This window comes from Parasteatoda tepidariorum, chromosome 6, assembly GCF_982258835.1.
Source record: "Parasteatoda tepidariorum strain Cologne lab strain chromosome 6, Ptep-v5.0, whole genome shotgun sequence".
NCBI lineage: Eukaryota > Metazoa > Arthropoda > Arachnida > Araneae > Theridiidae > Parasteatoda > Parasteatoda tepidariorum.
Window position 1 is genome coordinate 56,635,134 of NC_141760.1, and position 144,179 is coordinate 56,779,312.

At 28.1% G+C, this 144,179-nt stretch overlaps 5 protein-coding genes across 13 annotated transcripts; 2 read left to right on the plus strand and 3 right to left on the minus strand.

Moving 5' to 3' along the window:
* Positions 1-22,876: 22,876 nt before the first annotated feature.
* LOC107446016 (uncharacterized) lies at positions 22,877-36,066 on the minus strand. 5 transcript variants are annotated; one of them, XR_015434686.1, is made up of 4 exons: positions 35,883-36,056; positions 28,056-28,210; positions 24,092-26,852; positions 22,877-23,820 (listed from the first exon to the last, which is right to left on the minus strand). XR_015434686.1 is itself a non-coding variant. In XM_087165896.1 (3 exons), the coding sequence occupies exons 2-3, from the start codon at positions 28,182-28,184 to the stop codon at positions 24,858-24,860; spliced, it is 2,124 nt and encodes a 707-aa protein (XP_087022022.1). In that variant the 5' UTR covers positions 28,185-28,210; positions 35,930-36,066; the 3' UTR covers positions 22,877-24,857. The 5 variants fall into 5 exon arrangements, 4 of the variants coding, with proteins under 4 accessions (XP_087022022.1, XP_087022020.1, XP_087022021.1 ...); XM_087165896.1 differs by having other exon boundaries at positions 22,877-26,852; positions 35,930-36,066; XM_087165894.1 differs by having other exon boundaries at positions 22,877-26,852.
* On the minus strand, positions 33,836-34,873 carry LOC122270079 (zinc finger MYM-type protein 1-like). Its single transcript, XM_043046113.2, has one exon. It carries the CDS (start codon positions 34,871-34,873, stop codon positions 33,836-33,838), a length of 1,038 nt encoding a protein of 345 aa, XP_042902047.2.
* A 3,460-nt stretch (positions 36,067-39,526) lies between the features above and the next one.
* Positions 39,527-50,731, plus strand: LOC107439074 (uncharacterized). The gene is made up of 3 exons (XM_016051548.5): positions 39,527-40,236; positions 41,933-42,125; positions 49,780-50,731. Exons 1-3 carry the CDS (start codon positions 39,944-39,946, stop codon positions 50,644-50,646), a joined length of 1,353 nt encoding a protein of 450 aa, XP_015907034.3. The 5' UTR covers positions 39,527-39,943; the 3' UTR covers positions 50,647-50,731.
* Positions 50,732-52,543: 1,812 nt separating this feature from the next.
* On the minus strand, positions 52,544-69,806 carry Scamp (secretory carrier membrane protein). Of its 2 annotated transcripts, none has more exons than XM_016051546.4 (10): positions 69,551-69,806; positions 69,267-69,365; positions 64,883-65,041; positions 62,980-63,046; positions 61,699-61,827; positions 60,558-60,717; positions 57,323-57,424; positions 57,110-57,227; positions 56,142-56,310; positions 52,544-54,375 (listed from the first exon to the last, which is right to left on the minus strand). In XM_016051546.4, exons 1-9 carry the CDS (start codon positions 69,605-69,607, stop codon positions 56,146-56,148), a joined length of 1,056 nt encoding a protein of 351 aa, XP_015907032.1. In that variant the 5' UTR covers positions 69,608-69,806; the 3' UTR covers positions 52,544-54,375; positions 56,142-56,145. The 2 variants fall into 2 exon arrangements, with proteins under 2 accessions (XP_015907032.1, XP_015907033.1); XM_016051547.4 differs by having other exon boundaries at positions 56,160-56,310; positions 69,551-69,801.
* On the plus strand, positions 69,777-111,532 carry rb (adaptor related protein complex 3 subunit ruby). Of its 4 annotated transcripts, none has more exons than XM_043046111.3 (26): positions 69,777-70,014; positions 79,413-79,589; positions 79,672-79,747; positions 81,870-81,944; positions 82,043-82,138; positions 82,629-82,789; positions 83,993-84,059; positions 84,487-84,669; positions 84,742-84,903; positions 88,361-88,458; positions 90,310-90,364; positions 91,345-91,416; positions 92,391-92,453; positions 94,938-95,070; positions 95,147-95,199; positions 97,527-97,694; positions 98,211-98,466; positions 99,454-99,681; positions 102,501-102,901; positions 103,588-103,657; positions 103,748-103,884; positions 104,782-104,970; positions 105,394-105,433; positions 107,154-107,336; positions 109,556-109,700; positions 111,011-111,532. In XM_043046111.3, the coding sequence occupies exons 2-26, from the start codon at positions 79,465-79,467 to the stop codon at positions 111,159-111,161; spliced, it is 3,387 nt and encodes a 1,128-aa protein (XP_042902045.2). In that variant the 5' UTR covers positions 69,777-70,014; positions 79,413-79,464; the 3' UTR covers positions 111,162-111,532. The 4 variants fall into 4 exon arrangements, with proteins under 4 accessions (XP_042902045.2, XP_071034742.2, XP_071034740.2 ...); XM_071178641.2 differs by lacking the exon at positions 69,777-70,014 and adding an exon at positions 74,219-74,358; XM_071178639.2 differs by lacking the exon at positions 69,777-70,014 and adding an exon at positions 74,219-74,285.
* The last annotated feature ends 32,647 nt before the right edge of the window (positions 111,533-144,179 follow it).

Below are 144,179 nucleotides of genomic sequence, written 5' to 3' on the forward strand. Positions count from 1 at the left end.
TTTATACTCTTATAAGAATATACATATTTTTTTCTGTTAATGTACAAATATTTTTCCGATGTGTTTTGGATGTTCCTTCTCTAATAAAAAGAGATACCATTTTGTTTTCGGTTGTACAAGAAAGAAGATCAAGCATTTTTCTTTTTTAAATTTAATAAGCCACATTAAAGAAGGACGTTGCAATGCTACACGCTACATTAACGACGTCTCCAGAGTAACTGAATGACGGTTCATATAGAAATCGCAGGTAAGCGTCTCATACAACAACGCCCCCTATAGTTCGTTGCGATCGCGAATTGTGAAAACTGTTTAATAAAAATCAAGGCAAAAGCAAATTTTATTCATCTTGCACGCTTTTAATAAATATTTATATTTAGTATGCAATTTTAGCACAATTTAGTATGCAATTTTTCATTGCTGACAGTTGTCATTTGAAAACTATTAGATTGTTTATTATTACAAAGTTTGCGAATTCACATTCATTTTAATTATTTCATTTAAAAATAGGAGTAGACTATATTTGAGGGTGCCCCTTGATTCTCACCAAGTTGTGATAGCGGTTGATCTCCAAGCTGGCCGATGTTGAATCCCAATCGTGATTCTGATTCGTTTAAATTTCAGCGTTATTTTTTAAATGTCAACGGTATATGTAATTTCAAGAAGTCCGTTAGTTCTATGTTGGATACCGACTGGTTAGGTTACTTTTGCTTCTGATCAATAGGATCGAAGGTATGTGGGCAGTCATAAAAAAAGGACTTTAGAAAAAAATGTCACGCCATTCCGATACCACAGGACGCCATTTTCAATTCGTATTCGCCGAATTTATGTGGCGATGGAGGAACACAGATTCTATTCATGATAAATTTAGACAGTATCTATCTGCTGTTAAAGAATTCTGTGCACCTAAAACTGAGGAAATTCAAGCTTAATGAATAAGTGAGATGTTTTTTTTCTTCTTTTTCTTTCTGTGCTTACTCCATTAATTTTAATTTCGATTCAAAATGCATTTTATTGGGTTTATTAATTTTGCTTACATTGGGGTTCATTGCAATTTTATAAAGTTTTGGCAGATGTCTTGCTGAAATTTTCCAATGTATTATTAAAATATCATTATGTTTTGGCAGCCATTCCTGTTACCGCGGTGTTCCGCGCAAACAGGAATGGTGATAAACATAAGTTACCAATTTCGTCAAGGGGCACCCACAAGTATATTTTTACCAAAAATAGATTTTTGTTTTAAATTTTATCATTATTATATTTCTTATTTAATTTATTTCATTTTTATTGCTTTTTTATTATTTAAAATAAATACGTGAATTTTCGAATTAGCAAATTCGCGACCACTGTCAACTTCTACATTTCTTTTTGTTTGAAAGAGAATATTTGCAAAAATATGCCGCCTAAACAAATCGCTCTTAGTCGATCAACATCTCAAGCACGCAAGAAGAGAACTAACCGTGTTTCAGAAAAATCGGAGCAACGGGAAGAAAGACTTGAAACTAATCGAGAACACGATGCTTTAGCCCGTTCCTTAGAAACGTCTGAGAAACAGGAAAGAAGACTGTTAACAAATCAACTACGCACTTATCAAGCCCGTTCGTCGGAAACATCAGAGCAACAGGATGCAAGAATAAAAATCAATCAAGAACGCACTTCGCTATTCAGACGCTGCCAATACTCTGATTTGAATCTCAGTGCATTTCACTATGATCCGACAACAAACTATAGTCTTTCACCAAGCGTCATCATCGGAAAAATGGATCAATTATGTATGTTTTGTAGTGCTCTCAAATTTAAGAATGAAACAGCTGGAATTTGCTGTTCTGGAGGCAAAGTGTAACTACCAGATTTAACGTCGCCAGCCGAGCCATTATCAACGTTGTTATCGGGTCAAGCAAATCAATAGAAACTTTTCTTGGCGAATATAGGTCAGTACATTCGTGTTTCCAAATGACTTCATTCGGTGCTGCTACAAGTATCGGTGCGCATATGGACAGCTAGAGTTATTTATTACATTCACATGCAATCCTGCTTGAGCTAAAATTAAAGAGCTTTAGTAACTTGGGCAAACATCATCGGATCTTCATGATGCATTATCACACGTGAGTTAAAACAAATATTAAGCTCTAAACTTGGTTTTATTGCGAAAAGTCATGTTTTTAGAGAGACACGGTGTTTGATGCATTCTATTGAACGGCAGAAAAAGAGAATTGCCACATGATTTGGCTTATTGAAAAACTCACATCAGGACAAATTGGTTAGCTCATATCAGCAGAAATATTCATGACGCCATTGATCCAGAATTATTTCAGATCATCATCCAAAATATGTTTCATGGTCGGTGTGCATCACCATACATGTCTGTTTGAAAATGCACTAACGATATCCTAAAGAATTAACTGTTGAGACTATCACTGGTTTTTTCACCATTAAATAAAATTCTCTATTCAAATCATAATCACAAATCTCATTTACACACTTAAATACAAAATTTAAATTCAAACTGAAAGCGTTGCAACGCACGCAGGGTACAGCTAGTCTATATATAAAAGAGAATGTGTGTCTGTCTGCGTCCTTGTGGCGACCGCCACCTATCGTTAAATACTTTCACTGCGCTGAAACCGTTTACCAGTTGTCGCGTGCAATCATTATCTAGCCACGCGCTTGCTTTTTAATAAGAAAAACATTATCGTTCTTTTTCTTGCCATATTTTTACAACTCTGTTATATTTAATAATAAAACTTGTTAAGTTTGTTTGTTATGTGAATTCGTGTTTATTGATAAGTTAATTCACCTTCTGATCCATACTTACTACACGAATTTACACTGGTGACCCGGACAGAGAATTTATATTGGTGACAACGAACTGTGAATTATGCCGAACACGAATGAAAGTGAAACTGGCACTACTGAGTTGGCTCGAGTTGCAGTAAAATGTCCACAATTTCGGAAAGATAATCCTATCATCTGGTTTTCGCAAGTCGAATCGCAATTCATTACGAGTGGAATAATACAAGACAATACAAAGTACCATATTGTCGTAGCATCAATCGAAACTGAAATCTTGGCGCAAGTAAGTGATATAATTACTTCACCTCCAGTTAATGATATGTACAAAACATTAAAAATAGACTAATTGAAGTATTTAGTGATTCGGAAGAGAGACGACTTAAAAAACTCCTTCAAGATATCGATTTAGGCGATAAACGCCCATCTGCATTGCTTCGCCAAATGCATGATTTAGCTGGCGATAGTGTGGATGACAAATTTTTGAGATCGTTATGGCTGCAAAGACTGCCAACACAGATGCAAGCTATACTTAGTACTTCGTCTGACAAATTAAATAAACTAGCAATGATGGCCGATAAAATTGCCGATGTGTCACATTCAAATGAAATTCACTCTGCTACGGTAAAATCGACACTGCAGTCTGAAAACAAAATTGTTCGTTTATCTGACACTATAATTACCATGCAGACTCAAATTAATGAACTGAGTAAAAAGCTAGATAAAGCATTGAGATTTCGTAGTCGTAGCCAAAACAGAGATGAATACAAACGTCGTGATCGCTCTAATAGCAAAACACGGATGTGTTGGTATCACTTTCGGTTTAGAGACAGGGCAAACAAATGCATTCCTCCTTGTAGTTTTAATCCGGAAAACTAGGATGCCAGACGTCGCTGGTGGCAGGCGTTTATGGCGAAGAAAATAAATGCCGCTTAATCATCTGTGAGAAGACATTAGGTCTTAAATTTCTTGTAGATACAGGTGCAGATATATCCGTCCTACCACCATCTGTTGCAGAATGCAAAAAACAAGAGTCAATTTTAAATTTAGTAGCTGCTAATGGATCCAAAATTCCTGTTTATGGGAAACGTTCTTTAACTGTTGACTTAGGTTTACGTCGTCTTTTTAAATGGACTTTCACGGTAGCTGATGTTTCCAGACCTATTTTGGGTGCAGATTTTTTGTCAAATTACGATATACTTGTCGATTTAAAGCGAAAATGTTTGATTGACAGATTAACATCAGTTTCAACTAGAGGTAAAATAAGTACAGACAATTTACCTAGTATAACTACTTTAAAATCTTCTTTTGAACTTGATAGCGTCATCAAAAAAATACAATACCGTATTTGATGATATTGAATATACGCCAAACCAAACTCAAACTCACGATACCACTCATGTTATTGAGACTAAAGGACCTCCTGTGGCAGCTAAGGCTAGACGATTATCTGCTGACAAGCTAGAAACAGCTAAAGCTGAATTTTCTGTTTTGGTCCAGAAAGGGATTTGCAGCCCTTCTAATAGTTGTTGGAGTAGTCCTCTACATTTAGTTAAAAAATCAGATGGATCTTGGAGACCTTGTGGGGATTTTCGGGCATTAAATGCAAAGACAGTACCGGATAATTATCCCATACGTCACTTACATGACTTTTCCTCGAATTTGTATGGAAAAACCGTCTTTTCCACTTTGGATTTAAAAAAAGCATTCCATCAAGTGCCAATGCATAAAGACGATATAAAGAAAACCGCAATCATAACTCCCTTCGGTTTATTTGAATTTAACTACATGACCTTTGGGTTAAGAAATGCCGCCCAGACCATGCAGAGACTCCTTGATCACATCCTTCAGGGTTTAAACTTCTGTTTCGTATACATTGATGACATACTCATCGCTTCTTCCACTATTGAAGAGCATTTGTTACATCTAGATGAAGTACTCCGTAGGTTGAAGGCACATAATTTAAGGGTAAATTTATCTAAGTGCGTGTTTGCTACTGATAAAGTTAAATTTTTGGGTCACTTCATTGACCAAAAAGGTATAACTCCACTTCCTGAAAAAATTCAAATAATTGAGAATTTTCCCAAACCTTCAACTGTTAATGAACTTCGTAGATTCCTTGGCATTATTAACTTTTACAGACGATTTCTTCCTCGAGCTGCTGAAAAACAATTTGTTTTAAATGGAATGTTGGGTGTCACAAAGAAAAATGACAAAACTCCTTTAGTATGGTCAGAAGAGTCAGAAAATGCTTTTACTCAATGTAAAGAAGAGCTAAAAAATGTAACTTTTCTTGCCCATCCTGATTCTAAAGCAACACTTGCACTAATGTGTGATGCTTCTGATAAGGCCATTGGAGCATCGATTCAGCAAGTAACCAGTGACAATAGTTGGGAGCCTCTTGGTTTTTTCGCTCGTAAACTTAGCACGACAGAGCAAAAGTACAGCACATATGACCGAGAACTTTTAGCCATTTTTGCAGCTATTAAATATTTCAGATACATATTAGAAGGAGTAAACTTCATTGTTTTCACTGATCATAAAGCTTTAACTCATGCCTTGAATCAAAAATATGACAAACTCTCACCTCGACAAATTAACCATCTAAATTTCATTGCTCAATTTACAAGTGACATTCGATATATTGACGGATCTCAAAATCCTGTTGCAGATGCCTTTTCAAGAATCAACAGCATTAAGTTCACTCAATCATTGAACTTCGATGAAATCGCTCATTCTCAAAAAAATGATCCCGAATTGCAACAAATTTTATCTGATACAAATTCTTGCCTTAAACTTCAACAGCTTCCAATACCCAACAGTGAAAATTTCATATTCTGTGATACGTCAACTAAATTCATTCGCCCATTTATTCCTGAAAAATTTCGTACCCAAGTATTTGACGCCATGCATAACCTTGCTCATCCTGGTGTTAAAACTACTGTGAAGCTAATTACTGATCGTTTTATTTGGCCAAACATGAAAAGAGAAATCGCAAAACTAGCCAAATCATGCATAGCATGTCAAAAAGCAAAGATTTCTCGCCATGTTCACTCGCCGCTGCAAGAATTTATTGTTCCAAGCAAAAGATTTAGCCACATAAACATTGATTTAGTTGGACCTATGCCTTCTTCACAAGGGTTTTCATATTGTCTCACATGTATCGATAGGTACACGAGATGGACTGAGGCAATACCGTTGACAAATATACAAGCCGAGACAGTTGCTCAAGCTCTTTACACTCATTGGTTTGCTAGATATGGGATTCCTGAAGGTATAACAACTGATCGAGGATCTCAGTTCAGAAGTGAACTATTTCGCACTTTAGCAAAAAACTTTGGTATACGTCTTTCATATACAACGTCATATCATCCTCAAGCGAACGGAATGATAGAAAGGTGGCATAGGGTTCTCAAGCAGTCCATTATGTGTCATACCTCAATCCACTGGACTTTTGCTTTACCTGCTGTGTTACTTGGATTGCGCTCTGTGTATAGAGAGGATTTGGGATGTTCTCCAGCTGAGTTGGTTTATGGAGAGAATCTGCGTCTTCCGGGACAATTTTTTACCTCTTCGGAAATAGAGAAGGTCGATAATATGTTTTTGCAAAAATTGAATCGTCACCTACACGATCTTAAGCCAGTTCCGACCTCTTCTCACGACAAAAGACATGTTTTTGTTTTCAAAGACTTGGTTGCTTGCACACATGTTTTCTTACGAGTTGATGCAGTAAAACCAACTCTTCATACACCCTACACTGGACCCTATGAAGTTTACAGTCATAACGACAAAACTTTCACTATCAGAATCAAAGGTAAAAACTGCGTAGTGTCAATTGATAGAGTAAAACCAGCCCATTTACTCTCAGATAGTTCTGATTTAGCAGAACCGCCAGATATTCCTTCCAAATTGGTACATAATGCTCCTGTTTTACGACCAACTGAAAATGATCGAATTCCTGCTGCCATAAAAAAGACTCGTTTTGGACGAGTAGTACACTTCCCAAAAAGGCTAACTGAGGAATTTGAACTTTAATTATTTTTTTTCCAGAAGGGGAGATGGTGTGGCGACCGCCACCTATCGTTAAATACTTTCACTGCGCTGAAACCGTTTACCAGTTGTCGCGTGCAATCATTATCTAGCCACGCGCTTGCTTTTTAATAAGAAAAACATTATCGTTCTTTTTCTTGCCATATTTTTACAACTCTGTTATATTTAATAATAAAACTTGTTAAGTTTGTTTGTTATGTGAATTCGTGTTTATTGATAAGTTAATTCACCTTCTGATCCATACTTACTACACGAATTTACATCCTCTATAGACTCCTAAACCAACCGACAGAAAGCTATGAAACTTGGCATACAGATAGTTCAAAGCACGAGGAAGGTTTCTGTCGATATTAGAACATTCTGCGAAAAGCCGTTCCAGCGGTATCAGCGAAAATCGAAATGGAATTTTCTGATTGGTTAAAAGCTAACCATTGTTTTAAATTTTGCTATAAACGATTCAGTTTTCAAATATCTTGAAGATAACAACAGTGATATTTTTTATCTTATAACTCTATTCATTTAGAAAAGTAAATTAAAGTAAATTGCGTGTACTTCAATTTTTAATTCCCGCGTTTCTTTATGTCAGGTGAGCACAAGCAAGTAAATTAACGAGAATAGATTTCTTAATTATTGGTCGTATCACGGATTCAGTTTAATAAATATAAAGACAAGAGCAAATTTCATTCAAATTGCACGTTTTGAAAAATATTTATATTTAGTATGTAATTTTAGGGTAGCACAATTAAATATAGTTTTCGAAGATTTCATTGCTGTGACAGTCGTCATTTGAAAACTATTAGTTTGTTTATTTATGCAAAGTTTTCGGATTCATCCATTTTATTTCTTTCATTTAAAAAATTGATTTTTGTTTTAAATTTTATAATTTTCATATTTCTTATTCATCTCATTTTTATTGCTCTTTTTATTATTTAAAATATATATGTGATATTTCGGTTTAGCAAATTTGCGACCACTGTCAACTTTTACATTTCTTTCTGTTTGTCAGAAAGAATATTTGCAAAAATATGCCGCCTAAGCAAATCGCTCTTAGTCGATCGACATCTCAAGCGCGCAAAAAGAGAACTACCCGTGTTTCAGAAATATCGGAGCAACGGGAAAAAAGACTTGAAACTAATCGAGAACAGAATGCTTTAGCCTGTTCCTTAGAAACGTCTGAGCAACAGGAAAGAAGACTGTCAACAAATCAACTACGCAAGCCCGATCGTCGGAAACATCAGAGCAACGGGAAGCAAGAATGAAAACCGATCGAGAACGCATTTCGCTATTCAGACGCTGCCAATACTCTGATTTGAATCTCAGTGCATTTCACTATGATCCGACAACAAACTATAGTCTTCCCCCAAGTGTCATCATCGGAGAAATAAATCAATTATGTATGTTTTGTAATGCTCTCAAATTTAAAAGTGAAACAGCTGGAATTTGCTGTTCTAGAGGCATACTGAAACTACAAGATTTTACGTCACCTGCCGAGCCATTATCAACCTTCTTATCAGGTCAAACAAACCAATCGAAACATTTTTTGGCGAATATACGCCGGTACAATTCGTATTTCTAAATGACTTCATTCAGTGCTACACGTATCGTGAACGAGAATTACATGCCAGCAATCAAAGTGCAAGGCTAAATTTATCATCGTGCAGGATCACTTCTTCCATTGCCTGGCGCAGATCATAAATTTCTACAGATTTATTTCATGGATAACACAAATGATCAAGACAATCAACGCTGTCAGGTAAACAATGGCACTAAACGAGAAATTGTTACCACGTTACAAAATTTTTTCGATCAACATAATCAGTTAATTAGGCTGTTCAGAATTGCCCTTGACTAAATGCCATCCGATATTTACAAAGTTGCTATTAAAGCTGAAAAAACATCTGTAGGCCACCACAAAGGAAAATACAATGCGCCAACATTGGATGAAGTGACTATTGTTATAGTTGGCGAAGAATTTACCTCCCGCGATACAATTCTTCATCGCAGAAATGGTGACGTTCAAAGATTTCTCAGAAACGTTTCGATCCTATGATACATTGCAATATCCTATTTTATTTTGGCGAGGAGAGGAGGGATATTATTTTAACATAAAATTGAGAAATCCACAAAGAGGCGAGAAAACCAATAAGAAAGCAAGAATAAGAATGTGCAATGAGTTTTTATGCATATAGATTAAGGATTGCAAAAACGCTGATAATCATTATTTTAAAATGTCAATACTTATTTCATCAATACATTGTCGATATGTATGCGAAAATTGAAACTGAACGCCTACTGTATATTAAATTAAATCAAATCAAATTACGTTCAGAAGAATACATTCATTTACGGGATGCAATAATTAATGATGGTAACGTTAATCCTAATGATGTGGGGAAAATGATTATATTGCCGACTACATTTGCAGGGAGTCCAAGGCACATGCATGAATACTCACAGGATGCAATGACATATGTTTGCGCATATGGGCTCCCAGATTTATTTATTAAATTTACATGCAATTCTGCTTGGGTTGAAATTAAAGAGCTTTTGTTACCAGGACAATCATAATCGGATCGTCATGATATTACAGCACGTAAGTTCAAACAAAAATTAAAATCTTTACTTGATTTCATTGTGAAGCGTCACGTTTTTAGAGAGACACGGTGTTGGATGTACTCTATTGAATGGCAAAAAAGAGGATCGCCACAAACACACATATTTTGATTTGGCTTATTGAAAAAATCCCTCCATGCCAAACTGATCAGATATCAGCAGAAATTCCTGATGTCGCCATAGATCCAGTCTTATTTCAGATCATTGTCCAAAATATGTTTCATGGTCCGTGTGCATCACCATACATGTCTGTTTGAAAATGCACTAACGATATCCTAGAGAATTAACTGCTGAGACTATCACTGGTTTTTTTCACCATTAAAAAAATTTGCATTTCAAATTATAATCGCAAATCTCATTTACACACTTAAATACAAAATTAAAATTCAAACTGAAAGCGTTGCAACGCACGCAGGGTACAGCTAGTAATAAATATTTGCTAAAATTTCGTCTTTGCATGGAGTAATCTTTGGATAAACAATTTTCGTAATTGTGTGTAAAAGTTTTTCAATTTGCTTAAAAGAATCTCGAGATATGGCAAAATATGCATAAAGTTTAATGACCTCCTGACCAAATTATTGGGACCATATTTTCCAGACTGGGACTATCCCGTACATTATAGGGGTCATAAATCCGAATTCGCTGAAAAAAAGGTATGTTTATTCCGAGAAAGTACGTTATTTTGGGTCTGATTTCGTAACTTAAAATATCATCGCAACTAACTAATTACCATATTTGAAGTAACCCCCTTGAACCATTAAGAATGAGTTCTAGAACGTGAAGATCCCATCATTAGATCAAAAGTTATTTAGGGCGGTGCTTTTTTTTTTTTTTGCTCTCTCTCTCTCTCTCTCTCTCTCTCTCTCTCTCTATATATATATATATATATATATATATATATATATATATATATATATATATATATATATATATATATATATATATATATATATATATATATACATATATATATATATATATATAATACAAAAATTATAAATACTTTTGTATTAATAACAACAATAAAACTCTTTCGTTTTCATAAAATGTTTTTGGTAAAGAATATGTGTTGAAATTCTATTTCGGGACTTCAAGGCTGAAAACATACCATTAGAGTTATAATTAGATTTATATTTCAAAGGTAGAGTTATTTTTAGAATCTTGTCCCTCTTTCACTACCATATTAGGAAGCATTAAATGATTATCGATGAAGCGTAGAGTTACAACATCTGTACCACTTGAGCCTGTTTACATCATTCTCTGTCAGCATTTAATGCGGGAGCGATTGTTTTCGCATGTCTCTTGCTGAATAACGTGTTCCATTAAAGATCTGCCGGAACCATCCGGTGTTTTATCCACACCCCCTCCCTTGTGGGGTGGGGATGTGAATTGTTTTAACCACCAGTCTACCTTTAAATAAACCTTTCGATAACGTATTATGGCTTACGACTGAATTATTCAAGTTCAATACAACAATGATAACAGGAATGTAACCCTGTTATTATATATATATATATAAAGAAATACTATGCTTTTATGTACTGAGATTTATCAATTTTTTAAGTAATTATAATTATTTGTAGCATTTTTTCTTAATCTAACTTTATATTTTTAGTTATATTTGTTCTCAATATATGTTGTTTAAAGAAATATTGCTTTTAACAGTTATTCTTTTTTTCTGTTCTAAAAATGCAATTACTTTGGAATTGAAAAACTTGCTTAAAAATTTTATGAGTGAAAGTTATTAACTATACAATGCATTGAACCATGATTTGATATCTTGTGTTTTACTATTTAAATATTTCGAATTAAATACCAAAAATTACATGTATTTTCCAATATATCAGAAAATTGTATAATGGCGACCGAAATGGGCTACAGGTGGCGTAGAGTAGAACTCCCTACCTACCACAACACTTCACATGCTTTCACCATTAGCGAGTGGAGAGTCATAGGGTAAGGAAGTGCGTTAATTTCTGTTTTGATTTTCAAATAGATTAAATCCTTTTCAGCTCGAAAACTAGTGGAACTGAAAACTGCATTAAACATAGTTCTAAATGAAAACGTCGTATAAATTTAAAAAAATATTTATAACTAGGAGGCTTCGCCCCCTGCTCGCTGGCGCTCACCAACCCCCGGAACTGCTTTCACAGTTCATTTCGGATTGCTGCGCAATCCAATGCTCGCTTTGCTCGCTCATTGGATACGTTCTTAACGTCCAGTTTTTGTATACTTTTTTGACTACTGAAGTTCCGAAAACTTTTCACTGTAGAAAATTCTAAACCTGTACATTTCAATATTATTTTGAAATTGCAAACAGTTCACATATTTTTCTTAATCACACTATTCTAAATTTCAGTTGTTGAGAAAAGTAACTGTTGTAAGTTTTGTTTTAAAGTCTTTCCCACCAGAGGGCTAAAACCATGTGTTGTAAAACAATATGAAATAGTAGTCTGCCACTGAACGCCGGATGTAAAGCATCGGCTTCGATGAAAATAAATTTGTATTTTTAATTCTTTGAAAGGCGCCACCCTAATAATATGGAATTTGTAAAATAAATGTATATATTTTTGATTGTTGATGAAGCCCATCATTTTTCGTTTTCATCAGTGTTCAGAAGCAGAACAATAATAAGTTTTTTATTTTTAAAATGTATAAAAACAAAGAAAAGAGTAAGAAAATGAGTATAGTCATAGAAAAAGTTAAAATTATAATATAGTATTTGTCAGTTAAAATAAAACTTTTTGTTTAAGTCATTGCTAACAATTCAAATTTCTCCGAGGCAATTCTAAACCTTAATTTTGTTCAAAATGTCAGTAAAATTAAGGTAGTATTGTTAAGTTGAAACACAATATTTTTAGTTTTGATGTCAGCAATACAATTCAATTTTTCACAAAAACGATTGTTTCTATTATTAAATTCAGTGTTAACAATTCAAATTTTTCTGAGGCAACTCTTAACCTCTAAATATTATTTTTTTTATGTACACATTTCTAAATGTCAGTATTCAACCACAAAGCAACTTAAAGTCCTCAAATTTAGCATAAAGTTGTAAAATGTAATGAAAGAGGGTCATAGCAATAATGTTAGTAGAAGTAAAGTTAGTACTGTAAAATTAAGACAATATTTTTAATCAATGAGCCAAGTTCTTCAAGAAGCAGTTGTAGAAGTAGCTGGATAGAAGTTTTTTTATTTAAAACTTTTTATAGAATTTCTTTAAAAACACAATTGTTAATCTGGGCATTTGGCGATACAACACTTATAGAATCGAAGGATTTGTTACGTCAAGCGCTCAGGTATCATAATTTTGATCTAGTTGCGCTTCTATGTCATTTTGATTTATGTTGCTAAGTAAACGTTCAAAAAATTCTATGGCTGGCAACAGCATTTTTATTTTTTAAGTTGTTTATTTTTATTTCTTTTAGAATTCGTTATTTTTTTAGCGAAATGCTTTTTAACCTAACAGAATTCTTTGCCGACTGTTTTTTCTATGAATGAAGAAAATAAAGTAAATATTTAACTGTTGTGAAAAGAATCTTATTTAGTTGTACAGTCCGCAAAAAAAAAAACGAATCACCCTGAATAACTTTCGTTCTAATGATCGGATTTTCACGAACTAAGTGTCAATCTTAATGGTTCCTGGGGGTGACCTCAAATATGTTAATTAATTAGTGCTAACTATTAATTAAGTTACGAAATCAGACACAAAAACGTACTTTCTCTGAATAAACATATAATTTTTTTTACATATTTGGAATCTAGACCCTTGAATTAGTGGGGGTAGACAAAATTTTAAAAAAATTGGGTGGTAAATTGGGCCGCAATAAAGGTTTATATATTTGGCGATAGTCCAGAAAACCGCCAAAAAAAGTCGCCTGCGCAAATAAATATTTTAACATAACCCATTGACTAATTCAAAAGAGGAGTGCTTAATTTTACTAGGTTGCTACGCAACCAAACTCTAATAGAAAAAAAATTGAAATAATGTTCAGTGATTGCTCGGAGGGGCTTAATTTATTGTTAATAGAAAATATCTCGAAGTTTCCAGGCCATAAACATTTTTTTAGGGGATTTCTGTCCAAAAAGCAAAAAAAATATTATTTTAATCTCCTTTGAAAAGTAAATTTGAATCGATTTTTAAATTATTTATGATAGTTTTTAGAATTTAAATACATGAACTTTTTATCTGATATTATTTAGATTACACTGTTTTTACTATATTTATTCGAGGATTTTATACTAAAATAAAATGAGCATAACTTATTATAGCTATATACAAAATTTTAGGGATAATCATTTTTACAGTTTTAATCGAGTCTTCTAGGCAAGAAAGTTTGAGGGAAAAAAAAGTGCTTGAAAAATAAAATGTAGATTGTATAATAATTGTAATGCACATTCACAAGGCTTTCTATAATATGAATGCTGAATGTTTAGTGGCATTTTAAAAAGATTGAAATATGTTATGTTTAAGAATAAGATATTGAAATAATATGTTGCAAATTGTAGGATTCATTGCTTAAAAAATCGCTTCATTCTACTAGATATTTAGGTTACATCGTTTCCTTTGGATAAAGATGATTAGCAAATAGCATCCTCATGTTTCGATACATTCTGAAACTTATACGTTCGCAAATTCACCATAAAATGTCGCACAGCATATTCTTCAATTACGATAAGCTACATTTACCACCAAATACTGCTACTATGGTTATTTTTGCTTTCTTATATATATCTGAAACAGAGCTCGTAAGATCCTTAAGATACTGAAATGGGGGCACAAAAACTTAAGAGATAAAATATTTAATTTCATTAACTCAAAATATCTGGTGTCAAAATGTTAATTTTTAAGTTAAATATAACTTTTACAATATTGATGTTCTTACATTTTTAAAGACCATATGAATCCTGATAAAATATTAAAATGCATATGTTTACTTTAACTAGTGTAAAATCCTTATCAAAATAATGATCAAGACCCAAATGTAAAACAGTATAATTGACGATAAAAACTCAACTAGCTTCAAAACATATGAAGAGGGAAGTAAAAGTCGACATGTTTCGAGTTTTCAAATATAATCGCCCATTCTCAAGATTTGTCAGGCTTGGATAACTTGTGACTTTTATTATTGGACGCTCAAAACATGTCTATTTTTATTATCATCTATTATTTTTTTAAATCAATGAAGTTTTTATATTTTCGATTCAGTTTCTTGGGATTATCCATTTAGTTACACAACATATTAAATTATTTCACTCCATATTAAAATAAGTTTTACATATGTTATAGGCACAGGTTCTTAGATTGAAAAAATAATAATTCACTACTTTGTAAAAAAATTAATGCAGTAAAAAAAAATCTTTTTTTTTTTGCTGCAAGCCTTAACATTTTAGTTTAAGGTCATAAAAAAATTCCGTTTACAATTGAAATTTCAAAAGTCGAATGTGAAAATGGAATGTCCCCTAGTACCAGGAATCGAAATTAAATAGTAACAAGGACAACTTTTTTAAACAAGTTAGCGTTTCCGTCCTACTCGAAGTTGTTTGAAAAGGTATTTTTTATATATCGATTCCAAAGTTTATTCTACATATATTTCAGGGTATAATTTCGGAGTATTTCAATCGAGTTTATTTTTACACCCTTATTTGCTTAAAATTATTAAATAATTTACTTAAAATAAATTATTCAAGCTACATGATTTAATGCATTTATAGTATAATAATAAACGGAGCTTCCGACGCATATCCTTAACCTTAATACCGCTATCATTAAATAAATGGAATAAGCTTAGATAAATAATAAAAGTTAATTTTTCCCTCGTGTAATTTTCAAGGAATAATATGTTTCGATCAAACAGATTTCATTCTGGAAATAGCGAAATTATTGAGTGGGTCTCTTGGAGCAATATCATTCTTATCCTCTTTTGACGAAATATAGGAAAAATTAGTTTTCACAGTTTCTGTAAAAAGTATGTTAGCCTACTTGCCACGTTTTTTTTTAAATTTTTTTTTTATTGAAATAAGGTCGGAAATTGTGTATTGTGTGCACAGCTTCGGAATCCTTACAAATTTCAATTTTTAGTATTTCCTGATTAACAAAATAAGGCATTTTCCTGATAACAAATTATACTACAATAATATCTTGGAAATCATGCTAAAGTAAAAAATTAAACTAAATAGTTTAGTGTATTATCAGAAAAAAAAATCTACTTGGTATCATAAAGAGTAAAAGATATAATGAAATAATTAGTGAATCACACGTGGTCAGAAAATTAAAAATTTAATTTCACAACTAAGATAGTAGGACGACATTTAAGATACTGAGATATTTTAAGACACTAAAAAAATTGGCTACGTATTCCACAGCTTTTTATGTTCGGTATCTTTATCCTCTTTGTAGTGACTTATAAAACATCAACACTATTTTAGATAATCAAAGTTGAAGTCACAAGAAACAAAAAAAAAAGACAATCAATAATTTATATTCTTTTTTCAAAAAAATAGTATGCTAAGTAAATAATCAGCTGTTTTGCATTAAATAATTTTAAACAGCTGAATGTTTTTAATTTCTTAACAAGGTTTTATTCTTAGCTAGCAGACAATATTTCTTTAAAAAAAACTTGACTATAATTTGAAAAGGAAACCTAAATTAAAGAAAATCTAAATTAAAGTTCTAAAAAATTGATTAGTATATTAATGAAGAAATAATAAACGTAAAATGGAAAAGAATAAGAATTTTAAAATGTTAAAATTTTATTAAATAGTTGGTAAAATAGTTCTGCGATACACTTCCGGAAATTTCTTTTAAGATTAGGATGATATAGGGTAAACCAACAAATGAAGGAGCATTTCATAGATATTTCTTAGAAATAAAATTTTAAACGTTTTAATTTAGATTGATTGGTAAGAGTAGCTTACTACCTAACAATAGGAAGTTCTTTAACAATGCATTTAGTTATCTGGTCTTTGAGTCTTCTCTGGAAAAAGTTTTGAATTTGTTAGTATCTGATCAACGCCTTGTTTCTTTGACAAAATTATAAGGTCAGTGTTTGTTGTTATCCGTTTAAACTACAATTAATTGCATATAATAATGCTTTTTTTTTCATTGTGAAAAAAAGAATTCAAAATATGGTCATTGAATTTACGTTTAATTTATTTTAAGCATCATAACATAAGCAAGTACTGAGATTAGGGGGTGTTTATTAACTGGATTACGGAACGATGAAAAACCAATGAATAAACAAGTGTTCCTTTACTGGGATTTTTTCAAGTTAATGAAAATAAAAGAAAAATTTTAATTTTCTTGTACCTTTTGTCATATTATAAATCAAAATTATGTTAAAAATAAAAAATAAAAACTTCTAACCAGTGAAGGAACAGGCATGTTCCTTCACTGAGAATAGATTTCCCAGTGAATGAATAGTATGTGTGAAATATGATATTACTTGGATAATTAGTAGTTCAGCGACATAGAGGACTCCTAAAATTCAGTTAAATGTTGTATGAATAGTTCCTATAACTATTTCATTTAAATATGCAAATTTAATTGCTAAATTTATTTAAAGAATTATAATAATAATTAATTTATTATTTATCTTTATAAATGTAGTGATTAGTTATTACATCATACCTTAGACTCCTTAATAAACTATGTTTATTAACTAAATATAACAACTGAATATCATAATAAAAGCTTGAATGGAATCTTTGCAGGATTTTGTGCCAATAATTAGCTAAATTATTATCCTATTGCCGTCTTTAATGTCCTAACGGGAACTGGTAGGAAAAATCCATTTAAAGACAATTATCTAGGTGAAAAATGGGTGAAGTTTTTTTAAGGTGACATCCACCGATAACTCAGTGCAATGCGAAGATAATTTCAAAAGGCAAAACTTCCCTTGGAGAATAATATTCGAAATACTGGTTTTAAGAACTTCAGAGAATCTTTAGGAGGGAAGTAGCCCTGGCATCCTTTTATAAAGTGATTGCATTTACAATGCGAATGAAACAAGAGTTGAATACTGCCCTTAAACGGGAAAAATCTGCGGCCTTAAAAATTATAAGGATTTATATTCTAAAGTACCAAGGAAAGAAAAAGTACCTCCATTGGTAGTTTTTCCTTACAGAAGAATTCGTAGAGATATTACAGAATCAGTCCCTGCTACATACTTCATTGGAAAAAGCTATTCATGAAATGAAACGATGACCGCAGCAACATTTTACAAATATATTGCAAATGTTTCTACCCATGGCTAATTAAAAATGCAATCAAATTCCTAATTTTGCTTCTTCTGGATAGGTATAAATCTCATATCAATTTGAAACTGAGCAAGTTTTGTTCCTCAAAACAAATTTTCTGGTTTAGTTTTCTACGTAATTCTTGGAAATCTCGTTAGATCTTGAAAACAAAAGAATTGTAAAACAATATGTCTAGAAAATTTTACATCCATTTTTAAATAAGATTTGAGGCATCAACTGATGAAGTTAAAATGCTTTTATGAAATGCGATATTTTTTCATTCGATGTAGAAAACGTTGACTGTAACAAATGCATGCAAAACAGACACCAAGAGTTAATGAGCAAAACAACTTATCAACAAAACACATGCTTCGAGAGTAACGATGCGCTATTTCTTCAGAAGCTTGAGAAGGAAATCTCACAAGTTATGTTGCAAATTTTTAAAGGAACATTGACAGAAAAGTTTAATCTCCCAAATATCCAATAGCCTGCGCTTTTCTCAATATTGAAGAATTTATTTCAAAAAGAACAATTGTATAATCAAATTTTGGCTCTGAAGCTGAGACAACTAACATTAATAATGAAAGTATCTTGAAAACCGATTTTGAGATAAATCCTCTTGAGGCATTGTTAGTTGCAAAAACGATTGGTTTCATAAGTAACTACTAGATATAAGTCAATGAGAGATGGGTTTTACTCAAACTTCGAAACTCCTTTTTCTCATTTATTATCCAGTGAGGAATTCTTGAAATGGAACTGGAAAATCAAAAGAAATTTCGAAGATACATTTACATTGGCCAAAAATTTGGAAAAAAGAGGAAGGTTAAATCAAAAGAAAAAGAAATAAATTACTCATGACGAAGAGAAAAAAAATACTTAAAAAGATTTTAAAAAAAAGCTTGAAAAATATGAGGAAAAGATTAAACAAAAAAATGATCGAATTATAATAATAATAAAATCATCATCAGATTACACAATGATAAACATTCATAATTTAGAACGGACTATTAAACTGTGAGAAAAAAATGAAAAACATTTTTTTAAAATTATGTATTCAAACATATTTTACTTTCCATTCCATGACTGAAAAAAAAGTAAAATTTTCCACATTAACTATGGTTATATGTCGTAATTCCAAGAAAAATCTTGTTTTTAGACATTTGTGTGGCCTATGGATTCCTAACGAGCATCAAACATTATCAAAATTAAGTGTTCATTCTCTGGAAAATTTAGTGCTTATTCACTGGTAAGAACTGTTCCTTCACTTGGTCATCTTACTACTTATTATTTAAACCACCAAAAGCTTAAAACAATATTATGTAAGTTATCTAACTTTTTTTTACATAATTTGCATTTAATAACAAATATGTCGAAACCATCATTTAGCTAAAATTACAAATTTTGAAATTTTTATGAATTTTTTTTAAAGGCAAGCTAAGCTTAAGTGTTCCTTCATTGTTTAGTTTACCCTATAAGATGTTGAGAAATTTGCGATGTTGTGAGAGATGTTTAAAAATGTTGACTACGTATTTTTATTAATATTTATAAAATATATATTCAAGAAATTGATAAATATATTATTCCAAATCTATGCATACGTATGTATATTATTGAAATTGTATCAGTTATTGAAAAACAAAATAAAAAAAAATAAAAAATAATCACATTAAATAAGCACAATCTGGTGTATTCTATCAGAAGCACGCTTTTTTAAAACTAGACATTTGTTGAATAAAGTGTTTTTTATTCAAAATTCTTTACTAAAATTGCAAATAAATTATTAAATGACTAAAAAAGAAACATCGTATTTTATAGTGTGAAAGAAATAAAAATAAAAATATTAGCAAACGATTATTAGCGAAAAAAATATGAATGAAATTTTACACTACGCGCGCGAAGTCAAGTTTCCCGCAAGTTTATCACATTTTAATATTAATCGCCCTATTTAATCATTTATTTATTGTCGCCAAAATATTTTTTTAAAAATAATTAATTTTAATTTTTCTCAGCTTCTAATAAATAAAAACAGTTGAAACTTTAGATTTTTCAATTGAAAAATATGTAGATTAATATGGTATAAAAAAATTCATACTTTATAATTCAATATTTTTTCATCCTCACTTTAATTAAATAATAAAAAATAATAAATAATTATTAAAAATTATTTTTTGCATGAAATTATCTTTGGGTAAATGAGTTTTATGAGTGGGTGCAATTTTTTTTGAATTGCTTCATTAGTTTTGAAAATATGACTGAAAACGCAAAAAGCGAAATTAACATTAAGGGGTACGAACTTTGAATCGCTCTCCTGACCAAACTATGGGGACCACATTTCCCAGATTGCGGCTACCCCCTATATTTTGAAGATAAGAAATCCAAATATGTAAAAAAAAATACATGTTTATTCAGAGAAAGTACGTTTTTGTGTCTGATTTCGTAACTTAATTAATAGTTAGCACTAATTAATTAGCATATTTGAGGTCACCCCCAGGAACCATTAAGATTGACACTTAGTTCGTGAAAATCCGATCATTAGAACGAAAGTTATTCAGGGTGATTCGTTTTTTTTTTTTGCGGACTGTACAAAGTACTTCAGTCAAAATTTGGGAGCCACGTAAGAGAATTATATATATTAGATCAGAAACACATCATTAAAAGGCAGAATGCTTTGGTGTTTTCAAAACAAAGCAAACGTTGCCACCGGCGGAAAAGAAATACAGCCAAAATTTGGGAGCCACGTAAGAGAATTATATATAATAGACAAGTAAATACGAAAAATTTTAAGAAAGAGAGAAAATATTGTAGTACATTCCCATACAACAAAGGAGAGGATAGGGATCGAGCGGGTTAAGACATAGAACCCATTGCGTATTCGAGAGTTGCGATCGCGAATAGAAAGTTTAATCTTTTTACTCAGGTTAATTACATCTGTATTTTTGTTCTGGGAATTCAAATGGATAGTGTTTTATTATAAATGTAAACTATAACAATCCAGAGCTCCATACCTACTCTAGTTCCGGTTAGAAAGTTAGCAACTGCTTACTACAGCTTATTCTGCGAGGTGATATTTTCAAACGAATAATTTTGTTTTCAATAAAAGAAATAAATTAGATAATTTCTGAGCTCAAATCTGCCGTACTTAATAAGATATTAATGCTATTAAGTAATTCTGGTGAGTTTGAAGTGAAAATTTGTTTTAGTTATTTATAGATATATTGATAAAAAAAAGGTGACATGGTTGCTAGATTTTGAATAACTCGCTTTTTTGGCAGTCCTGGTCAGGCATAATCACTTCATTTCTTCACGAGTAGCTAAAACCCAACTCTGATAAAAAAATTCATCAAATGTGACTTAATGAACTGGGCAATATTAAGAAGATGAAGTAATATTTTACGACACGTATTCACACATTGCTTTTATTCAGAGAAATAACCTTTGGTTCATTCGCGTAGAGATATATTAAATAATATCAATAATATTCAAAAAATTTGTTTTCCTTTATCTTATAAAAGTCTGAATTAGAGCACTGTATTGAAGGTTAAGTTTTTTAAAATTTTGAATATTTACCAATTGCTCTGTTGAGTGAAATGTGTTCACGCAAAAAATATAATTTAATTTTTAATATTCAAGGAATCGATTTCAACATTAATAATTAAAACTAAATATTTGTATTTATTAAACACTTAATCCAATTTGCATAAATTTTTTTTACTTTTATAGTTTACCAGTAAAAAAAAAAAAGCTATATTGAAAGGTCACAACAAGTAATCGTTAAGTGTGTATATAATCTATTTTACTTCTTAAAATTTATTGGCTATTGACGTGGTCATTATTAATAACATACTTTCATGTGAATGACCCAGCATTTTTCAACAGCTATACTTACAACAATTAGGTTATTCATTTCTGATCTTGAAATCTACATGTCAAAATTTAAAATAAATATGTAAATTTTTTGTTGCCAAAATGGATGTCATTTTTCAAAAATGTATAATATTTCAAAAATTTTCATTTTTTTGTAATAGAACAATTTTTATTGAAACTTTTCTTAGAATCGACCAAAAGGTTTGCAATTGTAAAATTCCTCACTTTTATTAAAAAATAAAGCGATGAAGAATTTCTTTAATTTTCAGGTTCAAACATATTTAAAGAATAAAAAAAAATTATTCAAGGAAGTGACTATTAAGGCAATTTTGGTTAGCTTTAATAAGAAATTTATTATAGTTTATAAATATTCTCGGTTTCGGTAATCTAATTAAAATAAGGTAAAAAATAGTTAAAATTTTTAAGCATTTAATTCAGTTATTTTAGCATAGTGTAAAAATTCCGAAAGCCTTTAAATCTTTTATATTCAATATTAATACAATAAAAAGAAAAAAAGTCTAAAAATAAAAAAAAAGATTACTTTTCAACATAAAAAAATTTTCTGAAAAATAAAATTAACTTAAACATTTCGATTACTAAAAATTAAAAAGCAAATACCAGTTGTGTCTTTCAATTTATAAGACATGAAAAAAAAACTGATTTTCAATTGGTGTAAAATTTAAAAGTAAAAAAATATGAAAGTAAAAGAAATCAAAATAATCTAGTTTTTTTTATTTCCGATCCATTGAAAATAATCAAACGTTAATTCTATCAAGCATACATCTTAAGCTAATCAGCAATTAAAAACTAAAATATAAAGTAAATTTTATTAGCAGAAAGTTTTTTTCTTTGCTTCATTACATCTTGCTTCGTTGCTTTGTTCTTGCTTTACTAACATCGTTAAGAGATGCTCTAAAAAATCCATTTTTTTAAGGCAGTAACTTATTAACTAATTCTATTGCTTTCTTTAAGAGAATCAAGATAGAAAAGCTTTACAGAAATATGGGAATAAATAAAAAATTCCTTTTAGTCGTGTATGACAATATATACTGAGAATAAAGAATTGTATGAATATTATGATAATAATTAATTAACCTAAATCAACTGAATGTAATTTTAATTATAATTAAACTGAATCTGAATTCGAGTGAATAAGTAGATGATCAAGTAATTGAATGTGAATTATTGTGTGAAGTGAATTATTGAAAGGAAGCAAGCATATCAGATTATTTCTGAATTAGTAAATCAGTAAGTTGGCAAATTAGTGAATGGGAGAATGAGTCAATATGTCTTTCGGTCAATCATCTAATTAATAAAAAAAAGTGCATTAGTTTGTACAGAAAAATTTATTTATTAAAAGATTGTACAAGCCGGAACAACCACTACAGTTTTGAATGTTTCTGTGACAATTTGTTTCGCTGCAAAAAAGCTTAACACCTAAAAACATGAAATTTTCAAGCTGTATAAAAATACCTTTTATTACTTTAATTTATCCCCAGACATATCCCAGAACCATTAAGTTTTTGTCGCTTTTTAAGTTTATTCGAACAATGGAATAAAAAATTTTTGAATTCAGTAATTAGTTTTGTAATGTAATAGAGCAACTCCAATGTAATTGGAAGCATAATGTCAGGAAATAGCCTTGTTTTGCTAATTCACAAAAAATGTAGAATAAAAACCTAAGCAAATGTTCTTTTTAGTAACAAAGCAACTGAAAGTAACAAAACATATTCGTTTCAGTTGCTTTGTCAATCATGTCAAATATTTACAAACTGCTACATAGATAAAAAAAAAAAATACTTATCTTGAAATCTCTTCAAAGAAAATACAATTATTCTTAAAGAACGAGATCTTTCCTTATGAACTCTAAAAAACAGGGCAATATTTCAACGTGTTAGATGAAAAGATAATCTCAGATAATTGCATAGTTTTCAAATCCTCGAAAAGAATTTAAGTATAAATGACAAGAATTTTTTGCATAATTTATAAATCATAAGCATCTATCAGAATCATATAAAACATTTACTAACTACAACATAGATAAAAAAAACTTTTTTTTGAAAACTTTTTAAAGAAAATATAATTTAGTCTTTAAGAACATGATCTTTCCTTATGAACTTTAAAAAACAGGGCAATATTTCAATGTGTTAGATGAAAACATAATCTCAGATAATGGCATAGTTTTCAAATCCTCGAAAAGAGTAAGTATGAATGACAAGCAAGATATTTTCAAATAAATTATAAATCATAAGCATCTTCTAGTCATATAAACTATTTACAAACTACAACATAGATATAAAAAAACTCTTTTTGAGAACTTTTTAAAGAAAATACAATTTAGTCTCTTAAAGAACATGATATTTCCTTATGAACTCTAAAAAAAGAGCAGTATTTCAACATGTTAGATGAAAACATTATTTCAGATAATGGCATCGTTTTAAAATCCTCTGAAAGAACTTCAGTATAAATCTTAAGCATTTTCCAGAGTCATATGTACATTTACAAACTACAATATAGATAAAAAAAAAACTCTTTTGAAAACTTTTTGAAGGAAATATAATTAAGTCTTAAAGAACATGATCTTCCTTATCAAGAATCCTTATCAACTCTAAAAAACAGAGCAATATTTCAACATATTAGATGAAAGCATAATCTCAGATAATGACATAGTTTTCAAATCCTCGAAAAGAATTTAAGTATAAATCACAGGAAAGAATTTTTTTTTATATAAATTATAAATCATAAGCATCTTTCAGAGTCATATAAAAAACATTTACAAACTACAACATGGATAGAAAAAAAAAACTCTTCAAAGTATAATAGTCTTGAGGAACATGATCTTTCCTGATGAACTCATGAAATAGGGCTATATTTCAATGTGTCAGATAGAAGCATAACCTTAGATAATGGCATCGTTTTTCAAATCCTCAAAAAGAAAAGGTTAAGCAGAGATCAAACTTGTTTTTCCCTTTTACTTTTCTTAAATATCTGATACTTGTGACTTTACTTGGTCATCGGATAGTGTTTACCCTCTTTGAAGTGCATAAATTTTCTTTTAACAATAAGGATTTTTTGGCTTCATCTTATCAAAATATTTTTACTAAAGAAACAAAAAGAATGATGAGAAATTTGAAGTAACACATGTGTCAAACTTTGCTTTATAATTTAAGGAAAGATATAAATTCCAAAAAAACTTTACAAAATAATTTAGACTATTAATTTCTTTTAAAAGTTTAAAGTCAGTTTAAAAGATTAAACAAAAAAACTTTTTTTCCTTATTTTCCCTACACTTCTCATACTTTTGTTTTCTAGTCATTTTGCAGTGCACTGCAATGAATAATCTTGAACTCATTGAATTTCGCTGCTGTGATCTCCGAGTTAGGAGTTTTTCCAGAAGTTACTTTAGAACAGATATTTGCGCTACCATTGGAATAATTGAACTGCAAGCCAATGTAAATTTTTTGTTCAATGCTATCAGGAAGAGCTTTAAAATATTGCTTATCAAAAATTTTTTGCAAAGCCTCTTCTTCACTATCATTACCAGATGCTATCTCCACAGTTATGCCAATTCCATCTTTTTTAATAATGACAAGATCAGCTTGAAATCGTCTTTCAGGTACTACATAGCATTCACTTTCTACTTTGCTAAACATATCATACTTGAATGCAAAAGCAAACATGATGCCTTTGAGTTCATCATGTGTTTTAGCCCACGATTTTTGTAGAAACATGCTCACAATTGAGTTTGCAAAATCTTGAAATGTAGATTCAGCATCCATGTCAAGCTTCTTTAATGCATTGATGTAGTTTTTATGATCCAGACGATATAGTTTTGCACACAATCCTGAATAAAATATATCTCTAATTAAAGAAATTTGAATTTCCTTGTTTGGTACAGACAAAGTGATTGTATTCGCAGTCTCCTCTGTAATGCACAAGTAACCACGATTTTTCAAGAAATGGAAAAATAATGCAACCAACTCGTCATTCAGAACAACATCATCAGGTTCACAGAGTAGTTTTCTGAGGCTCAATAAATGACAAATTGTCATCTTGTTTTCTATGGCTTGAACTGTTGCAGTTCCACTACCACAAAGGACCACAGCCATTTCTAATAATTTGTTAGTCCTCAAGACTTTACTCAGGTTAATGCCTCGGTCAACCCAGTACTTCTTTGGTTTGCAGTCATCATTTTTTGGATTTTCCTTTTCTTTATGCTTCATCTTCATGTGTCTAATCCATTGATTCAGGTACATCACAATTGAATAAGTGTTGTATATTTTTATATTGAAGTTTAACACTTTATAACCGTCGTAAAATTCCTGAAGGTCCACCTTATCTAACTTCTGAAATAAAGGTTTTTTGAGCAACTCTTCCCCTTCTGTTGCTGTAAATCCAAGGTAATCTTTATAGATAGGATCCTCCAAAAAGGTACAGGCCATCACATTGTTAGCATGGCATGATAGAGTTCCCTTCATTTCCATCGAGGCATTGACCACACTACCAGAGATGTTGGGATTATCTTTCAGAACTGAGCCAATCACACATCCAATACTATTTATGATAGACTGCACCTGCTTCTCATCAACTGTGCTATCGCGTAGCATACACGTGAATGGAGCATCATATTCGTCTACCAACACAAAGGATTTTTTCTGAAATTGTATTTTGAAGCACACTGCCAAAAATTTTAAGGATAAAAATTCTGAGGATGAAAATAAATCAGTACTAAGAGAAAAAAATTTCCTGAAGGACGGAGGTAAACGACTTTGAGCATCTTCTCCAAGATAGGGATGTCGCAGAAACGTATCTCGAATAGACTCATTCAGTGATTTTTCTAATTTATTACTATGATATGAGACATTTTTAAAACTTATGAAAATGACAGGATGTTGCCCGCAGTTTTCGTAGAAAAAATTTCTATGTAAACATTCTCCTTTCAAGCATTCGTCATCAGTGTGTTTGGTTTCATGTTGACATTTAAATATGTTCAGGTTCTTGAAGTGTTGGAATTTTTCAGTTTGAATTTCCTTCTCAACCCACTTTCCATCTGCATTCTTTAACACATTCTCAACTTTGTTTCCTTCACTGTCAACTTCTATTGCCAGAAAATAGTTGATCATGTTGATATTAGTTGATTTTCCACAGCGAAAGGGACCCGAAAACAGAATTGGACCCTTATCTTGGACTATGCTTCTAATGTGTAATGTTTTGTCCACAAAGGCATACGATTTCAAAACTTCAGAGTAATTAGATGAGCCTGTAAGGATGAATATCTTATCCAATTCGTCAGCTGAAGGCATCTGCAGCATAGAAATAATGACATGTTAATACCAGGGTGACTACTGAATTTATTTTCTCAAATTATAGTATTTTTATAGAATTTATACAACTTTTTCTTACAAAAATATATGACTTACCTAAATTTATGAGTAAATTGAAACGTTTTTGCATAAAGTAAAGCCCATAGCATGACAACAAAAGCATGAAAGTAAACTAGCTTGTTTTATTGTTACGAAATTGAGAAAAATATTGCGCCTTGTGGAAATTGTTAGTTAAGGTTCCCAAACTTTACTTCCTGATATCAATGCACTGGGGTGAAGTACCTTCTATTTTAAGCAGTAATTAGTTAACCTTTGATAATCTGTACTTAGCAACATGAATTTGTTTCCGGGAGTCCAATTAATGTTGATTGGCATTCTAAACGTATGCGGATATCATTAAAAGATATGACGTCAGAAATGTAGAGTTTAATAGTTTTTAGTTGCTGCAAGAGCAGAACAAATTGAGATTTCGTTCAGAGCAGATGTATTGTTAAATCTTTATGTAACATACCAGTAACTAAATTATTTCAATATTCTTGTATCATTAGTCATTACCAAGTTTCTCGTTGTTTATTAAATATACAAAGTTGAATGTTTAACCTGAAGTCGTCTTTTTGTTTGGATATTAAAACCATTTCGTTGAAGACTCAGTCATTTTCACGCTACAAACTTGAAAGTCAGCATATCTGTATTCGAACCCAAACCCCGCAACTTTAAAGATTATAATTTGGTGGCAGCATATCGGCCAGGTTTACAACAGCCTGGTCTTAAAATCACTTTCACATTAAGGTATTTGCATTTTTAAGATCACTTTTTTCCCCTATCTTCCATTTCCTTATCGATGATTTGTAGCAGCTTTATGTGCACAAGATGTTTGAGGCTTTACTGTAGAAAGAAGTTGTTTTAAAATAGTGAAATGTGTTTAAAATGAAATTAATTAAATTTACGAAATGAAATAGTTTATATGACTTATTTATTAAATTAAAATGCAAAATTACAGTACTTTTATAGGAATTATAGCACTGGTAGACACCCTGTACCATTTTTTTTTTAATTAAAGTTTTCAACCGCATGTAAATTTTTTACCACTAAGGAACTCTTTTGCGATGGTTAGTGTGCAATTTTCACTTTATCATTGCTCCCTATTCCCACTTCAGTGGGTTTATGTTAAAACATTTTTACCTCAGAAATCTCAATAGAGACAGCAGTTGGATTCGTATATTCCTCTTTGTACTTCTTCATTATTTTGGTCGCAGGTTCTGATGCGCACGCATATGGGGACGACCGAACTTTTTTCTCACCATTTTCCATTTCCTCTGCCGTGAAAAAGCTAGATCCTAGTAACAGATAATGAATATCATATTAATTTTAATACTACTTATTTTTTATATTATGATCATATTCTACAAAAGTAATTACTGAAATAACCACGTTATATCAGTAATTACTTTTGTAGTATATGATCCACACGTATTACTAAAGAAATATATAAATACTCCAATTTTAGAAATCAAGAAATACCTAATTGATAAATTATTAACCAGAGAACAGGAATATTAAAAAAATTATTACAAGACAAGCATCTAAACACAATGATGAAAGTGGTATAGACGAAATGAACAAATTGTTTAGTTCGATGGTAATAGAACAGGGTTGGCAGGTTTTTGGCATGAGACAGTTTTTAACGGTTTAAACCATCACGTCAAAAACCTATATTCATATGTGAAATTTAATTAATACATAAAATTTATATATTTTTTATAAAGGATAGTGTTTCTAAATATGTTCTAGAAAAAATACATTTAAAATTTTGAAGAAAAACTTATATTTTGAATAGTAACCAAAATCTTGTACTTTTGAAAACTCACATCTTTTGTAATATTATGTATTCATTTTCATGTGTTAATTAAAATCTGCATTTAATATTATTAAGAAATTTATTTATAACCAAATTTAATGTATAGTATAGATCATACTAAAAATTAGACATTCTTTAATGAAAATTTTTTTAAACAGGTTGGGCACATGCAACATTCACAATCAGGGAATTTTTGTCTATTTTTAGCTCTTCTAAAGTAAACTGGGGGGAGGGGGATTAGCGAACTGCTTTCAACATACTTTGTTTGGTGGAGTAGAAAATGTCCCCAGGGTGTTGCTTTTGTATTCCTGGAATACAGATCTTCTTTATACTTCTAATCCCCATCTCCCCTTCACTCAAAATGGGGGTGGACCTGTTATCGGAAAACCAGTTCTTTTGTATTCTTTTTTCAGAGGTCTCTCTTTACTTTCAACCAGTATCTCCTGTGTGGTTTATCTCTGTATTCATTAGAGTTAAATTCTATTTTTCAGTTACACAAATTAGGTTCTGCTGGTCTTAATTTTTTTTCTATTTCACCAATAAAAAAAATTTTTTTAAAAAGAAAGCATGATTTATGGTGGCAGACCTACAGATTTAGTGTGGCAACATTTCCATAAAATTGAAATTGATGGAAAACATTATGCAAAATGCAAATATTGTGGAAATGTTAGAGCAAATCGTCTAGACTGAATGAAAACCCATATTGCTCAGTGTTTGAAAAATAAAGAATCAACTACTTTGAGTTGTGCAGATGATGAGGTTAATGTAGATGAAACTGAACTTGAAATGCCAAGCAAGAAAGTAAAGCCTAACCTTTTTTTTAAGAACAAGTACAGATGCAGCACATAAATTGGGCACCCTAGTTGCAAAATTTTTTTTATGCTAACAGCATTCCTTTCAATGTTGTGGAACACCCAACATTCCAAAATATGATATCTGCACTACGACCTGGATATTTTCCCCCTACCAGAAAAGCATTATCTAATTCGTTGCTGGATGAAGTTTCAACAGAGATTGTAGAAACAACTAAAGAGAAACTGAAGGGGAAAAAAGTTACATTAGTAGAAGATGGCTGGAGCAACATTCACAATGATTCAGTTATAGCAGTGGTTCCCAACCTGGGGACGATCGCCCCAAAGGGGGGCAATAGAGCTTGTCATCGGGGCGATAATCCTTAGGGGGGCGATCAGGGGCGACAAGTTCTGAAAAGATAAAAATTGCTTATAATATTAATAATAAAACTATTTGAGATTGAAATTGAAAATATATGTGAAACCTATGGTTCTGGTGTAGACAAAGAATTATGATTGTTAAAAATTAAAAAAAATTCAAGTGCAGGATCGTTTTTGTCATACGTTTTGGTAGCGCAGGCGGAAATCTGATAAGTCACTCTGTTCCTCTGAGCAATAATACTGTTTCCAGGCGTATTGATGAGATGGCCGCCGACGTTGAATCAAAACTCATCAAATTTCTGAAAGAAGGTAAATTTGAGTTGCAGATTGATGAATCAACTGCGATAGATAACAAAGCTGTTTTAGCTTACGTGAGATTCATAAATGAGAGTAAGGAGATTAACGAGGAAATGTTGTTTACAAGAACTTTGAACACAGATACAAAAGGATCGTCGTTTTTTAAATTGGTCAAAGATTATTTTGAGGTAAAAGAAATTCCCCTCACAAACGTAAGTGCTTGTGCAACAGATGGTGCTCCAACCATGTCTGGTTGTCATACTGGGTTTCTGGGTCACCTTAAAAAAGAAGTACCGGAAGTTATCTCACCATTCATTATGTCATTCATCGTCAACCTTGGGCTGCGAAAAATTGGTTATTTCTGGCACCAATAAAATAAAAGCTAATTCTCCTAATAACCGTTTGTTTCGAGAACTTTGCCATGAAAATGATGAAGATTTCGAATTCCTGCTCCTACATACAGCTGTGAGATGGCTTTCAAAAGGAAACTGAGCCGTTTCTTCGAATTGCTGGATTCGGTTACTGAGTTTCTCGACACCACAGATCCTGTTTTAAGTGAGAGTTTGAAGCAACGCAAGTTGAAACTGCGTACCTCACTCATAGTTTTGAAAAAATGAAGGAAACGCAAATGAAGGAAGGAACGTAAAACTTCAAGGAAATGAAATGAACATAATCAAGGTTAAGGGAATCATATCTTCATTCATAGCCAAGTTTGATATCTACAAGTCAAATATTGGTCGCAAAGAGCTAATGCAATTTCCAACTCTTAAAAAGTGTTCGATGGCAGATATCGAGATTCTCGAAAATAAAATCTTAATTTTTACTGATCACCTTGATCAGTTATGGAATCAAGATTTAAAGATTTAATGAAATTAGAAATTTCGGATTGGATTTTCGATCCTTTCTCTTTTGAAGTTGTGGATAAGCTCACTTCCTCTTTGTAAAGTGAGATTTTAGATTTGAAGTATGACTGTGAGGCTAAAGTCGTCTTTAAAAAATACGGTTACGAGTTAGCTTGGGTAAAGCTTATAGACACTTATCCACAATTGTGGAAACAAACTGAGTCGCTTCTCGTTCCCGTCAACATATTTAGTGGAGAGAGGATTTAGTTCTGTCTTCCAGCTGCTCACAAAGCAAAGGGATAGGTTGGACATTTGACGAGCATAAAACCTGACATTCAAGCTTTAACTTGAAATACACCAAGCACAGGACAGTCATTGAAGTGGTAAAAATGTACTTTCTCCCTCTTCATTTTTTTTTCTCAAAATTTAGTTGTTAACGTTTTAACTTTTTCTTGATTACATTAAACTATGAATTTTAAAAAATGTACTTTTGCTTTGATTATTCCGTTCTAAATATCATTTCTTTTTGGAAAAAAAAATATGGCAGGAATAAAATTTTTAATTAATAAAAATGACAGGATAAATGTGCCTCCTTATTTGCATTACAATTTAAATTAAAATCAAATAACATAGCATATTTTCAGTGTTCGGTTGCTCACAAGCAACAATGAATGGTTTTTTGAGCTAAAAGAGAAAGGGGCGATATGTGTCAGCCAACCCCAAGAGGGGAGCGATGGTCCTCAAAAGGTTGGGACCACTGAGTTATAGCAACCTGTATTCATAGTGAAGGAAAGGTTTACTTTCTGTATGCCATTGAGGCTGGTGCAACTACAAAAAATGCAGATACAAAAAATGCAATTGAGAAAGCTAAAGATAAATATTCCTGTGATGTCAAAGCAGTTGTTACAGATAATGGAAAAGACAAGAGAACTTTTGGCAGATAATGGAAATGAGTTACTGTTGTATGGGTGTTCAGCTCACTGGTTGAATTTAGTTGGACAAGCTCTTACTCCAGAGACAATAATGAAACAAGTCGTAAAGATTCAAAAGTACTTCAGAAATTGCCACTTTCCAGCAGGTTTGCTTTAAGAATTCCCTGAATCTTTAAAACCTCAATTACTGGAGACACAAGGTGGAACAGTCAACTTACATGCATTAATACTTTTTTAAAGAATAGATCATTTTACATACAGATTGCAGAAAAATATGAAGAGAAAGTTGATGCTGACATTTGTAGATGACTACAATTTGTTTAAGCAATGCAAGGATCTGTTCTCGATGCTTCAGCCAGTTGCTATTGGTCTAGAAACCTCACAAAAAGATACTTGTTCGCTTGCTGATGCATGTTCAATATGGCTGTCTCTAATAAAGGACGTTTCATTGCAACCACCTATTTCTGTAATTCAGAAGAGAATGAAGGAAATACTTAAGCCCTTCCATTTTTTGGCCTATATGCAGGGTCTGACTTAGCCTAATTGGGGCCCGAGGCAAAAACATCTCGGGGCCCCCCTAGCGCCATATGTGCTTAGCTTTAAATGGTCGGTCAACCAGCCATTACTATGTAAAAAAAACTGAAAATTATAACATTTATATTGACCTTGAATGATGATGTTTATTTTTAAATCAACAAAGTTTTAATATGTTTATTATACTTACTCAGTTTTAAACCAAGATTTATTATTCTTTCAATAAATGAAGAAAAAATTACATAACTAGGAATTCAGTGTAAAAGAGGGAGATTATAAATTGTACCATAATATAACTGTAATTTTACAATTACATACAATATTGTTATGAGACAGAGACAATTTTGCATGATAAGTCAATATTATGTCTATTTCTTTTTCAATGGTTTTTTTCTAATTTTACTTTCAGCAAAATTATCAATTATATCATTATAATCAATATTTTTTGTTATATCCGAATTTAAACATAACATAGAAAGTTGAGACAATTTTCTTTGAAGAATGTATGACCTTATGGGAGATTTTAATCTTTTCAGCAATGAAAAGGATCTTTGGTCAGTGCAATTTGAAATTGTAATGATAAAAAAATTTGAAGTGCAGTCTCAACATTAGAAAATGATGAAGATAAATTAAATTTTTTTAACATTTTTATCATATCTAATGCAGTTGCCCGCTTATCTACTGGAAAACAATGAAAATGTTGCAGTTCATCAGGGAACTCCTCATCTAAATCAGAAGGATAGTGCCTTACTAATTCCTCTGCTTTGGTTATTTGGAAATTTGATCCTGTGTTTAGCAAACATGAAAATCTATTTTGTAATTTTTCATATGGAATTTTGCAGTTTGTTAAGTTTATAATCAATGTGTCACATAACTTGTAGCCACAGTTAATAATGTATTCATTTGAGGTGTAATTTTTTTTCTTTTTGCCTCATACATACTGTTTTCTGGCAAAATTCGCAATGCTTCATCTTCATATTTGTCAAATTCATTTCGAACTGACTGCACGAAACTTATTAAAGAGTCAATTAATGGCGATACTATCTCTAATTGAACATTAGAATTTTGCAGAACTTCACTAGCTTGATGTGATCTTTGTAAAATGCTATCCCACATAACTGTATTTAGTGCATTTTCAATCTTAAGTAATTTTTTAAAAAGAGCTTTAACTTCATTTCTAGTGGAAGAAGTTTGGTCTTGATAGTCTCCCAAATAACTCAAAGATTTTAAAACTGAAGCGTAGTTTTGACGCAATGCCTTAGTAGCACACCATCGTGTACATGAACAATTTTTTAAGGTCAGTTTTTGCTTACTTCCTTTAAAATTATCAATCATAATCTGCCATCGGTATGTTGAAACAGAAAACTCTAATACAGGATTCTACAGCATTTATTCCAACCAAATTCAAAGAATGAGCAGAACATGGTACGTATTCCACAGTAGAATTAATATTTTTAATTCTTGCTTGAACACCTGAATATTTCTCTGCCATGTTGGAGGCATTGTCATAACTGTGGCCCCTGCAATATTTTACGTCAAGACCTAAATCTTCCAAAACTTGCAATATAACATTGGTTAAACTTTCTGCATTGTGACCAAAAATTTGTATAAAATTTATAAACCTTTCAACAGGTTCATAATCAGGACCAAGATATCGCAAAATTAAAGTTAACTGGTCCATATGGGTAACATCTGGAGTAGAATCGACTATAATTAAAAAATACTTGGAATCTATAACTTCTGTAATAACAACATTCAAGACTTTTTCACCCATTAATTCAACAAATTCATTCACAATTGTTGATGATAAATGATTAACATTGCCAATTCCTTGATTACCAGCTTTTTTGATATGCTTCGCAAGAAATGGATCAAACTGGGCTATCAATTCAAGGCAACCCAAAAAGTTCCCATTATGAGTTGAACCGAACATTTCATTTTCCCCAAAAAGAGCCATACCTCTTGATGATAAAAATTTAACTGTTTCAACAATTCTTTGTAATACTGAACCCCAGTAATGTACTTCACTTTGATATTGCTTGATTATTGCAGAATCAATTCTTTTTTCAGTTTTAAGTCTCTGGGTAAACTTTAAAATTGATTCCCACTGCATAAAAGAATTTTCATGCTCTGTAAGTCGAAAGACAACATGCTTCCAATCATCGAAGCCAGATGTTGAAAGGATAGTTGTTGTATTTACAAATAATTTGCAAACCCAGAAAAATAATTTCTTTTCTGATGCTGATAATACCAGCCATTCTCTTGCCAATTTTTCACCATTTTTTTTAATTTTAAAAAAATTAGTTTTGGTTAAAAGACGTTTGCCTCCATTGAATATTTTCACAGTGTTTTTTACCAGATCCATATTTTGTGGAGGTGGCTTTCAAAGAAAATGATCGATCATATCATCAGTGATAGTGTGCCATTTAGCCGGATCATCAAGCGGCACTTTTCGCAGAATGTCCTTTTCAGGTGATAAAACATTTGCGGTAAAACATTCTTGTTCTTGGAGCACTTCATAATCGGCAGCCGGATCATTGATTGGTACTTCCTGTTTGTTATTTTGGGGCATTTCATCTACAGAAGCACACTCCAGTTCTTCGCGTTCATGGGGCTTTTTATCACCAACATCTTGCAAATTGGGTAACGGTTGCATTTGTGATGCAGGAGAGACTTCCAATTCTTCTATACGTGCAGGAAAGAATTTTAAGATGCTCCCTTTAGCCTTTTTAGCTTGAAGTTCTCGAGCCTTTTTATGTTTCCTTTTCTGGCTCCCAGACATGTAAGACCGCTCCATTTTTTATTGTAGCTTTAATACAGTATAATTAAGAATTTAATCAAAATAAATTATTCCCTATAAACTAAACGATAATAATTAAGCCAACTATGTGCATACGTAAGAAATAAACAACCACTTCTAATTTCCAAAACAAACACTATTTTTAAGGAAAAAGCACACCCTCCCACAGAACACAAATATCATCAAAACCTAATTAAAATAGTTTAATAAGCTTGTGGAGATACACATAAAAAATGAATTAATTCTGCTTTTAATAGATATAAGAATTAAAAAAAATAACGTGTATACCTAAAAATGTCAGCAAAATGTTTATGGTTCAGCTCTGCCGCCCAGAAGTTATTAATCAAAAAACAAAGCAATTTCATCTTGTAACAAAAAATATTTAAATTATTCTGACCTATTTATAAATCTGGCATCACAGTCAAGCTAATTTATTATGGGCTAAACAAAATAGTCAAGAATTATGTATAGTATGTATCATAATAAACAATATCTGTAAACAGAACTTACTCACCACCTATAAAAATCTCAAGTTTTTTCAAATAAAGAATAACATAGTTTAGCCGAAACTTACCAAGTTTACTAGAAGCTCAACACGAAAACACATTACATTTTACTTACATTTGAAAGCGCGCTATACGATTGATTGTAAACAAAGATCGTGAAGTCACGTGATCAGTTAAGATACGGTTGCAGTCATCACTGTGCGGTATCATTCGATATTTGGGAAGGGTTGCTGTTGTTGTTGATTTACGTCGCACTAGAGCTTCACAATGGGCTATTGGCAACGGTCTGGGAAACATCCCTGAGGACGATCCGAAGACATGCCATCACAATTTTGATCCTCTGCAGAGGGGATAGCACCCCCGCTTCGGTAGCCCAACGACCTGCACGCGAAGTCGAGCACTTTACGGTAGCACAGTTTAACGAGGACCAATACCGCACACCCTCGGTCCCTACGCAGACTGATCCAAGTGGGTCACCCACCTGCACACTGACCGCAGCCAGTGATGCTTGACTTCGGTGATCTGATGAGAACCCTGTCTTAACGATCAGTCCACTGCGGGACTCTTTGGGAAGGGATGCGGGAGATTTTCATAGTCTTGCAAATGAAATTAATTAATAAAAAGAATATTTCACATTTTTTGAGAAAATACAACTCATAATTTATTGTTTTGATTTCTCAGTGCTGCAAAAATTCAACAGCAGTTGAGCAGTTGTGATTAACAATTACGATTACTCAATTAAGCCAATCAGGAGCCTGTATTTTTGTAAACATATCACATTTTGCGATATGTAAAAATACAGGCTGGAATTGCTGAATTATGTCCTGGAAAGCCATGGATTTACGAAATTTAGATTTTCTGTGCTCATACGATAGATTAATGAAGAAGCTAATTTTACACTGAACTGATATTTTGTTTTAAAAAAATTATTAATTAAAGTAGCGTAAAATAAACTTTCTAGTCGAATTGGGGCCCCCCCTTGATGTCGCGGTTCGGAGAGGCTGCGCCGCATGCCCCTACCTTTGTCAGGCTCTACCTATATGTTACATGCAATGTATAAGGGAGAAGGTTTGTCAGATACACAAAGTGAAGGTGCTCGTATTTGGGCTGGAAAAAAAAACTGTGGGTTAATTGTTTACCATTCGTAATATCATCTGAAAGTGAAGCATCACCATTTCCATCTTCTTATTTTTTACCAAGTGTGAAAAATATGGATCCAGTAACATGGAAGTAACTAGGCTATAAGCAAATGTGAATCTTTTAAGTCCGGTCCAGCTTCTGAATTTGTAGAATTAGCCATGCAACTTTTGTCATGCCCTGCCAGTTCTGCTTGTAGCGTATCTACCACTACAAAATTACAACTACAATTCACTAGTATATAAGACATGTTAACTCGACTCTATGTCGGGGTACCTTTTCATAGATGACGGTTGACATGGTCTGTAACTACTCTCCCCACATTGGTGACCTTCGGACGTGATGTGAACACGCCTACCTTGGCAGTAACGCCCACTTTGATCTGAATACGCCTACATCGGCAGTAACGCCTACTTCGTTGGATGGTCCACATTGAACAGTTGACTTTCTACTTGTGACTGCATCATTATCCACCTCCTCACGCTGTTGCTACTCAGTCTCATCTCGATCACACACAACGTTGGCTTGCATACACTCGACTGCTAACGGCAACACAGGAGCGACTACGACCGTGAAGTTAATACACCTCTCACATTCAGCACTCAAAAAATACGGTGATCTTAATACAGCTCTCCCGGCTTCGCACAAAAAACAGCAATGAATCAACTAGTGGCATCCATTCATCGAATTCTATCACAGATATAATTCTGGTGGGGGAGTACTGTAGCGTATCTACCACTACAAAATTACAACTACAATTCACTAGTATATAAGACATGTTAACTCGACTCTATGTCGGGGTACCTTTTCATAGATGACGGTTGACATGGTCTGTAACTACTCTCCCCACATGCTTGAATAGAACGGATGTTTTCCATGTTTTGGACTAATTTATTCGAAACTCCGTAATAGATTAGGAACAGAAAAATGTTCAAAACTAGTTATGTGCTACCGTATGCTGTGAGGAGCAAATGAGCTAGACTATTGAATTTTAAATTAAATTTCTACTTCCATCATTTTCATTTTGATTTAGTGTGATGCATGTTCTAATTTTTAAAATTATGTATTTAATTAGGATAATTTAAAAATTTCCATAATAATTTGTTTAAATATTTCAAGGATCAGTGACTGTAATGTTCTTCTGCTAGTTCATTTGTTTTTTACTGGTTGTCCTTGTTGCAAGCTGTGCATCATCTTACGTTAGCGTTAGGATCTTTAGCATTGTAAACACAAGTAATAAGTAATCAAATACCACGTTTGCAAGAATCTCAAAGCACAATGATATCGTTGTGAGCCAAATGGCTTGGAAATACAGCTGTAACAGTAACCCGAAAGTATAGGCGGTAAGGAGCTTGCAGCGTTCCTTAGTGTAGAAAGCACCATTCGTAAGAGAATATCAACAAATGCCAATGAAAAACACATTCCCCGAATATTTAAATAATGTTTATAAACTGAAACATTCACATGCGCGTCTAAGGCAGTCATATACATTGACCCTAGGTTTTCGCCGATAAATATATTTTATCAATTAGGTTCTCAATCTTATCTCTAAAAAGCCATTCTCGCTAAATGCGGCTCATGCTCTTCGGCTTGTTGTCGAGTACGAATAAGTGCGAATAAGAATAAGTAAAAAGAAAGAAGAATAAGTAAAAAGAAAAATGTTTCTCTTCGAAATTGGCGATCGAAATGGGCTGCAGGTGGCGTAGAGCAGAACTCTTTTCCTATGGCAACACTTCACATGCTTTCCCCATTAGCGTGTGGAAAGTCATAGAGGAAGGAAGTACGTTAGTTTCTCTCTTGATTTTCATATAGATTAAAATCTTTCAACTTGAAACACTATATGAAACTGAAAACTGCATTAAACATAGTTCTAAAGAAAAGTATCATGGAAATTTTAAAAAATATTTTGATTAAATAAAAAGGAAAAATGTTAAGTAAAGGGAAAATATCGTAGTACATTCCTATACAACTGAAAAGAGGAGGAGAGGGAAGGGAGAAGTGCTAAAGGCATGAAACCGGTCTCTCCCCAGATGGCGTATTCGAGTGTTGCGATCGCGAATAGTCACCTATCAGGTTTTCTATTTTTGTTTTCGGCGATCATAAGTGCTTGATTCGTATTCGGTGACAATGGTCCTGGAATTCGCACACTTTAATTTTTGGTATACAGTCAGAACGTTTAAAAAAAGGGCATTCTTACTGTATATAATAATACTTGTCTCGTGCATGCGTGATCAGTTTTTCTATTAATCTTTTTTCAACTTTCCATTAATTATGAATCTTAATAAGTATTCTCCTTGCATGTAAATCTCGCATCTGCGATCACTGTCTATGAAGAAGGAGAACCAGATTGATTAAGGGAAGAATAAATTTCACTAATCAGGTTCTCATTCTCACTCAGTAGCTTGTTCTTGTTGTTAATTTATGTCGCACTAGAGCTGGGAAACATCCCGGAGGATGATCCGAAGACATGCCATCACAATTTTTGATCCTCTGCGGAGGGGATGGCACCCCCGCTTCGGTAGCCCGACGACCTGCGCGCGAAGTCGAGCACTTTACGGTAGCACAGTTTAACGAGGACCAATACCGCACACCCTCGGTCCCTACGCAGACTGATCCAAGTGGTCACCCACCCAGCACACTGACAGTAGCCAGTGATGCTTGACTTCGGTGATCTGCTGGGAACCGTGTCCTAACGATCAGTCCACTGCAGGACCTCACTCAGTAGCAATCAGAGATGCGTTAATTACGTGCAGTCAGAATGGCTTTCTAAAATCAGATTGAGGAGTTTTAGTCTCAATGTAACTACAAGTTAATATTAGCAGATATTTATATTGATGGATTGTTTGTTGATTTTTGTTATGCAATCTTCTCATATTAAACAGTAAAAGTCCAAAGTAGCAAAAATCAGTAGTCGTAACTTCTGTATGTCATTGAAAAGGTAACAAAACATTGTGATTTCTATGCGATACTGTATAGTTTCATTAGTCAAACAATGTTTAACATTCTTCGCATATGTACTTCGTCATTTACAGCATCAAATTATTCTGCAACGTTTTATCGAGCTCTGAGAAACCCTTCTAAAAGAGTGTCGGTAATTAAAACGATAAAAGAATTTAAAGTCAAACATATGAACGAAGAAGATGAGGATCATGCATCGTTTGATTTGGAAGAAATGTCTAGACGAGTTAAGAAAGAAGACTTAGACATTGCAGAAGCTTTTGAAAAAGGAGAAGATTTTCAATCAATAGTTACCGAGAGCAGCAGATTATACGATAGACAGATTAGGTAAATACTTATCAACATTAAATATAGTTTTTTTTAACAAAACTGGAATAAGCTTATTCTTTCAGAAGTTTGTATTTATTAGTCATGGATTATGAATTTATTGAATATGGCCTGGTATTACATACCTAAGTGAAAGTTTTCAATGAGATATTATTCAAATGCTATCATATAATGTTTACTTTTGGGTAAGTTTTTTCTCTCCTTTCTTTTTAAATGCTTAAAAAAAAGACAGTTGAGTTTATTACTAATAATTAATTTACGTAGTTTATTGCTGATGAATTAATTTAATTAATAACTGATAATTAATTTAGTTGTTGTTGTTAATTTAGTGTATTACTGATTCAGTTTTGTATATTTAATTAAATTTGTATTTTGAAAATGATCAATCATAATATAATTTGAAACCATATTTTTGCATGAATTACTCTTTTTAAGTTATGCTTTTTGATTCAAATGAGTATAAATATAACATGAGTAGAAAAATCATTATCTGAAAAAACCGTCTAAAGTTATGGAATCACTAGTTAAATAGACTTTTGGACATAATGCTTGCAGTTTTACAAACATTATATTTTTTTAATATAGATTAACACATTTATTAAAAAAAGAAAAAAACTCATCACACTATTTGAAAAGATGCTTATTATTATTATTATTACATATGTTTCTAAATAGCATATTAAAATGGTTTCCTTTTGCATTTGTAAATTTTAAGTCCAATAACATATTTGCAACATCAAAGTTCAATGTTGTTCTGAAAATTATAAAGTAAAAGGTAGAAGCTGATTAAAGGAGCAGTATGTTTTGAAAAGAAAAAATTTATGATTATTAAATTTTATTTATGAAAAGAAATTAAAACCATGTTAGGCTAAAATATATTATAAATTAAGTCAATGATTTCTCAAAACAAAATTTATTTAAATGAATTAATATTTGTTCTAATACCTTAGATGATGCTTCTCATAAATCTGGCTATCTAGCAAAATGATTACAGGACAGGGAGAAATTGTAGAATTTTATTAAAAACCCAAAAATTAGTAGAAAAGACTCATTTGACGCACTGTAAAATGTCCAGTATTTTTTCCCAAAAAGCATATACTAATTCAAAAATATATTATCAACAAAATAAATATCTTCCAAGAGTTTTTGCACTTCATTTATGTATTTGTGATTAATATAAAATTATAATTAGTTCTACATTATTTAAAAATTTTATCAATTTTCAAATTTAGCAAAAGAGAATTTGTATTTGCGTTCTCCATTTGTATCTCATTACTGTTTTCTACCTCTAATTTTTCATATAATATTAGTTTATTATCATAATTTTTTTTTAAAGGATAGTTTATTTTCAATCTTAGTAAAGAGTAAAAATGTTTCTTACAAATTTTATGTACATGAATGCGGCACAATAAATATCATAAACTAATCATTAATTTTCAAATTTTTTATTTCCTTATAGTTCTTTTTTGTCTCAATTTCCAAATTTTAACTCGATAAATTAGTTTTTATTTTCTGTGAAAAAAAATGTGTAGCGCAATGTTAAACTATCAAAATGAGAGTAAATGTTTTTGATTTTAATTTCGAGACAAAACAAATTTTATCTTTTCAATAACTTAATTCCTAATATTTAACTCATTATTATAATGTAACTCTTGATATATTATTATAATAAACTGCATGTATTTATTTTTCATAGGGAAAAGGAAAGTGGAAAAATTTTTATTAAAAAGAAGTTGATAGGGAGAAAGTATTTCCAAAGTGAGAAGGAAACTAATTTGCTGACCTATGCTGCCAAGGAACAAATAAAATATCTACACAAACTAAATCCTTTAGATTGGACACCAGAGGCATTGTCCAAGAGTTTTCCTATTAGCGTAGATGGTGTTAAAGTGAGTATGCAATTTATTTTGTATAAATGCATGCAGGTGATATGTGATCCATGGTATATGGTATCTATGGGTATACAAAGTTTTTGAGGACCAAGAACTTTTAATCAAGTACCATCTCCGTTTGCAATAAATGAAAAGTTAATTTAATTTATGTAAGCGGGTGATTCCAAAAATAGGGGATTATTTCAAAAAATAAAATCTTTAAAAAAAATTTGCAGTAAAATTTCTGAAAAAAATAGGAGTTATTAATATAGTATATTGTATACTTTACCTGTAGTCAGCAGAGCTAAATATTTAAAAACTCATTCAAAAAAAATAAATAAAAGGTATTTCATGAACCATGCTAATGACAATGAAACCATGCTAATGACGAAATAAATCTATTTAGAAATCTTAAGAAATTACAATAAAAATGCTATTTATTGAATAATTTTTCATTTTTGCAAAATTTTTACAAATTTTCAAAGCAGAAATAAGCAGCACGAGAACCCATTGGTATTGGTGGCAATATACATCTTAAAATGTCACATAATGGATAAATATGCCTGTCTTCGGGCACAGGTCACTTGTAAACATTTGTTGCTTGTAAGGCCACAGGATGCATCACTAATACTTCTACTTGATTTTCCAAAATGTTTGTAATTTCCCCAGGATAAACAATATTGTCGTACTCCACAGCAACCCAATTCCCTTTCTGATATGTTGACAGTGATTCTGAAAGAAACAATATATGAAATTTGTTAATAAGAAGTGCACAAAATATGAAATAGTAGTATTATTAAATATTTATTTTTAAAATACAACATTGCAGTAATTAAATAGTGGGTACCTGTTGAGTTTATTTAGGTTGACAAAGCTCCAATGTGATAATGTTTGCATTTAGCTGCTGCAGAACAAGAAAAACAACTTGCATTGCGAAACATTAAATACTTAGAAGATTTACACCATGAAACTTGATGCACCTTCATAGTGCCTTTAAAAGGTAGAGCAGTGTTCTTATTATATAATGTTGATTCTTCTTGAATAGACTTCTCTGTTATTTCTAAAATTACGATATTTGATGTATTTTTTTAAACAATACCAAGAAAGTTTTCAAAGTTTGAAACGTCATTACCTTCTGCAACAAGACGGTCTGCTGTTCTCTTAACGACGGCGCCAATTCCATCTGGAGCCCCTTTACCATGTCCAGCTTCTGAGTAATTCCATGTTATTTCAGAAATATTTGGATAAAGTTGAGGTAAACGAAATGAAATTATTGAAAACATTGTTTTATTTCGGTACTGAGTACTTGGACTGTCAGATAAAAAGTGCAGCACTGTCACAAAAGGAAACTTGTCCAAGTATTTTTGGATAATTGGCTTGATGTGAGCAATGATAGCAAAAGCATCATGCTGCAATGATTTTGAAAGGGTACAGAAAGCTTTGTTGAAATCTTTGCCATACACCATTCCAGTATGTAGAGTAATTTGATCTCTTGATGCTCCAAAGTGGACAGATTGGGTTTCTTCTGCAAATTTACAGTTGAAATTTTCTGAAAAATCAATGTGAATTAGTAATTCCGTTTCCATAAGATTTTCTTTAAGTCTTTTTATAGCATTAAATTGATGTCTCACATGCCATTCATGTGTCAAAAAAACTTTCAAACTATCTTCAAAGATATTAATTACATCCCCAACAGTACAATGAATTGTTTGCTTCGTTGTTTTCTGTACAATTTTTTCTAACTTTGTTTTGCCAATAACTCTTTTTTCTTTTAATGTCACCCACTTTTCATAGCTTGTGTTGACGTCTAAATCAGTTGGGTAATAGTTTATCTTATTTGTTTTGCAGCGCTGACATATCCTCTTCATGCAATCATCAATCTGTCCTTTGCATGTCAAATCATCAATTAAGTCATCCATATTAGATGAAATTAGAACCTTTAATTTATATAATTTGGCTATTATCATTTTCATATTGGCATGTTTTATGCAAAGGCATGTATCTCGTTTATGTACATCTGGATTGACAATCCAAAATGGCCTTTGGATACAGAATGATGTGTAACTGATTTTAACATTATGTGTTGCATTAAATTTTATATGTAAATTTTTTAAAGTGTTGCTTAAGTACCGTTTTTGTTTTTTTACTCTATTTCTTGTGATTGTATCTTTTTTTCCTGGACAAAGAGTGCTGTTGTCATCTGCTTCCAGAAACTTTTTAACTTCCTTCATCATATTTTTCTTTTTATTGTTGATGCATCTTTCATATATCAAACGATCTGATCGGTTGTTATTTGATGAAAAAAGCTTTGGAGATAAGAAGGATTTTGATGAAGTTAGAAATCTATATTTCTTTATTATGCGTCCAGCAATCATTTTACTAAAGAGTTGTTTGTCTTTTTGCTTTCTTATGCTCTTGTACCGCTCAGATAATTCACAACTCAGAGTCTCACAAAAAAGTAGCTTTTTCCTTACATCTTTGGGGACTGTTCTACCTCTTAAAAAGACTTTAAGCTTACTTTTTGGTGTGTCATTTTTTGCTGGTTTATATTTTTCCAGTAGTCGAGAATATTTTTTTCTGTATTTATCAGCCTTCCGTTTCAGCGATATGTTTTCTTTCTCAACTTTTTTTATCTTCCTGTAAGCAGAAGCCCTGTCTTTAAGAACAATTCTGCGACCTTTTTTCTTTTGGCTACTTACTGAGCTACTTATTGACATAGCACTATCATTTGTTATGCTTTCAATATCCGAGAATTCATCATTATTATTAATTGAGGTTGATGGACTTTCATACATCTGCTTTACTTCTTCCAACTTTTTTCTACTTCTACATGATTTTTGGTTATGTCTCCAAGTATTTCTATCATTTGTTATGCTTTCAATATCCGAGAATTCATCATTATTATTAATTGAGGTTGATGGACTTTCATACATCTGCTTTACTTCTTCCAACTTTTTTCTACTTCTACATGATTTTTGGTTATGTCTTCAAGTATTTCTCTGTGCTCTATGTTCCCTTGTAGTCATATCTTTAACCATTTTTATCCGACCTGATTCTTTTGCTTTTAAATATATTTGATGTTTAAGATCTTTAAGTTCTTGCTGTTTATCAACATCTTCTTTAATTTTTTTCTCTTCTTCTTTTTTCATACTCTCTTTTTCTTTTAAGTTTTTCATCTCTACTCATTGCCTTACTTTTCCCCATATTCTCATTAAATCTAAAAAAACTTCTGACACTGTTGCCATTCGTGAAAATGAAATATTAATTAATAAATAGCTGATAAAGTGCGTCCATGGTTTAGAAGTCAAAAATGGGGGACAAGCTTTAAATCCTTTACTACATATTATTGTTTTATTGTTAAAAATAAATTTATTGGGTTAAACATCTCATTGATTCATTTAAACAAAGAATAAAATTTGTTTAGTCTTATTAACATGATACTAGCACTTCAAAAATGTTGGTATAGAGGAGGTAGAGCTACTGTGGACATCCATGCTAATGACATTTTGAACATTTATTCTATTATTTTAAGGTGATTTTATCTGAAAAGTGAATATTTTTTCAGTGCAAATAAAGAATAACATTTAGATAAACCTATTTGAATAAAAAAAAAATGCCAGAAAACCATCCAAATTTTTTTTTCTACTGAAAGACAGAAATTCTCCCCTATTTTCAGAATCACCCAAGCAACTGATTAAATTCATGTAAACTGTAAGGATTGAAACTGGGATTTTACTTCAATGGCTTTATGGAGTTGATTTACTTTGTTATCAAGTACTTTTGTAGAAATTTGATGCTTGTATTTTTTAAAAAAAAATCTTATAAGTATCAGAATTTTAGCAACCATATTTCTAGACTGGACCAAGTGCTTAGTATAGTCTTTTCCTTCTGCAAAACCTTTACGATAAGAATTTAAAAAATCTCATAAGAAGAACTAAGGTTTTGTATTGTTTCAAAACTCATAAACAAAAATTCAAGGGGTAATAGAATACATCTAAATGAGTAATTAATTGTTCAATGCATGGGTGGTGAGCAAGCTGTACTATTGGGTATCTGTTGCTGGCAAATGAAAGAATCAAGCACCAAATGGACAGAGAAGGTTTTAAATTAATTTTATTGACAGCATGTGGGGGCAAAATTACAGAAAAAACTCAAATTACAGAAAAAAGAATGCAGAGTGGTAATGAAAAATATTATCCTTCACTTAAATAATAGTAATTTTTTACTTAATAATTGTGAGAAAATTATAGTAAAGAGTTGCATCTGTAATGTAGCGAGCGACACATGTTATTTAATATACATCAAGTTAAGTTAGAACTCCCTCTATCCATTTGGCATTTCATTCTTTCATGTAACAGTAATGGATACCTCCTAGTTGTTCACTGCTTGGTCCATTGTATGGCGAAAATTATTTGTTTAGACGTTTTTTATCATCTCTTAAATTTTTGCTCAAGAGTCTTGAAACACACTGAATATATATATATATATATATATATATATATATATATATATATATATATATATATATATATATATATATATATATATATATAAAAAATAAATAAATACAAGAAAACACTAAGAAAGTTAAGAAAAACAATAAGTAACATTTATTGCGCTTAAGCTGCAAGTAAACAGCACTCATTAGATAAGTTCAAAATGAAGAATAAAACAAAGAAAAATTATAGACATATGAAAAAAAGGGGGTGGGAAATAATAAGTAAAAAAAAAAAAAAAAACAACAAACAATATTTTATTAAAAAAAAAAAAAAAAAAAAAAGTGAATTGTTAATTAAAAAACCGGAAAAAAAGCCGGAAAAAAAAGATATAATCTTTTCTTCAGCCCACACGATTATATCCGCAAAACAGAGTGCTTTCTGATATTGTATCAATAAAGCCAAAGCAAAATATATTAATACAATAGTGTGAGGAGCACTCAAAAATTTTTTTTTTATAAAATAACAACATAAAAATATGTTGTTATACATGTTATATTTACTTTTTATGATCTATTTTTATGTTGTTATTTTATAAAAAAAAATTTTTTGAGTGCTCCTCACACTATTGTATTAATATATTTTGCTTTGGCTTTATTGATACAATATCAGAAAGCACTCTGTTTTGCGGATATAATCGTGTGGGCTGAAGAAAAGATTATATCTTTTTTTTTCCGGCTTTTTTTCCGGTTTTTTAATTAACAATTCACTTTTTTTTTTTTTTTTTTTAATAAAATATTGTTTGTTGTTTTTTTTTTTTTTTTTACTTATTATTTCCCACCCCCTTTTTTTCATATGTCTATAATTTTTCTTTGTTTTATTCTTCATTTTGAACTTATATATATATATATATATATATATATATATATATACAGTGAAATCTCAGTTAAGCAGACACTCTGGGGACCGAAAATATTGTCCATTTATGGGGAGGATATCCTAATAACGAAATTTGACACCGTAAATTGTTTTTAGAATATTTTTAAAGATATAGAAATAATTAAATAATCTACAATAACTATCTACTAGGATATTTATTTAAAACATATTTTTTCTATAAAAAAGAATATGAAAAAGTTTGATAAAAATACATAATCCTAGATGTAGCTACAGAAAAATGAATATAATATTCAAATTAGTCATATGATACCGAATAGAAGCTTTTAGTCTTCACTCTGTTTTAATTACTAGGTTTACACCCCATAACATCTACCTATCATTTGATAGAAAACATGGTTAACACCTCTTTGAAAGCAAGCGTTCCATGATTCACAGAAAAAAAAAGCAATGCATACCTGTAAGGCACGAAGACCTATGGAGTTGATTATTCACAATTGATCATCCAGTGTTTTCACTACAGCGCGAGAATCTCGCATATTTTTTTCTTTTCTGGCATTAAAAAATGATTACCGCGAGAAATTCGCGCATTCTATAAATCAATTTCAAAATTCGCGAATTTCTCGCATTTTGGAAAAAGCTTCGAATTACGCCAATTAGAATAAAATCCATTTCACTTTTCTTCCTGGATCTTTCGTTATTTTCAACATTTGCCCCGTTATCTAGATTCCCTATTTACCAGTATTGTTCAGAACTTTTTCGAACAACAGAACACAACCCCTCCGAGCCATGGAACCCCTTTCAGAACACATTTCTCTGCAACCACGTGTTTACCGCAGGTAAGGTTTTTTCATGTAAGACGTTCAAATTTTTTATGCACTAATGTTGGATATTAAGATGGACAAATACCTAGTAAAGGCAAAATCTTCTATGATGATGCAGCAAGAATATTCAATGCTTTAAAAAATAGAAGACGTTAAAAATGTATTATAATGAAAAAAAAATTTTTTTCAAGTCTATTTGTATTTTTTCAGTTTTTAGAAATCTCACTTAACTTTCTGAAATCTCACCCTGTTTTTGAGAAAAGGTGAGAAATTCTCACCCATTTTTTTTCTATGATGAAAACACAGGATCATCTATCAAGTGACTGGATAAATGTTTCATTTATATGAGCAACTCAAAGATTAAATGTTATCTTGTTTCTTCAGTTAATGCTTCTGTTCGAATTGCACATATAGTGTATTTGTAATTTTATGTCAAAGCTATTTGTTTTAGCATGCTTAACTCATTGTTTCTGATAAATTTGGTTTTATTAGTGGTATAAAAAAGATAGTAGCTCTGCACTAGAATCATTGGTTTAAAAAAAAAACTTAAGAATTAGATTTGGCGAGTTCTAAATTCCAAATTGATTGAAAATATTTTACTATATTATGTGTGAACTGATTAAGATTAAATTTCATTTACTGCCAATTATGCATAATGAAGTTTATAAAACTATTTGAATGAGTTCATTTTTCGTCCATTGAGAACAATAACAAATTAAATTATTTTTTTTTTACATCATAACTTAACTTCTAGCAATTTATTTATGTTTCATTAATGGCTAGATTTTTCCAAGGGATTCAATCTATTAGTTGATAAACATAGTGTACTAGGCCTTGTATATAAATTATCTCATTAAATAGGAGTCTCGCCATGTTAATGATCCTCTAATCTAATATGGATAAATTAGTATATTTCGTTTTCTCATATAAAATGTTTTATATTTTACTTACCTACCTATCCTCTTCAAGACAGATGGCACATAAAGCCTTAAGTCTCTTTTTTTTAGGCACCCCTGTTCTGACTCTATCCTCATGCTTTCTTCCATTCATTTAGTTAACCTTTGCACAGATTTTGGTGCCTTCTTCTTTTATGTTTTCCATTCGGTGCCCAAGTAAATTTGATGTTAGCATGCTATGCCGTTTTAAACCACGATGTCCAATCAATTTATTAATATACTAAGGAAAATAAAAATAATTGCTTTTTATTAATTTTCTCAAAAATCATTTTTTTTTATTTGATATATGAAAATGAAATTTTGTCTTGCTACTTATTCTCAGATTTATAATTAAAAGAAATCTGAAATTGAAAGTCTTTTGCAATATAAGATCTAAATTTTAAACACGATACCTTTAAAACCACCAATTGTTACCAATACTCAGATATATGATTATAAATCTATAATTGAAAGGATTTTGTAATATAAGATCTGAACTTAAAATATATACTTTTCAAATTTCTGATTGTTAGTGACTTCATTTAAAAATAATAAGATTTTTTAAATTTTTTTTTTACAGAAATTATTGAGAAGTAATTATACCCTGAAAGATCCGGTCAAAATTAAACAACATGATGAAGATGTGAGAAAAAAGTGGGAATCCTTGATGTCTGGTAAACCATCTGACCAAATATACTTTCATACTCAGTGTTTGTGGAATGAAGGTAAATTACTAAAGGAAAACTACACTGGCAATCCTAATCTACCTTATCCTTCTCTCTCAACTACTCAAAACATTACAAAAGTAACTAAAAATAAACTCATTGGAGAATACTCAGGAATCATTAAAAATTATGTGGAATATAAAAAGCAAAAAAAATCTGTTCAAGAAAATAATTCAGAACTGATTGTACCCACAGAAAAAGAATATGATAGAAGGTCTGAGACTGCTAAACATAATACTGAAGCTTCAAACTTTATTAAAAAATCTAAATTTTTTAAAGAGGATGGAGATGTTGCAATAAAAAAGAAAGATTACATTGATGAAGCTGAGCTTCCGTTTAGTCAGTTTAAAGAAAATATAAAGCATCAACTTAAACACGACAGTAAAAAATCGAATACATCTAAGCAGTATCTCCAATGGATTGAACAAGAGTCAAAAGAAAAAGATTTTAAAAACCCCACTAATTTTTATAATGCTAAAGATTTTGTATCAAAAATATCTAAATATAGCAAAGAAAACGTTGAAATGAAAAGAGAAAAAAACAGTTCAGAGGATTCTTTTTATTTATATAACGAGAAAACTGGTTACCAACGTCCTGTTGGTCAGACATTTAAAGGAAAAGTTTCTATTCCTATTTCTGCAAGGAAAAAAAATACTTTGTACAAAGTGAAAAATTGTGTATATGATGAGGATGGAGAATTTTTGTACAAACTTCCTAGTTAAAAGCTGAGTACCTATTTGTATAGTAAGTGTTATGTCTCTTAAAACCTGTTGTATATTTCGTAATTAAAGATATATTATAGTTTTAGTTTTTTTTTTTAATTAGTGCACGTCACACGTTTTTCAAAGGGAATTATAAATTTGTAATCCATTTGTTATCAATACAAAAACATTAAAAGTGAAGTTATAAATAATTCATGTACAAATATTTTAAAATTAAAAAATACTTTTCAGAAAATGTATATTTAAGTAATAGCACTAAATCCTTGTTCTGTAATGTTAGTTTCATTGTGCTATAAATTATATTATTATTCAACTGTTTAATTACAGCGTTACGAATTATTTAAAAATATGACTACTAGTTTTTACTTCCTACTGTCTCATACTCTAGTATAAATTTATGTAAGCCACACTTTTTTTTTTGAAGTTGATACATACATTTTAATATACAATATATTGATGCAAATAACTACCAAATATTTTATGGGTCAGATAAGTGTGATTATTTGTATTTAATTGATAATTACAAATTATCTACAATGGTTTAGTTCTTTATCGAATTGAGATTTTGAAAAAAAATGAATAAGAATTTTGCTTATTGCGAATTGATTCACAACTGAAGCTTTTAAGAACTTCTTTTGAAATGAATATTGTAACTAAAAAATAATCTCAAGGATTGCACACTTCTTTTTCTGCCAGAGAAAGAATAAAATTTTTAATGGTTTTTTAATATGATTTTGGCTGTTATGATTTGTTGTACACAATAACAATAATTTATCCTGTGTTTAACTTACAATTTATCACAATAATTATTATTTTTGTACATAATGTCATGGTAAAGGTTTCATCTATGAAATTATAAAATTAATATGATTGTACGAGTTTAAAAACTAAAAAACTCTTATGTCTACTCCAATAATTATAGTTACAGTTAAGTTTTCAGGGAACAAAAACTTCTACTGTTTAAAATAATATTTAAGCAAGTAAAGAACAAAAATATCAAAATTTATCTATATGAGAAAGGCAAATGAAATAAATATCAAAAGAGGTTAAATTGTAGGTCGAAACTTAGAGGTGATTTTAATAATTTTCTTCTCTCTCAGTTTCACTCGCAATAAAATTCTTGTTGTTTACTATATCTGCCTTCCTGTCCTGTTCTTTTGTTTTGCAATCACATTTCACGATTCAGACAAAGTTTTAAATTATTGATATTCAGCTCAGCTGCCATGAAACACTGTTAGCTCAGGACATCTAAAATTCAATTTAGAAAATTTTACTCCAAAGAAAAAGCCAGATTAAACTTTTATGCTTGTAAATACATAAGTAAATAAAAAAGGTTTTGAATTTAATTTCAAATGGATGCTTTTTTTCTGAACTAATAGTATATTCTATGCTCGTAAAATAAGGAAAAATAAACAATTAGTTGTTTATCAATTAATGATAGATGATCTAAGTTAAAAGTTATTTTTAAGTTACATTACAAAGAAAGGATTAAAATTTTCACATTATATTAATACATTGAATCTCTCCAAGGGAATTTCTTAAGTCACGGCAAGAAAGAAAAGAAGTACTCATTTTTTCTCATTAAATAGTTACAGAAAGTTATTTCAAACATGCAGCATATGCTTAGAAAATAGTCATATTTCCTTTTAAAGTATTATTTTTGAAGAAAATACAATAAATAAAATTTAGGCATTTTTTATTATCGCAAACTATTTTTTAGTAATAATTTTAAGTAGTGCAAATTTGAAGCTAGCTTCAATTAATTTCTGATAAAAAACATAAATTGATCTTTTCTCATACTTTAACATAAAGGGCACTAAAACCTATTATTTATAATTGGAAACAAAAATTACATGTAAAATGGTGTTACACACAGACTATTAACAAAATACAAATCTCAATTTTTATCATAAATTTTATTTAATTCTAACTAATATCAACATATACATAAAAAGCTCATAACAAATAGAACACGAATTCCATTTACATAATCAAACATGGAGAGATGAGCCTCAAAAGGAACATTTTTTAAACGTGTGAGAGGATACATTAGTTAAATAATTCAATGTGTATACTTTACAATCAAGACTTTTGATTTTTAGAGCATAAAGGGGCTATTTAAAATCATTCAGGAATGAGATAATATTAAAAAAAAAATTATACTGAAAGTTACATTATCATCTAAATTTACTAAATAAACTATAAATTTTTAAAATTAGTTCATTTTTTTAAAAATTTTATTTTAAAAAGATATAATCTAAATACTTTTGAAGGATCTTCATGAAAAGGAAAATTGTGCAATCTATTTTTGCTAATATAGAAAGCATAAGTTAGAAAGTAGACATTCAAATTAGAATGGATGGAAAAAATTTTATATACAAATATTGAGAATAAATTGAGGGTTTAAGTTATATTAGAAGCAGCAACGTCATTGACATTTACAAAAATACACACTTCAACAAGTGGGGCAAAAATATTTTGAATCCACAATCTTTTAAATTTTCTACCACCTACTAATAAAATGACTCATATCAAGTTATGCATTACTAATATATACTTATATTTTGTGCAGTAAAATGCTGGAAAAACGGGTGGATAACAATCAATACATATCATAAAAAAGTATTTTCAATGGTTAAAAATATATATTATTATATTCCAACATAAATTATTTGTAAACATTTAACAAATATCATTGGAAAAAAATAATACCCCATACCAAACATAATTTTTTAATGAATCAAAGAGGGATCATTATCTTTCCTAAATCATGCATATTTTTTTATTTTATTGAATTAATGATCTTAATAGTAAAAATAATCTATACTTATTTTTATAAGTATCCAACATGAATACTTATTATGTTTGTAACAAGCTAATATTTTTTGATGATAAATAATATTTCTTATCCAAATCATGCATAGTGATTTCTTTCATTTAATCAGTGAGAGCTTTAAATTATAAATAAACAACTCATATTTATAAGATTCTAATTTTCATAAGAATTTATCTTGAATAATAGACAATTTATAATCAACCATTATTCATTAATATCATGCATAGTAATTTTTTTATTTAATCAAAGAGAGAAATATAAATGACGAAAATATAAGTGGATTAATTTTTATAAGGCTTTAACTTGAATAATTCATAACCTGCCAATATCCATTGATGAGAAATATTATTCTTCACTTAAATCATAGTAATTTTTTACTTAATAATTGTGAGAAAATTATAGTAAAGAGAAACTAGAGTTTTTTTTATAAGATTATATTTCTTTAGAATACATTGAAATATTTCTAACTAATCAGTAGGAGAAAATATCCCACTCTCAAATCATGCATAGTTTCTTGAAGATATTTTAATTGATAATGAAAAAAAATATGCAAGTGTATACTTTTTATTTCACATAAACATAACACAAAAGACTTTAATAGAAAATAAAAATAGCAAAGCTGGATGACTTATTAGAAATCTCGTGTTAAACTTAAATCATAGCAGCATTGATTTCAGTCCATCTGAAGGGTTGCAAAGCTGCATCAATCACAATGAAATAGAAAATTAAGTATTTACAGAACAAATGCAACTAAGATTTACAGCAGATAAAATAGATGTTTATTATAACTTGTCATCCCACTGAATTTTTTCCTCTTTTTTGACTGTATGTTGTATCCACTGCTTGGACTTAGTTTTGTTTTCAAAATGTGTCATACTGTCATGGGTTCCGACCTTTATGGAAATAAAAACAATAAAAAATGTAAGATATCTCAAACACATTAAATATATATGGGTGTTTTAGTATCCAGTGTCATTTTTTTCCCATAAATTTTTCAATAAAAAATAAAACTACAGATAAAATAAATAAATTTAAAATACATTATTTATGGCATGTTTAGAATGTAAGGTTTAATGAAACAGAAAACTGCGAAAACTATAATCCGTATACCACATACTTAAGGCACACCGATAAACCACCATTTTTTAACATGCAGAAGACATTTTATAATTTTGAATTTTTATTCCTTATTCAAAGTTTCAGCAATATACTTATAGGAATATCATGTTCCTCAAGTGGGATGCAGTGTTTTAACATAATCAGCTCCAATCAATACAAAATAGAAGAAACAGAAGTTTTTTTTTTGCACTATCAGTTATGTAATGTCTTATATTTTCACTAGTTAATGACCTGTAACATTGATCAGGCTTAAGTACAGTGAAAATTCAAATTGTCATTGTTAGAAAAAGACATGAGAACCAATCATTTTTCACGTATGTGTATACACAAGTACTTCTAAGAGGGTACTAGAAGCAGGAGACTCACATTTACTCCACTGGTAAGTCTATTCTTTTAGTTAAAAACATTTTTTTCAGTCATCACAATTTTATAATTATTTTTACATCATGAGGAGAAATTCATACCTTCTTACACCACATTTTAATCAGTACTGAATTATTAAATAAGGATTGACTATTGTCCTCTCAAGGACATTAAAGCAGAAAGTGTACCGATTGTAATATAGTGAAGATATTAACTAAAGTCTGGTGAATTAATTAACTTGGAATAAAATAATTTTCTGCATTTAAAATATATTTTAATAGACAAGATATTGTAACTAAGCGACACTGAAGTTATAAACACCCATATAAGTGAAAATTTAAAACAAAATTCATGCAATAAAAAATTTACTTCCATGCAAATAAGAATTGATAGGGAAAAATCATAATACAACAACTATTATTTAATTAAATGAATAAAATCTTATTTGAAATATAACGTTTCACTTATGTTCATTTGTTTAGCATCCTAAATATATAAAATTTAAAATTCTGCAATAAAAAAAAATAGATAAATAAATAATCTAATATAAGCAATTAAAGTTGTAATAAACCTTTAAAAGTAAATATTCATACAAATAAAACAAAAATGATGTATTTTTTTTTTTTTTTTTTGCTAGAAAATTACTTTTATATCAAACTTTGAATTTTCCACTTCTCCTAAATATTTCTTACAAATGTTAATTACTTTTAATAGAATTTCTGTACTTGTTAATATAATTAAAGTTAAAAGTATCAAAATTTACAGAAAAAGCTCTAAGATAATTCCTTTTTTTAAAAGTAGAATAATTATGTAGTTTAATTAATTTTATTCTACTTAATTTCATTCTTTTCTTTCTTTCTTTTTTTAAATTGGAAAAATTAAAAAAAAAGAAATTGTATGTCAATTTTAATTAAACATACAAAATGATTAAAAACTACTTTACTATCTGAAAAATTAAAACGATAGAATGAGTTAAATATGCATGCAATGCTACAAAGCTCAAAGAAAGCATAATTTATTACATACACCAACAAATAGCAAAAGTCAAAGACAAAAACAGAGCAAATTAAAAGAATTAGAGAAAAATGTGGAAAGGCAGCAACTAAAACGCTGTGACCACAATGCTCGGAACATCTGCTGGCCTACAACAGTACACAAAACAGAACAACAATCATACTTTGCTAGTATCGATTACCACTAAAAGGTTGATTCATAGCTTGCCGAGCAGCTCCAGCCACAGCCCCAGCAGCAGCATTCTGCACATGAGGATTTCTGAGAACTCCAGTAGTAAATTCTTCTTGAGCTTTAGCAAAGCTGTGTTCAGTGCCCCGATAGATTCGATGAATCTAAATAAAATTTAAGCCATAAATCATTGTGTATGTATTAAAAAAAATCTGCTCAATACTTGAGGAAAACTACCAATAAATTTTTAAGATTCTAAGAAAATCAAATCACTAAAATAAAATTTGAGATAAATATTATAAAACTTTAAAGACAGTTGTTACCTTACGTAAAAGCAAATGAAGATTTTAAAATAGTACTTCTTCAGAACTATGCTAACAAAAAAATTATTTCTACAATTTAAAAAAATTTTTTTTTTGTGAGTGTAAATGTCAAAATATTGAAATCTCTTGATATATTTTTACAATTTGGAACTGTTTTAATTTCAGTCTTTGTTTTCTCAAAGTTAACCTGAAAAAGTATTAAAATTCCGTATGTAGTTCTTTGCCATTAATTTTTGGTTAGTCTCTATTAATTATTGATTTCCATTAATCTAAGTGCTTCTTCATTTTTTTCAAAATTTATTGAAATTAGTTTAAAAGAGTAATTTTTCTAATAGTTTAAGAAACGATACTCAAGTGCATTTATATTTTGATAATCTTAATTCCTTTGGCAAATTATGTAATCCTACATGTATTACATAGATATGATTGAAGATATAAATAATTTTAACAATTAAACTAGCAATATTTTTTTACAACAAACTTTAATATAATAAAATACCATACATGATAAACCACATTTTATTCAGTAACTATTCAAATGTTTTATAAATCAAGTAAAATAAATTAAATAAATAAAAAATATGTAAAAGAAAATTGCTGTAATATAATTATGTATAAAAAAATAAGTGATGTTACATACCTTTAATAGAAGAAAAAATGATGCTCCTGCAAATATCGAATGCATAATAGCCAATAGTAAAGCTAGGGTACCAGCTACAGGACTTGTACCAATAGCCTTCAATCCTATAATGAATCCACTAAAAAGAACCGTTTTCTTAAAATTCAGAATTTTAAGACAACTTTAGTTTTTTTTTTAATAAGAAAGCAAAAAATTGTTGAAATTAAAACTCACCATGACCCGAAATCTTCAATTCCAATGGCATAGACAAGAGACAGAATGAATTGAAAGAAGAAAATGAAGAAAAATACCATAAAGTTAAAGGAGCTGTCTGACCTGCAAATATAATTTAGATAAAACTGTTAACTACATAGCTACATTAAGGGTGGAATTGCGAACAAAAAATTATAATATTTGATTATTTTTTTATGTAGTTTTTTATGTAATCATTAATAATCATAAAATTACGGTTTGTAAATTTTTATTTTTAAAAAGAAGTCAATATTAGTCTAGTTTCATGTTATATAGCGCTTAATCAAAAGTTGTAATCATAAGAAAAGCATTACTAAAAACTAAAAAGGCTTATATTTTAGCAGAATTTTTAGGGATAAAATATTGAAAACGGCTAAAATTGAAGAAAAAAAAATCTTTTAAGCATGTAGAAACATATACAAAACAGAAATCAACTTTCCTCTGCAACTATTAATTTTAAAATTTAAATTAGGAACAGCCACATTTTTCAGAAAATAGTTTAAAAAAAGAAAAGAAAAAAGCTTCTATCAAGAAACTTTACTAATCCCCCATGAAATTAATTTTAATTTAACGAAATACCCACATAACAATGCAAAATTATTAATAAGATAAGAACAAGACATAATCAAATTGATAATTGCTATATTATTTGCGATTTATGAACCATACAAAATAAAATATTTTGCGGAATATTTTATGACTTTTGTTAGATTACAAATGGTAATTCTGGCAAAACAATAGGAAAACATAGGAGGTTTACAGCCCCTGTAAATAGTTAATTCAGATTAATTACAAAATAAAGATATTAGTAAAATAAAGAAACAAAGTTTTTCTCACTGTTGAGTTAAGTCATTCAAACAGTAATTCAAATAAAATTGAATTTTATTACACAAAAATATTTAGAAAATTTTGAAACTAGCAGGCAGTAAATTAATGAGAAAAAAAGATAGTTAAATCACTTCTTTTCTGAATTGTTATCCATTACTATTTACTTTTTTCCATATTAGAAACAGTCTGGTTTACTTCTTATAACTGTTAATAAGTCTAGCTATTCACAGATATTGTTTGTTCACAAAACAAGCTAAATAGGAAATAGTTTTACAATATATATATATATATATATATATATATATATATATATATGTATTAATCACCTTTTTCTCATGAATATACAACACAAAATCAAAGAGGGAATTAGTTTTATGGTAATGATGCAATGGATCATGATTTTAGATAAATATCTCACTATATATCCAGCTATAAATAGCTTGTTTTAATTAAATATTAGATTGTGTAAGAATTCTCGAGAAATATTTCTTAAAGTTCTTATAAGCTTTCAAATCTTAATATAATAAAGATATGAACAGTGTGATAAAATGCTTTATTATCAAAACTAGATAGAAAGGGATAAATGAAATTTATATTAGAATTATATTTCAGAAGAATATAGAGAAATTTTTTATAGTTTTTTTTTCTTATTTAGCTTTTTTTAAATAAAAAAATACACATTTTTAATTGTTATCAAAAACATTTCAAAACAATAATAATAAAATAAAACATTTTTTACTAGGAATTTTCTTAGTAATTTGCTTTTGTCATCTATATAAGCAATAAAAGTTAACCTATTTCAATGAATAAATAATATTGGAAGAATGATAAAAAATAAAATGGTTTAGCATTTAATTTGTTAGGTTTTTATTTTGTTAACTTAGTATAAGAATGGTCAAAATAGAAACTATTTAATTTTATATTTAGTGCAACTACATATTTAACAAGAGCAGCCTAATACTGAATCAAACTGAACATTCAATCTACCTACATAATGATATATGATAAACATTACTAAAAATTGTCTTCAACGCATTTTTATAAAGTATAGAAATAATCTTTATTAATATTAACAAGACAACAGTTTCTCTTATTACTTTGATGGTGTTGAAAGCAAAATATCTAGCAGAAATAACCACCATGAATTACCCCATTAACTACTTATCTGTTTCTTTGACTAGGAAATGATCAGATAAATCAGGGGTTTCCAACTTACACGAGGCCGGGGGCCACAATTAAAAACACAAATCAAATGGCGGGCCGCATCTTAATCAAAATTTTGTATAGGACTCTTTTATGTTTGAAGAAACATTAAATATTACAGTCAGATTTTTACCAAGTTGTACAAAACAAAAGTATTGAATTACAAATTAAAATAAGTAGTAGATTTTTACAAATATTTAATTGTATATTAAAAAATTTGGGCTACAACAATTTTAATGTGCCCCCATGTATTAAACAGCTAATGTGCAACAGATATCTAATTGTTAAGATATAAAATTTTAAAAAGGTTGGTATTAAAACTTACATAGTAGCACACAAAATGTTCAATGATAAAATTGAGGTTTGCCTGCTGCAACCCCCAGAGGATAGATATTTACATTTAAAATTTACAAATGTGTGTGTAAATATTTTCGTTCAAAATGAGTGGTTTCAAAAAGTTAAATCGGAGAATTTCTTCGTGAAAATTTCTGATACACGCATGATAAATTATATTCTCAAAATACCAAAAAAATGAAATAGAAGAGCAACATACATGATTATTTTTGTATTTGAATAAAGATTTTCTTGGATGCAAAACCTGAGAAATAATTTTTTTTGCTCCGTTGGTATGATAAATTTCACAGAAACGAAGAAATTAGGTTTTTATTAACGAGAAAAATATTTTAAATCCATATAGATTTTTTACAAAAATTGTCTGCAAAGAAATGACAACTAATATATTTTAGTTCGTGGGCCACCAAAAAAGACTTCGCGGGCCGGATGCGGCCCCCGGGCCGCCAGTTGGAAATCACTGAGATAAATGTTGTCAGAGTCAAACTTATTGGAAAAGCATAGAACATATTTCTGATTTAAACACTATGTAGCTCTATGAGTTCTTAAAATTTTACAATAAATGTAAGCATCTTTCTTTTTTCAGAAAAATATTGTCAAGAATTTCAGTTTAAAAAACTACCTTGAAAGTAAATGAATTCCTTTTCTAAGCAATACATAAATTTTCTTTCTTGAATAATAAGACTAACAAGATGCAATTTTCCTAGCAATCATATTATTTTTTTTTTTTAATATTTAAGTTTCTTTAAATTAAAATTTAATCAATATATAAAAAATGATAATTTCTTCATTTCAATTTAAAAAAAGAATTAAGTTAAAAAAATTAAAAACCTACCTGAAAGCTTTGTAAAGAGGTCTGAACCAGCAAACAAATGACAATGGTGTAAAGAGAAGAAAAGCCAACAAGGCAAATCCAAATAAAGTAGCAGATCCAGCACCTGCTATCAATAGAGCTAAAGCAGCCAGCATGTTTAAACACAATACACAAGCATAATCTAAAAAATGACAAATATTACATAAATAATGAAAAAGATTAATCAATCATAAAGAATTGATAATTATGAGAAAAAAATAAGATTTTTTTAAAACAAAATAAAATTTTTGTACCTACACATACACATTTTTTTCCATCATATTTACATTGTGCAATCTTTTAAGTTGTATTATGTTAAAAATGCATTCTAGCTTTTAGTATTTTTTACAGAACATGAATATGAAGTTTTGTTTTGACCACATCATCTTTTTAAAATTTATATTTATTTAAATTTAGTTCAAAACTGAGTTTTCCTTTTTAGACAACAGCATTTTTCAACTTATTTTATTAAGTACGTTTTGGAAATATTCTTTTATTTTTTTTGCAAACATTTTCAGGAATGTTATCTTAACAGACAAAATAATTTTTTTTATTTAAGAAAGGTCACGAAATAAGTAATTTTTTTTCTTCTAAATATACATCATTTTGGTGCATAATGTGCAAAAAGTAAAAGAAGTTGCGGAATAATAGGCCAAAATCACTTCATTATTAAAAGAAAAAGTTGAGAATGGAAAAATAAAAAAATGCATTATTAAAACATTTATAGAGATTTATAGCTCTTACAGTGTATTTTTTTCTTCAATTGCAAAAAAAAGAATTTCAAAATGGGAATTAAAAATAATTTTTTAACTTACGAAGAGGGGACAACTCTTTTTCAGTGGGAAAAAACAACAGATGGAAGAATGCTATTTTAGATGTCACAAATGCTCTATTGGTAAAACTTCATACAAAAACAAGGCCGCTAATATATACATAAGAAGAGAGAGATTTTAATTTGATTTTTGGACAAATAACAAGAGCCTAAATTTTCTGTATTAATTAATTAATAAATTTTTTTTGAGATACCAGACAAACTGCAATAACTTAAGATCTAAATAAGCGAATTCGTCCAGAAAATGGTACATAAGCGTAAGAAAATTATTAGAATTAAAAAGATACTTACACATCCATAAATAATACATTGTTTTCACAAGCTTTTGAAATTCCAGAGGGATATCAACTGCAATATCTTGATAAAAGCAGGGTCCAACACAAAATGACTCTGGCAATGGTGGCCAATTATTTGCTCTTGCTAAGAAAAATAAATTAAAATAATCAAATAACACAAAATTTTTAAAACAATCTTTAAAACATTGATTGAAACAAACAATATTACTAGTTACAATAGTTTAGTTCATCATATAGGTACTTAAATTTTTTATACTTCATAATCAAAATACTTGAACAGCAATCTCAAACTAAAAAGAGTACTTCCAAGAATATTTCTTTATAAATAATTTTTTTACATCTTGTTAAATAAAATAATCTTATTGATTAAGTTTTTTGCGTTATTTGAGGCATGTAACTTAACCTTTTAGCTATCGACCTCAGACTAGTTAGGGATATAGCCAATTTGCTTTCCTTCAAAAAAACCTAATTTCTTTCTTCTTATTCAATGCAGATAATTGTGGATAGCAAGGAAATTTTCATTCAAATTTGCAAAAGTAGCAAATCAGTTAAAGAGCTAACTCTTAAGTCAATAAAGCAAATTTTTTCTAAAACATTTACCCACCAAGCATTGCTACCTTACAACAACGAAAAATTATCTCGTAAATAAAAAACAAACTGGCATTACCCTTAAGGCAGTTAAAGGGTTATCAAAGTTTATCCAGTCTGCTAATAAATTTCATTTTAATGTCTTTATGATAATTTAAAATTTGTTTCAGTTTCAGTCACAAGTTGAAATTAATAACAATATAAAATTTGGTTGTTTTCTTACCTAAATTATACAGTAACCATGCTGATTCAATTATATATATATATATGAAAACTATTTTTGCCATTTAATAGGATCGGTTGAAACTGATTAAATTGAAGCTGCTTGTATTCTCTTGAAGAAAATGTCACATTACTTAAAGTGATGCTGCATTATTCTAGTTTATGTTATGTTCCTTACTTAGAAGTAAGGTGTTATACTTATTACAATGAACATTCATTTAGATTATAGGCAATAAAGTTTTTTTTTTTTTTTTTTTTTTTTTTGTAATATAAATAATAGCTATCGAATATTAAAATATCAAAAAATTTGTTTTCGGTTATTTTTAGTCAAGTGAAGACATTTTTTAAATTTGATAAATTACTTTTAAATTATATAAAAAATTATATTTAATAGTTTCCTTTTAAGGATTGTTGATTTCAATTAACATTTCTTTTATTATTATTGATTCATTTCAAAATTTCTCACCATCAAATGTACCAGCCCTCAGAGCTTCTTCTTTAGCTTGAAGCTCAGCTTCCTTTTTTCGTAACTCCTGAAAGAATTAAAAGCCTTTTAATAAGTACACATGAAGCAAAACATTTAATTGAAAAGGTTTAAAATTACATTATAATTAGAATAAGAAGTTCAATAAAAAGACAAGCAAGAGGGTTACTTTTGATAAACACTTCAAACATTGCTTTTAAAATATAATATTTCCGAAAAACAGTCTAAAAATTCTAGTCTTCTTTATGATCAGATAAATAAAAACTACGATGATATCAAAATATATCTAAAATTCCATTGTGTCTCTAAATTAAATCATGTTAAAAAATCTAAATCATATACAGTCGAACCCCGCTATAGTGAACCGTCTGCGGACTCAGTAATGTGTCCACTATAACCGATGGTTCACTATATCCAAATTTTTTGAAGAATATTTTTTGCATAAGACAGTTGAATGATTGAAAATTGACTTTGCAATTTTGCATAAGTTATTTAAAAAATTATTAACTAATTAACAGATAATAAAGCAAAAATTGATGGAAAAAGTAATTACGTCGCTAAATATTAGTTTTATTTTCACTTTTTATGAAAAAATTTTGTGATTTTTGATTGAACACAATTTGATTTTAAATTGAGTTCATCAATTTTCTTATCTACAATGTGCAAAGAATGCAAGATTTTTACATTTTGAACAAGATTTCGAACCATCTTAACAAAGCATCTTCTACGTTTTCTCTTTCAGCTCCACGCAGTTTTTTCGATGAAACCATGTTTTTGTCGTATGCCGCAAGAATTGCACTTCGATTTTTCTAAATGTTTGAAACTGTAGATTTTGACAAGGAAAATTCCACACAGTGTCGATTGATTGGTTCCATCATCAATACGCTTTACAATCTTAACTTTGTCGTCTATCGAAAACGCTTTTCTCTTTAGAGAATTTGCCATTTTCACTGCTTTTGAAATAAAAATCTTGTCTCAAATAGATAATGTAAGAATATGAAGAGAGCAGCTGTAGAATGAGTTAAATTGTTCCCCTTTTTGATTGTCAAAGGGTGATTTGTAAAGAATATGGTTTGAACAGATAAGAAAATTCCAAAAATTCAGCAGGTGACCAAGTTAACTAGTTGTAGAGCAAGCTTGGGGAAAAGAGAGAAAGCGAGGCTTGTCAGGGAGGGGGGAGTATAAGATAAATGATCTGTTTGACATTTATTACAGTATAGTTAAAAGTGATAGGCATAAAGGAGAGTAATATGACACATTTTATAGGAATGCATTCATTTTCAGTCCCAACACCTACAAGTTTAAAGATGGAGGACTGAAAAAGATATTTAAAGAAATGAAATTTGAGTCCACTATAACCGAGTTTCTAAGTTCTAAGCTGTTCACTATAAGAGTTAAAAATAACATTATTTAAATAGGAATACGGACGGGACCGCTAAAAAAGTTCACTACATCCGAGTGTTCACTATATCCCAGGTTCACTATAGCGGGGTTCGACTGTATTAATCTTTTTCATATTGAAAATTTAGAAAAAAAACACATATTTTATGGTAATTAATTATTAGGCCATCATTTTTTCATTTTCTGTTGAGTGTGAATCAATTATTTTTGGATCACATATTTTAAAAATATAAAAAACTTAAAAACATATAAAAATAAAAAATTACAATTGTAATGATAATGATGGAAAAAATTATACTTAATGTATTGCTGCTAGTTTTTTTAATAATAATTCTATACATTTTTTAAATTTAATTCTCAGTTACATTGGTAATTACTTTTTAATAATTGAATGTCTATTTAGATTATTATTATATTACTTAATAATATTATTAATTATGATTAAAGATTTTGAATATCTTATTTATAATAAATACATATTTACCTCTTCTTTTCTTTGTAGCTCAGCTGATATTAGTGGTTGAGCAGCAGTTGGACTGTATGCAGGAGGTGGTTCAGAAATTGGTTGCATTACAGCTGGCTGTGAAGATTCAGGCTTTATTTGAGAAGTATTATACTGAGGCAATGTTCCTGTGGATGTTTTCTGAAAGCATAGGAAAAAAAATTTGAATAATTTTTGTTTCCTCAGAATTATACTCTGTGAAATGTGAAAATAAAAATTAATGATGAAAAATACTTTAAATATAAAACAAAAAGATTTTACTGATAAAATTTTATTATTAAAAAAATTAAGGACAAAAATAACAAAAAAATTTTTTACCATTAAAACTATAACTGCTTTTAGCAAGGATTTTCATAGATTTTTATTACAACATCTACAACACGGTTTGCAAAATATTTTTAATATGGCGTGGGAAAACTTTAAAGCCAACTCTCTATAACCCTAGCTCAAATGTATTCTTAAAAATATTTCAGTAATCTAAAATTTGAATTAACAAGAAACGTAATATCCATATATTAACTAGGAAAAAATAGGTGCAAATAGGGAGAATTATAGTAACAATAAAGTTAGAAGAAAGGTTGCCACCATATTACAACCACATTTAAATGAGTCAATAAGAATAAGTCTTTCATAAATAACGAGTAGAGAAAAAAATATAAAAACCATTGTGAGTGAATACTATATATATATATTTTTTTACATCATTCAGTTTCTTTTGCTATTTTAAACTTTTTGATATAAAACTTTATTGCAATTCGCAGAAAATTTCGGGCAAGAACAATCTTATACGGTCGAATAATCCATGTTCAAATAAAAATGAGCTTACCATAGAAACAAATATGCTAAAAAAATAAATAAGACTTTAAACTCATTACTGACAATTTTGAAATTTGAGCAGATTTTAATAGTCCCAAATGTTTTTCTCCATATTAGTATTGTAACATAATATATACTAATTTGCTTAATGGTTTGTAAAAATGTTACTTCTTTTTTTGGTAACAATTTCCATTAAAATACTTAAGGTTAGAAATCAGAGTCGCACTATAGACTTTGAGGGGCCATGAACAAAACATTTTGCAGGTCCTTTAAAATAACCTTCTTCTGCTGAAGCTACAAGCTAGTGCAGAAGCAACTTGGAAAATTAGATTTTCTCCTAAATTACGAAAATAAGTTTCTTTGATCCTTTTTTGATTTATTCATAAGAATGAACTACTTCATATTTTCCATTTTTTTTAATAATTTAATTTTCAAATTTTATACTATTGTTTAATTCTAATTAGAATATATCAGGTGCAAAGATTTTAGAAATAAAGTATTTTGAGTTAATAAGCCCTGTTGAAATTTTCACAAAAATAGATAAATAAATAAATATAAAAAAAAAATAATAATACAGATATCTTCTCATTTCTTAAATTTGTATTTTTGATTTTTCTGAATGGTTTTCTTATGTGCAATTTCAAAAATGTGGCGACAACTACTTACAAAAGTAATAAATGTGATTAAAATAGTAAAGAAAGTTATAATATTTTCCATACTAAAAATGAAATTTAAAAAAAAAATAAAATATTTTAAAATAATTAAAAAAATTTTTTTTTGAAAATCTTCCTTATAAGTCCTAGAAATGTGGGGGCTCGGAAAATCGCCCAGCTAGCCCCACCTTTATGAGGGGGAGAGAGAGAAGAATGCATATTTAACTTTTTAAAAGGCTGCAAGAGCTATATTACCCCCCCCCCCAACTTCATACATTTTTAGAAGTAAATAGGAAGATATTTTCTTTTCCCATCTATGATTTGTATGACAATGTGATAACAACTTCAGAAATTTTAAAAATTAATACTAATTGTTCATATAATTGAGTGCAATTGCAAAGAATAGTCTGGGATAGAGAGAAGAGGTCATCACTGGGAATGGGGGAGCTTTTTTGTCTTGTGTGTTATGCATTCCTTGATTTGAACATTTCTTATCTAGTTTAAATGTAGTTATAAATACAGAACTTATAAATTCTGTTATTTATAAACATAGAAGTTTAAGTTTGGGCAATTCTTTACGGTACGTAAAATTTTGAGAATCAATATTTTGTTTAACTTAATATCTAATTAACTTCAACAATTCCCTTTACCCCCTATCAATGAAATAGCTAAGTTTTGATTATATTTCAATAATGACTAAACTTATTTTTAAATAAAAAATATTTATAAATATTTTTTAAAAAGAGATTGCTATTCTGCCACTGAATATTCAATATTTGGCCGATTTGTAAATACTGTAAGATTGTTCCAGGTAAGAAAAAGTAAATTAAATGAGCAAAATAATAAAACTCTCGGAATTGACATTTCCAATTATATTTTATTTATCTGATCAAAATTTAGAAATTTTATTAAGTGTGTAAAATATTAACAAATTCTATCATTCTAACTACTTTAAGTACAGTTAACAATTTCTAACTACAACTTAACTACTTAAGTTTAACAATTTTGGTTACAAAAATCTCTCATAGAAAAAAAAGACCAAACAGTTTTTAATTTGAAAATACTTTATACATTAACAATAATAGAATGCCGTTCTTAGAGAATGCATGTCTAGTACCAGATATTTGATACTCATATTTAAATATTGTTATTTCTCAATAATCATTCTGCAGTTTTAAATTTACTTCAAATTACCAACTTTTACATTACAACATCTGTAAGATTTTATCTATAGTCAAGCAGATAAATACAAATATCATTTACAAGCTTCACAGATCAAATGATTATTTTAATTTATTAAAATACTTCTCAACCTTATACTTATCTATACAGTACAGTAATAATCTTCTGATTACCAAACATTATTTAAGTTTTTGAAGCATGCTGGATAAAATTTTAGAGACAAACTTTTAACGATATATTTTAGTACTTTAGCAAAAACTCAATTAGTTAACAATTTTGCCTTGATACCTTTGTTTTTAAAAGTTGTTTTTCAGCCAGGGTTTATTCAAAGTAAAAGTATTTTCAACCTTTAAAAAAATTTTAATCATCAAAAATTGTTGAGAGTCCTAAAATTAAAATTCCTTTAAAAAAAAAAGAAAAAAAAAAAAAAGAGTTCACTCAGGAAATTAGAGATTTATTCTCAATATATTTTTTCAATTGTTGTTTTTTTACAAGTGGTCCAGATATTCTCAATACCTAGACGGGAAACACACATCATTCTTTGTTATTATGTTAATTACCAATAAAATAAAAACAAACACACTATTTAGATAAATTTTTAAAATTTAAAAGTGTGTAAAATTTTAATCCATTTCTTAGATTTAAACAATAAAAAGTGTAAATAAATATGACTGAAATTAGTCCTTATCACTTGTTATACTCATTTTAACTCTTATATTTGATAATAAAGTTTAAAAATATAAATAGATCAAAGCATATTATGAAATTTTCTGCAAATTCAACATGTAAAATTTGAAATGAGGTAGTAAGTGTGAATCACTAATATCAAATTGTTACTTTTTATTCAGTCACAAAGATATTAACACATTGGGTTAAATTCTGACATCTGACATGCGTCAGTTGAAACACTAGCAAATAACAGCATATTATTTTAAGTGAAATAAGTTTTCTTGATCTAAATTTAATTATATCAAATAAAAACACATAGATTATGTTTTTTTAAAAATACTTTTCTGTTACATTTTTACTCCAAAAGAAAATATCAATATCTACTTTGATTATTGTGTGCATCTATTACTTCTTTTAATAAATTAGGATGCCTATATTTACAGTTAAAAAATGTGGTGAAAATGCTAAACAACTTTGGGTTAAGTATGAACAAATCACTCAGACAAAGGATTATTCATATATTCTAATCAGAAGAAAAAAAGTCGCCAAACCTATGCGACAACTGCACAGTGACAAGTAAGAAACTAAAAATAATAATATATCACAGATGGGAATTAATTTTATTGGTATAACTTGTAGCCTCCCTTTGATGGTCAACTGCTACGCATTTTTTCAAAAAATTCGTTATTAAAAAACTTTTTCGGCAATTGGTTAGTACAGATACAGGAATATCCCCTATAAACGAGACTGGTGGTTGGTTCAGTGTCTTAGAGAGAAATTAGGGGTGATAAACTTAAAATTTAATTGAAAATATTACATCTGTTAAACAATACATAAATAAAACAATATTTTATCATTGCGACTATCCAAACAATGGAACATAAATTTAATGCATGCTTGTATAATTATTATTTATTATATTTTTACAAGCCGTTACATTAAAAAAACACACACACATACAAATTATTTTAAGTAATTTTGAATGAATTTCCATTTTAAAACATGCACATTATACATTTTTTGTTGACATAAATATTATAACTTACATTTTGTTGAGATCTTTGTTGATCAGCAAATGGGTTGTAATCATCTAGACCAGCTTGAGAATTATTTGTTTGATTAGTAACACTGGTAACTGCAGGATCCTAAAGAAAGCAAAAAAGATAAGTTATTAATAATAATTTTAATTAATAGAGATAATTTAGTGTTAAGCAATGCAAGAACTACAATTGATTATCTAATTACTTTCAAATAGTTACGAAATTTAATTCAGTAAATGAAATAAAAAATAATATCAACAATTAAAACGAACAAGGTGTTTACAACTTACCGAAAAGGGACTGCTATTAAAAGGGTCTGCAAACGGATTAGCATCAAAACCAGACATTTTGGCCACTGAAATCTTTAAGATGCCTTAAAAATAAATAGCTGGTCAGTTTGTAGTAGAATCAGAAAAGAAAATGAAAACAATTAATACAATTTAAACAACTTCGATGACTCAAAGAGGCATGAAATTTTATTCAGATTATTTCTTCTTCACGTAAACATCTGGTTTTGTAATGATCAAAGGGCATATTGCCAGATTTGAAGTTCGTACTACTAATAATTTAATGAAAAATATAGACATTTTTTTAACAATTAGGTATATACATTAATAACTCAACGAATTTAGAGCATAAAATACTTTTAAGAATTTTAAATTTGAAACAAACTAAATTGCATTCTAAAAAATGGAGAAAAATGTCAATATTTCAACTAATTAGCATAACAACTTAACTCTTCAATGTTGTTCATGTGAGGCTGCGTTCCAATATTCGCACCGGTGACACTGGTTACACGAAAGCAAACTAGTCACGTGACCTCAGTTCGCACCGTAATTTAGGAACGATCGGTGCGGTTAGGTCCAGTTCTGGTTGCCATTAGCAACCAGAAGCAGACGCTCTCCTCTTTCGGAATCTTTGAGAAAAATATATTAGTGATAACAAATTTATTTTTTGTTCTATTATATTTATTTCTTGACCATTCTATTTTTAAATTACTTGTTAAAGAATATATATTTCTAGACTTTTAAAGCTGTTTCATATAATAAAGCAAAATATCATGATTAGTTTCAGTTTATCTTATTTATTTTTTAAGTTTAATTGATAGAAAGTAAAACTTCAGTTTCTTATTGCATATTTTTCCTATTTAAATGTTTATTTTAAAATGCATCCATCATCTCAGTAAGTTTTATATTTAAATATTTAACAAAATTAAAGAGAAAAATAAAAATCAGCTTAGTACAATTTTTATTGTTTTTCTTTGAAATATTTTGGAAATCATATTTTTGAAAAATGAGTGAGTTATGATTTCTTAAATTAAAAAAATATATATATTTAGCTTGCTTTAAACTTCATTCTTCATGTAAATAGCGTAATTAATTGATTTTAAATATATAAAAAACTTACTTTTATAATGAATTTTCTCAAGAGAGCAACTTTATCTTAATATAATAAGATCTTTTAAAATGTAAATTTGATAGCATTTCAAATGCATGAGATGGCATCTTTGCAATGTCTCTCATTGTAAGCTTAAATGTCAATGACAAACAGTCAAAATAAGTTTAAAATTTGATTGCTAGAATTTAGAAAAATTAACACAGGTTCTATTATGATAGAGATGGTATATAGTGCAATGTTTATGAGCAAATTGACTTCAATTGTGTAATAAATATATTTTCATAGTGAAATTTTTCACGAAAGCTAATTTGTTTACATGAAGAAATTTTAAAGTGAAACTTCCTCAGTTCCTCTAACAGAAATTGAAAATAACCATGTGTTAGATAAGACTAAAAAGATCAAAATCCAGTTGTGAGATTTTTTTCTTAGCTGCAGTTAAAGCTTTTATATATATATATAAAAAAAAGAAGTTAGGTAATTTTTATTAGTGAACATACTGTAAGATATTTTTTATACTAGCCACCTTTGGCGAGAAGTTATGTCACCTTTCAAAATTATCTTGTACAATATATAAACTTTAACGGTAATCAAGTCGAATGCAGAGCACATCAGTATTTAAATATTTTAATACTTCAAACCCACCTCCGATCCTAACAGCATAATCAGTTTTAAAAAATATATTAACCAAATTTTTTTCACCTTTTAGCTGTTGCCCCAGTTGAAAGTACTTTGATCACAATTTTAACAAAATAGTTAACACAGAGGGAAAAATTAGATTATTGTATGGTAAAAGAAATCCCTCCTAATACTGAATAATAAAACCAAAATATATAGTATTGATATATTTCACTTCAATTTTCCCATTCACAAGATAACGATTTTCTGAAAATTCTGGTTTTCAAAATTACCCACACATAATTAATAAAAAATACTTAACTGAAAAGCGGGTTTAAGTGAATAAATTAATTTTAGGCCATGCTCCAAGGTATCATGAAAAAATTATTAAACTTTACCAAACTTAATTTCATATTATAAAACCATATTTTATTTATGGTGTTTATTTCTATAAAATTACAAGATGACTCTAAATAAATACTTAATGCATAACTAACTGTAAAGCTTAGTGCCAAATATTTTTATTAATTTACAAATAGCACATGGACAAACAAATTTGATTAATTACGAGGAGAGAAAAAAGGGCCATTCGGTTTAAAGTCTGAGCATCCACTGCCTGGTATGTGGAGGTGCTGCAAGTTTTTATATAGTTAACATTTCTGTATGAAAAGCTACTTGTTGAATTCTTTTTTTCAAATTTTTTTTTTATTTTACCAGTTATTTGAAATTCTATTTTAGCATTAATAGTATTAGCAATAGAAAGAAAATAGTTGTCAAGCCACTTTTCTTGAATTCTACTGTGAAGCATTTATGCTGTTTAAAATTTACTTTGAAACACTAAACAGTGTTGCTAATATATAGAGAAATACCATGGTGCCACATGGGAGAAATATTTATAAATAGATAACATACTTACCTGAAATGAGTTTGTGTTAAAAAGAGAGAAAGATATTATTATAATTTTGCTACAAGTGGGAGCTTTAGTATTCCATCACAACTATACAATTATAGTATTTAAGTAAAAAAAAATGTTTTAACACAACAATATCATTTTATTGTAAAATATACATGTAAAACTTAAATTATTTAAAAAAATTAAATTATTTAAAAATAAAAATTTTTTTAAATAAATTATTTAAAAAATAAATAAAAAATTTAATAATTTAATACCTTTGCCATCAAGTTTAAAATCGTTTCAGATAAACTTAACTATTGTTTGCAATTAGTGTGAAATAATGGTGCATACAAAGATGTTTCACATAAAGTTAAATCTCTCTGTCATAACTATTAAGTTGTATTTGTCAAAAATGTTTTAAATCAAACTTTTAAAATAAGTTTAAATATTAACCCGAAAGTTTAAGATGACACAAGCTAGTCAATAATTCACTTATTTCAGTCATTTTTTAAAAAAATTTGCCAAAAGAAAAAAAAGTACACAAAACAACAGTTATAAATAAGTGTTTCAGAAATTTTCAAGTTAGTGTTATAAAAAATAAATATTTATATTACATATATATCAATAATCACGTAATAAATACCTTGAATTAAAAAATAATTATCATTAAGAAATAGAAATCTTGAAACAAAAAGTAATGAACTAATAAGAAATGTAAATAAAAGTCGATTTTTTTAAAATTTTAAACAGAATCAAAGCTTAAATTAAAAATTTACCAATAACATATAAAATCTTCATATTTTTCAAAATTATCATGTCAGAATATAATACTAGAATGTTTATTATATTGTGATTTTCAGAATTTATTTTAGTTAACAATTATGAAAGAAATATAAATGTTAAAAACCTTTGGCATTAAAAGTCTAGTTCTAATAACACAGGCCAATGCCGACCTTAGTCGTTGGGCTCTATTTAAGATCCTTTTACAAAAACTAAACTTTTATATAATATCATCTGTTATTAATCTAAGACATTGATTTGCACGTGTGCTGAAGGAGGTACAGATCAGGATAGATTTCCATATCATCTCTACTATGTTGTGGTTATCAGAAATGATTTAATATTATAAAAAGAAATACATACAACACAAATTATAAGCATAATACATTGAAGGCCTAGTTTAACAACTTAGGTCAGTCCCTTTAATGAAACTCATATGATGTATAATATAGTAAAAACTAAAAGCATAATTTGTTATTAAGCTAGGATAATATTCATCGTTCCAGGTCTGATATGGAATATAGAAAGGATATAAGAAAAATTTATGACACAAAAGAAAAGTATTTATCAATCAAATATTGATTGGATTTGTTTATTTTAAAAACAATATACATTGGACAAAAATGTTTATGAATGCATATAAAGCAATAAATCTTTTACTGATTTTAAAGTTCTATCGCTATTACAAATTTAACAATGCTTTGGATAGTTGTTTGATTTACAAAACGATATGTTTATTGAAAATCACAAGTCAAAATTCTTTCGATGTGAATCTATCAAGTAAATCTAATCACCACACGTATCAAAATTCAGATGAATTCTTAGTCTTGAAAACAAAAACATACTAATATCAGAAATAAAACGTTTATGAATGATATCCATTGCTATAAACAGCATCAAGGCGATTCATCTACAGAATACATTTCCAATAATAATTATTATACTTCAACTTAATACAAGAAAATTTATTTTAAATGATAAAACAAGTTTTTATAACAAATTTATATTAAAATCCATTCAAAAATACAGCAAAATTATGACGATCTCAACAGCAGTATAATAAAGTTTGTAAACAAATAAGGGTAATGACGTCATGCGAACTGACCAAACCGATCAGAAACCTGGTGCACTTCGTGCGTAACTGGTGACACTGGTTTGAATATTGGAACGATCGGTGCAGTGCACTGGTGTAACTGGTTTTAATATTGGAACGGTCGGTGCGGCAAACCAGTGTAACCGGTTACACCGGTGCGAATATTGGAACGTGCCCTGAGTATTTTGTTTTTTTCTTGATCGGGATGACTTCGTTGCAATGTTGTAAAGTTTACCCGGTGATGGTAAAGTTATATTACATTTAATAATTAGTACCTTCTTGAGAATTAATTACCAGTTTACCAATTCTCTTTGGGGGTATAAACGTCATTTATTGATTTTCCCCATGAATGCTGACGTCTTGTCTGTTATCAAATATTTGTGTTTAATTATCCTTATTCAATAAAAATGAAATGCTAGAGAACATTCTGCGACAAATATTTTAAAAATTTAATCTGAATAGTAATTTTGTTCATTCTGTCGTTTCGTTGCTGTGATTGCTGATAGATAAGGCAAATCAACAAGTTTGACGTGTAGTTTCGCATTCAAATGTTACCCTAAATTTAACTCGCATATCATTATATTTATCTTACAAGTTTAAATTTTTCCAAAAATAAAATGGAAAAAAAAACTGTATTTAATCAAATTTCATAGTGCTTGCTTAATCCCAATCTGGGTAGTACTGAACTAAATTTATTTGTAAACAAATGTGGAATTTGGCAAAATTTTATTTTTTGTAATAAGCTTTTCAATAGTTTTACTTCTTCTTGAAGAGAAAACTCAGCTGTCTTGTTCAGCTATGTAAAGGTTACGTATGCATACGACTTACCTGTGCAAAAACCCTATGGTTACTTTTTTTTGTGTGCATAATTTTAGTTTCTTTTACCTACTACAATTGCTTTGATTTTACTGATTGTTACTTTCATTCTGCTGAAATATTGTTTTAGACCTACAATATGAGTAGGGGTCACACCATCACTGAAAATATGGTGGTCCATAGGACCATCTAGGTATTAATTTAATGGTCTGAAAACTTTCTATGGTAGACAAACTTGAAAAGAAAAATTGAACTTTACAATTACGTAATTCATGTTATGGTTAACATCATCATGCTAAGGTACACATTAAAAATTATTAATTGCCATCTTTGTTGTCAAAACTAATTAACCAAATTATTGTCAAAACTTTACAAAGATACTGATAAGGAAATCACGTGGGAATGCCACCTAAATATCAATAAAGAAAAATTAAAAAAAAAAAAAAATTTAAAAACTGCTCTTAACTCTAAATCTGTTACCAAATTGGAGATAAGTGTTTAGGTGTGCTGTGTGCTTTTCTTTACATAATTTCAGTGCAGGCTCTTAATGATTAAAAAAAAAAAAAAAAATTCAAGTAATAAAAAAGGGAATTATCTTTGCATTTTAAATATTTTTATTTCTGTTGGTGACTTTTTTTTTATGTAGGATATTTAAAGGCAAGAAATATTCAGTTTTATTAACTTTGTATTATTAAAAAAGCTTTAGTTACTATTCCGTTTTAGGGTTGTAAAAAACTCATTAGCTAAGTAATACTAGCACAAAGTGCACAGTGTCTGTTACCAATTTTAAAATTACCGTTATTATTTAAACATCACAGGTTAGTGTTTGGCATAGTTGAGCAAATTTTCATTGCCTCCCGAAGCAAAATAGTTCCTGGCTTTATTATGAATTTATACAAAACAATTTTTATCGTTTTAGTTATTCATCACACATACTCGGTAGCAGAAATCCACCAGCACAGCAATGGGCATCTATAGAGTATTTTTCGTCTGAAATTTCTAATAAATAAGTAGATAGAGATCAAATGAATAAGTAAAGATCATTGATGAACAATTAAGAAAAATTTCTCTCCCTTTTGGCATCTCAAAACTACCAATCAGGCTGTGCTGTGCTTCGATGATGTAGTCTTTGAAAGGTAAATTATTTAAACAAAATTTGAATTTTTCACAAAAAAAAGTGGCAATTGATCTGCAAAGGAACTGACTAATATGATAACAAATAATTTTTTTTTTATAGAAGAGCTTTGCTGAAATTCTTGCATTTGCTCAATTTCTTGTTTTATAGAATATTTTTCAGTGTGTTTTAAGGGAAGGATATCCTACATATTTTAGCTGCATGGTGTAACCTTTTTTTTTAGCTTCTAACAGTGCAAATTGAAACAACTGAACACTATTCCATCTTCTTTTCTTAGTATAATGTCATATGTTTCAAACCAAATTAAAAACAACATATATTTCTTACGCTTAATTTTTATCTAACCTAACTTTGAGAATTTAAATTACGCAATACACTATATTTCCGTAAGCCTTATTTTTACAACAATAGTCTCAGCCTGATTGCATTTGGGTTGCAAATAAATTTTGGTGTATGAAGATGTGCTGCTGGTGGGCTCAGTAAATTCTGCTACCGGGATCATACATAGTTCAAAATAACAGGATACGTAATTTTTTTGAAAAGTGGTTAAAGATTACAGTGTTTTCACTACAGCGCGAGAATCTCGCATATTTTATACTTTTCTCGCATTAAAAAATTATTACCGCGAGAAATTCGCGCATTCTATAAATCAATTCGCGAATTTCTCGCATTTTGAAAAAAGCTTCGAATTACGCCATTTAGAATAAAATCCGTTTCACTTTTCTTCCTGGATCTTTCATTATTTTCAACATCTGCCCCATTGTCTAGCTTCCGTATTTACCAGTATGGTTCAGAACCTTTTCGAACAACAGAACACAACCACGGAACCCCTTTCAGAACGCATTTCTCTGCAACCACGTATTTACCGTAGGTAAGGTTTCTTCATGTAAGATGTTAAAATTTTTTATGCACTTATGTAAGATGGACAAATAGGAAGCAAAATCTTCTATGATGATGCACCAAAAATATTTAACGCTTTAAAAAATAGTAGACGTTAAAAATGTTTTATAATTAAAGAAGTGATTTTTTTTCACGAGTTTTTGTGTTTTTTTAGTTTTTAGAAATCTCATTTAACTTTTTGAAATCTCTCTGTTTTTGAGAAAGTGTGAGAAATTCTCACCCAATTTTTTTCTATGATGAAAACACTGGGTTAGTTCTAAAAAGCCCTGAAAAGTACTTTTTCGTTAATTAATTTTATTTCGTTAATAATTAATTTTCCCTTTTCTGAAATAAGATTTTTCTGTTTTCCATGACTGTTTTCCATGACTTTGCACATTGTTCCATTCAACATTTTCACAATTCATTCAACTGCAACTCATTTCAGCATACCATAGGTTCGTAGTGTATGAAAGCGCCAATTATTTTATATGTTGCGAGTTTGAAATTGCAAACACCAAGCTTAATTTGGTGGTTCTTGCACTTTCTGCTGATTTTGCAAGATTTCAGGATTTTTTTCCCTCCTAAAATCAAATTGATAAATCTCTCAAATTTTTGTTGGTCTTGAGGACTAACTATACTTTGCCAAATTTTTTTCTCCAATAACGAAATAAAATTTTTTTTATTTTGTAAATTTCATCCTTGGTGTAACATCATTATCTTAATCACTGGCAAACCAATGACATTCTTGCACTGTTCTATTTATAGATGTGTACCATATTCAGGTTCCGCTCTTAGAATTTCAAAGTATTTTCCAGTAAATTAGCCAAACATCAAAAGTCTTTATCGAATGCAAAATTTAAAAATTTTTTATAATAAATTTTTTCCTATAGAATTATTTAACTGGGTTTAATCTGAATTTTACAGTAGTTTGTTAAAGACTTATATTTTTTGAACCCAATTCTAATTGTTTGTGTGACGCATCTGCTGAAAATTATTGTAATCGAATAAAAAATACTGATTTAGGTAGAAAAATTAATTTTGACGTTATTTTAAGGTTCAAGTTAAATTCATTGAAAAGACCACCCTATGTAGCGACCACCTCTATTGACGACTTCTTTTTTGAGGCGCATAATTATTTCCACAGACTTTGTGTTGAAGAAAACTTTTAGGAGTGACCATTAAAACCTTTCTCAGTGACAGTGCAAACATCTGCCCCAAAATGCCGAAGAAGTCAGATAAGGAAACATGAAGAAAAAAAAAATTCATGAAACAAATAAGTAGAATAAAATGTGTTCAAAATATTTGTGAGAGGCTTTTATTCACAGAGTTCTTTGTGATGATATAACCTCACATTGCTGTCAAAGTGCGCTACAGACGATGTTATTAATGATTTCTTTTAGAGTTGAATTTTAAATTTAGAAAAAGGAGTATCTCAAATAAACCTTGTCTCAATTTTTAAAGCTAACTAATTTTTATGATATAAAATTAAATATTTTCATATTTGTTAAATATTATGAATGTAGGAACCATATAATAATTAACCTACTTCAGACAAAAATGTTTAATTTCAATATGCATTGTATTTACATTTCAAAATTATTATAATTTTTTTTAATCATTTCATTAAACAAATACTGGACATAGTTAATTTTAATAAACATTTAATGGGGGTCATTGACTTACACAAGTAATATGAATTTATTAAGATTTTCTTTGTTTGATTAATTATTTACATATCCTTATAAATTCAGTATGATTGATAATATTAATCTTGTTAATATTTTTGTTAAATATGCTTTAGTAAATGACTTTTACTTAAATCTAAAAAATACACTTCAATAACTTTTTTAAATTATAGTTCAACTAATCATAATTTTGAATTAAAATTATTTTTTTCATAATTAAATAAATTAAATATTAATTTTAAAAATTAAATGAATATATTTAATATATTGAATATATTTAAAATTGTGCATTAATTGTCATGAAGGTGGCTTATATAATCAAGAAAGTCTTTGAAAATATTTTTTTATTTTGTTAATTTTATGTTTTCAATATATATGTATATATATATATATGTGTGTGTGTGTGTACTTGTGTAGAACTTTAAACAATTAGAAGAAAAATTTTTATTAGTGCACATATCCTAATTATGATTTTTAATTTCTTTAAAAATATTTTTTGAATGCTTAAAAATTGCACGAAAGATGGTTCTTATTTTTTGTTGAAACATTTGATTATGCTCCCTGAATAATTAAGTATAATGAAACATTTTTTAAAATAGGATGCTTATTTTGGAGGATGTTTAGATCCATTCAACTTCTGGTATTTCAAATTAATTATATTTTCTAATTTGTAGCATAATTCTACCAATGAACTTAAGATATCATTCTAATTTTCATATAGGTTTTTCGTGAACTGTACTTGTAATTAACTTTCTTATAATTTTCAATTTTAATTATTTTAAGTTGGAAATTTAATAATTTAATGTAATTCTAAACTTTTTGTGAAGATGTTTAATTATTGAATCATTATAATTAGGTTGAATATTTCCTCTGTAAATTTTTTCATTGCTGAAACAGAAGGTTGATTGATGCTGCTGCCTAGTAACATGGCAAGTGCAGCACATGGAGGTGATCATGGGCCTACGTCGCCAGATCATGAATTTTCAAATAATGAGATATCGTCCACTGGGATCTTTTCTTCGGAATTTAGAAAGTGAGCAATATTGCTTCTTTTTTAATATTGTTAATTTTGCAATGCATTCAAATTTTCATTTTACATTTCTTGTAAACTTTAGGCATGAAGATCTCAAAAATATGTTGGATGGTAATAAAGATGTTTTGAAATTAGAAGCAATGAAACGAATTATTGGTGTGAGTTGCTATTTTCGTTCTTTTTATTGTGTTACTTACTTTTTAGTAGAATTTTTACTTTCTTTGATCACAAATATGTTTTTATTATTTATTAGGTGTGCAATTGAAGTACTGGTTATTTTATTTCTCATCTTAAATTTTCAATATTGTAATAGACTTCTTCTCATTTCTAACTATATTTTACTAATGGATGCTAAAATTATTAAAGAATTTATTTTATTTTTATTTAGAATGAAAATAAAATGCTATTTTATAAATCGTAATTGTTAATTTCTTTTATGCAGTTGAGATAAAATTAAGTCCTTAACTAATGCACTTCTTAGTTTGAGAAAATAATAATGAAGAGCAAAATGCTAAATAAAAAAGCTTAAATTATTTAAAAAAAAAAAAACGGAATTGTTAAATGTTTGTTGCAACCAACATTTTGTAGCTTATTAAATAATTTTATATGATTAGATGTCTTTCTACTTGCATTTTTAAAGAAATCAGATCTGTACAAGTAAAGTTTTGGGTTTATTTTTAAATCTGCTTTTTTAAGACTTTGGTGTTTTTTGAATTTTGTATTAAAAACAGATCTACCAACTCTGGCTTTTCTGTTAATTACGGGACTTACCAAATTATTTTTACAGGCTTTTTGATACTTACCGTATATTCCGGCGCATAACGCGCCCCGGCGTATAACGCGCACCCGTAATTTCCAATAACTTTTTTTAAATTTTAAGATATACTCTTCGTATAACGCGCATTAAAATTTGGATTGTACATGTGCAATATCTCGTCTAGTATCTATAGAAAACCAGAAAACCTTTTAGTGTGGGACATGTTTTGGTCCCACCTTACAGATTTTCAAAAAAATTTTTGAAAGTATGTAGCACCGATATGGCAGTTATTCCGGGCGGATTGACACCATTAATTCAGCCATTGGACGTCTGCTTAAGCAAACCATTTGAAGCCAATTTAAAAAAAACAGTGGAACACTTGGATGTTGGAGGGTAAGGAAACCTTTACGAAAGGAGGACATATGCGTCATGCAAGTTTGGAAACAGCGTGCGAATGGATATTAAAAGTATGGGATGAAATTAAGCCTGAGATGGTTAGAAAATCATTAAAAAAATGCAGCATTTCAAATAATCTGGACGGATCAGAAGATGACTGTTTATTTATGGATGAGGGTAACACAGATGATGAAGACGAAACAGATTGTGATGACGTGCCTGAAGAAATAACGGAAGACGAACATAATGAACTATTTACGTAATAACGAAAATCAATAAAGTATATAGGTAAAGGTATGTCATATCTTTAAAATAAAAGTATTTTTCTATATTAAAATTTTTTTAATCTATAATTTTTTATATTCGGCGTATACCGCGCATCCGAAAATTCCAATGTTACTTTTTGTTTTAAAAGTGCGCGTTATACGCCGGAATATACGGTACGTATTAACGCAACCGGGCCAAAATTCGCATAAATCGCCAAATTTGGCGACCTTACTTACGGCAACCCTACGTGTTATACGTGGTTTTTCGTAAAGAAACAAAATAATAATAAGTAATTTTGTTTTAATAATAATTTGATAATTTTAATAATAATTAATTAATGATAATTTTGTTTTAAATAATTTTAAAACAAAATAATATAAAAAACTGTATTAAAAGTTATCTGTAATTAATAAATGTACATTTTCTTTCTATTCATACTTTCTTACTCAAACTTACAAATTGCGCCAACCTGGTTGCGATAATACGTAAGTACTGGCTTTTTTCCCAATTAGTGTATAAATTAGCAGACAAGTGCATATTTTACATACACCTCCTGAATAAGTTTGTAGTTTAAATGTTTAGTTCTAATTCCTTTTTGAAACCCCTTTTTTTTTAAATAAATAAATACTAATTGAAATATCTGATTATAAAAACCACTGCTTTTAGCGATGTGGTTATTTAAAAAAATATTTAAAAGATTTTAATTTTTGCTGAAATGACTAATTTTGAATTCATTCTTTTTTTTAACATCAAATTTTTTTGTGGATATATTTTTTGTATAAGTTTTTAGTAAAGTGGAGAAAGCTTGTTTCTCGATATATCTTATGTAAATATTTAAATTGTTTATTATTTATTTATAGATGATAGCCAAAGGAAAAGATGCTTCAGATTTATTTCCTGCTGTTGTCAAAAATGTAGTTTCCAAAAATATTGAGGTAAATAAATTTTTTGAACTTCCTCTGTTATATCTTGAAAACAAATACAAATTAAATAATACTTTGTTTGTAATCAATTTTTAAAATTATATTTTTAGGTTAAAAAACTTGTTTATGTTTACTTAGTGAGATATGCTGAGGAACAACAGGATTTAGCTTTATTATCTATTAGTACATTTCAAAGGGCTTTGAAAGTATGTTTTGTTTAAATAATTTTTTGCTGATTAAATTCATACTTTACCTAATGTAAAGTTTTAGTTATCATTAAATGTTTTTTAATATAATATTTTAAGATAAGTTTTATTGAGTGAATTTCAGGAAAAAAATGTGCTTATATTTGTACTTTATATGACTATAAATAAGAATTCTATTAATATTTGTTATTTAGGTTTTTAAGGAGAATAAATGCTGTTTGTGTTTTTGGTTTAATACAAAAGATGCATGTTTTTTAAGTCAAATGTGTGCAATTATTTAAAATAAAATTTTTTGCAAATATTTAATTTAAAAATTCTTTTAATCACTTTAGCTTCTCAGACTTCTTTAGCTATTATTTTTATGAATATACATTTAAAAAAATGTGTTGTGAAAAGTATTAAAAAATTTAAGAATGAGAGCTACTTAAATGTGGAAACTCATAGTACAGTTTTAAATTTTATTTCTGTGCTTATTATTTTTTGTTTTAAGGATCCTAACCAATTGATACGTGCTAGTGCTTTGAGGGTATTGTCAAGCATTAGAGTTCCTGTTATTGTTCCAATCATGATGCTTGCAATTAGAGATGCTGTAAATGATATGTCCCCTTATGTTAGAAAAACAGCAGCCCATGCTATTCCTAAGTTGTACAAGTAAGATAATTTTTATTATTTTTAAAACATTTCTTAATTGAAATATTTTTATGAATAATTTTATTTTGCACATTAAATTTATAATATATATATATGTATGTCAATATCTAATGATATTGTTTCCTTTTTATCATTTGTGTTTGAGGCAGTTGCTAGTATAGCTGACTTTTTTAAATTATGGGAACTAAATTCTACATTTGAAAGTGCACATTTTCAAATTATACTTAATTGTATTGCATTATCACAGAATTTATACTATCAATGAAATAATGCAACAATTGTAACCAAAATTTGTCTGTGGTCTCAAACCAGTATGGAATTTCTTTTTCTTTCTGTATTTTGTAAAATGTGTTGTATATTTTATAATTATATATTAACATAGAGTTAGAATTAAATTTTAAATTTATGTAATGCAGAGTTTAAGCTTTAAAGTTTTTTTTAGCAAAAATATAAATTAAAGCTTTTTGTAAAATTATTACTTTTTTTATTTATTTACTCTTTTTTTTGTGTACAGGTGTATTTTTATTGTAAATTATTATTACACATTTTTGATATCTAAAAACTGATGATAAAGAATAGCTATATACTAATAGTTTTAAAAGATTTAGGAATATAAAAAAATTAAAGTTTTTAATCTTATAAAAAATTATTTAAACAAATATTTATAATTGAATAATTTATTTGATTCATTTTATAGTTGATGATTTGGTTTCTAATATTTATGACATTTTTAATCTTTTTTTAACCCCCTGAGGATTAGTCTGAGCTTTTTCTAATCCAAGATAATATATTTAACTTAATAAATTTTAATGATGTTTAATGGGTTACTTTTATTTTGGCCACCCTGTATGCATAAACTATACAGATGTTTTTTGATCTCAAGTTAAAGTAAATGATCTATACATGCAATACCCTTAATCTTATGCAACAGAATATTATTTATGTGCTTTCTAAATACTCAGATTGTTAATAAATGTAGTTAAAATGTATAATGAATAAAACATTTATTTTTATTAAATTAAATTTAAAATAATTTGGCTCTGAAATTTTAAAAGTATATTGACTTCATATGTAATTAGTAATTTAAAAATGAACAAAGTAATCACAGTGCATTTAAGTTTCTTTTAGACATTTTTTGTTTTATAAGAATGTTTATTTTAATTAAAACTTAGTTACTTAAACATAAAGCACTTCTCTTTACAGTCTTGAACCTGAGGAGAAGGACCAGCTGATTGAAGTTCTAGAAAAACTATTATCTGATAAAACAACAGTAAGAATAATGTATTTATAATGTATATTATAAATCAAACTAATTTTATTTCAAGTGATCAAGATATTTTTTGTTTTGGCCTATGAGATTCTTTCAACATTTAGTGGAATTTCCGACTTTCTAAACTTCTTAAAAAAATTAAATTTATTAGCTTTATTATTATTTTATTCTATTTAATCATTATTAAGCTTATTAGTTTGTTCGAATGTCATTGTACAGGTACAGTAAAAAAAAAAAAGTACTTCAAGCATATAAATATCTAAATGATTTATTTTTGTGAAAATAGCTTCATGCATTTTCCTAAATTTGAAAATATTCCTCAAGCTAATGTTTGGTTAATTCAAAGTTATTTTATAAAGTTTCAGGTTCTTTTTGTAATTCTTGAATGTTATCTTTTCATGTTTTAATGTTTGTTTTTAAACTTCAGCTGGTGATGGGTAGTGCTGTGATGGCTTTTGAAGAAGTATGTCCAGAAAGAATAGACTTGATACATAAAAATTACCGAAAGCTATGCAATCTTTTAGTTGATGTTGAGGAATGGGGCCAAGTAATAATTATCAATATGCTTATACGCTATGCACGGACACAGTTTGCTGATCCAAATAAGTTTGTATGTAACATTTTTGTATCGGAATATCCTTTTAATTATTTTTTCCTAATTTAATAATGTGTGACTTTTTAGGAGGACAATAGGAATGGAAAAGAAAAACCTTTTTATGATTCAGATAATTCTCATAGCAAGGATGAAGATGATGTTAAAGATTCTAAGGCTTATGTTATGGATCCTGATCATCGTTTGCTTCTGAGAAACTGCAAACCGTTGCTTCAAAGTCGAAATTCTGCGGTAATGTGTGCACTTTTTTTTAAAAAATTATTTCTTCTAAAAAGTTTTATTTTTCTTGTTAAACCTAAAATAAAAATTTTTTATTTATTAATATTTCATACTTTTGTGTATTTTTTACTAAAATTATGTTTTTACTTCTCTGATCAAGAAGGACAACAAATAATCTATACATATAATAAAGAATTTCTGTGTATGTCTATCTGACTGTGTGTAAACCAGATTGATGGTTGGTATACCATAAGCTCTAAGAATGGGAGATTCAAAATGAATGTAAATGAGAAGTATTGTAAACAAATTAAGAAGCGCGATTTTTGATGTTTTAATTATATTTTAAATCCAGAGACATTTAAAAAAATAAATTTTCATTCGCTTAGCGGAAGCCAGTGTTTTGAAATAAACTATAAACTATTCAGTGTTTCAAATATTTTAAAGATATCAGTTACGTTTGCTGCGTTATATCTTTAAATCAAAAAAGATGTTATTTGCATTTTCTGTTATACTACTTAATTATATTTTATTGATTATGCAAAGGTTATCTGAATGATTAACACAATCGTGGTAGCATAAGCAAACTACATTACCAAATTAATATTTCTAACATTGTTTAAAACCATCATGTTTATTTTTGTTATGCTTTTAAAACAGGTTTTTATAATACTCAATAATTTAAAATTGGCGGTAATTGAAATAAAAAATAAAGTTTTGTACTGAAAAGCAAAATTAATGGAGCAATGGAACTAATTTGTTATGAAGTACCGTAAAAACTCGCAATACTATTGTTGACACCAATAATGCATAATTTTGGTAATGAGTACTACATCAGGTAATTGGTGCAGTTTTAATAGGTTCCAAATATACTCTTATATAGAGACAGCATATTTTAGAGCAAATTTGGTGCCAATTGCAGCTGCACCAATGCTGTGCATTTTTATAATAGATTTATTATAAAGATAGATAAGTATAGGAGAAAGTATCTTGACTGTGATTAATTTTGAATGCCATGATTAGTCTTAAAGAACAGCATTATTCCAGATGACACTGAATGCATTTAGTCATTATTTTGGTGGGATGAGCTGCTAAAAATGTGTTTTATAATATGTTAAACCACCGGGAAGAGTAGCAAATAATCTATGCATAAAATAAAACTTAGAATTTTATTGTGTCTGACTGTGTATCTGTATACCAACTTGCGGATGTACTGTAAGCTCTAAAAAAACAAGATTAAAAATGGATTTAAATAAGTAAAGTTATAAACAAATTATGAAGCCCAATTTTTTTAATTTTTTTTTTTTAAAAATTATATTTTAAATACGAGAGACAGTTTAAGCTTATCTGAAATCACATTTTTTATTTTGTTTATAGTTAAGCTTTTTAATCGTGTTTTACAAAACTAAGCAATTTAAAATCAACAGTAATTGAATGAAAAATAAAAGTTCAAAATTAATCTAAATGAGTAGAAAAGTAAAAAAATTTAGAAGCCTGATTTTTGATTTTGATGGATAAATGTAATTCATTTTGTTTAAGTGAGCTTAAAAAATCAGTAAACTATTATTGATGTCAATGATGCTTACTTAATTTTGATAATAAATACTAAATGAATCACATGAAAAGATGCTGAGCTAAAAAGAAAAATTAATGGAGAAAATGTACTAAATCATTATGGGGTACTGTGGGCATTGTGAAAAGCCGGGATACTGTCTGCATACTATTATTGATACCAATAACGCTTGAGTTTGGTAACGAGCACTTTTAGCATTATGGTAATAGGTGAAGTTTTGATAGATACCAAATGTACTTTTATATAGTTACATCATATTTTAAAGTAAATGTGGTGCCGATCACAGCTGCAGCGATACTGTACTTTTTTTGATAGATTTATTACATAAATAGATATGTACAGGAGAGAATAGCTACACTGTGGCAAATTTTAAGCATCATGCCTTGATCAACGGCATTCTGCCAGATGCTGCTGAATAATACAGTTGGCCTTTATTTTGATTTGATGAACTACTAAAAACTTGCTTTACTTAATTTAATAATGTAAAGCAACTGAGAAAGTCAACAAATAATAATAAATAAAAAACTTTGGAATATTTGTGTCAGTATTAGTCTGAAAATTTTGTGCATTGTTTTGTAGTGTTGCTCAGTGCAGATTTATTGATGTGTTTTTTCATTCAGCTTGTATATATATAGAGAGAGAGATAATTTTCATAACTGTGTTTGGCCTTTCAATATTTTGTATTTTAATGAGAACTAAATATCAAAATCTATAATTATTTCATAACTTAGTTTGTTTTTGCTATAATTTTTTGTTGGTTATTTCAGAAGTTATACATTTTTATTTACAAATTCATGGATGTAGTATAAAAAAAATCCACTCCATTTTCATTAACTATTAATATTATTTTTTTAAATAATGCATATAGATTTTAAATTACTAAATAGTAAAGCATATAAATAGCTCATTATTTTTTTAAATTTTAGCTTTGGTTATAATAATTATATTTAATCCTACGACTGAAAGAAGTTGAAATAAAATTTTATTTATGATGATTTGTAGTATACTCTGTCTATCTTATATTATTCGACTATAAATTTAAAACAAAAGTGTAGGGTTGTTTAGAATCAGTAACTGCGCTCTATATCTGCCTAAGACAACAACTTAGATAATTCAAATTATTACTTTCATTATAATTAAATTCCTCCAATTGCAATTAAAGTATTAAAATATGGTTGGAGTGAGGGAAAAAAAAGTGCACAGTTTTACAGCATGCTAAAAGCAACTGTGCAATTAAAAATAATGTAACTTTCACTTTTCTGAAAAATAAATCTTCATTTCATCAATATTGAAAGTAATAAAAATGAATTTCTGCTTAATTATTAATTTTTTTATTTACTTGAAAAAATGTCTGTTCCAAATCAATTTTTTTTTTAAAAAAAGACTAATTTCTTCTCCTTTTTTCAGTTTGTGGGTTAACTTAAATACTTCTATGAAAAGGAATATAAAATAAACCATTCATTAAAGAGTTACTTAACACTTTAACTTTTATCAAATCAGTTTATTAATGAGTAAGCAAAATGTAATGCTAAACTGTGCTAAACAATCATTTTCATCTGTATCAGTGTGTTTGGCATAGGTAAAAGTTTTTCTGAATTTGTGCCCAAGATTGAATTAAAGATTAATATGTTTTAAATTTTTGAAATTATTTTTCTTTATTTACTGTTAACAATAATTTATACTATTCTCATTAATGCACTAAGCTTAACTCTTTTTATTGATACTAAATCATCACACAGAAACAATATAAGTGAACAGTGATGAGCCAGCTTATGTGTTAAATAATTTCTAGATTTAATTTTTAACAGTATTTTTCATCTTAAATTGCCTTAAAATATTTTTTGTGTTTAGTAACCAATTTTTATTTTATTAGAAATTTATTTGATCTACTTTTTATAGGTTGTCATGGGTGTGGTGCAATTGTATTATTATTTAGCTCCTCGTTCTGAAGTTAATATTGTTGCAAAAGCTCTTATAAGATTAGCCAAAAGTCACAGGTAGGGATTCAGTTATTTGATTTGTATCTGCATGCATGATCTAATAGTTAACTATTAAATAAGCAATAATATTTAAAATGATTTTTAAACACTTTAATGACCGTTAACCTCCATGAAAACTTATACTATGCTTTAGTATAAAAATTAATCTTAATTTTACTTATAATTAAAATGTGAACTGTAAATTGCAGACTATTATGTAACATTGCTTTTATAATAATGATTTTTATACCTGTAATCAAAACATGAATTGTAAATTGCTGTCTGTTATATTACATTGCTTATATAGGGATAATTTGAAACATATGTCTTTGCTTTTGCAATGTTTAAATCTATTCCTACTTATTGTTTAAACATTTTCAATTTTTGTACATGCTTTACTTAATCATCCTTCATATTAGACTGACCTTCCATATTAAACTCACCCTACATATTAAAATAATGACTATTTAAGCATTTAATTTATGTAAAGCCAGATGAGTAATTGAATGAATGAGCTGTGTAAAGTTTAAAATAAGATATTGTCAAAAAATGTATTTTTTAGCTGGGTTTATCTAAACAATGAGCAATGTCATAATGAGTGTAAATGATAAGACCAAGTTAGAAATGAATAAGGACTAAATGGTTTTATTTAAAATAATAAAAAAATATAGTAGGAACATTTTAATACATATCTATTAAAAATCATCAAAAATCAAAGTAATTTACTTTTTATTTTATATTTTCATAGATTTTTTATTTTTTGAAAATTTATAATTTTTAATAGCAATAGTCTTATTAACTTTTTCTAGAAATAGGTTCATCTTGCCTTTTTTTCTTCAGATGTTTGTGTTTAAGAAATTGACGAGATTAAAATATTGCTTAGGGGTAGAAAGATAATCAGGTTAAAAAAAAGAAAAAAAAAAGAAAGTTTTATACGTAATAGTACACAATATTTTGTGAAATAGTAATAATTATTATTTTTTTTTTACTGTTCTAAAAGCAAGTTGATGTGAAATATTCTTTCTTATATATTTACTTTTTCATGAAACAACATGGTGAAGGAGATCAGTAAATCAGTTAAGTTATTCATTACAAATTAGATTATTGCTCATTATTATTAAGACTTATTCATGTGTGTAATTTCACTGAAGACTATGATTCGCTATTATATATGTTACTGTGTGCAAACAAATAATTACTAATTGAATTCCAATTCAGTTAAGTGGTGCTAATAAAACTTAATGCTCAGAAAAATAATTTCTAGTTGCAGTTAAGTTGCATGAATCAAGTGGCTATAACATCTTGTTCTAACTTTGGGAAAAACTGGCTGATTTCTTAATTTATAAGTGTTGTAATTCACAAGTTAGGGAATTGGCAATTCCATGCATTTTTAATTATAAAAATACTTACTACCTGTGAATAAATAGTTACTAACTAAATTCCAATTAGTAACTATTTAACTTATTATATTCTGAATTAAGAAATTGTTTATCCCCTACCAAGAGTTTCAGAAAAACATCAAGTTGAAATTAATGAATTGCTGATTAAAATAAAATAATATAGAATATTAGCATTAATTTACTAAATAAATTGGTGATTAAAATTTAATATATAATATTGACAATTGTTGAAGCATATCCTTTTTCTAGTCACCAATTCAACTGCAACTATTTTCTATTTTAAGAAAGTGATAACTAATATTAATTAGTAAAGCATTAGTAGTAATTGAATTTTGGTTTTAATTTTTAAAAGTAATAAAGGTTAGTCAACTTAAAAATGCTATAAAACTGTTTAAATTATTTTAAAAACCTTTTTTAATGAGCATAGAATTGTTATGAATATCACATTTTTTTTCTATTTTTTTTCCAGGGAAATTCAGTCAATCATTTTAAGTACAATAGCTACTCTTACTACCAAGTTTAAGGTATGAGTAAATGAAGTTTTTTATTTTTTATAAATCATAATTTTGTGTATAAATTGTCATTTAATATTAATTTGAGAATTTAGCTACTCATTGGACTAAATATGCATTGATATTTTTTTTAATGGTTTTCAGTGTGTAATAAACATGTGGGATCATATATATTCATTATAATAACTTCTCATGACTTCTGATTTTTTCATTTTTCTTAATCAATAATTGTTACTGATATATAGAAATGTTCAAAAGTTATTGATTTTATAAAAAGTTTGCATAATACTTTTAGTTAGTTTGTAAAGTGTAAAACTTATATAATATTTTTGTCTGTCTGTCATAATGTTTTACTTTTAACATTAATCTACTTTGTTTCATTCTTTAAGTTAGATTGACAAATAACCAGACTTCTTTTTGCAGACTGTAATATTATGATGTTAGGAAACTAAAATAAATAAATTACCTTTTTAATTTTTGGTTTGTGAATTTTTAACACCTTTTTTGTTAGTACATCTTTCCAATTTGTTTAATTATCCTGAAATCTTCTTAATATTTATTATTTAGTTGTAGTATTACAAATATTTTGTTTCAAATCATGCCTTTTTTTATTTATTGAATTTTTAATTGTCCAAAAATGATTGAATTAACTCAAGTAATATCTTTGTTCATTTATGCTACTTTTTGGAGATAGAATCATGTAAGTTTTCAATTTTAGGAACGTTGATATATTATGAAAAATTTATTTTTTAATGAATAATTTTTTTTCTCCATTTAATTTGCACAATTAATAGAATATGGATGAATTCAGATAAATTTATAAATATGAACTGTTTTTATTTCTTGTATCTGAAGCACTTTTTAAATAAAGTATGTTTTATTATAAATATTTTTGATCCAAAATTGTACTAATAGTGTAATAATGCAAGTATTTCAGTTATTGAATATTCTTTCCACTATAAAAAATGCATAATATTGCAATATAATTTCAGGGTATGTTTGAACCTTATTTGAAAAGTTTTTTTGCACGATCAACTGACCCTACCCACATTAAACTACTTAAGGTAATATTAACTTATTGTACTATCTATTACCATAATTTCATCTATATTAACCATGCATATTAATGTGATAAAATTTTAGAATGCAGATTATATGCATAGTTTTGAGTGTTCTGGTATTTTTTCTCCCCACCTAAAGGGGCTTTAAATCCATTCATTTTAAGTGATAAGGTTTCAGTCATGCTTCTAATTTAAAAGAATTAAATTCACTAGAATGTTATTGATTTTAAGATGAATTTCTTGTAAAGAAAATATAATTAACGGATGAATTATTATTATTTTGCATATCATCTTCTGTTTTTTATTCGTAGATGTTATTCTTCCATTACTGATATTTTATTTAACATTCCATTATATGATGTTTTATATGAAGGTTACTGTAGAATAGCTATTACTATGGTCAATATTATTGAAACATGTAATACAGTTTGAATTACTTGTTTTATTTTATTTTGGTTTCTAGAGTGTGGATGATGAGAGAGAAGCATTTCTGTATATTTTACATTTAATTTTCCTTCTGCAAAATGTACTTTAGTTAATTACTTCTCTTTACATTTATTTCCTATCCAAACTGTTTAGGGAAATATATATTTGTAGCAGACATTGCTTTATTATTTTCTTCTTGTATAAATGAAGCAATATATTTCTTAATATTAATTGTTTCAAACTAAGTGAAAGGATAAAACTAACTACAGATCATATGCTTTGTTGGATTAAACATGATTTTGTTTTACAAATGTTACAGAAAATCAGTGATATCTTTTTTGTTTTACAAATAATATGCAAGAAATTAAATTAATTTCAAAGTTTTTAACCATTTGTTAGTGAAAATTGGTGAGTGATATCTATTATAATGTAGAAGTGATATATATTATGTCTCATTATAAATAATAGGCAGGATGTTAGGTTAGTTTCAAATTTTTTTAAACTAATATTATATTAAGTTTCTAATTTGTATTAATTTTTTTTATCCACAGTTAGAAATTTTAACAAATTTGGCAACAGAAGGAAATGTATCATTCATTTTAAGAGAGTTTCAAGTAAGTTTGTTCATTATAAATTCCAGTTTCAGCATAAAAGTTAACCTTTTAAAATATTTTAATTGCTATACTGATAATTTATTTTCTCTTGATTGGTTCTTCAATGTTTCCTATAGATTTTATTGCAAAATAAAAGTTTTTATTATGTTAAAAAAAATCTAATAATGAAAAATAAGTGTTCTTAAATATTTTTGCATTGAATAATGTTAATGTTGAGCTTAGGTATAATTAAAATAACTTTTCTGTTAATAATTAGTCTTTATACTTAACCTTGAATAATTTTGAAACCTTTAAGTAAAATTAGTTTTTGTTCTTTTTTTTCCTAAATATTACAAGGATTATAAGTTAATTCTGCACTCTTTTCGTATATGCCTTTCCATATTATTTGGTCAATATCATACTTGTATAGTTTGAGTCGTTATGTTGTACAATTATGCTTTTTTTTCTGTTTTTCATAGTTGTAAGTGTATTATCAACATAGGGCTGTATAATTACCTAGTTTAAATTTGCTATTTTGAAATTGTGTTTGGTATATAAAAGAATAGAACAGAACTATGAAATAAAAAATAACAAATCAGACACTTGGGCAAAATTAATTCATTATTAATTTTATTATTAATAATATATTTTTTGGAAAAATAATTCAATGTAAAATGATAAGTTTAAAATGTGCTACTAAAAACATGTCAAAAATGATCAATATTATTGGTTGCACATCAAGAATGTGTCAAAAAATAACCTGTTATCATTTACTCTCAAAAATGTGACGGAAAATATATATATATAAAAAAGCAAGTACAACCTGAATTGATGCATTTTCTAGTTGATGTGAGAAAAAGAAGTAAAAAAACTTGATACCAAAACTCTGTAAAGCTAGTTCATTTTAGAAAAACAGTCAGGTTTATTTTTGTAATAAAAAAATCCTGACATCTACTTATGTCACTGACGAGGGTAGGTGATTAAAAGTAGTATTAAGTGGTTTGTCGTGATATACGTTACTTTGTTTTTAATCAATGTTAAGCTTTATATGAATCATGACTATTGCTGATTTTAGGCAAGCAAAAAATCCTCATCAAGAAATATTTTACTCTGATGCAAACTGTTGCTTTGCTAAATTTAGGTAAGAAAAAACTCTCCATCAGGAAATCTTTCCCCTGAAATGTGCTATGTGGCATATTTAAAAAAGGCTGTTGATCAGTTGCATATTTTGAATCATTTGCTATAGCAATATCTTGATACTAATTTTCATTGAACACAACATATTTTAAATCTTTATATTAGGTTATAAGGCCTTTTTAAAAAAATTAAAGTAATTACATTTGTAGGAGATCTACCAAATTCTTTATATAGTATGTTATTCAGGAGGAGACTTAGCTCCAAAAAATCTGGTGAATCATTTGCTGTATAGAATTCTTGACACTGATTCAACACGATGTATTTTAAATTTTTATATCGGCGATTTACTTTTATATTTGTATAATATTTTCTTTTTTATGATTGCTAAAGATAGTAATGTAACACAATAAGTGTTTATTTTATTTAGATTGACATTTTTTTTGTTGTTTAAACCTTCTTTATTACATTTTGGAATTTGTTTAAACTTTTTTTTTCTTATGTTTTAAATAATTAAAAGCATTTTATATTGTAAAATTTTTAAATAATTAAAACTTTTTTATGCTATAAATTAATTTTCACTGGTACAAAATTGAAAAACTTGTAATGACTGGCATTACATATTAGCTTTAATAATTGTTCAAATTAGATAATAATTATTTAGTAATTATTTACAAATTAAACTTGGTGTTGCTTAAATTTGCTTTACACATTTCTTAACTAACTTAGTTTAGAAATTTGTTAAGCCATTTTTTTAATCAATAATAAAAGTAATTTTATTATATCAATAATAATATTAAAAAAAGTAAACATTATCAGACTGGTGAACAGAATCGGCTGTTGATCTTAATATTATATTTTATAATTATAACAGTGTTCTCATGATCTGTAAAATTTTTTAAAGTGATTTCAAAAGTGAGATAAATCTAGATGTTTTAAGCTACTTATAAATTTTTAATTTCAGCTTAGATATGAGTGCGAAAAAAATACCTTGGGGATAATTTTGTAGTTCTCAAAATTGAAGCATTTTTCTATAGTTTTGAAGAATCTTAGCTACCACCTATTTTTTTCTTCCAAGTCCTGGGTGGCCTGTATTATATTAAGATCAACAGCTGAATTATTTGTATTTAAACATCATGGATACTTTTTCTTTATATGATACTTACTTTATAGTTTCTAAAATGTAACTGATTTATTCTACACATTAAGTAATAAAACTCATCTGCATTTACAAAAATATTTTTTAAGAGATATTTTTTATTTGTTTTGTCCATTATTTTAGCTATGTCTGCTTTTTACTTTTGAGTATTTTTTATTTTATTTATTTAATTTCAACTCTCTCAAATTTGTATAATTCTATTTTTTTTTTAGTCTTACGTTTCAAGCCCTGACATGGAATTTGTAGCTGCAACTATACAAGCTATTGGCCGATGTGCTGGTTCGATATCTGAGGTTACAGATACATGCCTTGGAAAACTTGTATCTTTATTGTCGAACAAAAATGGTATAATATTTTTGTTAATAAATTTGAAAAACTCATGTCATATAGTTTACTCTAAAAACATATCCTTTTATTTTAGAAACAATTGTTGCAGAAAGCGTCGTTGTTATCAAAAAACTCCTTCAAATGCAGGTATGCCAAAATAATTTTTTATCTAAATTTGTTCATTTTAATGCTTTATTTTTATTTTGTTTAACAGTGAAGACAATTTTATTGTGTTTCCCTTGGAAAGGGGGTCCTTTCCTGTAGTTTCTTTTATATAATTTTTGTAATAAGATTTGTCAATTAATGTGACAAAATTAATTTAAAGTAATTTATTCATGAACGAGGCATGTGGAATCTAATTTTAACCTAAGAAGTGTGTTTCTGAATAAATAGTTTTTACAATGTTTATTATAATTAACAATTTAATAACTACTAATAATTAACTGAACTATATGACAACTATGTAAAATGTGTGTTGGAAACATAAAATGTCACATGAAATAAAATGAAAGACGGAATTAAACAATTTGTGTAATAAATCAATTTTACATGTCAGCTGATAGGCAGTTCATATTAATTATATCTGACATGTTACTCTTATGCTAATTCACAGATTTCTGCAAATCTCAAGGCAGTTGGTTCACGGATTTCAGCGAATCTATAATTTATATTCGGACCGAATTTTTTTTGAGTTCCACTTGCGTCAAATATAAATTTCGTTACTATGCAAAATCTTGTTTATAAGATACTTATTTCACCCTTACTAACATTATCTTTTTTTTCTAGAGAAAAACTCCACTTCGGATAAACTTAAAAAACATGAGACTAAAAAAAAAAAATCATAATTACTTCAGCTAGTACCGAAGCAAACACAGAAGTATAAAATTGATGATCTAAAATGTAATTCTGAAATGGCAAACATTTAAAAGATTGTTCGCTTGAAAAAATGGTGTTTCTTTTTTAATTTTTTTAAAACTTATATTTTAATGAATAGCAATTTTGTTGCGAATTGTAGAAAAATTATTTATTCAATGTGATATATTTGATCCCTTTTTTATTTGCATTAAATTAAATTGAAAAAAATTTTAATGTTATCTTACGACATGGAAATTTCGAATCATCCATTGCAGTAATCACTTTTTAACCGATGTTTTGATTTTTTTTTTTACAGTTCATGCAATTGATTTTCTCATGATTTTTAATATTTCAATATTATTACAACACAGAAAATTTCACTCATTTGAGTAATCACTTTTTGATGCGCTCGAATACCATCTTAAATCCATGCTGCATTTCGATCGTTTTATCAGCTATTATTGCTATAAATTTTATCAATGTTTTTTTTTTTAAAAATTTTCTATATTGTTTCTATATTATCGTTATGACTTATGAAATTCAATTTGTGCATTTATTAGTAAATTTTTGATGCGACAATACCACTTTTTTGTTACCTTTTTTTTTCCAATTATTATTACTGACATTTATGTGGTTTCTAAATTCAGATATTTTCATGCTATATTATTTAAAAACAAAAAATTGAATCCCACATTTTACTAATTGCTTTTTGACACAGTCAATTTGCGCAAAATTTATGCGGCACTTTAATTGAGCTTTTTTTAGTTAATGTTGTTTTTCGCATGATTTTGAAAATTCCGATTTCACTATGATACAGGAAATTCAAATGGCACACCTGAATGTTCACCATTTGACGCAATAATTATATAAATTTAAAATTATTTGACAGTTCTCGTTACTAATTTTTGAATATTTTTTTAAAATCTAGATATTTTTAATAGAATATTATTCATTATAAAGCGTGAATTTCTATACATACGTTTAATTAACCCCTTTTTGATACTCGGAATTGTCCGATTTCAATATAAATACACTTTGTTTTATCATTAATCTTTTTTTCAGCTGTCGCTGTGGATTTTAGTTCTTTATTTATTAATTTTTTTTATGTGATGATGATTTGTAAAGTACTAAAAAGGAGGACTATATTTTTCTATGTATGCATAAAAAGGATAGTCGCTATTTATTTTTGTACAAAAAGAATAAAAACTGCCCTGAGAATAAAAATTTCAGATAATTTCTTCTAGGAATCAGGAGTCTCTTATATGAAGGAACATTTAAAAGAATTTCGGAAGCACACATTTCACAGTTGTTATAGTATAAAAATAAAAGCCCGTATGCAATCAACATTTAATGTAAAATAAACCTAAAATATTCGAAAGCATTACTCTTTTGAAGTTTTGCACTGTGCACGAATAAATAAGTTTTATTAAATTTATTTATAATTTAATTTAGTGCATAAGGTCCCTATTAGTTGATGTGTGAGAAATTAATTCATATGATCACAGAAAGTCCATGTGTTCACTTTTATCTTACGGAGTCATTTGTTTAATCAGCTCTTTATTTATTTTTTATAAAATGTAATTGCTACTGTAGTTCTTACTGTAAAATTCTTTTTATAGATAACTGACCATAAGGATATCATAATAGATATGTCTCGTTTGATGGATAGAATAACTGTTCCAATGGCTCGGGCTTCTATTTTATGGCTTATAGGAGAATATGCAGAAAAAGTTACTAAAATTGCTCCTGATGTGTTACGGAAAGTTGCCAAGACTTTTTCTAGTGAAGTATGTTCATAATTTATTTTCTGCAATAAGTCCTATTCTATTAGCTAAACTATTAATAAATCTAAACTAGTTTCAGTTAAGGAATATTTATTTATATGTGACAGTTAAAAGATAATAAACAGCTTCTGCATTCTATAAAAAAGATTATAAATAGTATAAATTGTTTTTATAATCAATGGATATTTCAAGCTATTTATTTTAGATAGGTGTTCTTTATTTTGTTTAAGATGTTTAAAAAATGTTTCATTGTGATTAATTTTTGTCTTGTCTTACTAACTGCAAGTTGAAAGAATTTTATTTATTCAAATTGTTTAGATAAATCATCAGTTTCAATATTGCAATTTATTCATAGGTCTAAACAGATCTTACAAGTCATATTGATCTAAAATAGTCATGTTGAAAAGTAACTTTTATTAGATCTCAGTTAATATATATTATGCATCTCAAAGTAAATTTTAAAAATTTTTTTATTTATTATTTTATTTGTTATTAATAAGATTTTTCATTTATTTGCAGGAAGATATTGTGAAGCTTCAAACTATTAATTTGGCTGCAAAATTGTATTTAACAAACAACAAGCAAACTAATCTTTTAGTACAGTATGTTTTCAATTTGGCTAAATATGATACTAATTATGATATTAGAGATCGTGCACGATTCCTTAAACAGCTGATAATGAACTCTAATGAAAAATCTACATATTTATCAAAGCATGCCAAAAAGATATTGTTAGCTTCAAAACCTGCTCCAGTATTACAATCTAGATTTAAAGGTTTGTGTAGTTTTTTTTTTCTTTTTCTAGTTTAATATTTCTCTCTGAATAACATTGATTAAAATTTGTAAAACATAAATTACAGAACTTTTTATTGAATATTTATAGACATTTTATTGTAGCTTTTTTTATAATGCCCCTTTTAAAAAAAATATCTTAAACATGTTCCTAGTCTATTTAAAAAAAAATTGCTAAGTATCTTAAGATTTAAAAGAATCCTTAACTCTTACAGTAAATTTTGCTATATATTTATTCTAATATATATTGAAATATAAATATTCGCAATTACAAATAATGATTTTTGATTTAAAAACAATTTTAAATTAAAAAAATTATTAAATCAGAACTGTGGATTCAGTAATTTGTTTGTTGTGTTTGACTCTTATTCTGGATTTTTCTGAAAGCCTGACTGTAATTCACACTTTGTTAAAATTTTCTCTGAATCTCAGGAAATGATTTTGGTAAGTAAATGTTAATTTCCAAATATCTATTTCTGTTCTGTGAAATTATAGTTTAGGATATTTTATTAAAAATTACTCCTTTTTTATTAAAACATTTGAAGAAATATATTTGTTCAAAATATTGAAATTCTGGGAAACCGCTGTTAGAAAAGAGTAGTTATTAACATCTTCCATGCATACTTACGCACTTATTATAAAACATCTTATGTTAATAAAGATTTTTCTTTGAATATTTATTATAAATAACTATTACATTAAATTTATTTACATTTTTTTAACTAGGTAATTCAGTTAAATTAATTTAGTTTTGGAATCAATCGATAATTTGCATTGTCAGAATTAAGTTGATTTTTTTCATCTTTCGCTCCAAAACTGTTCTCAAAATCTGACATTTCCAATTTTCTTTAAACATTTTCAATTTTCCTCCCCCAAATATTCAAATGATGTGTAATTTCAATCATTAATAAAAAGTTCCTTCTGTATGTTTTATCAATCTTTACTACATAGTTAATTACATATTTGTTAGACCGTGATCGTTATCAACTGGGGTCACTGAGCCATTTCATTAATGCCCATGCAATTGGATATCATGATCTTCCTGATTTTCCTCTTGAAGTGCCTGATCCATCAGTTAGAAATGTAGAATCTCAAATGCCATGGCAAGAGTTCAATGTAACAAAGAAAAAGAAGAAGAAGAAACTTGTAAAAAAGAAATCATTTTATTCTGAAACTGAGTCCAGCTCACCTGAAGAAGGTAATAAATATTTTTTATAGGTGTAGAAAAACTATATCTTTGATTTGTAAAAAGGAATACTTATATATATATATATATATATATATATATATATATATATATATATATATATATATTTATATATATATATATATATATATATATATATATATATATATATATATTTATATATATATATATATATATATATATATATATATATATATATATATATATATATATATTTATATATTTATATATATATATATATATATATATATATATATATATATTTATATTATTTATATATATATATATATATATATATATATATATATATATATATATATATATATATATAAAAATAATTAAGAACCATGTTTAATTTTGGATAGTTACTCGGTGGTATAATTATTGCCTGTTTCTATTTATTTACTTTATTTTAATATGTAGTTCAGATTTTATTTCTGTATTTAAGTAAAAGATACCAATCCAAATATTGTCTTAAATTTTAAATGTATTTATTTTGAAATTGATTGTACTGATAATTATTAATAAAAATATTTTTGTTTTTATTACTAAAAGTTTAAATTAGTTTTTATATTTTTCTACTGAAAGAGAAGCATTCTATATTTTCAATATCTTAAGTTATTGGTGAACAATGAAAATTGATGACTGAGTTGATGAGTAAATGAATGAAATAAAAAAGAAAAGAAGCCTATTATTGAATGAATGGAAGCATCAACAAATCAGTAAATAGACAAATGAATGCAGTAAGGAATCTATAATGAAATACTCAGTTAATAAAAAAAACTAAATCTCAATCAACCTAAAACTCAGCCTGTTGAAAATTACATTTTTATATTTTGATGAGGCACATTTATATATTTTACTTTTTGAGATATATGTTTTTTAGTTTGAATTTTCTGTTGCAAATAATAAATAATGAAAAAACTTTTAAGCATTATAGAGAGAAGTATACTACATGTAATTGAATCATAGTTAAAGAGCTTTTTATTTAGTCCATATTATATTTAGTCTACTTTTTACTAGTCCAAATGATATTCTTTTTTCTATATCATGTATGTAAAACAATTTTTTAGGTATTTCCTTGGTACAACATTGCATACTCTAATTTCTCACAAAACTGCCTTGATAATTTACTTTCCTAAAAATGCACACCTAATCTCAAAGTTTGTTTATGCCTGTTTGTTTTCTAAAGTAACATCTAAATTAGAATTGTTTAATACATAAAGTAAAAAATAATTTTAATTTCGCTTAGACTGTACAAATAACAATTCACTTTATGTGAGACTAAGTAAATTGCTCTCTTCCTAAAATATATGCCCTCTTTTTAAAAACATTATTGGATTTAGAAAAGTAAAGTTCAATTACATATGTTTGATATAATATATGTACAAATAAATGTGTCTCACAAGCATGTCTTATGAAACCTTTGGCGAACAAGTTTTTTTAATAATAAACTAGGTGAACAAAATAATGAAAACACTGACATGTTTTTTCATATTTCTCTTAAAATAATTAACAAATTATTTTATCAAATCATTAGGTTTTCAAATTATTACGTTTTTGAGGTCTGAGGGACCGACAATAAATCACAAACAGAAAATAGTGATGATTGAGGTAATATATCTACTATAGAAAACTGCTAGAAACTTTTCAAAATATTCAAATCGGACTTTCTTTATTAGTTGCCAAATATGATTCACTGCAAAATTAGGATAACAATTTTAAATTTTTCTCTGAATGCGCAGTATGAAAGAACTACTTCAATTGCTTATATGTTGCACAGTTTCAAACAAATTTTCCTCACATTTAATATGTATAGGAAATATGAGAGAAAATGCGAAATTGTATATAACATATTGAAATTAGTTTTTTAATGAGGTAAACTAAAAAGGAATTAATATCTATCTCTATGTTTTATAATTATTTATATTTCATGTTTATTGATGATCCGACTTTATTACGAGTTTATAAGTTGACCCTCTTATCTTTGTAACATATTAGATGTATTACAAGTCGACTTACATACCAGGATAAACAGTAATTAAAATGCTAAAATAACTGCGTTAAATATTATATTATTATTTTTTTTTAGAGGTGCACACTTTCTTTAAGAGATATTAAAAAAGTGTTACTTTCATAAAAAAAATATTTATTACTTTTATAAGTTAGAGTTTCTCAACATATAATCATTGTTAGTCATTTTCTGATTTTGACAAAAATTTTTAAATGCAAAGAGTATTATTTTTTTGAACCACTAAATTGTTTTAAAAATATTTGATTTTGCAGTAAGTTATAAATAGTCTTAGCAATTTATTATAAACATATATAAGCTTCATTAATTAATAAAATTGGCACTTTCAGAAAAGATTTTTTTTTTTTACAAATATTAATAAATGTTTATTGAAATCTTTAATGAAGTTTAGTTTCTTGTGTATTTTATTTATTACAATTTGTTATGAAGTAGTACTTAATTTTTTAAATTTTTTTTTGAGCCATTACACATTTTTCAATAAAAATAAGTAAAGTGTCATTTTTCATAGAGATATTATACTTTTTTAATGAAAATAAAGTAATAAATTATAGTTTTCTTTAATGTTAAATAAATGTTAAATCTTAAATGTAGTTTTCCAAAATGTTAAAGATCAGTGCAACTCTTTTGTGAAACAAATTATGATTGCACTTGTTTAAGATCTGGCCAGCCTTCATAACAGTGCATTTTCCCCCCACTGATCATATCTTTTGCCATTGCTTCAAAAATTACAAAAATAAGAGGTTTTTTCTTCAATCCTAATAATATTTCTTAATTTTAGAGGTCTCATCAGCTTCTGAAGCTGGTAAAAATGAAGCAAATGGCGACATTTCTGAAGGTTCTGAAGCATCTAGTGCATCAGGCAGTTCTACTGAGAGTGATACTGATTCTGAGAGTGATGAATCAGATTCAGAAAATGAGAAGGAATCAGAACAGAATATAATTGATTTTGATGAGCCGTCTTCTTTAAATAATGACATTGTTCAGGAACCAAATACAAAATCAGCTGTTACTCCTATAACAAACTCAGTTTCAAAATCTAAAAATATTATACATTCCTCAAAAAAAGTTGAGAAGAAAAAGAAAAAAGTGTCTTCTGAATCTGACTCTACAAGTGAATCTGAATCAGAAGAGGAAACATCTGATGATTCTTCTGCCTCTGAGGAAGAAGAAAAAGTAAATGTATGTTTAAAATCCTACTACAAATTTTACATGTTATTTAAGAGTCTGTTTATTAATTTTTTACTTAGATTAAATATTTATTAATCATATTTTAAATTGTGTTATTTTATATGGGTTATGTTTGAAACATACTTAACAAGAAAAGATAATTTTGTTGCTTGAGTTACAGTTAGATTAATCTCTTTTATGAATTTTAATAAACAAGATAATTTAAAGTTCTAGTCGAATTTTAATTGCTTCATGTTCAGATATTTAAGTACTGATAACATTAATTTCTTGTTCTGCAGTACAACTGACAGTAAAAAATATTTGTGTGATAGTTTTTCACTATTTAATGTATTTCTTAAACATAAAATAACAATTGTAGAAACTTGCTTAATCTGTTTCTACTTGAATCTTAGTCTTAACTTCTGGATGTTTTTATTTGCATTACAAAGTCTGTTTTGATATAATCATGAATTGATATTTGTTGAAATATATTTTTTAACTAAGTTTGATCATATGAAATAGAGGAAATCTTTGAAAGAGAAGGAAATTATCATTAAATTCTAAAAAAAGGTCTTTTTATTTCTTTTTAGTTAATTTGTTAGTTTTATGTTAGTATTCATTTTAAGATTTTATTTTTAAATATTTTTTATTATCTATTAAAACAGTCTCAGATTTTTTCTGATTTATTTTTATTTTAGGTTTCAAAAAAGAAGATGAAAGGGACAAAACCAAAGAAAGAAGTTGATTTGTTGTTAGATTTAAATGACTGTAATTATTTAAAAAAATAATATTCAAAACTTAATTAATTTAACTTGCTTACTTAGAATTAGGCTAAATAGTTTTCTTTTTTACTTACAGTTACAACGGAAGATGCGCCTAATAATCCAATTTTACAGCCTTCTGCATTCAATGAAATACTTACTCTTACACCATCCACAAATAATCCATCTAAAATCATGAATGTTTCTACTAATAATGTTTCTGCTAATATAAAGGTGCAGTAAATTTTTATTTTAATAGACTAATACTTTAAAGAAATATATATTTCTTAAATGTTGTTTTCAATTTGATGTTAATCACTCCTTTATTTTGAAAACCTGTTCTCAATGTAGAAAATAATTTAAAATTTGTCATAAGGCTGTTGTGTTGGTTCTAGCAAACATGATCTACATTATTTACTAGATTTATTTCTAGATTATTTACATAAACTTTTGTTCTCTTGTCTTCTTTTAGTCTTAATAAATAAAAACTTAACCTTTGTCTAAATTTATAATTATATTAATGAAGATTGAAATTATGAAAAAATAAAATTTTTCTGAATTATTTATTTTTCTTACATAGGTTATTTTCTTAAAATGTTGAAACAATTAATAAAATCAATTCCAAATGCAGCATGAGTTTTGAATGGCTTTATCAGAATAAATTAACAAACTAAGTCACAAGATTAAGGGGAAAAGTATCCAATTTAAATAAACATGGTAGTACTATGGTAGAAAGGCCAAACAAAATTTCAAAATCAAATATGTCGGTAAAAACGGTGCTTCTTCAAGGGATACACTGCCCTGCTAACATGCTGGAGCCTTTCTGTAGTCAGTGGTTCAACCAAAAACTGACTGTGCCTCAAAGGCCCTATAAAAAAGAAAAAATAAGAATAAAATCCTTAATAGATTAATTGTGTAACATATCATCTACTAAAAATAATATAATTAATTTCAAAATAAGTGCATTTTCATCAATTGTTTAAAAAATATTGCTAAATTAATCTAGCTTAAAAAAAAAGGAAAAAAACTTAATCTGTAACAGGTCTTTTTCAGAAATTAAATGGGTTATATAATAAACAAAATTATGTGCAAAATTTTTTTTATTTTACTGTTTACTATTTATTTTTTTAGACTATATCTGCTACATATACTCCTGTGAAAGCACATGAGTTGTTGAATAAGTTTACAGGAAATGGTCTTTCTGTGACATATCGTTTCACTCGCAGTCCCAACTTATATTCTGCTAAGATGACAACTATAGAGTTGGTATTGAAAAATGAATCTGGAGTTGATATAAAAGGAATTGTTGTTCCTACAAAGGTAGTAAAGTCTTATGTTTTCTCACATATATATTTATTTAGCCTGCTGAAATGCATAAAATTTATAAATCCAGGTAGTTCACATCCTAGTGAATTGTAATTTATTTATTTTAATATGCCTATTTTTATTTAAAACTTCTAACATAATGTTACAATTTTCAAATTGCTATGTTAAATTTTTATTTTATTTATTGGCATGTTTCATATGCTGGATACTATTATTTAGCGTCAATTAAAACATTTTATGTGCAATTGTTTTTTTTATTATCTGCTTAAATTACAATTTTTTATTTATACCGTAATTATTATTTATATAATAAACTATTATTTATACATTATTACGATGAATTGCAATATTTTTATTTATAATAGTTTTCAAAGTTTTTTTTTTCCATCAATAATGTTCACTCATTTTTTTTTTTAGAAAATTGGAAATATTGAAGTGCATGGCTTTCCAGAGAGAGGTGAGCCTTCTTGTTTTTTCCCCATTCTATAAAAAAAGAAGGGAAACAGTTATAAATATTGACTTACCATAAAAGAGTTATAGTAATGTTTTTTATGTTTTAATGTAAAAAGTAATTTTTTAAAGAAATTAGTACTTTCTTTTCAATAAATATTTTGCCTTGAATATATTTATTGTTTTTGATTCCTTCTTAAACTTAATCATGAATAATGAGTTCCTATCATTTATTCAACTATAATGTTTTCAATTGAATGAAACTATTTTGAAAATAACCAAATGATAATGGCAACATTTCACATGCATTCATTAGTTTAACATTAAACTAACTTCTATTATCTGAAAAGTTAAACAGAAAGGTTGTTCTCTGTTCTATTATTTGTAAGGAAGTTAAATAGAAAGGTTCTTCTCTATTCTGTTATCTGTAAGGTTGTTAAGCAGAGTTCTCTGTTTCAGTTATCTCTAAGAATGTTAAACAGAGATGTGATTATCTGTTAACTGAGTACCAGATTACATTGTACTGGTAAACTATTATTTATTTTAGGGACATTCCCATCTCAGGTCCTAAATGCATCATTTGTTATTATTAAGGAGCCAAAATGTGTGACTGGCCCAGATGTGGCTAAGAATTTTGCACTTTCACTGCTCCTTATTCTTTTTCTTTTGCTATGATGTTCCTCTGTTATATTGTTGCCAAAACTGAGTGACAATTTTTGGTGTTATGTTAGGTACACAGCTAATGTAAAAGTACCAATAAAAGTTAAGTGTCTGTGTTAAATTGATATTAATTGATTAAGAGTTTTATTTGAATCCAACAAGCATCAAGTCCGTGGGCAAAATTTGGCTAAATTCTTTTTGCTGCGGTTCACTATCTCTGCTTTACTGTCTGTATATTTACAGTGTGTTTTTTCGTGTATACCTGTTAAGCAATTGTTTTTATTTGCCAGTTTATGCTTCTGTGATAAAAATTTTGAGTTTTAAAATAATTTTGATAAGATTTATGAACATGATCAATGTAATTTGATTCAAGAATTTCTTTTAATTTCAACAAAAATCCAGTGTCATTAATTTTGTTGTGTGATATTGAAACTCTACGAAACAATTTGGTCTCAAAATCATAAGTCTTTTCTTATTATGAAATTAATTTCATTAATTGTTCGATTTTGTGTAACATTAATCATATGAATTTCTTATGAAATAGAACAACTGTTTTAATTTGAAAACAGAAAAATATAAAAAAGAAAATTTAATTTATGATTTTTCTGTTGCACAAGTAATAATATTTTGCTCAATTCATAAGTGCTTTAAAAAGATGCACTTTTAATTTTTTTTTCTTATATTTTATTCAATTGGTTATTTTTGTGCTATAAAAAGATAAGTTTTTTTCTCTGGGGAAAATATTAACAAGTATCATCTTTGTGTTGGGTAGAGAACAGTTTTATGCCCACCAATGCACCCCAAACAGAATTATGCCACCCAAAAAGAATTTGAACTGTTTTGAATTTTATAGTCAAATTGATTTTCTTGCTCAAAAACCATTAAAGTCTTTACATTGCTTTTTTTTTTGTTCCACGGATAGCATATATATATATATATATATATATATATATATATATATATATATATATATATATATATATATATATATATATATATATATATATATACATATTTGCTGAGCATTTACTTATTTTTAAATTTGACTTCTCCATGATTAATTTCAGATGTTTTGCCACCAAATTCTACTTTTGTTGTTAGCATTGGTATAGATTACAATGAAAGTACTCAGCCTGCAAAATTTGATTTGAAAACCAGTGAAAGAAGTTATTCTTTATCAATTAAAGCTCCGATTGGTGAAATGATTCAACCAGTGTTACTCTCTGAAGGCGAATTCATGTCTTCTCAGGGTAAGTATTTTATTAAAACTCAAATTATATTGACATAATCATCTGAAATCTGATTATTTTGGTTTTATGTTATATTCATTCCTGATTGTGTATTATCCATAGTTTAAATTTAAAACTGAATTTTTTATTCATTTTGGTGCTAATATTCATCCAACATTATTCATTGCTTTATTTGACCTGAATTCTTAAATCATATCAAATTTTTGTAGTAATTTTGCTGTGGAATTTCATCTTGATAAGTATAATGGATTAAGCTAAATAAAATAAATTTTTTATATTTTGTCACTGAATGAATAGAGTTAAGTAAAGCTAAATTAGTCACTGTGAAGTGTTGAATTTAAATATATTTTTTTAATGATGAGCAAGATTTATTTTAAATTTTTTATGTTATCATTTAATAATTTAATGTCATGTTATAATGCAAATATTTAGGTTTGATAGCATTTAAATTAATAACTGCTTTTCTGTTTGTTTATGGAGCAGTTTAATGTAATAACAATATGCATTTGACTTTTCTGCAATATGTTGTTTAATCAGGCTTTCATTATATTATCAATGCACAAATTTCTACACTTTCATAAAGATTATTTTTCTAAACATATATACTTTCTTATAATTTTATAATAATTTCATTAAAATAAGATGAAGCAGTTGTTCTTCTGTTAGACTGAACATAATTGGTTCTACAATTTCCTTGACAAATCTTCATTAAATTTTTATTTAATTAAGGTATTATACTTTTTAAATAAAAATTAATGATTAGAGTGGAATAATAGCTTGAATTTATATTAAGAGAACCTTCCCAAATTATAAATCAAGTTTTTATTGTCATTCGCTAGGTAACTAAGTAAATTAAAAACAGTAATAAAAAAGGCAAATTTAGAATCATTTGGTCAAATTTAGTTCTCCATTATATATTTGAATATTTGATTCAATACTATAACTCTCCTGAAGTGATTTGTTACAAAGATAAAAGCTTCCAAATTCATCTCATATTCTTTCAGAATTAAGTTCAGTATATGTAGTCACTGTATGTAAAAGATGTAACTGTGTTGAATGTTTTCAGCAAATTAAAAAACTTATCCATTGCTAATATTTTTTTCGCATCTATCTGTTACAGTATGAACACATAAACCTACAGTATGTCTTCCCACCAAAATATTAAGCAAAAAACATGTTTAAAGGAACATGTAATAACAATAATATTTTACTGTAAAATAATATCAAAACTGTTATGTGTGATACTAAAAGAATACAATAAAATATAGGTAAAATGAAAATAAAAAATTGAATAATTTCTTAGTTAGTTAGAATATAATTAGTCTATAAAAGTTTCAATGCAATTTTATTTTTATAGTAAGTGAAGGAAGATAATGCTTCGTATAACAATTGCAAACAATATAAGATAAAAACAAAATTGCAGACGATGGAAACAGGATGTTACTTAGAATAAAGCTTTTTTTTCTTAGATTAAAGCTTTATAGCTCTTCTTAAAGTAATAAGCTTGATAATAATAATAATATTCTTATTAATAAGGAGTTTGAGCTGCAAAATAAAGAGAATGTTTTATCCATGTAACATTTTAATCACAATAATAAATTTAGCTTGATGATTTCCATAAAGACCAGCCATGGGGAACAAATTCCCCACAACCTGACTGACCATAAGCCGATTCAAAACACTTTTGGATTATAGAAGCGATCCATTATATGCACATTAATAAAAAAGAGCGCTGCTAAAAATTAAGTAATTTCCACCAACCTCAGAATTATTTCATGTTAATATTTGAATAATTTGGTTGAAGATTTAAGACTAAAAGGTTTGTTGGGAATCAAAGTAAACCTAATAATGTATATGCCACTGATTGATGTAATTGAAGAGAGAATGGTTAAAAAGGATTTTGATGCTCAGTTTTCATGATGTTTAATAATTAGTTATACACTTGCATGGAAATTAAAAGTTAGGTGTTATATTTATTCCTAATATAAATATTTGTATTTGCTCTTTATAAATCTGAATTAAAAATGATTCACTAATTTACTTACTTAAAATAGAATTAGGAATGATTAAATTTATGAAAAAAAAGGAAATTTAAAAGTTCCTTAATTTATTTCCTAATTTTGTAATACTTGTAATGACATCACAGTGTTTATTTTCTTTTGTAAGCTATTTTACTTATATTTTTAACTTTATATTTAATATGGTCAATATATCTCTAGGTAAACTTAAAGGGATGAATGAAAATTCAGGAACAGTAACTTTGTCTTCTGGACATACTGATGAGAAGGCTCTAGTGCAGTATATATATGAAGCAGCAAATGTTGCTCAAGTCCAAAATAATAATCAAGAGTCTGGAATTCTTAGGTTAGTATAAACCAACTCTAAAGTGTAATAACAGTAATAAACTTGAAACTCACCTTTTGAATTCTACCAGTTGATATGTCTTCCACATTACAGAAGGCAGATGGTCATGCTCAAAATCATGCTTAAGAATTTTTTTATTAAATTTGCATTATTGAACAAATATCAATAAATTATTTGTTGTTTAATTATATTGTTTGTGAGAAACAAAATCTCTAAAGTCTTCTGTTAATTGTTAGTTGTTGTAATTGTTAACTGTTGTAATTGTTAACTGTTGTAATTGTTAACTGTTGTAATTGTTAGTTAATATCAGGTCGGAAACAAAATTTGTCCAAGCTGAATAAACAAACTATATGATTTTCTGTTATTTAGATGCCCCTAAAATAAAAGATTTTAAAACCAGCTGATTTTTTTTTATTCATAGTGTGGTATAAGAAACAGTGTAAAATTTATTCCATGACACTTTCAGAAGGTTGGTGGTTTTGGGAAGTAGAAAGATAAGATAAGAGGTCTGGGCATTCCCCTTTTTTGATGAAATGTTTATTTTACTGTTTATATATAGCTGTAAAAATGTTTGTGGTTTGTCTCTTAGTTGAAGCATAAAGTAAAAAAACAAATCTGTGAATATTAAATTAACACCCCTGAAATGGATAAAAATTCTAACTCTTAGTTATTTTCTTTGCTTTTACTCCTTCCTTCTTGCATCTGTCAAAATAACAAAGTGGAGCTTGCCCTCTATTTCTTGTGCTCATGATATTTCCAGGTTGGAGTGTTCAAAACTAATATGCCCGAAATCATGTTTATTTCCCAATCTATGCATTAGATAGCAATTCTAGACTGCTTGTAATGTGTTTAGTTATTAACATTTAAACTAGAAGTCAACACTCTCCAAAAATGTTAACTATAAATTAACCAAAAATATATTAAGTATAAATACATACATATATTGTGCATACACTTAGTTTTATATATATTTTTTAAATCATAGAGTCACTTTTATGACCATCGTCTTCACAATTATGGAACCATTAATGAGTTAATGAAAGCTTTTTTTTTATTTTTTAAAGTATTTAGAAATATCTCGTATTTATATAAAATTAATTTCATTCAAAATTCTAACTCTCTTATGTAGTTTTGTAAAGCTTTAAATACAGATTTAAAATTATATATTTGATTAAAATTTATGAAATTATGCTATATCAATCTGCTTTTTTTTAATTTTATGTGCTATTATTTCATCTATATTAAAGTATCTATGTATTTTTCACTAAAGTTTTGATTTAAAAAAATTGTTCTTCTTTTTTTTAAATTAGATTCTCAGGTCAAACACCTGATTCTAAATGTTTGGTCCTTATCTCCATCCAAGTGTTTACAAATGGTAAAGCAAGTGTTGCAGTGAACTGTGAGAAAATGATTATTGGCTCTATGCTTTTTAAAGAATTGAAAGAAGCTCTTGCTAAATGATAATACTAAAAATAGATGTTTTTTAAAATAATTTCTTAAAGAAATGGAAGAGAAAAAGCAATACACTGTTACCTGATTGTTCTCTTCAGTGGGTTCATCTGTCTAACTCTAATATATTGTAAAAATGTACAGGGAAAATTATATTTTCATTAGGTAATTATTTCTCAATTGCTCATATTTGACAAATTTCAAATTATATTTACTATTTTTGCATTGGATTGTATCAAGGTATGTATTGGTCATTGTTTTATTTCTCTTATTCATAATTCAGTAAAATGTGCTTTTGTTGTCTTTAATATAGTTTTGTTTAACTATTAATTTAGCCAATACATTTAATTATATGAATATCTTGATTCAGTGCCTGGAACATTTATTTGATTCTTAATTAGTATCAGTACCATGTTTACAGAATATAATTGGTATCATGAGGCATGTTATACATAATTATAAAAAATTAAATGCCTTATTTTCACAGCCAGTCATTTAATCCTTCTGTAAAAGTATCCATGTAATTTCATTGTAATTAAACTTCCTAGTATCATGTCATGGCTTGAGACAAAATTATGTAAAATTTTCACTAATAGATACTTGCTTAATATGGAGAAAAATCCGTCAAATCTATTTGATTAAAGTTTGAGAAAAGCTGAGTTTAATGCAGAGAGTGATAAATGTGAAGTTGCGAAGTGTTTTGAAGAATTAGAAATTAAAAACGCAACATTTTTGCTATGCCATTGTTAAAATTGTCCTATGATACCAATAAAGAGTCAAATTACTTATTTTGATATCTGCTGACCTTTTATTTGCTTTTAAGTTATTCATTTGCTTTTTATTTTTTTTTAAATTGATAATAGGGTGACCTGGAGATATTAGTATTATGTGAAAATTTTGCAACCTCTAGAAAAATTTCTTGTGTCAACCTTTAGTTTTCTTAAATTTGTATACTTTTTATTTTTAGTTTATTGTTCTTATTATTGCACTTCTTATAATTAACTTACTTAACATTTCACTAATTTTTAATGAAATTAAATTTAAATATGAAATTAGCAATGCAAACCAGTTTTTCAATGATTAATATTAAATAAAAGTATATTTTTAGTGTTTTACTAACCATATTAAGAAAAAGCTTAATAATTCTAAAAGTAAGTTTTTTTTTTTTTTTAAATTTATTTTTATTTTACTTAAACAGCATAGTTTTAATATGAAAGGGAAAATGATAAAAATGTTAGTTTTTTTTTTGTTTTTTTTTTGTACATTTTTGAAAATTTACCAAGAAAATATTTATGGTTCAAATTGTTATAAATATCTATTTATTGATGCATTTAGCAAAAATTATAAGCTAAAATTATTAACTTAATATAATTCAATGGTGTGGAATTTGGTTTTTATTTAAGTGGGAAAAATTTAATTTTATTACCAGTGACATTTACATCTAAAGTGTTTTTAATGCTAAACTATTTTTTAAATTACATTAAAATTGAATTATATTCAAATGATTCAGAATTATGTAGCTTATCTTAAAATATATTACTTTTATGAATATTATTGAATAAATTTATTTTTATTATATGTATTTAAGTACAGCATAATTTGTAATTTTTAAAAAAATATTTTATTTCCTCTATTATTTGACTTCAAAAGTCTTAAATAGTTTAGTAAATTACTGTAAAACTTGTTAAATAAAACTTTGGTGTATCAGAAAAAATTAAAATGGCCGAGAAATTTATTTATGTTTGCATTAAACTATAAATTTAAGTAATGTGATCTAAAAAACTATTTTTACAAAAATTTAAAAAAAATTGTAGATAATAATTTAAAATATTTGTTTTTGGTGCAATAAAAATAAGTTATTATTTTAAGGAAATATGCATTTATACTGTCTATTATTACTTCATAATCTTCCAATATAAAACAAGCTAGTGATTTATGATTATTGAATTGCTAACATTGAAGTATATGTTATATATTTTTTAAGTACGAGATGTTAAGAATTATCTGTAATACCTATGAGAATGAGCCAGTGTTTTATCTGCAAGGCAAATAATTTTATATTACTTTATTTTTCATTCATTGAAAATTCTTTTTTGAAGGTTAAGGTATCAGTTTTAAGGTCTGATAGTGTTTGCTTTGCAGGGAAGGAAATTTTGTATTGATATATTTTTCTAAATCTAATATATATTTAAATGATAAAGTTTAAACTCCTTGAAAGTTATGCATTAATAAAATTGCTCAAATGCTCTTGTTAATGTTTTCTTATCTAGAGTATGTTTGTGTTTAATTATTTAATATTTGTTAATTTTTTATTAGTTTACTGTGAAAATATTTTTCAATAATAAATTTATTTCAGACATTAAATTTGACACAGTTATTTTCAACTTTTTCTTATTTGATAAAATTATTTGCTTAAATATAGATTAAGTAGTATTCCTATTATTTGATAAAAAATTTTCTTTGAAATTCATAATTACATTATGTTAATATTTTATCATAATAGCGATATAGTATTTCTTACGTACAAAAATGCGTAATATCTAAATTGTACTAATAAATAAAAACTATAATTATTTGTTTAATGACTTAGACTTTTTTTAATACACAATTATAAGTAACATTATTTTTAAATTAACTGCTGCCTGTTATTTAAAATAAATTTATAAGAATTTTATGATCAATATTTAAAAATATTACTGTTACAAAAAAAATCTATTGTTTGATTATACACAGAAATTTTATTATTATTATTATTATTTTTTTAAGTATTATATAAACATTTATTATAAATATCTCAATTTCAGTCTTAATTATGTTCATTATTTAACTGCTGTGCAATAGTACTAAATTTCCAAAGATAATTTTTGATGAAAAATATCACTATTTTTGCCTATTATATATATTTTTTTCTAATATTACCTTTTCTTTCATATCTTAATTTCTAGCATGGAGAAATATTACAATTACTCTCTGAGCTGTAATATTTAAGTATTCATTCCCTTTGAAGTGAAAAATGGTTGAATTTTCTAGAGTTTTTATTTTAAATCTGACTTTATACATATATATAGTGAATTATGAGCTTGATTTTACTACAATATGAGTTATAATTATATGTATTATTCATTGATAATTTTAGGTGAAGGTAATTCAAACTTTTTGCAAACCATTATGTTGTACAAACCATATGATCATATATTTAAAATAAACTTGTAATCAAATATTCCTTAAAAATGCCTTTTCTTTGCTCTCTTTTTAATAATTTTTTTCTATGTAAGTAATGAAGGCATTTTTTCATGACATTTTTATGAGAAAAAATCCTTTGAAGAAGTGAAAAGGGTATGTGAATGTGTTTAAAACTGTGTTTTTATTTTTGATTGAAGATTGTATGTAAAACTATGATGAAATTATTTTGTTCTGAACTTTCTAAAATAAATTTTATAATTTGAAAGAAATTCATTTCATTCTGGATTCTTCTTTAAGCACTAAGTGAAATAATATTTATATTATTTTTTAAATTATTTTAATGTATAAAATGTTAACTATACAATTTTTCTAATTCAAATATTAATAGTTTTATAGTCATATTTAACACGAATTTGTTAAATGTAATTTTAAAATTATTTTAGATATTTTTTTTCAGAAACTATGTATTTAATTTTACACCATTAAAAAAATTTGAGATTTATCAAATAAAATTTTTTTTAAAGATTATTTTTTACACAAGTTTATTTTTAGGTAAACAAGCTTTATAAATGTAAAAATAACATTAACATGAGAATAATTGAACTTTTTAATGTACCTTTGTATAGAATTTAAATGTACCTTTTTTTTAAAGATAAAAAAAAAAATTGTAAAAAAAAAAAACAGTTCTGGTTCTTGAATATGGCAGGCTAATCTCTGTTACTGACTAATGCATCAAAAGTAATTGTAGTTAAAGTTTAAAAACTAATAAAATACCATTGTCTGTAAGTAAATTCTAAGTAGAAGCTTAAGTCAACTGTAGAATGACCTAATTTATTTAGTTTCCAGACAGTACATAATCAAATTTGTACTATGAAAATTATTTTATAACAAAGTGCAGAATGTTTTATGAGTATCAACTCATTCAAACACTATTACAGTTCAAAAGTACGTAATAAGGTACATGTCATAACGTTAGGATGCCACCGCTCTACATATTGATACTTCAGTATCAGGTATTTTGGTATTCAATGTAGGCATGATCTGCTCCCTTAGGCGATCTCCCTTAGGCTTAGGCATCTGCTGAGGATTTAATGTAGCTCTATGTAAAAGAATTCGAATGTGCAAGTTCTGATGGTCTGGCTGTTCAAATTCGTAGTTACCTTATCCTGTGACCACAAAACTGCTAAAAGTTATCTCATACAACAGTGTTTCCCAAAGTGTGGTACGCGTACCCCCAGGGGTACGGGAACAGTTTAGAGGGGGTACGTGTTCTTATACGAAATATCTTGCAAAAACGAAAATGTCAAAAATTTTTATTTAAAAACAAAGATAGCCATGAAAATTTACGATTACGGATTTTTCTATTGGCTATTTTTTGCAGAGTTAACAGTTAATAATTAGTGGTGTCAACAGCCAGTTGTGATTTTTAACTTTTGTACAGTTTTTTTTTTTATAGTAAAAAATACATTAATTTTACACAGCTTTACGAAAAATTTAGAAAGGGTACACAAAACTCATAAGTTTGGGAAACACTGTTGATGAATTGAGGACGGTACCTGTCCTGTTGGAAAATCAATATATCTGCCAAAATAAAACTGAAGTTTCTGATACGTGTGTGGTATATCCAGATAGATGGTCGAATTAATTTGTTCTAAAAAAAATTTAAAAAATGGGATTACACACGCTTGTTAAACGAGTCCTAAACGCACTTGACATCTAGTATTATGAACATCCTTATTGTTACACTTAAAAGAAGTAAAGTTTGTTAGCTTATTCCGTAAATTGAATTATTATTTTTAATATGCCCTGTATTTTTAGGTTATTTAAACTTTCATAAAAATAAAAAAATTTGGCAATTTTTTAAATTATTTAAGAATCTTTATATTTTGAATATCTTAGTCTATTTTCTAATTGGCTTACGAATAAAAATTTCGTATTGAATAACATTTTTGTCTGAAATATCAATGTAAATTTCATTCTTCTCACTATCATCTAGATTAGTAACTGATACATTTTGCAGAATATATTAAACGTTTTTAACTGCTTATTAATTCATAATAATGCAAATAAAGATAACATGATATTGTAAGTCGATGTAAATAATGAAAAATTTTTAAATCAATAAAGGTGTGCTAAAATTAAGTTAATTTTTCCATCTGTAATCAACAAAAGTTTATCGTTGCTTGTTCATTGGTAAACTCATGTGAGTAAATGGTAAATTAGTTCAAATTATGTGTATTGACTGAAATAATGTGACAAAACTTTGCATTTCAGTACTTCAATAGAAAGTAATATAAGGCTGTATTTTATTTGTTCAGATATGTTACATCAATTATTTTATCGTTAAAATAGTGTTATTAAAAGAAGAAAAAAACTGGTAGAATAATATATCAAGTCATCGTTATAAATATTAATGGTAGTTAAAGTGAACAAAGGCAGTAAGTTTCAGTCACAATATCATACTATTCGCGAATGTCGTTGCAGGCGTAATTTGAGATGAATGACTGCTAGCAGAACGACTGGATCATCGGTTGCACTGGAGATTTCTTTAGTGTATTATGTTAACGTTCCTTCTTTATTGTTGCTTATTAAGTTTAAAAAAGAAAAAGTTTTGATATTTTTTCTTATGCAAGCAAAAAAAAAAAAATATAATCTCTTTTTTTTTAAAAATTTTTTTAATTTTCTTTTTTTAAAAGCCCTTAAAGGTGCTTTTTTATTGTGTGGTTTTAAAAAGTGCTTAATTTTCCTTTTCCAAAATGAGATTTTTCCTTTACCATGTTGATTTTCGCTACGAATTATGCAGAAAGACGCTGTTCACATTGCTCTATTCAACGTTTTCACAATTAATTCAACCCTAATCTATTTCGGCATATTGTCAGTCCGTAGCGTATGAAAACGCCATTCGATTTGCATCAAAAATATTGACAATTGTCAGAAACAATGCCGAAAGTAATTTTAAAATATTTTTTGACATGACGGTTAAAACCGTCAATTGTCAAAAACTTTCCCATCCTACCTAATTGTGTTCTTTTTAAGTGCATAAAAATATTATTTCTGTACTTGGAAAAGTGCTTAAAAGGTGCTATTTTTATTATTAAAATCATAACACCAGCTTTATAAATCCGGAGTGTTCAAAAATGAAATGTTCGTTTGAAAATTTTACTTTCAAATAATATATGCATAGATCATCCCTTCATTACTTTAAGATAACATACACCACAGTAAAATTTCTTAATTGTAAGATCTCTATATAAATTTCAATTTAACTTAAAAACAGAATAGCTGAATTTTAGTTGAAATTTATCATTCTCTCAAAATTAAAAAAACACCAAGAAAACAATAAAACTTCACTGATAATCAACACAAATGACGCTATTTCAAGTAATTCTGATGATTCTTTATTGTTTTCCGTATTACATAGATACAGAAATATGTACAATTCTATAAAGAAGAATATTCTATGACTATTACAGTTCTGAAATCATATTTATTCACTGGAATAAAGTAAGCAGTGTGAACTTAAATAACTTCACTTTAATTTATAGTGAATTTAAAGAAATGTATTTTACCGTAAGACACTCATTCGTATAGTATGCGTCCCGCAGTGGACTGATCGTTAAGACACGGTTCCCAGCAGATCACCGAAGTCAAGCATCACTAGCTGCGGTCAGTGTGCGGGTGAGTGACCACTTGGATCAGTCTGCGTAGGGATCGAGGGTGTGCGGTATTGGTCCTCGTTAAACTGTTCTACCGTAAAGTGCTCGACTTCGCTTGCAGGTCGTCGGGCTACCGAAGCGGGGATGCCATCCCCTCTGCTGAGGATCAAAATTGTGATGGCATGTCTTCGGATCATCCTCAGAGATGTTTCCCAGACAGTCGCCGATAGCCCATTGCGCAGCTCTAGTGCGACGTAAGTGAACAAAACAAAACAAACCGTATAGTATGCGATCACGAAATCGGAGGTTATCTATTGCAAGTTAGTTGATTATAGAGAGGAAAAAGTTATAGAGAAATTATTTTTCAAATGTTGGGCTTGTTCTGTTTTAGAATGATTTACCAATGTTCTGGGTCGTTTTATCAAGTTCTGTTTTTTCCTTAGGAAAATTTTGCTTCCAATTTGCTGCTGAGCAATGATTCTGATAGAACTAAATAAAAAAATAATAAATACTGGCCTGAAAATATTCACTCCGCTAGAGGGCGTTTTCAAGAGTTGCGATTGCGAATAGTAGACTTCAATTTAATATAACTTAAAATTTAAACCGATTTTAATAAAAGTTCCAACTTTCCTTTGTCTTCTTACTTAACTATTGATATCATATTTTCCAGCCAAAAGTCGAGAATTTGAGTCGGTTGTTTACTCAGAAATAATATTCTTTGATAATTGATTTCGTCTCTTGTTTATAATTCACACTGATCAATTAACACATTTGAAGTATTTTCCTCTTATCAATAAGATTGCTTATTAATCAGTTACTGAGTCAAAGATTTCTTACTTCCACATCATCTAGTGTTTGATTTGACATGATTCAATTTCAATTTGCTGATTGATTTGATTTGTTCATTTACGTCGCACTAGAGCTGCACAATAGGCTATTGGCGACGGTCTGGGAAACATCCCTGAGGATGATCCAGAAGACACGCCATCACAATTTTGATCCTCTGCAGAGGGGATGGCACCCCCGCTTCGGTAGCCCTACGACCTGCACGCGAAGTCGAGCACTTTACGGTAGAACAGTTTAACGAGGACCAATACCGCACACCCTCGGTCCCTACGCAGACTGATCCAGGTGGTCACCCACCCGCGCACTGACCGCAGTCAGTGATGCTTGACTTCGGTGATCTGCTGGGAACCGTGTCTTAACGATCAGTCCACTGCGGGACCAATTTCAACTTGCAACTAGTAAATATTTAAACAATTTTTTTTTTCAGACTAAAATCATCAAAGTAAACAAGTTACATAAATAAGTGCGTTTTCCCCTCTTAATTCGATTAATTAGTACCAGATCTATAGTGAAAAGAAGTAAAAATACCACCAAGAACTTAAGCTATCCATGCGTTTTTTTTAATTTTTTTAATAATTATTCAGAATTTACACGAATAAGTATTAGTTGCAATTTTTTGCTCTTCTAGATTATAAACGTAATAAACTGGAAGAAAAAATAGTATTTTTCCTGGTAGTCAAAATAGTTAATCCAGGCTTGTCAAATATTTTTACATAGTAGACCGTGGTTACCCAGTGGCTAGGGAATCAGACTCCGGTCCGGAGGGCCGAGGCTCGATCCTCTAGCCCAGGGGTTTCCAACTTACATGAGGCCGCGGCCACAATTAAAAACACAAATCAAATGGTGGGTCACAACTTTAGCAAAATTTTATGAAGGACTTTTTTATGTTTGATAGAACATTAAATATTACTGTCAGATTTTTAATAAGTTGTGCAAAACAAAAGTATTGTATTACAAATTTAAATAAGAAGTAGATTTTTAAAAATATTTAATTGTTATTAATAATATTTTTAAAAATATTAAATAAATAATAAAAATTTGGACTTCAATAACTTTAATGTGCACCTATGTATTAAACAAATAATGTGCAACAGATATCTAATTGTAAAGAAAAAACTTTAAAAAGGTTGGTATTAAAACTTACATAGTAGCACACAAAATATTCAATGAGAAAATTGAGATTTATCTGCTACAACCACCAGAGAATAGTTATTTACATTTTAAATTTAAAATTTACAAATGTGTGTGTTAATATTTTCATCCAAAATGAGAGGTTCCAAACAGTTAAATCGGATAATTTCTTCGTGAAAATTTCTGATTCGCACATACTAAATTATATTTACAAAATACAAAAAAATAAAATAAAATAGAGCTTCATACACGATTATTTTTGTATTTGAATAAATATTTTCCTGTGTGCAAAACCTGAGAAATAAATTTCTTTGCATCGTTGATATGCAAAATTTCACAGAGACGAAGAAATTAGGTTTTTATTAACGAGAAAAGTATTTTAAGCTCATATGGATTTTTTACGAAAATTCTCCGCAAAAAATGACAACTAATATATTTTAGTTCTCGGGCCACAAAAAAAGGCTTCGCGGGCCGGGTGCGGCTCCAGGGCCGCTAGTTGGAAACCCCTGCTCTAGCCCCACTGACCCCTAAGATCCACTGAATACGTGCTTGTAAAACCTGTGGAATCGAATGTCCTGTGGTCGGAATGAATGAATGATATGTAGAATAATTTGAATCCCCTTCCAAATCTATATCTGAATTGAGGAAGTAGCCTCACGAATGATCCCTTCTGCACGGGATCGAAATTGTGGCGGCATGTCTGGATCACCCTTAGGGATGTTTCCCAGACCGGCACTAAAATCCCATTGTGCAGCTCTAGTGCTACTTAAATAAAAGTATCAGTGCCAGCTCCGTAAAGATTAAATTATGTTTGCATTTAATTATTTAGCTGTAAAATAGAGAAAAAAAAGGAAAATTAATTTTATATATTGGCGATCGAAATGGGCTACAGGTGGCGTAGAGTAGAACTCTTTATACCTATGGCAGCCCTTTACATGCTTTCATCATTAGCGTGTGGAGAGTCATTGAAGAAGGATTTTCAAATAGATTAAATTCTTTAAAGTTAGGAAACGATATGGAACTGAAAACTACATTAAATATAGTTCTAAAAGAAAGCGTCATGGAAATTTAAAAAAATATAATTAACAATTAAATATGCAAAGTATTAAGAAAAGGAAAAATATCGTTGTACATTTCTATACAACTGAAAAGGGGAAAGGGCTAAAGACATAGAACCAGATTCGAGAGTTGTGATCACCTATATAATGCCTTAAGGAATTATTTGAAAATTATAATCAATATTTAAAATTTGTAATGCTTTTCTTCAAAATATACATTATCTGTTCGGATACTTACAACTCGAGAAGAAATGAAGTGGTTATGCCTAACCATGTGAATCAGATTTAATTGGATACCTGTGAGCGACGTCACGCGTGTGTGATTAGCTTCTGAATTGACAAATATGCCTCAATTTACCTACGAAGTGGTTAGAATAAAGTTGAAGTTTCAAAATCTATTTTTTGTCACCCCCACCCCCCCAAAAAAATACTTTAGAATTTCTTTTTTCTTGCTTTTTGCGCTAAAATATGATGATTACATGTAGCTCGTTAAGCCTCTTTTAAATTGGTTTTCATGCAGCTCGTCCCCAAAAGATCCCCATTAGCTCATTAGATGTGCTTTTTTATCATCGTTTGACTGCATTATCGTCTGCAAAGTGTCTATAAATACGTTTTAGGTAGATTTTGACATCATTTCCGAGACACAATTTACATAAAATGATTAACTGATTTATGACTTGATCACGAGGCCTTAATGAAGTTAAATATAGGAAGTACGTAATTTATAGGTGCCATAGCGATTGGCGAAAAAAGTTTAATCTACTTTTTAAATTTGTTTGCATACCAAGTAGAATTTAATATTGAAGGTATCAATTAGATTTTTTTTTTACATACTCTCAGATAAAAAGCTTTTTTTTGAATATTTGATATTTTTTCCCCTCGTTTCTTACAGATTTAATAAAATGAAATGAAAATTGAAGTAATGTACGTGTTTGTTATTTTGATTTTATGAAAACTTGTTTAGATGATTAAAACGTTTAGACAGCGTTCTTTAAATCGAAAATAAGTGGTAATGTTTTTTTGTTTTTTATCACTCACTAATACTTATAAAAAACTGCAATCATCGGAATGAGAGGAAATGTGTTTGATTAGCTCACAGCATTACATGTAATATATTTTTTTTAACGAATAAATAATTTAATTATCGTTTGATACAAATTTTAAAGCACTGAGATATTTGTAAGCCTACATATTTATTTCTTGTTTAAAAAATATTTAAAATTAGTTTTAAATTTTACATAAATTACTAAGTATTTCCGTACATTATTTTATAATCCAATAAGTTATTAAGTAAGCTTATCACAGTTTATTTAAAAACAAAAAGTTTTAAATTCCAAATTATAAAACATTTAAGAAAAAGCTTATAATCGTTTGCTCAAAATATTGTTCTTGGTAAGTATAATTTAGCTATACTTTATTAAAAAATACTTCTCTAATCAATAATTTTTTTGTATGTTATTTTACAGAAATAGTTTGCGAGTTGTTTAAAATTATAAATATCTACAATTTTTCTTATGTCTCATGAAGAAACGAGAATACCGTCTTTATTACGTTCCTTACAATTTAATTTGTTTACAAATATATAGATTTGGAGATAAACAAAATAATTTTTCTGATCCAAATTTATTACCTTACTCATACTCGTCAAATTTGGTTAATTTTACAATGAAATATTGCTTGGAGTTGGCAGAGTTCTTACATTTCTTTGAGGAATCAAACTATTTATGAATAAAGAATTTGAATTGCTATTACCTTGTTACTGCCTTAACATAATACAATTAACACAGGGATATTTCGGTTATCAGCCAATTTGCTTTTTTTTCTTTCTAAAACTCACTTTATACTAAGGTGTTTTACTGTAGCGTTTAAGGACTAGGCCTAATTTAATTAAATTTTTTTTCCAATGAGTTTTAAACTTAATCACGTATTAGGAAGTAAAAAATATCAGAATAGAAATTTTAGACAAGTTTTAGAGTGTAATTCTTTTTTTATTTTTGACATTGCTATTATGATTATTTTGAGTTTGTTTTTGAATTAAATATCTTACTTATTTAGTTCTCTGTAGCTTTATCAAGATGTTTAAATTGAACTAATTGCTAAAAATTATTGGTATCTTTGCCGTGCAAGAAATATAATTTTATGCAATTGGGTACCTGGCAACTCGTGAAGAAGACCGCTAATGTGTTCATAAGTCAAGCATACTTTTTCCCTGGACATGCGTATGAAAGTATACGCTTACCTTTAGGTTCACCAGTGTAAATTGTTAATCGAATTACTTGGAATAAACTACAGTCTTTTAAGCTGTTAAATAAGGCGTGTTTCAACATTAATAAATTTATAAAGTAGAATACTTGAAATATAATATTTTTTCTACATTATATTGAGAACACTGTTATAAGAAAATGTAATATTTACTTTAAAAAAAAATTATCTCGCCCATTTATAATGATATTAATCAGAGTCTGCCGAATCTGTATGGATGATAGAGTTTGGTTTTGTAGAAGGTAGAAAAAATTACTGGATCGGTTATAAAGATATGTAAAATATGCAAATATAATAAAAAAAATTTTAAATTTTATTTTACATCGTGATTGAAAAAGAGAAAAAATACTTTTTTTTCGAACTAAAAGGTAAAACTGGGAGAGGGAGGAAGGATTTTCGGTTGTGATAGAAAAATTATTACGAAAATCATGCGCTCTTGTTTTTCAATTTAGGTCTGACCAAAAAAAGAAGAAAAAATAATAATAAATAAATCAGTCAATGTTAAAAGCATAGTTATTAAATTTTTTATTAAATTTTTTAGTCTTATATCTGTTAGTTTATTTCGAAAATTGGCCGAATTTTCGATTAGCGCTGAATTTTATTTACAACATCTAGGAATTGCAACTTGAAGTCTGTTAATTTAGGTATGTTTAAAAACCTTTAATTTATTTATTGTTTTAATTCATCTTTTTAAATTTGAAATTCACCTATCTGACCCGCATCAAACGCAATAATATATCAAAAAATAAATAAACTAAGTGCAATATTTTTATTCTTGTATTTAAGCACTTTCGATTAGAAACATTTTATTCCTCTGTACTATATCGTGTTGATTACTGCTAAAGGTTAGAGCAATTCAAATATGCTTAAAATATTTTAATTTTTATGAATTAATTTTCGCAAATATTTTCTCTAAATATTTCTAAAATTTATTTTTAATTATTGTGTAAAAGTTGTACTGCCAAACAATAGTTTTAATTCGCAGATTTATAACTTGATTACAAAAACTAGTGAAATTCTTATTACGTTTACTAGAGAATCAGTATTCAGGTTTAAAATAAACACGTTTACACATCAAAGGGAAATTAAAAATAAAACAAATATTTATCTGTTGTTCATATAAATATATGACCAGCTTTGACGAAAACTTGAAAATGGTTTGTTTGTTTAGCTAATGAACAAACAATCCTTTTGCAGAATTATACTGAGATTTTTAAAGGAATAAAATTTAAAACGTAATTTTCTCTTCTTCTTTTTTTTTTTTTAAATGGATAGTTAGTATTCGAAATATGTTAGCTTTAATTTTAAGTTGAAATAAATTTTCCCAAGTTATAGCCGGTAAAGAGGAATTACGGACACTTGAGTTTTTTTTTTTTTAAATGTGTTTTTTTATTTATTTTGGGCAGTATATTTAACTCTTTTAAAACAACAATATTTATCTTTTGGTGACTCTAAAATATTTCAGTACAATTTCGTTTCAAAACAGAGAAGTGTTCAAGAGATTGATTCTGATGTCTATCTATTGTTTTAGATATTTTATCATGTTCATTGCATTAAATTCCGAACTTTTATGAAAGTTTTAAAATTTTCCTGTTACTAAAGTTAAATTCCTCCCACTTTTGAAACTACTTATTTATTAGCAAAAAATGAAATTCGAGCTAAACTTTTTTTATAATATTTACAGTAATGCACTAATATTAAACGTTTTTACTTTTATTTTTATTTCGCTACATCAGTTTTCAAACATTAAAATTTTCCAACGGAATTTTAAATTTAGCTATTTTGAAGTCAAGAATTCTAAAGCAGCACCAGTACACGCTTATATACGTAGTGCATAAGTTGTTTATACCATTATACCATAGTAATAATAAGTCTTTATAAATATCTCAAAAACTAAAAAAGAAAAAAAAACTAAGGGATAATACGAAACTCTTTTTGTCGGTAATATTTAGAAAATATTCATGTAAGAAAAGTTAATACTTAGTAACTTTTTTGCAATCAAATTATAGATTAGTTTTTATTTTATCACAAAAAAGTGTATACGAGGGTTGCTATTTATATTTCTGGCCTAATAATGAAAAAACAAATATGTAGGATCGAAATTGGCTTTATTGTTTTTCAAAATATTCTCCATGATGATCAATACACTTTTGCATGCGTTTGAACCAATTTTCAAAGCACTTTTTCCAGTCCGATTAAGGTAACTCCAAAACATGCGTTTTGAATGCATCAACCGCTTCTTCGGGGGTCGAAAATCGTTGTCCACGTAATTTATTTTTGATGTGTGGAAATAAGAAGAAGTCATTGGGTGCCAAATCAGGGCTGTACGGCGGATGACCCATCAGTTCAATCTTTCACTCCGTCAGAAATGCCTTTGTTTGAGTCGATGTGTGAGAGCTCGCATTGTCATGATGAGGAATGATTCGCCTGTTCTTCTGCTTTTTTCGCATTTCTCCGATGACTTCTGGCAAACAAATGGTCGTGTACCATTCAGAATTGACCGTCCTGCGTTGCTCTAACGCCACTGTTGCCACATGACCGTTAATGCCGAAGAAACAGGCAATCATTTGTTTCGATGTGCTTCTTCCTCGAACAACTTTAGTTGGTTTTGCCTCGTCTTGGAAAACCCATACAGTTGATTGCTGTTTTGTTTCCGGCACATATGCATAGATCCATGATTCGTCACCTGTGTAGATGCTATACACAGCCTTTGATGTAGCTTGAACGTATTTTTCCAACATTTCCTTGCACCAATCGACGCGAGCCTTTTTTTGAGCGTTTGTCAGATAATGCGGGATCCAACGCGAACAAATTTTTTTTACGCTCAAATGTTCACGCAATATTTTATTGATGATAGTCATACTAATGTCCAAAGACGCCTCTATCTCACGGTATGTCACATGACGATCTTGCTTTATCAGTTCACGCGCAGCATCGATCTTTTCTGGCACAACAACGGATTTTGGACGACCTGCACAGGATTCGTCCTGGATCGAACGTCGACCACGATTAAATTCGTTATACCAATTTTTTACAGTGCTGTAGGATGGTGCTTTATCGCTGAATAAAGAATTAAGTTCATCGAAGCACTCTTGTCTTGACAATCCACGTCGAAAGTTATGAAAAATAATGGCACGAAAATGTTCACGATTCATTTCCATTTTTTGAAGGAGAAGAACTTTTCAATTTACTGTCAACAACACAAATGAAGCTATAATGGTAAATCGTCTGCTGAATTTATGTTTAAAAATATTAAACTTTCGATTAAAATCGTCTGCGGTCGCCTAGCAACACTTACTGTTGCCAAGGCCAGAAATATAAATAGCAACCCTCGTATTTTTTATTCAAGTTCTTATTGAAATAAGAATAATTATAAAAAATGATTGTGATTTTAAAATTTTAGAAAAAAGGTTAAACAAATTTATTTAACTTTATATGTAGAAAGCTTATTAAATAAAAATTATTAAGTAATAAAAATAATACTTTTTCTTTATTGCATAAGGAGTATTAGATAAAAAAGTACTTTTTTTTCCTAGTTCATAAAACTAAAAAAAAAAAGAAAAGAAATAATAATAATAAACAAAGTAGATAAATAAATTTTTTAAAAAAATACTTCGATATTAGGATATAGAATAGTTCTAATGTTATTAATCAATATTATAATCTCAAGTTAATTCGTTTTCCATTAGATTTTTAAGGTATCTGAATTTCAAATTGAAATCAAATTGAAAGAAATGAAATTAAAATGAAAATCATGATGAAAAATAATCAAAATGAAAATCAAATTGAAAGTTTATCAAAGCTGTTCACTTTCATAATTTAAGTAAGTACGTTTTTTATAACATTAAAAATTTATATGTAAATATCAAAATGAAATTTAAAATTGGGGTGATCTTATTTAGAAGACATGGATAAAGGAGATTATAGTAGCATTCAACTTATCTGTGATTTAAATCTAATCATTGAAATTACACAATGAAAATAAATGTAATGTAAAACAAAAAAGGAAATCAAGAAAAATCCGCAAAGATAAGTTATTTTTTACAAAAATATAATAGATAACAAGGTAAAGAAATAATTTGAATTCAATCGCTATTAATTAAAATATTTTAATATTATTGAAAAAAAAACAAGTACAAAAGAAAATCTTTATAATATACGTTTGCATGTTTTGGGTAAAAAAAAAAAATTGGTGAAAAAATATTGTAATTTAAAAAAATGTTTTTTTCCCCCTAGCGGATTAAGCCGGTGTAAGTAATTCTATTTTTATCATCGCTAAAAGGAAAACTGTTATCAATTTTTAGTAACGGCAGAAATTGATTGTGTAAATAATGATATTTTATATTAGGTATAACAAAGATAAAAGAAATTCAAGTGAATTTATTTTTTAAATTTATTATTTAATTCTGCGTCGATTAACTAATTTAGGTCAGGAAAAAGCCGAAATTTCGATTGACAATGAATTCTGTTTGTGCAGTGGTAGAAACTTATTAAAACCTGTATCGTTATTTGGTATAGTGGTAACAAATTAAAATTAGAAGAATTGAAAATATAGATTAAGAAAATATGAATAAATTAATGCTTTAAATAAATAAATTTAAGCTTTAAATAAATAAATTCTAATTTATAAGCGAATCAAATATTAATATCATTACTGTTTAAAGTTTAAAATTAAACCTCATTTTATAAATATAAGATTGATTTTGTTTAATCTTGTTCGTAAATGTTCATTTTTGATATCCGTATGTTTATTTAACTATTGAACCAATTTTCTACATTGCCGTAACGTTTATCGGCTCAAGGAAGTTAAACCCCCTTAGGGACTTTTAACCTAATTAGAATTATCGCAGCAAATTTAACTTCATATCTCTAGGGGCTTTTCTACAAAATAACTATAACAGATAATTGAAATCCGTAATTAGTTTCAAAGACTAAATTTTTCTTGATTAAAGTATCGTTTGTTTTCATAATGAGAATTAGAATTTTAGGTGGCTGAAAGTTTATTACAATAAACATAAAATGTTCTATGTTGGAATTTTTTAAAAATATTTTTATTTATTTATTCGGAAATAATACGTATATTCGCCTTACTTTTTATTGCATTTTAAATTATGTTTTCAACTTTAAAAACGTTGTTATACTAATTAAGGTTTGTTAAATGAAAATGTATGACTGCAATATAATTTAATTACATTTTAAAAAAAGCGTTGTCAAGTTTTAATAATTCAAGAAAAAAATGATTAAAAAAGAAAAAAAAAACTCGAGATTTTGAGCTAGACTGAAGAGCACCTATTTGCTTTAAAAAGACTCGACAACTTCAAATATTCATCAGAAATACTTAGAAATTTAAAAATATCTAGATAAGCAATGTAGATAACGTTGAGTATAGAATAAGTTACGTTTATATATTTTTTTTAATTAAATGAAATATAAACTCGGGATTTGAGAAATTTACTCGAAAGTCTGAGTTTCTTTTTTTAATTAATAAAAATCTATAAATGGTATTTAAAATTTATTTAATAGAAACTACATTAGTTATGAAATCACTAAAAAATGTGTAAGTAAATCGGATGAAAGGAAGGAATTTGAGTTAATTATATTATAAAAATATGCATATATTTTTCGAAAATGCTATATAAATTCCCCTATCTTATTGAAATGTAATTAATTTTACCAGTCAAAAAAGTCAAATTGAAACTTGGAGTTCCTGTGAGTGTTAAAAAAAAGTTATAATTCGCTAGATCTTTTTTTATTATATTTTTCATTTTAGTTTACCTTCCTTATTTATAACAGTTCACTGACTTTTAAGACAGTGTTATTAAATTTGATGCAATTAAATTAATTACATTATAAAAATGTATATATAATTTTTAAAAATTCTACATAAATTTCACTAACTTATAGAAATGTAATTAATTTTGCCTGATAAAAATGGTATATTGGAAACTTGGAAAACTATCAAGCTTAACACTAGAAAGACTGAAACTTAGTATATACCTATATTGCCCAAAAGCATTCAAACTGACTGGATTGTAAAAGAATAAATAATGTGTAAAGAAATTTGTTTAAAATTATTTTCTAATATTTTTTAGATTATTTACAGTTATATAACAAGTTATTAGTAAATATTAACAGTAAAAAAATTATATGTTGTTCGAAATTCTAAGAAATTGTGTCATTATATACATTATTGTTTTTCTAATTGAAATTAAAAGCAGTCAAAATGACTTCCTTAGGCAATCTAGTGTTAATATTGAAAAATTTGATAAAGCAAAGAAAAATTATGAAAAATCTTTTAATACTAGAGATTTTATTTAAAAAAAAATCTTTAAATTCTTACCGATATTTAAAATTTTCTTTTCACAGAAACATTTACACGACAAATATTAGTGTCTTTATTGTAAATTTCATATTGGGTTTACAAATTAAAACTAATCGGAGACAACAAGTCTTATAAATATTTTCCGAGCCCGTTTTGTTTTACTCACGTTGTTGAAAGAGAAATAACTCAGAAAATTTTAAATTAACATAAGTACTTCCGATTTTCAAAACTGTGTATAAAATTATCCATTCACTGCTATGATGCTCAGAAATTAAATTAAGTTCCAATATTACGTGATTCAGTTTCTAAAGTTTCTCTAAATCGGCATTGCTAAGCTGAGAGCTGTAAGCTGAGAGATGTTCCTTTGTAATATCATTTTGTTGATGAATTCACTTTATCGCAGCGAGATATTTTATCCATAACATTAGTTCTCTTTACAGAGCATTTCTATTCATTACCCGGAATAATGTTTTCAGAACATGCTATCGTTAATGTTAGGTTACATAACACAGTGAAAATGTTCTCCACACTATGTTTAATCGCTGATTTAACTCAATGTAAATAAGCTTTTGCTATATTTCTCGAATTTTCTTTGGATATATTATTTATACTTGTTGTCTATTTAATGTTGCCATTATGGTAGTTAAGGACTTTTCATGCATATTCTTATTTATTCGAGTTCTTTTAATCTAAAAATTTTATTAAATGTATTTTTGTGCTTATTTTATAAAACATGTTTAAATGTATACTAAATGAAAAAAAAACTCCGTTATGTTGATTTAATCTGAGCTGAATAAAAATATTTAAGGAGAAAGAATCTTTATTATAACTTCATAAACATGCTTTGAATAGATAATGTAAGGTTTTGCAGTATCTGTTCATAACGGGTTTTGAAATTATATTATATATATATATATATATATATATATATATGTATATATATATATATATATATATATATATATATATATATATATATATATATATATATATATATATATATATATATATATATATATATATATATATATATATATATATTTTACAATATATATGTTTTTGGGAGTAAATTTGTGGAAATAATAAGCCGATAGATTTTAACAGGCTTTATTTACTGGAGTATGATGTAAACAGAAATCTCACCCACTCTCCAGCCGGAGGGGGAAAGACACAGATTTCCCGTCACAACGACGGAGTTCAGATGGTAAACATAACACACAAAAAGACACACAAAAAACATTGCTCTTGGGTTTTATATGATACTTACAATGTGTAAACAGGTCAGTCATATTGCATTAATTGTATTCCTACGCCTCATTAAAATTATTTATTACTCATAGAAAATCGTTTAATCTTTCCTTATATGGAAGTGAAAGATCTTAAAATAACTCCTTTTTTGAAACATAAATCTAATTATAATGAATTGGCATGTTTTCAGCCTTGAAGTCCCAAAATAGAATATCTGCATTTTATGAACACGAAAAAGTTTTAATGCTTTTATTAATACAAAAGTATTTTTATAACTTTTGCATTACATATATATATATATATATATATATATATATATATATATATATATATATATATATATATATATATATATTATTAATAAGACAGTTATGTCTTATGAACATGCGGCTTATTCATAATGATCTTTAAGAGTCAAAGTCCCATTATAGAAAGAGTGTAATAAAATAAATATTCTTCATGAATTTTTATGTTTAATGTAAGAACTTTTATAAGTATTTTTCATACATTTAATAAAATTGCTCTACTTATTTTATAAGTTATTTTATAATGTATTTTGAAATTTGCTTTTTTTTTTGGCAAAAGGACATGAGTGTCAAGAAATAAAACTTTTCTTTGAAAATGACACAAACAGGAGAAAAATTTGCAGTTTGATAATTGACTTAAAATAAATTAGGATATTTATAAAATCGCGGAATTATTATTTATTGAGTTCATAGAATAAACGTTATAGAGGTAATTTATCATTGTAATTTATGCAAAAAAAAATATATAAACAATAAAAATATACAACGATGCCATATAATTTTGGTGCGCAGAAGTGTAAGAACTGTAACAGGAACAATTGGAATTTCAATATTTTTCCAAATTATATTCCATAAACAGATTTTTAGATGTTTAATTATGATTAAAAATAAATAGGAAAAATTTTGAAATACAATGTCTTTTTTCAGGAATCTAAACTGTTAAATGTTCTAAAAGAGATTTTAATACAGCAAAAAGTTTTTTAAGAGCTAAAAAGGAAAGCTTTTCTGAATAAAACAAAGCAATATTTCTAATTATCAATCAATTTATTGAACATTTTATATTTCTATTTATTGTTTAAGAGTTAAATAGGATACGGCAAGTATGGATAGCCTTTTTTTTCGTAGCGGGCAGCAGAAACTAAAAATAAAAAAAAAATGCTATGGTGAGGGCCAACATGAGTGACGTAAAACTATAATTGTAAAACCTTAAGTGGTATTCAGATCTTAATAGGACACCTGGAAGTGACGTAGTGTGCGTATCTTAAATCTGATTGGTTGTTAAAATGTGGTATATTTTTACGTTAGCAACTGCTCCTTCCGTTCTATTTCGAGTTAGCCCAGTCTGTCAAGTATCAATTCTCTTAAGTGACGCATTCTATAGTCTTTCACAAAGATATCGATTCTTTCACTATAAAATTTTTAATTAACACAGAGACGCGAAGCCATTTCGAATGCATCGAATTAGGCATCGAAATTGCCAGGTACACAAAATAAAAATTTATCACGGTTACAATAAAATGCATAAACAGATAATAAATCTTAGTTAAGTAAAAGACGTAGACGGGAAAGAATAATTATGTTTCCACAAATTTGATGTTCGATACAACGTTGTATTTAACTAACTTTAATTAACATTCTAACTTATGCGGAGAAATTTAGCTCAATTTTTGCATGGCATTTTCCTTATAACCGGTCAGCTGGTTCTGGCGTCATAGGTCAGATGTGTGGGTATCTGTGATCTTCTTCATCTTGAAGTGCAAGTACCCAAATGAAAGTAACATGTATATACATTGTAATATGTAAATTTTCTAAAATTTTATGTTTCTGTGTCATCATAGCCATAAATATTACTTGTAAAAAGGAATTGTTATCATCTAGTTCAGAATTGAACAATAAATAACTAGCAATCAATTAAAAACAAAACAATAACTAACTAACAATAAATAACAGTGAATAAATTGAAAGCAATAAATAAAGAAGAAATCAGGATGGTTAGTAAGAAAAAATAATTAAAACAAATTCATTTTCTGATACAGCAGTATTTTTTTTTCCACGTTAAAAATTGTTTCTGGGGCCAGTTTTAGCTGCTGAGCTATAGGAAGTGATGAAAATATTTTACATTTCGTTGCACAGGAATACTTTGTACGATGTGCACAATTTGAAAAGCTATGCATTTTAGACGAAAGTAGGATGACATAGTTTGATTAAAAAATAAAGAAAATTAAGCACAGTGTAACAAGCAAAAATAAAATCGTACGTTTATTAATGTAGCTATTAAAATATTTAATTTGTTTTCATATTTCAAAGAAGAAAGGATTAAAAGTTTGGAAGGTTACATAGATTTTAAAATTTCTGAAATTTGTTTTTTAATTGGCTAATAGTACTACAGGGCAAAAATATTGCATTGATGGAAATAAAATTCTAGAATTCGAAAACTCTTCTCATTAAGATCAGCCGTTGAGAGTGAATGTAATGAAAGCATTTTCTCAAATATCTGTTTCTAAAATTGGTGGTCATTATTTCTGAAAAAGTATTCGCCCAATCTTAGTGAAATTTCGGCACAATTGTTCTTGGATAGAATTGACTAGATATTAAAAGAAGGATATTTTTTTCTTTCAATACAACTTATTGTACAAAATAATATATAGCCTAAATTTTAATAAATACCGCTTTCCCCCTTCAATTCTGTCAAGATTTCAATTTCTCTTTTTTTAAATTTTTTGTTTAATATCTAGTGAGTTCTATTTAGAATCCAAACTTTCAGTAAGATTGGGACGCTTTAGTTTTTCATAAATTGTGTCTACAGCAAAAAATAATTCTTTCAAAATCATCTCCTAAAATCAGTTTTCAACTACTAAAAATTAAAATTTTTGAATGAAAATTTCATATAAGTGTCGTTTTTTTGTGTATTTTAAGTTTGAATAAAATAATTCTTCTATTATACTAAAAGCATTAAAAAATGAGTTCTTTATTTACTTCAAATAAAAGAAACTTGACTGCAATGAAATTTCTGATGCTCGTAAAAATGGCCTCTATTGAGTGCTTCTAAACTCCTAACGCCTTATAAATTGTAAATTGCTGTATTAAAGTAAAATAAAAATCATTTCTTAAAAAAATATAAGTTTTTTCTTTTCTAACAGAAGAAAAACAGGAAAATTCCCATGAATTGTTTCGTATTTCCAACAGAAGACTAAATTGTTTCCGTTATTCCTATAATTTCTCAGTCTTATGACTTAGTAAGAATATTGCACGTTTTACTAAACTTATCGGAGACAATGACTGCCAAATTCGCTGCCGAAGTTTCTCTAAATCTGTTGTACAGCTGTTACTTTCCTTGCTCTCACCATTATTGAGATGAATCCCTATTATCGTGAAAGGAATTGGTCGATGTTCCGCTTTTCTCTGGGTCTCTCATTCAATGCGTCTCTGTTCATTGTTCTCAAAATAAGATAATGCTCACTGGGCATGCTATCTTGAAAGTGGATCGTATGATTTGTGGAAAACCTTATTCAGTTAATGAATCGTATGAGTTGATCGTTTCGATTCCATAAACAAACAGGATCAGTGAATATTTAATCAGAACAGACGTATTGAGAAAGAACCTTCTGTGTATTCCGTTACAAAAATTTAAGTTTTTTTTTTTAGGTTTAATTGAGGTGTTAAGGTAGATTTGAAATTGGATAGAAAAACAGCTCTAAGAAATCAACCTCACATATGTATAATCAAGGTGTATGAAGTTTTTTTTTTCACTCTTAAGGTTGTTTTTATTTATAATCAACTTTGTAGCAACCTGTTGAGGGTGGTTGTTTTGAAGGTGTACAGGTTATTATTATTTTTTTTTTACACTTCAAGTTGTTTTGAGGTTGATTTAAATCTACATTATTCCAACCTGCAGAGGGAGGTTGATTTAAAGTTCATCATACAGGTTAATTTTTTAAACTTCTAGCTGTTTTGAGGTTGATTGAGATGCACTTCAAATCAGCCTGCTGAGGGAAATTGTTTTTAATGTGTACAAGTTATTTTTTTTTACACCTCAAGTTGTTTTGCGGTTGATTTAAATCTACTTCATAGCAACCTGCTACGGGAGGTGGTATTGAAGGTGTACAGGTTATTTGTTCGCATTTCCGGTTGTTTGTAGGTTGATTTAAATATACTTTATGTTGAGGGAGGTTGTTTTGAATGTGTAAATGTATTTTTTTTTTACACTTCAAGCAAATGAAGTGCATTTGAGGTGCAAATAATTTCACCTGATTTAAGCTTAAAGTACTGAGGCGTATTTTGAGGTGCGAAATCTATTTTTTTTATTTATATTTAATTAAATTAATTTATTAATTATATTTAGCAATTAATTATAGTTAATTAATTGTTCTCAACTGTGACAAAGCTTAACGAACGTCATTTTAAGGGTTGGACAAAAAGAGTTTCGTCTTCTTTGAGGGCAGGAGAATCTTTTCAGTCTACTTTAAATGTCAAGCTCAGCAGGCCTCTGCAGAATACATCCTGGATTACTTGGATCATGACTGCTTGGACTTATATGCTACTCCTCTTCTGGTTCTCGATTTTCTGATCAATAACAGTCTAATGGATCTTGTCTGACTTCGTCAGACAGTTGGAGGATGAGCCACAACAACTGTTTCCGTTACGCAGCTAGAAAAATGTATCGTGAATCAAAATTTTGACTATTTTCTAACTAGGTTCTAGCTATTTAGCTAACTAGATATTTTCTAAGATACTCAAATATCATTGGAAATAAAATAAAATATTAAAAAAATCTACGTTTATCAATTAAACTAAAAAGGAAAATTACTTTATTTTCCCAGTCATATTTTTCAAAAAAGATGTATCCTACTTTTTTCAATTTAGGTCTGGCAAAAGTAAAATTATTTCCCCCAGTTTAGTTTACGTGAAAAATGTAGTTTTTTCTAACTTTTTACTTCATTTAAATCATTATTTTTTCTCTGCTGCTCATTAGTTAAAAAAGTTAAACGAGTTGTGAGGTGACACCGGTACCTCGATTGTGTCGAAATCAGTTTTGTTGTTTAGAAGACACCAATTTACTAGTCAAAAGGAAGGACCTACAGTCAGTCACAAAAGTCTACATACACCCGCTAATATTCGCAGATCTAGCACTTTACTCGTATTTTTGAATATACGACTTTATTTTCGTTAACATCTTGGATAATAACTCATATCTAACAAAAAAAATTATGAACAAATTCGTTAAAATATAACAAAAATTAACAACATATTAAATTATATACTCACAAAAGTCTACATACAGAAACAGAACAATGCAAACTTTTAGAATTAAATGCCAAAAAATGTAACATTAATACTTTGCAGGACCTCCCTTTGAAGTAACAACTGCCTGAATTCGGTTTGTCATCGACATAACCAGATTTTTTGTCGACTCAGGAGTAATTTGAGACCATGCGAGCTCTATTGCCTTCTTTAGGGTTTCCTTGCTTGTTACCGATTGCTCCCGAACTCCCCCATCAACTTCCTCCCAAAGGTGCTCGATGGGATTAAGGTCTGGGGACTGTGGCGGCGAATGGAGCTGTTTAGGCGTTTTATAGAGTAGCCATTCCTTAACAATATTAGCTGTATGTTTTGGGTCGTTGCCTTGCTGGAAGACAAAGTTGTTCCCAAGTCCCAATTTTCGAGCCGATGAAAGTAGATTGTCTTGCAAAATCTTCAGGTATTCAAATCGATTCATTATGCCATCGATAAACACTAAATGGCCAACTCCAGCGGGCCGCCATTGCTTCCCAAACCATACCACTGCCTCCACCGTGTTTCACAGATGGAGTCAAATTCTCGGGATTCATTTCTGTGTCTTTTTTCCTCCAGATTTTTACGCGGCCATCACTCCCGAACACGTTGAACTTACTCTCGTCTGTAAAAACAACTGTTTTCCAAAAATTAAAATCTTGGTCAATATGTGCAGAAGCAAAATCACTTCTCTTTTGTTTGTTAGTAGATTAAATGAACTGCTTTCGTCTAGAAAGTCTACCATTGTACCGGCTGATCGAAGAATTCTGCGAACAATTTCTGGATGCACTTTCTTTCCACTAGCTGTTGCAATTTGATTCACTAATTTTGGAGCACAAATTTTCAGATTTTTCTTCACTTTTATTACTATGGTTCTTGCTTCACGATCATTAAGCTTCCTTGGATGACCACATCGATATTTGTTAAGCACATTTCCACGCATAACATAATTTCTGTAGATTGTTTGAACAGTTGACCGACTTTTTTTTGCAATTTTTGTAATTTCTGCATATGATTTCTTTTCACATTTCATTCTTACTATCATATTTCAAAGTTCTAAAGATGTTTCCTTTCCCTGACTTATTTCGTTGAAGTTACAATGTCAAAAAATTTCGGGAAATGAAGATTAGAATAGATAACGAAACATGTAACCTCAAACTAAGACAATCTTCCAAAATAACTTCGTATGCAAATTTTTTTCCGTCCGCCAATCAGGTGTATGCTGACTTTTGCGACTTGATAATTACTATACGAATCACAAAATTACCTTGAAATTATTATTTCTGAATATTTTTATTATGGAAAACAAATTTTTTAGAGAAAACTGAAGGAGTGATATGATTTTTAAAATTGAAATTTAATTGTTTTTTGAGAAACCTTTATTTTGATCAGTGTATGTAGATTTTTGTGACTGACTGTATTTATAACTTTTATAAAAGCACCCATGAGTTGATTTTATTCAACATAAAAGTAGTTAATCGTGACACATGAATTGAATCTTAAGGCTTTAATTTTATTCCCATCATACTTGATTATTAATGATAATATTCTTATTTCTCAAATTTTTTTAAAATCAAAAATCTGTTTTCTTCCGTTTGAAAGTAGATTAAGTGCAAATTTTAGAAATTTGCTAAATTTTAAGTGCAAATATGAAACAAAAATATCGAATTATAAACATACGGTGCAAAAATATTATGCAAAAAGAGAAATAACATGACAGGTATTCCATTTTTCTCTACTCTAAGAACCGTTTATTTCTTGAACGTTTCTCTTCTTGAAACTGTACGTATGAACATATTCAAACAAATCTGTGCAAAGAGGCGGCAAGAACGTGACTACGATTGTTAAAAGAAGAGACTGCTTGGAATTTAGAGAAAAAAAAAGAAGTTTTGATAGGTGTTTTTTGCTTTAAAAGCGAAAGTCGATATGCTTTGAATTTAAAAAGTAAAGCACTTCAGGAGTATTTTTCGTTTTTGTCATTCATTTTTCATTTCCCATTTTTTGAGACAAAAGTAACTATAAATAGTGTCATGAAAAATAATTCTACATACTTCTTCGGGTGGCATAAACATTTTAATAGGGAAAATCTAGGATAGATGGCCATAGTTTTTTTTCTTCAAATCGAAATAAAAGTACTCAGAATGCAGATACAAGAAATATTTATGCATATTTTAAATTCTTCTACATGTACTCAACGTCTTTAGAGTAAAAAGTAAAGAAATATTGAGAAAAAAACTTAAAAAGAAATTGGTTGAAAAAAAAAAAACTTGCAAGTGGCCTTAATGTCGAGGTGAGTTGCCCATCCAATTCAGGTGCGGAAAAGTGGCACAGTACTTTTATTTGCGTCGCACTAGAGCTCCACAATGGGCTATTGGCTAGGGTCTGGGAAACATCCCTGAGGATGATCCAGCAATAATATACATTCGTCACATCACGTTTTACAGAGATGACACATTCACACATCAACATCCATTCGCAGAGTAAACCCAAAATTGGGTTGGCTGTTCAACGACAGTTATAAAATAAAATAAAATCATGCACAGTGGATACATTTCTCCCCAGTCTTTTTGCATTATCGCGGAAAGAAAATCCTCCTTCTAGCAGCCCTATTACACGACCACGTTTAAAGTCAGTGAGATGTTGATAATTGCTTTGTCGTTTTCTTAAAGGTATTCTTGACTAACAGCAACTCATTATGTCAAAATTTAACGAAAAATAACGCTTGCGAACTGTGGAAAGCGTATTTAAAGTAACCTTAATTTGCATGTTCACAGTGGCGCTACTAGTGCCAAACTTATGCACGAAATTTGAATAGACATCACCTTTTAGATGTATAAACAAGCCTACCAAATTTAGTTCAACCAGCACAACTCCTTCTTGGTGTTGGGATTTTTTCCGTCAGTGTATTTTCCTTAAAGATGGTACTTTGAGTTACAAAATTAGTCGCAAAAAGCGTACTTTCTTTGAATAAACTTAGTTTTTTTGATGTACTCAGATTTCTGACGCTCAAAATATGGGGCAATCTGAAAAATATGATGTCGGTGTTTTAGTCCGAAGAGCGATCGCTAGTTTTAACCTTCTAATGTTAATACCAATTATTTTGTATTTCGTTCTATATCTTGAACTAAAGAAGCAACTCAAAGTTTTGCACAAAATTATGTAACGCTCTTATTTAATGAAAATTTCAAGAAAAAATAATTATTTGTAATTATTTATTTTATTTTATTTATTTTAATGTGATGAAATGATGAACTTTAAGGTATAAATATGTGCTTACACCGATATATTTTAAGTAATTTTTAATGAAATAATCCCAAACGTGAATGGAATCATACGCTTTGTTCTCGAGAAATGAATAAAATAAAAAACGATTTTTTAGAGAATGTAAAATATCTGAAAAAGAAAAAATTAAGGGGTCCGGATTTTCGACTATTTTTCTGCCTGTACTATTGAGACCACATTTTCCAAATTGCGGCTACCCTCATATTTTTATGGTCCCGAATGATGGTCGGGTATGTTTATTCGGAGAAAACCCACTTTTGTGTTTGTTTTTTTATTTTGTAATATTATCGACACAAATTAAATAGCATATTTATAGTTAAACCTCCGAACCATTAAGATTGAGTCCTAAAAACTGAAAACCTATTCATAACATTAAAAGTTATTCAGAAGTTCGCTTTATTTTTTTTTCTACTACATAATAAATGTGGTTTTTTTAAATTTTTCTCTAAGAAGACCATTTGAAAAATTATACAAAATTTTGAAGAATGTATTTTCAAATGGCAAAATACAAAAAAAAAAAAAAAGAAATCGGCCGAATAGTTCTCTAAAAATCAAATTTTAAAAATACGGCTCAGGAACTATCAGTCCGGCTTTGATCAAATTTTGTATTTTGTCATATAAAATTGCATTCGTTAAAATGATGTAAGACAATTGCATACCTTGCAATTCCCAATTTTATGGACTATCGTGTAATAAAATAATAAATATTTATTAAAAGTTATAATTTGTATGGAATTATATTTTTGATTTAACGAATTTTATAATTGCGTGCAAAACTTTCTTCAATTAGCTTAAAAAGTTGTCGAGATATTGCGTACGTAAAAAGTAGAATTAATGTTAAGGGAACCAAGCTTTTGACAGCTCTCGTAGACAAACTTGTCCACATCTCTTAGATTGCTGCTACTATTTTGAGAGTCAGAAATTCGAAACCGTCGAAAAAAAAACTGTGTTTATTCAGGGAAAGTACGTTTTTGCGTCAGCTTTCGTAACTTAAAATATCGTCTACTCCAATATATTAGCATAATTACCCCCACAAACCATTAGGATTGTGCTCTAGAACTTCAAGATCCGATCATTAGATCAAAAGTTATTCAGGGTAGTACATTTTTAATTTTGCTCGCTGTAACTTCCATTAACAAACAGAAATAGACATATTTTTACATCTTCATTCTTAATCTCAAAACAACTTAGCATGGGAAAATTCAGCTCGATTTGCAGTTAACATTAGAGCTGCCATTAATAAGAGAAATAAAAAAATTTATTAAGAATTTAAAAATTTTGAGTGGAAGTAAAATATGCTGAAAAGTTTAGTAAAAATTTTTTAATGAGTTAATATTCTTTGTATAATATGAAAGAAATACATATTTAAATTATATATATGGAAATATTATAAAGAAAACTTTTCATTGCCATATTCATCTTACACAAATCTAAAAACTGCGTGCTCCAGAAAAATTTTTTTTTTTTTAAAACCTAAACTTCAATTTCAATAAACCAGTATATTCCTTTTATATTTTGACTGGGATATAATATTTGAAGGTGCATAGAAATCGTTTGCTTTTACTATTGCAGAAGCGATTACTTTGGCGATAAAAAATGATTGAATGGGAAATATGGAACTGTTGAAATTCATAAGTATGTATTTTTGAATCTGCATTCCAATTTTGGGGTTGTGCATCAGATGATGAATTTGAATAGGAATGCCTCGGAACTGCCTTCTTTCATCTTTGCTTCGATTCAGGAACGTAAGGAATCTGATTTAATCTAAAATGAAAAAGTGAGTGCTTTTGATAGAAATAAATATCTAAAATGCTATTTGATATGAATTTTTTCAAAAAAGTAACCCAAATAGAAAGGAATAGTAACAAGGGGAGGGAATTATAAAATGTATGTTTTTTTAGGTAAATGAATTCAGGAAAGCAAAAAAGTAACGCAAATAATTTAATTTCAAAATGTCATTGAAATTCAGAATCTTGTTCTTTATACCCTTTCACGAAAAAAATATTTTTTGTTATATTAAGGTATCCAACTGGTTTTAACTCAATTTTTTAAAAAGGCTTATTTAAAATTTTCATTATAAATTTGAAATAATGTTTAGAAATTTATAAAATATTTTGTTAAAATAAGGGCAATCTTGTGTTTAAAAACTATAATTTTTTTAAGTCACGCTAACAGCTCTGCAACAAATTGTATGGTATAAATTGCAAAATAAATTTTTTCTAAATCAATAGTGTGATGTTTTGAATTACATTGCCTAAATTGTTTTAAATCTGTCTTTTGAACTGAAATCTTAAAAAAAATTGAAAAGGTAATTAAATTGAACTAAGTATATTGTTTAATTTTGATTAAAAAAAAAAACAATTTCTAAATATTCTTACTTAAAGTTTAATAAAAGTAACAAATTCATAGCTCAGAACGTCGATAACATTTTACATAATCTACATACAAAATTTAAAAGAATTTTATGGTATAGTTTTTGTATTGTATGTTAGCGTAAAGAAATTTTCTCAACATCAATGTTCTTCAGAAAGTGTATTTAAAATATAATAAAATTCTGCAATATAAGAAATTTCTTAAAAAAAAAAATCAGTTTATATATAGATATAATTTGAAATTTCATTTATAAAATGAATTTTAATTGTCGTACCTATCTAATTTATTTACATAAAAAAAGTTTAAAATACTCGAAGCTTAATAAAAAGTATTTTAGTTTCGTTTTCGGAAGTTTACTTTCGGTTTCGTTTGTCAGCATACGAAAAATATTCTATAACTTCATTTCTAAAGATCGGAGATCGAAAATTTAAACGATTTTCGAACGTTAAAGAACTAAAGTGAAATATGGATTATAGAGTCGCGATGGCTCTGGGAATAGAGCGCTAGCCTCCCAATGAATTGACCCAGGTTCGAACCCCAGTGGTGGCAGGGTGATATGAACTCTACTCTCAGCCTGCTGTGACGTAAGCGCTTACGTAAAATATTCTCTGTGGTAGATGGATCATGGGTTAGAATCCCTTTGCTGTCAGACTAACCGTGAGAGGTTTTCGTGATTATTCACCCCATTTAACGCTAATACGGGTTAGTTCCATCAAAAAGTCCTTTACGAAAGCTAGTTTGTCCCAATGCTTGATCCAGGGGTTTTCTTGTCTTCCGGTTCTGGTTCAAAATTGCAAGGCTGTGGATTTGAACATTGATAGGTTGTAAACTAAGAATTAGGTTAATTAACGCAGCGTATTAAATGAAATTAAATATGAATAACAATAAAAAAAAATCGAAATTTTCATTAAATTTACCGATTTTTACTTAGTCGATTTCTCCAATTCAGTACTCCTAGCGGTATTGATTTTATATGGGAACTTGTAGGACTTTTCGATCTTACAGATTTCAGGTGCACCAATCACCATTTACAACAGCAGTATACGGTTGACGGGCATCAAACTCACGATTTCTTGGATATGGGCCCAACGCCCTACCAACCAGGCTATCCTGGTCACGTTGCACTACTAGAGATATAAATTATTTTACGCGTAATACAGAATTTGACTAAACATAAGATTTAAAAATAAATTACTTAATTTATAAAAATATGCCGTTCTGTATTCTATGTTTAAAATTGACAGAAAATATTATTTTTAAAATTAATTTTATGAAAAATGTAGTTGATGATGAGTGCTATAAAAATATGTCATCATCTCTTTCTCGGCCTACTCGCTCAATTCAATAGTTTTGCTTAATTGAATTGACTAAATTTCCCTTGAAGTCAGTACCGTTTTTATTTTCAACATGAAGCAACATGCATGGCTTAGAAATTTTGTTCTTCTAGTAAAAATTTAAAAAAATAGATTTGTCTCAAATTTAGACCAATTTGAAAAGACAATAATCTTAATTTTAAAAATGACAATAATAAAATTAATTAATTTAATTTTAATTTTCCTTCCTTTTTATCGACTGAAACAAACAAATCAATGACTAATAAAAAATCCGACCATTTCACGGAGAAAAAAATTCGGGTAAAATGCGTGTTAATGTAATTTCCGATAAGGAAAAACCATAAATTTGGTTAATATAACCAAGTATACGGTACTTAAACAATTCATTTTGTAGTTTTTCTGTTCATATGATAATAGTTTGCCGGAAAAATTCTGGTTTACAAATTATAACTCTTATTGTTACACATATAGATAAAAATGCAAAAATTTAAAAGAAACCTTAACCGAATAAATAGTTAAATAGTTTTTATTGCATCATGATAAAATTACCAAATTTCATCACATATTATAAAACTATATTTAATTGTTAATTTCACCGAAATAATTTCCAAAGCTCTTCAGTAAAAATTACTGAGCTTTTTTGTATTCCCATAGTTGTCCTGATAGTTCACCATGTATGTTCTGGTAATTTAGATCTACATTTTTTTTTCTCACTGCAGATAAAGTTAACTTCAACTGATCCAAATATTAAATAAAATCTAAGCAAAGTCACATCTGGTAGGTTTTGCACGTTCTTCTCTAGTAGGTTCTTAAAATACTTCTTTATTGCTTATAGCTACAACACTAAGCAATAGAACAAACTCAATTAAAAGCATTTAAAACTTGAAAATATATAAATATCTAAATAAAAATAAATGAATAATTTAAACTTCCGATATTTGAAATTTTACTTCAACAGTTCAAAGTGAACTCTTGATGTATTTTTCTATTCTTGCTAAAATTTAGACAAAATAATAATTTTATATTAATAAAAATTAA

Excerpts from the sequence above, each read along its gene's own strand:
- LOC107446016 (XM_087165896.1), bottom strand. The coding sequence starts at position 28,184 with ATGGAAAATGGTGAGAAAAAAGTTCGGTCGTCCCCATATGCGTGCGCA. Across the intron at positions 26,853-28,055 it reads TCTCTATTGAGATTTCTGAG|ATGCCTTCAGCTGACGAATT; the intron begins GTAAAAATGTTT and ends TCTATGCTGCAG.
- LOC122270079 (XM_043046113.2), bottom strand. The coding sequence starts at position 34,873 with ATGGATCTGGTAAAAAACACTGTGAAAATATTCAATGGAGGCAAACGT.
- LOC107439074 (XM_016051548.5), top strand. The coding sequence starts at position 39,944 with ATGTTTAACATTCTTCGCATATGTACTTCGTCATTTACAGCATCAAAT. Across the intron at positions 40,237-41,932 it reads TTATACGATAGACAGATTAG|GGAAAAGGAAAGTGGAAAAA; the intron begins GTAAATACTTAT and ends TATTTTTCATAG. Across the intron at positions 42,126-49,779 it reads TTAGCGTAGATGGTGTTAAA|AAATTATTGAGAAGTAATTA; the intron begins GTGAGTATGCAA and ends TTTTTTTTACAG.
- Scamp (XM_016051546.4), bottom strand. The coding sequence starts at position 69,607 with ATGTCTGGTTTTGATGCTAATCCGTTTGCAGACCCTTTTAATAGCAGT. Across the intron at positions 65,042-69,266 it reads AACAAAGATCTCAACAAAAT|AAAACATCCACAGGAACATT; the intron begins GTAAGTTATAAT and ends CTATGCTTTCAG. Across the intron at positions 63,047-64,882 it reads AGCTACAAAGAAAAGAAGAG|GAGTTACGAAAAAAGGAAGC; the intron begins GTAAATATGTAT and ends TAATTCTTTCAG.
- rb (XM_043046111.3), top strand. The coding sequence starts at position 79,465 with ATGCTGCTGCCTAGTAACATGGCAAGTGCAGCACATGGAGGTGATCAT. Across the intron at positions 84,904-88,360 it reads TTCAAAGTCGAAATTCTGCG|GTTGTCATGGGTGTGGTGCA; the intron begins GTAATGTGTGCA and ends TACTTTTTATAG. Across the intron at positions 88,459-90,309 it reads AGATTAGCCAAAAGTCACAG|GGAAATTCAGTCAATCATTT; the intron begins GTAGGGATTCAG and ends TTTTTTTTCCAG.